General features: G+C 39.1%; 1 long non-coding RNA gene, 1 other non-coding gene and 1 pseudogene across 4 annotated transcripts; 2 read left to right on the top strand and 1 right to left on the bottom strand.

Moving 5' to 3' along the window:
• Nucleotides 1-51455: 51455 nt before the first annotated feature.
• Nucleotides 51456-51612, top strand: LOC126968859 (5.8S ribosomal RNA). Its single transcript, XR_007730310.1, has one exon. It is a non-coding gene; the product is annotated as a 5.8S ribosomal RNA (ribosomal RNA).
• Nucleotides 51613-53214: 1602 nt separating this feature from the next.
• LOC126968820 (uncharacterized) lies at nt 53215-54742 on the top strand (annotated as a pseudogene).
• Nucleotides 54743-65005: 10263 nt separating this feature from the next.
• Nucleotides 65006-107582, bottom strand: LOC126968849 (uncharacterized). 3 transcript variants are annotated; one of them, XR_007730303.1, is made up of 5 exons: nt 107331-107582; nt 99089-99306; nt 91065-91187; nt 82360-83161; nt 73671-74336 (listed from the first exon to the last, which is right to left on the bottom strand). It is a non-coding gene; the product is annotated as an uncharacterized LOC126968849 (long non-coding RNA). The 3 variants fall into 3 exon arrangements; XR_007730302.1 differs by lacking the exons at nt 73671-74336; nt 91065-91187; nt 99089-99306; nt 107331-107582 and adding an exon at nt 65006-66298 and having other exon boundaries at nt 82360-83990; XR_007730301.1 differs by lacking the exons at nt 91065-91187; nt 99089-99306; nt 107331-107582 and having other exon boundaries at nt 82360-83990.
• Nucleotides 107583-144179: the final 36597 nt, after the last annotated feature.

Genomic DNA, 144179 nt, shown 5'->3' with positions numbered 1-144179 from the left:
GTATTGTTGCAACACTGCACCCATCGCCTGGTCGGAAGCATCTGTTACTAGAGCAAGATCCGCCTGACAGTCGGGGTGCGCTAGCAATGCTGCATTGGCCAGACTTTGCTTGCACTCATTGAAAGCTAATAGAGCTTCTCCTGTAATGTCGACAGAATGCGAATTTTTGACGTTGCCAGTAAGTAAAGCGTTTAAAGGGGCTTGTATGGCAGCTGACTTGGGTAAAAATCTTCTATAGAAGTTGAGCATCCCTAAAAATCGCCTGAGTTGTCTGACTGTCGCAGGTATGGGGAAGTCTATTATAGCCTGAACCTTACAATCTAACGGCTTAATGCCAGATGCAGATATTCGATAACCTAAAAACGTTACCTCTGGTGCACCGAAGACGCATTTTGACGTGTTGACGAGGACGCCGTATTCCTTCATGCGGTTGAAAAGCTGATGAAGGTGGGCTTCGTGCTCGGCTTCGCTCCTTGAAAAGACTAAGTAATCATCAAGGAAACAGTAGCAAAAGTCGAAGCCTCTCGTCATTTCATCAACAAACCTTTGGAAAGTTTGACCAGCATTCCTTAGACCAAAGGTCATAAAGGGAAATTCATACAAGCCAAAGGGAGTAGTGATCGCGGTTTTCGGTATATCCTCCTTAAAAACGGGAATCTGATTATAGGCCTTCATTAAGTCAATTGTCGAGAAGACAGTACATCCAGAAATAGCGTGGGTGAAGTCATGGATGTGCTTAATAGGATAACGGTCAGGTATGGTCCGTGAATTAAGCATCCTATAATCACCACAAGGTCGCCAGCCGTTTTCCTTCTTGGGTGCAAGGTGTAAGGGAGAAGACCAGGGGCTATCAGAGGGACGCGCTGTACCATTGCTAAGCAAAACTCCTGCTTGGCGATTTTAAGTTTATCCGGTGCCAGTCTGCGAGGGGTACATGAAATAGGAGGGCCGGGTGTGGTCCTAATGTGGTGTACCGTATTGTGCTTTGGAGACGCAGGCGTACCTGCGGGACGTGTGATTTCCGGATACTTACTCAAAATAGCGTGAAAGCGCGTGTCGCCTGTTGGAACTTTAACAGAAAACACATTATTATTAGCAATACAAGCATTTGCTGACAAGGTTGTAGTATTGTCTAGTAAGCGTTGATGTCGGCAATCTACTATTAAATTACAAAAACCAAGAAAATCAACGCCTATAATTGGCTTGGTTACATTAGCTACAATAAATCTCCATGGAAAATTGCGCCGTAAGCCTAGATTTAAGTTGAGCTCAATAAAACCAAATGTATCTATAACAGACCCGTTGGCCGCGGTGAGCTCGAAGTTACTTTTGGCTCGACGTTCACGAAGCGCAGAGAGAGGGTAGACACAAAGATCACTGCCGGTGTCCACCAAAAACTGGACATTCATACTGCGGTCGGTGATGAAGAGGCGACCCTTATAAGATGGACAGTCGTTTGTCGCCACTACCGACTGCCGGCGGCGTTTCCCGCCTTGTTGTAGTCGCATGGTTTCAGGCACTTATGCGCCTGTGCTCCGAACTTGCTATAGTACCAGCACACAGGGAACTTGCGATAGCTGGATTCTGACCGGTTCCGGTGTCGCGATGATGAGCGGCGACGGTCACGTGGTCTCGAGCGGTCCATAGAATAGCAAGAAGTCTTAGTGTGCTCTTCCAGCTTAAGAGTCAGGTGCTGAACCATCTTCTTTAACTCCGCAATCTCATCTAACTGGTTCGATGTATATGCCCTGCTTGAGGAAGCAGCGGCGACGTTACATGGTGACGTGAGCTCATGGATACGGTCTGCCAGGTCTGCCAGCTGCTCCAGAGATTGGGTTTGTTGTAACGCCAGTACTGTTTGGATATTGTGCGGGAGTCGGTTGGACCACATGGATTTGAGAAAGTCATCAGGTACAGAAGGGCCAGCCAAGTCTTGCAAATGTCGCAGAAATTGTGAAGGTTTTCTATCACCGAGCTCCTCGTGCGTCAACAATTGCTTAACCTTTTTCTCGTGCGAAGCGGATAAGCGCTTAATAAGCTCTGTCTTAATCTTGTCGTACTTATTGTTAGGTGGAGGGTTAATAATTACATCCTTCACATGTTTTGCAAACTGCACGTCTAAATTATTTGTCACATTATAAAATTTTGTGACGTCATCAGTAATAAAGTGGCTTAGAAACTGACCTTCTATAAGTGCAAACCATAATTCCGGATCCTCGGGTGAAAACGGGGGAACTTTAATTTTTATAATCTGCATTCCTTTATTTTCACGCTCAGTGGAAACGCGCACTCGTCGAGTTCGTCGCGTTGTCACGTTGTCGTCCTTACGCGAACCAACATCTGTTACAGATTCACTGCTACCACTCATAGTTGTACCTGGATTATCTGGTATACTTGTGTTCTTCAGGGGTCACCAGTTATGGTCGTAGGGTGGCTATCAGTAGTGATATGGTGGTATTGATGGCGATTTAATAAAACTAATTCAATTCTAACACTATGACAGTTTAATATACTTTAACAATTCACACACACATTAAGTAGACTGATACACATGAAGTTAAACCATTACAATATAGAAAGAAGGAGAAAACACAGTAATTAGAGGTACAGATATTACGACACGACAGTTGCAAAGTAGGTAAATCTTATAGACAAGCGACACGGGCTTCGCGGCGAATGATCAAGTCACGACTGCTGTACCGGCGCGGGCGCGGGTCGTCGAACGATATTCGTTCTGCGCAGGCGCAATATTCACCGGTTACAAGCGGTGGATTTCCACTGCACAATACTGAATATTTTATGTGGGATTATTGTTAATATTAATCTGTATGTTTGTGTATAAGTGTGTTTTAATTAATATAGTTAAGTGTGAATATTAATATTGTAGTTATTGTAGTGTAAGACAATATATATTATGGATAATAATAATTAGTAATAATAAATAGTAAATAGATAGTAATAACAGTTATGTGTTGTGTAAATGTATGTAGGTATAGTGTACGTGTTACTGTATGTATCGGCCACAGATATACATATAAAATTGTATACAATTTTATATCAAATCTTCTAATCACATTATAATGTAACATAGGTCTTGCGTCGATCACTATGGGAGACATGCTAATTATGCCTTTCAATACATGTTAACCACAAACCGGTACGCATTCGCAGTTAGAAACAGATGTTTCCTTGCATTCATCGTTATAACAAAATTGTGTCCGCTGTGGTTGTTTGTGCGATGACAATAATATATTTATTTAGTATGAAAATAATAAAAGTTATAGTAATATAAGATATGAATATTTTATACAATAATAGGTTAAAGATTAAAAATAATTTAGTTTTATATTGTTAAACTATCTTTAAATTCATTTATTTATGTTAATTTTATTTTTACAAGGTTTCGCTACATCACCCCCCCTAGAGACCGTTCCTACGGGCGATAAAAATCAGGAAATCTAACCCTGCGCCCTGACCTTGTTCGTTTGACGGCATGATCTTCAGTGGTAGGGTGATCATCTGTTATCTGTTGTGGTGAGTCTGAGTGTGGTGTGTATGAAGGATTTGAAGTGGATTTTGTTTTATGTTGTATGTTAGGTCTTAAATGTTGAGGTGTGAATGAGGTATGTTGTGTGTTTGATGTATATGTGATGTTTGGGTCACGCAGTATGTAGGCGGGTTTAAGACGGTCTATCGATACTGTCACCTTGTTTCCTTTGTACGAAATCTTAAATACCTTTTCCTCTCGCTCCAACACCTCGTGTGGACCTGTGTATGCTGGTTTGAGATAGCCTTTTGTGCTGTCATCTCTGAGAAATACGTGAGACGTTGTGAGAAGCTGTTTGAAGACAAAAGTTTGACGTTTTCTGCAGTGCTGATTGGTAGGTGACGGCTGGATGTCCCTTACAAACTTACGTAGCCGCGACACGTAATCAGACATGTCAGAGATGTGATTTTCCATGGGTTCAAAAATGTCGCCTGGAAGTCGGAGAGGTTCTCCATACAGCAGTTCGGCTGAAGACATTTTTAAAGGAGCAGAGACGTGCCTGGTGACTTTTGATCGCTGACATTCTAGGCAATTACGTACCCATTCTCGACAGTCGCGTTTCACACCGGGCCAGACGTAGAATTCCGATACTAGCGTAGCAGTTGCATTAGAACCTGGATGACTCGATGAGTGCAAACTGTTGATAATTTGGTGTCTCAACTGACTCGGAACAAAAGGTCGCAATCTACCATCCTGGTCATCACAACATAAATCTCCTTGCAGATCGGGCAGCGTCACCATTTTGAGGCGTAGCGATGTGCTACCGCTCAAAAGTGTCTTCATTTCGCAGTCCGAATTCTGAGCTTCTTGTAATGTCTGCAGGTTGACAGTTTGGCCTAGCGCCTCGATGCGAGACAGAGTATCGGCTACAATGTTGTCCTTACCTGAGATATGCCTGATATCAGTGGTGAATTGCGAAATGAAGTCCAGATGACGAAACTGTCTTGGAGAACAATTGTTCTTGTGAGAGTTGAAAGCGAACGTCAGAGGCTTGTGATCTGTGAAAATCGTAAATGCTCTAGCCTCCAACATATGTCGGAAGTGCTTCACGCTCTCATAAATTGCGAGGAGTTCTCGGTCGTAAGGAGAGTACTTCTGTTGAGAGGGGCTTAACTTACGTGAAAAGAACGCAAGAGGTTCCCAAGAAGTGTCCCTCAGTTGCTGTAGAACTGCACCTATTGCCTTATCTGAAGCATCTGTAACCAAGGCCAGCTTTGCGTCGCAAACGGGGTGCGCTAGCAAAGCTGCCTTGCATAGACTATCTTTACAGGAGTTGAAGGCCTTAAGTTCTCCACTTGTTAGATTGACTGGATGGGAGCCCTTCACTGACCCTGTGAGGAGAGCATTGAGTTTTGTCTGATGAATCGCTGCATCTGGAATAAAGCGGCGGTAGAAGTTGATTATACCGAGGAATCGTCGTAATTCTCGTAATGTTTTCGGTGTAGGGAAGTTGTGTATGGCTTCAACTTTGGCAGGTAGTGGCTTGGTGCCCTGAGATGAGATGCTGTATCCAAGAAATGCTACCTCAGGAACTCCAAAGACACATTTACCAACGTTGATGACGATACCGTATTCCTGCAGCCTTGTGAACAGCTGGTGCAGGTGTTGCTGGTGGGTTTGATCGTCCTTGGAAAAGACTAAAAAATCGTCAGTGTAGGCGTACACGAAATCCAGGCCACGAAGCATTTCATCGACAAAACGTTGAAATGTTTGTTTGGCATTTCGAAGACCAAACGTCATGTACGGGAATTCGAATAAGCCGAACGGTGTGGTGATCGCCGTCTTCGGGATGCCATGGATGTGGACTGGAATCTGATTGAAGCTCTTCACCACCGCTCTTGCCCTGTGCTGCCCCGGGGCGTAAAAAGAATAGGGTAGTCCCAGATCCAAGGGTGTCGTAAGAGGCGACTACGGGCTTTTTGAAAGTGGGAGAGTCACGCTGCTATCTTATGACGTCAGCACAATCGGGCCAGACTCGTCCGGGTTACTTACCACACTCGCACAGAATACCGGCGTGAAGTAGCGGCCTAGGGCCGCTATGTTTCGCATAGGTTAGTGTCGAGGACCGGAGACCATTCCCCCCCGTCCTTCCCCCCCCCCCCAACACAATATGAGAGCGGTCCTAAAAAAGAAATTACCCCAGGAGGGTACCGGCTCTTGTAGAGCCGGAGAATCCCTCCCCGAGCATTCGCGCTCGGGCTGCCCCTCGTATTCTGGGGAGGGCACAGTACCGCGTATGTCACAGGACAAACAGGGCAGCAACACCACGGCACCCCGCTCCACGCTTAATGTGGACTTTTGTAACATCCGGGGAATTCACTCCAACTTAAACGCCGTCCACCACCACCTTGAGACGGCGCAGCCGGCCTTGTGTTTCCTTACGGAGACGCAGATATCTCGACCTAGCGATACGTCATATTTAACGTACCCCGGGTACAAAATTGAGCATAATTTCATGCCTCATGTCGGGGTATGTGTGTACGTTAGGGAGGATATCTGCTGTCGCCGTCTCGGCAATTTTGAGGATAGGGGCCTGTCTACTCTCTGGCTCCGCGTAGATTTAGAGGACCGCGTCCGCATCTATGCGTGTGTCTACAGGTCTCATAGTGGTAACGCAGAAACGGATCACCTCATGGGCTGCGTTCAAGCGGCATTTGATGACGTGCTTGCTCAGATCCCCTCCGCTGAAATCGTAGTCTTGGGTGATTTCAACGGGCACAATGCCGAATGGCTTGGATCACGTACCACAGACTACGCAGGGCGATCTGTGCATAATTTTGCATTAGCGTATGGTCTGTCCCAATTGGTTGAGTCGCCGACGCGGCTCCCGGATGTGGATAGCCACATGCCGTCCTTATTAGATCTTCTGCTGACTACACATCCCGATGGTTACCAGGTATCTGTCGACGCCCCTCTCGGAACGTCCGACCATTGCCTGGTGTGTAGTGCCTATCCGACGCCAACGTCGCAGACCACCAGCGACCCGCCGCGTTTGGCACTACAAGTCAGCAGATTGGGATAGGATGCGTTCCTTTTTTGCATCCTACCCTTGGGGCAGGGTTTGTTTCCCTTCGGATGATCCTAGTGCCTGCGCCGTTGCAGTAGCCGATGTGATGCTGCAGGGCATGGATATTTTTATACCAAGCTCTGTAGTACCGATCGGTGGCAGATCACAGCCCTGGTTCGATGCGTCAGTTAAAGCAGCATCTGACTGCAAAAAACAGGCGTATCGAACTTGGGTTGCGGCGCTGGGCTCAAAGGATCTGAACTGCAAAGTTCTGAAGAGGAAATATAACCGTGCCTCCAGATTTTTTAAGCGGCAAATCGCCCGTGCGAAATCGAAGCACGTCGTCAAAATTGGCGAGCAGCTTTCCAGTTACCCGACCGGAACACGCAAGTTCTGGTCGTTGTCGAAAGCTGCTCTTGGTAACTTCAACCATCCGTCCATGCCGCCGTTGCACATGAGGAATGACACCCTGGCCCACACGGCAAAAGAGAAAGCCGATCTCCTGTGCACGCTTTTGCCATGGTCGGTCGACTGGCGATCTTCTGGTATACCTAACACATAGATGGGCGGCGGCTATTGAAAGCAAGGGGGAAGGCCTGGCAGTTGGTCTGGATATAGCGAAGGCCTTTGATCGTGTATGGCACAAGGCGCTCCTCGCAAAACTTCTATCATTTGGGCTTCCCGAGAGCTTATGCAAGTGGACCTCCAGCTTCCTCACTGGGCGCAGCATACAGGTCGTTATCGACGGTTATTGCTCGAATCCCAAGCCCGTGAACGCTGGAGTACCCCAAGGCTGTGTGCTATCTCCCACGCTGTTTCTTCTGCATATCAATGATATGTTGGACACCGCCAACATACACGGGCCATGCAAGTCTCTCTCGGGAAAACGTCGACCAGTGCCGGGAGAAACTTGTGTCTTCTATCGAGTCCTCTCTCGAGAAGGTCGCGGAATGGGGTAAGTTGAACCTTGGCCAATTTAACCCCCAGAAGACTCAAGTTTGCGCGTTTACCACTAAAAAAACCCCATTTGCCGTATCACCGCTCTTCGAGAACACTTCCCTTAAAGCCTCGCCTAGTATCGGAATACTGGGTCTCTAAATCTCGAGCAATTGTCAATTCCGTGGCGATCTGGAGGGCAAAGCCAAACTGGCTTCAAAGAAACTGGGCGTCATAAATAGAGCACGGCAATACTTCAAGCCGGCCCACATTCTAGCGCTTTACAAAGCGCAGGTCCGGCCTCACATGGAGTATTGCTGTCATCTCTGGTCTGGCGCACCCCAGTATCAGCTCGATCCATTTGACCGCGTGCAACGCAGAGCAGCTCGAATTGTCGGGGACCCAGTACTCTGTGAACGGCTGGATCACTTGGCGTTGCGTAGACCGCAGTTATCACGGGGAGTGTTCCGAAGAGCTGTTCAACCTGCCGCCGAATTTCACCTTCGCACGACACGCCACAAGTTACGATATCATCCCCACCATCTGGATGTGTGGCGGTCCTCCACAGTGCGGTTTTCAAGGAGCTTTCTTCCTCGTACCACGAAGCTGTGGAATGAGCTTCCTTGTGCGGCGTTTCCGGGACGATACGACATGGGTACCTTCAAGAAAAGCGCGTACACCTTCCTTAAAGGCCGGCAACGCTCTTGTGATTCCTCTGGTGTTGCAGGAGAGTGTGGGCGGCGGTGATCACTTAACACCAGGTGACCCGTACGCTCATTTGTCCTCCTATTCCATAAAAAAAAAAAGATTGTTGAAAAGACTGTGCATCCTGCAAGGCTGTGGGCAAAATCATGTATATGCCTGATTGGATATTTATCAAGCACTGTGCGGGCGTTCAGCATACGGTAGTCTCCACATGGACGCCAACTGCTGTCCTTTTTTGGGGCTAGGTGAAGAGGTGAAGACCATGGCGACTCGGATGGTCGGCAGGTACCAATCTATAACATAGCCTCGAATTCAGCCTTAGCAATTTTTAATTTATCCGGTGCTAATCTACGTTGTGTGGATGATACAGGTGGTCCAGGTGTAGTGCGGATGTGCTGTACTGTATAGTGTTTAGCTGTACGATGCATACCAGATGGATTAATTATCTCAGCGTATTTAGAAATAATTTTATGGTATATTGAGTCATCTATTATAATTTTCACAGAAGATATGCCCTTAGCAGACAATGCAGGCAAACCCTGGGTACAAAGTGTAGTGCTGGCGTCAATAAGGCGCTTACCACGAATATCAACAATAATATTAAACGAAGACAAAAAATCAACGCCAATAATTGCCTTAGTGACGTCCGCTACAATAAATCGCCAGACAAAGTCGCGGCACAAGCCTAAGTTAAAAACTAAATGTACAAAACCATATGTATTGATTGTGGTACCGTTAGCTGCGACGAGTGTGTAACCGGTGGGTGCTCGGCGCTCGTTGAGATTGGACCGAGGGAAGACGCACAGGTCACTTCCAATGTCCACGAGGAACTGAACCTTGGTAATGCGGTCGGTAACAAACAGGCAACCTGAGGAGGTTGGGCAATCGTCAGTCGCCATCAGTGATTGCCCGTGGCATTTCCCGAGCGTTGGAAATCACACGGCTTCTGGCATTTCTTTGCGCTGCTCCCAAACTTTGCGTGGTACCAGCATAGGGGGTACCGTCTGTATTTACTTCCTGAGTGAGCTCTATTCTGCGATGACGTCCTGCGATGTGATCTAGATCGCTCTGGAGTTCTGGGTCTGCGGGTGTGCTCGTCGAGTCTAGTGGACAGGCGCTCCACCATTTTCTTGAGTTCGGCGATCTCGTTGGTGATCGTTAAACCACTATGGCTCGTTGATGCTGCCGCCACGTGGCATGGTATGACGATGTCGTGCACACGGTCTGCCAAGTCAGCCAGCTGTTCTAGGGCGAGCGTCGGCTGGGAGGCCACCAGCGTCTGAATGTTGTTGGGTAGACGCTGGCACCAAATGCTTTTAACGAAGGCCGCTGGAAGGTCCTGGAGGTGTCACAAGAACTGTGACGGCCTACGATCTTCCAGCTCCTCATGTGTTACTTTTTTAGTATTCCCAAGCTTGTAACACAATCATTGACTTCTTCAGCTTATAAAGCAACTACATACGGAAAAAGCAGTTTCAAAATGTGAGACTAATTTTGTTTTAGCTATGTCAGTGAAGACAATATTATTAAAACATTTAAATCATTAAATATAAAAAATACTGAAGATATAAATGGAATTTCAACCAAAGTCTTGACTGCCATTATTGCTTGTATTGCTCCTTGTCTGGCTGTTATATTTAACAATTGCATTGACAGAGGAGTTTTTCCTGATCTTATGAAATATAGCAAGATAATCCCTTTATTCAAGTCAGGAAATAATAATGATCCGGCAAATTATAGGCCTATCTCTATTCTGCCCGCTCTAAGTAAAGTCTTTGAAAAACTAATGTTGACTCAGCTTACATCTCACTTCAATACACACGGGCTTCGTCACAACAATCAATTTGGTTTTAGAAGAGGTAGATCATCAACTGATGCCGGTATCGCGCTTCTTAAACACATACTACAGGCTTGGGATTATGAGCAAAACGCAGTTGGTGTTTTCTGTGATTTGTCAAAAGCATTCGATTGCGTTAGCCATAACACCCTGCGTTCACACGCACAGCCGTTCGACCGTGACGATCGCCGGCCGGCGGCGGACGGTACTTGTCATGAAACGCGCACGCGTCTCCATCCGGGGACGCGACCGGCCCGACGCGAGCGAGAGTCGTCGTCGACATCCTGCCCTTGTGCGGATGCTGACGCGACGCCGCTGCTGTCGCAGCCGTGTAGTCTCGGACTGTGCGCGTATCAGTCGGCGATGTTACTGTTTCGGGCACTCGCAGGACCCGTCTTGAAACACGGACCAAGGAGTCTAGCATGTGTGCGAGTCATTGAGTTATGAATTCAAACAGACAAAACTGAAAGGCGCAACGAAAGTGAAGGCGCGCGCTTGTCGCGCGCTCAGGGAGGATGGAGCGTCGGTCGTCAAAAATCGATCTCTCGCACTCCCGAGGCGTCTCGTTTCCAAGCAGCGAATGCGGGTGCGCTCTGAGCACAGATGCTGGGACCCGAAAGATGGTGAACTATGCCTGGTCATACTATCCTAGTACCGCTACTAGTCAAGATATACCGGGTAAGCTTTGCCTGGGGCTATCTTCCAGAACAATGGACTAGGGCTAAAATACTATTTATACCTAAGGCAGGCAGAAAGGACTACTCCCTGCCAAGCTCCTTCAGACCCATAAGCCTTACCTCCTTTCTCCTGAAGGTTATTGAGAAAGTCTTGGACAGACACATAAGAGAGCATGCTCTAAGCCTAAAGCCCATTCATAGTTCTCAACACGCCTACTGTAGAGGCAGGTCTACAGAAACGGCCCTTCTACAACTTGTGGATAGAGTCGAGAAGGCGTTACAAGACAAACAGATTGCACTCTGTGCGTTTCTAGACATTGAGGGCGCCTTTGACAATACCCCGACAGACACGCTAGTGAAGGGACTAATTAAAAAAAATGTAGACTCCACCACTGTCAAATTCAGAATTGATGCACTAGGGTACGCAGACGACCTAGTTATTATCGTCAGAGGTTTCTGCCAAAGCTTACTAAGCTCTATATTGCAAAAGGCGCTAAACACCATCTCACAGTGGTGTACAGCCAACAAACTGTCAGTCAACGCAGCAAAGACTGTTATTGTGCCATTCACGAGGAAACGGACACTTAACAAACTGAAGTCACCCACCTTGAACGGCTCTACTTTGGAATTCTCAGCTGAGGTTAAGTATCTGGGAGTCACATTCGACCAGAAACTCACATGTAATTCTCACATCGACAAAGCCGTGAAAAAGGCTAAAACAACCTTGGGTATATGTCGACGTCTGGTAGGGAGACATTGGGGAATGCGCCCCAAGATCCTCCTATGGCTATTCAAAGCAATTGTGAGACCAACAATCACATACGCCTCCATTGTGTGGTGGAACAAAGCCAACCAGAAAACAACTGCAGACAGACTAAATAGCCTGCAGAGACTTGCCTGTATGTTGGTAACCGGAGCCATGACGTCTACTCCTCGTGCGGCCATTGAAGCAATGCTAAACCTACCGCCTCTTCCACTGTTCATAAAGCAAGAGGCGAAGGCAAGCATGCTGAGGGCAATCGCCCAGGGGGTTCATGTAACTGGATGTCGCAAACGCTTAGGACCTTAGAGGACTCAGTTCTGCGAGACCACATATTAGGCATGTTACCTGATCAGATGATTCCACAATTAATCTCTGTTAAACACTATATCGTGGAACTATCTTCCAGGGAGGACTGGATGAACAACAAAGTCACGTGGAAGGACGGGAGCCTCATGTGGTTCACCGATGGGTCCAAAATGGAAAATGAAGTCGGCTATGGAGAACGCCCCAGGTTTAAATCCAGCACAAAGCTGGGAAGCTTTACCTCCATATTTCAAGCAGAGGTGTACGCCATCCTGGAATGCGCGGAAACCAATATCCAAAAAGGCTACTTCAATCATAACATATACATTCACTCTGATAGTCAGGCAGGATTGTTGGCTTTAGACGCTGACTTGACGTCGTCTAAGTTAGTCAATAATTGCGTTGAATGCCTGAATTCATTAGGCATGAAAAACAGAGTGATTCTCAGATGGGTCCCAGGGCATACCGGAATCATAGGCAATGAAATGGCCGATGAGCTCGCAAGAGCTGGGGCTAAAGCAGTCCGATATGGTCCGGAACCCATTTGTGGACTGCCCAAGAGCGCCATCCGACACACCCTGAGTAACCAATGTAAACAAGAAGCACTTAAACGCTGGAACAACTCTTCAGGTTTAAACCACTCTAAAGCACTGATAAGGGCATTCAACAGTAGCTATGCGAATGAAGCCCTATCATTGAACAGGAAAAATCTATGCATACTCACTAGGATGCTAACCGGGCACTGTCGCCTATACAAGCACCTCAGTGTGGTCGGCATCAGAAGCGACAAAGCTTGCAGGTTCTGCCTTGAGGATGATGAAACACCTATTCATCTACTCTGCGACTGCGGCCCACTAATGCATAAGCGTAACACAATCTTTGGTAACTACTTCGTACCACCAGATAGTGTTTGCAACACTCGCGTCAAGGAACTACTGCGGTTCGTAAAGGCGGCAGGGCTTGACGATGAGCTTTAGTATGAGTGGCGAACACAATAGTCCAATTCTGGACGCGGTGTTACTAATAATAAAATAATAATAAGAATGCCTGGTCAGGTCGAAGTCAGGGGAAACCCTGATGGAGGACCGTAGCGATTCTGACGTGCAAATCGATCGTCGGAACTGGGTATAGGGGCGAAAGACTAATCGAACCATCTAGTAGCTGGTTCCGTCCGAAGTTTCCCTCAGGATAGCTGGCGTCGACTCGTAACAGTCTCATCCAGTAAAGCAAATGATTAGAGGCATTGGGGCCGAAACGACCTCAACCTATTCTCAAACTTTAAATGGGTGAGAACTCCTGCTTACTCGAATGATGAAGCCGGAGATCTGATGACGGTGCCAAGTGGGCAAATTTTGGTAAGCAGAACTGGCGCTGTGGGATGAACCAAACGTAGTGTTAAGGCGCCTAAAAACGCTCATGGGACACCATGAAATGCGTTGGTCGCTCATGACAGCAGGACGGTGGCCATGGAAGTCGGAATCCGCTAAAGAGTGTGCAACGACTCACCTGCCGAAGCGACCAGCCCTGAAAATGGATGGCGCTGAAGCGTTTTGCCTATACACTACCGTTACCGGCAATCGGCGCGTGCGTGTCAAAGTGCACGCGTATTATGCCGTAACGAGTAGGACGTGCGCGGCGGTGGTGGTCTCGCGCGTCGTGCTGAATCCGGACCCGCGTTCCGGCCTTTCGCGGATCTTCCTAGCCGTAAGACCGCGTCGGTTTCGTCTCGTGCGCGATCGGTGCGGTACTGTACGACCGCCGTTCAACGGTCAGCTCAGAACTGGCACGGACAAGGGGAATCCGACTGTCTAATAAAAACAAAGCATTGCGATGGCCCTCGCGGGTGTTGACGCAATGTGATTTCTGCCCAGTGCTCTGAATATCAACGTGAAGAAATTCAAGCAAGCGCGGGTAAAATAGTGGAGATAACGGGAGCGAAACAGGCGCGATGTATGTTGTCACGTCTGTTATTGGACAGTCGGTATAGGGTGTTCAGCTGTACTTCAGGGAGCTCACCCAAAAAAGTTGGTCACTTAATAATAATAATAATAATAAAATATTTTATTTGCAGCTAAAAAACACACAAAAAATAAAACAATTCTTAAATTAAATTTGAAATTAAACAATAAAACACTCCATACTTATTAAAAGACTAGGAACGTTAGCCGCAAATAAGCTCAAGCTCGGCATATGCTGGCACACATATTATGCATGCTCAGCGCCGATCTTCCGCTTGAGCCATTGTGACTTCGTAACTGTCCCAACACTTATACGCTATAAATATATAAATTTAATACGAACATTAAACTAAACACAAGCAATGGGAAAAACTTTGAATTTAAAACATTACTACAACATATTACAATTATTAGAATATTATTACAATTTAAAACAAGGTAAAAATGAAATAGGACTACCCAGCACCAGACAGAAAATACCTACTAAATATAAAAAACTACTATGATTACAAATAACTACCTAGTTCGGATGCTAATCAATTCACAAATTAATAAATATATTAAGACCAAACCTGAAACCTACCCTATAATACACTCATATCTTGAGCCAAGCTTTCTTGCGCTCTTTGCTCTTGTAGAAGAAATAGAAGGCAAGCCAAATGTTGTTTTCGCCGGTGTGTCATTTCTAACATTGAATGCTCATTCAAGAAAGGGGTTACGTGGTCTCTATGTGATATATTGAAACAATAACGGGCGCATGCATTCTGGACTCTCTGTATCAGTTGTTTTGTTACGGAAACTAAACGCGGGCCAAAGACGACATCTGTATAATCAGCTTTGAGAGAACTAGACTTTCAACGAGGCGGATACGCATTTCCTTCGACAGATAAGGTCTCATCCTGTATTATACTTTCAGCCTGTAAAAGGAGTTACTGACTAGGTTAGTGATGTGATCATGGAATCGCAGCTTACAGTCGAGAAGAAGACCAAGATTACGCACTACGTATGTACGTTCAATGGGTTCACCCATCAAGATTATGTTAGAAGAAGACTTTAAGCGAGTAAGTTGTTTTTTGGTGCCACAAATTATGTATTTTGATTTTACTGGATTAAGACATAAGCTGTTTTTCTGGGCCCACAACATAATACTATTAAGGTCATCGTTAAGCAACTGGACCGCGTTATCTATTTCATTTGGCTTACACGATATATAAATTTGGGTGTCATCAGCATAAAAGTGGTACTTGCAATGCCTAATGTGGTTTTTGATGTCTGCTGTGTATAAAATAAATAATATGGGACCCAAAATAGAACCTTGTGGTACTCCATTTGCAACCGGTAAAATCTCAGATGTCAAGGTAGAACAGCTGTTGTGGGAGAGCTGTACAAATTGGTGACGCTCACGAAGGTAGCTATTGAACCATTTTAATGCACCAAAGTCAAATCCATAGTAATTTAATTTTGATAGCATTATATCTATATTTATAGTTTCAAAAGCCCTAGAAAAATCCAATAGAACAAGAAGAGTACAATGACCACTGTCTTGTAAACTAACTATATTGTCAGTGACATCAAGCAAGGCAGTCATTGTGCTCCGACATTTCCTAAAACCTGATTGTGTCTCCGGTAACATATCATTTTTCTCCAGGTAGTCTGTAATCTGCTCACACACCACTTTCTCTAGTACCTTTGAGAGACATGGCAAGATACTTATAGGTCTGAGATCCTTCACCTCTGCAGGGTTAGGAACTTTAGGCAGAGACCTCACTAAAGCCTGCTTCCAGCTATCGGGATAAACACCTGTTGTTATGGAAGTATTTATAATACATTTAATTGCATCTAAAGAATTTGGTAAAGACAATAAAATCATATCTAAACTGATGCCATCACATCCTACAGCTTTGGATTTCAATGATTTTAAAGTTCTCATTAAATTGTTCATGGATATAGACTGAAGGTGAAAAATAGCATCATTAAATTTATGATATTCAAAAAAAGTAATGTAAGAAAGCTGTGTGTTCGGAACAGAAGGTGTTTTCAAGAAATGTTTATTAATCATATTAGGGTCATTAAAGTGCGAAGGGAGTTCACTTCCAGTTTTAGGTAAAATTACTTTTTTTATATTCTCCCATAAATGTTTAGGTTGTTTGATTTTACTATTAATATTATATTTAAAAAATGCTACTTTTTCATTGTATAGTGCCTTGTTTACTAATGTTTTTAAGCTTTTATAATATTCTTTTTTACTGTCACACTTTGTTCTATGATAATCTGCTAATGCTCTGTCACGCAGTCTCATCATTAATTTAATGGAGTCTGTGATCCAAGGATGGGATTTTTTTTTATTTGAGTTATTCTAATTGGTGCGTGTAGATTAAAAGGTGCAAGGATTTGTGAATTAAAAAAATTAACCATATCATTGACAATATTTAGTGTTAACATGTTATCCCAGTTTATAGCCTGTAAGTCAGTGTTAAAGTTGTCTATGTTAATGTTTTTAATTGGTCTATATATAATAGTATAGGGTTCAATCTTTTGTTTTTTAATATTAAACTCGCATCCAACCAAACAATGACCATACAAGGAAGCAACATGTTCAATAAATATATTTTTTGCTGTAAGATCTGAACTAATAATGTCGATCAATGTTTGTGTAGACTCTGTGAAGTGAGTTGGTGATGTAATCAATTGATTTAAGCCTAGGCACCTTAGAAAAGTTATTAGATTCCTTGACTTTGATTCATCAGGACAAAGAAGATTTAAATTAAAATCACCTGTCAAGATTAAATAGTCATGACTGGGTATTGCATTAATTACACCTGTAAGAGCATCAAAAAATGTGTCTATGTCCTGCCATGGGGCCGGTAAGCTGTGCCAATTACTAGCTTCTTGCCATTTATAGATAGCTTGAGCCACATATGCTCAACAGATCTATGAAGTGGATCAGTGGGCGGTGACAGGGTGTTTGTAACTATGCCATTACGAATATAAAACCCAACTCCTCCACCACGTGAACGTATATCTGGAAGCCGTGGCTTGTGGCACAGTTTGTATCCCATGATATTTGGAGCTCGGGATTCTTCCCCCGATCTTAACCATGTCTCATTCACAACTAGTATATCCAGGTCAAGCATATTAACTTTTGCAACAAGGTTATCTTGATTTGTGCCTAGAGAGCCTGCATTATACAACCCAACTTTTAGATATTTATTAAACATTTTTAGTTTCTGTTATTAATGTATATAATATAACCATACAGTGAACCAAACCAAGCCAAAGAAAATTCTCATTAAAGTATATGTGTATGTTTACTAATAAAATTATAAAGTTGGAAAGGATATATACCATATTATTGTTGCATAAATAATATAAAATGAAATTAATTGTATAAAAGGGATTATTGTAAATATCATAATTGTAGTTTCTTGGGATAACAAATAATTCTGTTACATTCTTACTATAATATGATATTAAATAATCAAAAAAAATGAATAATCCAAAGGTAGTAGGAATGTTTAGTAACAAGGTAGTGATAACTTGGAACATCAGTGATCTATTAAAACTAAAAGGGTGATATAAAAGATACGTATCTACATATTTCGAAACAAACAAATAAACTAATAAAAAAACAATTAGATTATACCTAACATGCATACATAAACAAACAATAAAATCAGTGCAATAAGTCAGTCGAAATTTCATAAAAGAGTGTACTACCGCAACCGGGTAACATGATGTCTCAGTTAAATGACCTATGATATTATAGAGACTGCCGTTCGCGTTTCCGCAGCATGGATGCCTGCGTTTCCAAAAATTTTTTTGAGATCCTGTTCGTTGCGGATCCGAAAAACCGCTCGACCTGGCTCGCGACGTACATATAGACGGCCCTGCCTTGTCCAAGCATATTTCCAACTGTTCGCGCGCGAAATTGTGCGCATTTTGAAAAAAAGAATCTTGTTGAATTTAGAGAGCCGCTCATTAATGTAGATTGTAGTGGGACTCGTGGTGAGCCCGAGGCCCTCTGTAGTGACGTTGCGGCGTATCCGTGCCGCCTGCAGAAAAGCATCGCGAGCCGAACGGCGCGACAGCCGCACTACAAGCGGGCGCGGCCGCAGCTGCGCCTGCGCCGGCGTAACTGCGCCACCAGATGGCGCTCGCCGCACCCCCGCGCGCTCCGCTAGTACAAGGTCGCGCTCTTCGAAGGTCACACCCAGCTTCTCTGCAATTCTACATACGAGATGTGCTGCACTCTCTCCGGGTTGCTCCGGTATTCCAATTATCTCGAAATCGTTGCATACAGCTTCCTGCTCCCGATCGTTCACTTGCGCCTTCAAATCCTCGATAATTGATAATAGGCCACTCACCTCCGAGCTGGACTGTAAGTATTGACCGATCTGTGGGTTATTAAATTTATCTTCCAGGCATGCTAAACGTGACTCCATATTGTCTAAACGCCCACTTAATGTTCGACGGCGCCACGAAGTACACTAAGATCTTCCTTCATACAACCAAAATCATCTTTGATACTCATCATATTATCATTTATATTTTTCAACTCCTTCAACATATCTGTACAAGTGCCGCACGAGGAACTTGACTCCTGAGAAGTTGATATGAAATTTGATTTGACACCCCGTACCGGGATCTCTGTGTTGTCTTTGCGGGGAGTACGAGCTTTACAATCTGGGCATAGCCAACCCGCAGCAACTGTTCCTTCAGCTGGGATGTTAACACAATGTTTATGAAAGTAAGACGGGCATTTCGAGCACCTAGCGCCATCTGCTGTGTTTGCAAAGCGGCCGCAAGCATTGCACTTTTTTGCCATATTTTATAAGCGATTTGATTAATTATTCTTGAAGCTAAGATGTTCACGACAGATCGCTTGATCGTTGTGATTAGTTCTATTAGTTCATCATAGGTGGCGGTATGTAAAATTAGTTAGTTCTTAAAACGCACTATTAATAATTTTCGCAAAATGTGTAGTATGTAAAATAATTATAGTTCAATTAGTAACAAAATTTTTGATAGTACAAGGCTGGTTTAATTAGCTAAACCGCGAATCGAGAGTGGTAGTTAAAGTGTTCCCCTATAGGGTCACTTTTCGTTCATTGGTCCAATTCGTGCCGGATCAGACGGTATATCGTACTAGTATGTAGAATTTGTTAAATTTATTTCTATTTTAAAATAATTTTAAGACTTCAAATTATAAAATATTATGTTATGCAAGTAAAGTTTAATGTCGGTAAACTATTAAATAAAAGTGTATAAAGTTCAACAGCTGCAGAGTGCAGACGGGTGTCCGGTATACTTAAAATTGTTCGTGCTAACGGTCGGATCTTAAACTGTACAAAAGGAACCAGAAGATTGAATTCAAAATAATCTCAGGGAGTATTTCTTTTCAAAATAACAAAATAAGTAACACACTAATATATTATACACCACATAAAACTACTTTACATGATATTACTTCAATAATTTTAATTTTTTTTTTGTCTTTGTATTTTATTTTATAAACTTCTACTATTTTATAACCTTGTAAGTCATTGTTTTTGGATATTGTTTTGTATAAAACGACCAAAATGATGACTCGCGGAGCCTTAGCTCGTCAGGAGGAGATTAACCTCCAACTGACTTTGCAGCAATTAAAGGCAGCTAAAGAGGAAATCCTGCAGTTGCATAAGGAAAGGGATGAAAATGAAAAGGAATTAATTGATATGCTAGCCAGGAATAGACAGTTGAAAAGCGAGATGGCTGAGTTGGATGAGAAATGTTCAAATGCTATTGGGGAACGTGACCAACTTCAAATGATATTAGAAGGTTTTGGGAACTGTAGTGATGCATATGAAGAGGCCCTGAAGCGCATCACTGAGTTAGAAATTGAATTGCATGATGCTAAAAATGAAATCAGTAATTTTCAGATCTATAAATCCAATTTGACTCCCTCACATAACCAAAGTTTCTTTGATGAGTTGGTCTGTAGCGCTCCTGAAGTTGTTTCTGCTAAGACTAATTCCAACAATAGTTTAATAATTAACCTTACAAGTCACAATAGTCACCTGAATTCATCTAAAGAGTTTAAGAGAATTAAATGTGGCAGAAACAAGCTGAAAAAGTATATTAAAATAAATAAATACATAAAAAAGACAAATAAATTAGTAAATAAGCAAAAATTAATGAACAAAAATGTAAAATTTAGTAAAGAAAGAATAGATCTAATTAATCAATTAAATTTATACTCATTAACAATTCAAAAGAACCAATTAAAATATGAATCAGATATAAATAAATTAAATAATGAAATCCTAAATCTACAGAAATCATTGGAAACAATGAATAACAGATACAATGTTACAAACAAACAAGTGAAGGATCAAGTACTGGTTTTAGATGAACTTCTTATAAACAAGGAGTCCGTAACAAGACACCACAAATGTGTTACCTATAACTTAGAGAAGAAATCTGAGCCTACTTGTGAGCCTCTTGCTAATCAGCAATTACCTTCACACAAATATAATCAAAACACAAGCTCATCTGATACTAAGTCTATCAGTTCCTTTAAACCAAATAATGTGAATAGCAAAATTGTAATGTTTAGTGATAACTTAGGTAAAGGTAATTTCCGGCTTATTTCAAGCGAGATGGGACAGGCAGTAACAAATTATTGTTTACCAGGACTAACCTTTTCACAGATTGTGCAAAGGCTATCTAAATTTAACTTCACCCCTGACACTACCTTAATGTTATTAATTGGAAACAGAGGAAATACAAACAGAACACAGCTAATCAAACAGTTTGAGTGTTTAGATTCTCTAAACATAAAGAATGTTGTTTTGTTTACTTTCCCCTACGGTCACAGATTGTCACAATCTGAAAATGATATCAGATATAAATTGAATTTATCACTTGACATGTTGATATGCAATAATAGAAATAAATTCCATTTGATTGATATAAATAATTATATTAAATCTAATTTCTCTATGAGAAATATTATTCCAATATATTTAAAACAACGATTAGCTATATCGCTATCATTTTATTTTATACAATCAGCCAAAAACTTGGTGTATCACACTGCTTCTATTGAGCAGTCTAAATTTGACATTGATAATAAAAATAAAACTTTGGAAATTATTCCAAACAATTTAAATTAATTTATAAGACAAAAGGGAATACCTCTTGCAATGAACCATGTTATAGTATAGTATCAAACAAATCAAAATTTATTTGTTGTAATAATGTTGTTAATCTGGTACACCAAAATATTCAGGGTATGTTAAATAAGGAACTTGAAATTGAAATATACATGAATTGCAATAACATACATATACTCTGTATTACTGAACACTGGCTTAAATCACATCACATCATGTTTAACTTCACTAATCACCGAGTTGGTAGTTCATTTAGCCGAGTTAATTCAATACATGGTGGCTCATTAATATTAATTAATAAAAATATTAAATTCAAGGAACGAAAGGACATTGTGAGCCTCTCTGTGGAACTAGTGGCCGAGATAGCTTGTATACAATTAGATCAGTTCATTATTATAAGTGTGTATAGACCTCCATCAGCACCATATGAGGATTTTGAAAATGTGATGGATGCAGTCTTGTATAGAGTTTGTAAGGGCAACAAAAGGGTTCTGATTTGTGGAGATTTTAATATTAATCTATTAGAACATTCCTCCATGTGTACTAAGTTTAAAAGTCTGTTCATGTCATATAATCTCAGTAACTTGTTTATAGAGCCAACTAGAATAACACTGACCACAGCTACTTGTCTAGATAACATTTTTACAAATATAAAGCCTAACAGCAAAAGTATAATAAATCAACTAGAATCAGATCACTGTGGACAACTTATTAGTTTTGATTGGCCGACAAAGAAAACTATAACTAAAGACATCACTGTTGTACCAATTACACAGGGCCGTCTGAATTTATTTAAATCTTACCTATTTAATAAATTGCAAGTAATGCCTTTAGAGGAAAATAACCCCAATGTTCTATATAATAATTTTTTTAATTTATTTAATACTGAATTTAAAAAAATATTTACATCGAAGACCATTACAATTAATACTAATACCAAATTTAGTGAATGGGCTACAACTGGAATTCATAAGAGTAGAATGAGGCTCTACAGCCTCTATGATGAAAAAACTTTCAACCATAATCCACTCTTTCTGGAATATGTAAAAAAATATTCAAAAACATTTAAACATGTTTGTCAAGCAGCAAAATCTTTATACTTAAGAAATAAAATAAGACATTCTAACAATAAAATCAAAACTACTTGGAAAATTATTAATAATGAAACTGGTAAAACAAAAGATCAAAACTCCTGAGTTTAATCTAAATATTAATAATGTAATTGTAAAATCAAACTTAGATGTTGCTAGAGCTTTTGAAAATTTCTTTACCACTGTTCCCATATCTACCACTAAACATTTAAACTTATGTCCAACCAGGGCAATATCATTACTTTCTGCAAATATTACTAAATGTTCAAATAATTTCCAATTTAAGTATGTTAATATCTCGGATATCATAAAGTCATTTAAAGAGATTAATGTTAAAAAGACAGCTGACCTCTGGGGTATATCTGTTAAAGTAATAGGCTCTCTGATTGATATAATAGCGCCTGATCTAGCCCTAATATTTAACAAATGTATAGACTGTGGCACATTTCCAGACCTCATGAAGCATAGCAAAATAATACCTTTATTCAAGTCGGGTTGCTCATCAGATCCCTCTAATTATAGGCCTATCTCAATTTTGCCTACCCTGAGTAAAATATTTGAAAAACTAATACTGTGTCAACTACGCGCTCATTTTAACATAAATAAAATTATACATGATAAACAATTTGGATTCACTCGGGGACGTTCAACTGTTGACGCAGGTGTTGCATTAATGGAACATATTTTTAGTGCTTGGGAGGATTCACAAGATTCTTTAGGAATCTTTTGCGACCTTTCCAAAGCGTTTGATTGCGTCCAACATGAAATTCTAATCAGGAAATTGCAACACTATGGCATAAGAGGAAGTGCATTAAATTTATTAATCTCATATTTGAATAACAGGATACAGTATGTTGAAGTTAATAGTGTAAGGTCTTCAGGCTCCGTGTTAGGAATGGGTGTCCCGCAGGGTTCAATTCTCGGACCATTTCTGTTTTTAGTTTATATCAATGACCTACCCTATCTTATAAAGAACACACATGATATAGTATTGTTTGCGGATGATACATCACTATTATTTAAAGTTAATCGACATGCAACTACTATTGAACATGTAAATAATGCTATTTCTAAGGTAGAACAATGGTTCAAAGTAAACAATCTTCTTTTGAATGGTAAGAAAACGAAATGCTTAAAATTCATATTACCAAATGTAAAAAAGATTAACACACATATTAAATTAAATGGAGAAATGTTGGATCTTGTAAATAAGACAGTGTTCTTGGGTATAACTCTAGATGAGAAGCTTCAGTGGGGTGACCATATATCTGCCTTAGCAAACAGATTAAGCTCTGCAGCATATGCGGTTAAGAAGATAAGAGAACTGACTGACATAGATACGGCCAGAATAGTATATTTTAGTTACTTCCACAGCATTATGAGCTATGGTATCCTTTTATGGGGTAATGCTGCTGAGATCGATACGATATTTGTGCTGCAGAAGAGAGCCGTTAGAGCCATTTATAACATGGGATCTAGAATTTCGTTAAAGAATAAGTTTAAAGAAATAGGTATTATGACAGTGGCCTCACAATACATTTACGAGAATTTGATGTTTGTACAAAAGAATAAAAATATGTTCACAAAACTAAGTGACTTACATAGTATTAATACTAGAAATAGGGGTAGACTTGTCATGCCTGCCACAAGACTCCATAAAGTCAGTAATTCCTTTAGGTGTCAGTGTGTTCGCTTCTATAATAAACTCCCCGAACATATAGCAAATATGTCTATAAATAAATTCAAAGCCTACACAAAAAGTAAATTAAGCAGCAAAGGCTATTACAATATCCAAGATTATTTAAATGATAAAGCAGCCTGGAATTGAATTGATCTACTTAAAGTGTGATTTTAATTGTTTGATGTTATTTATATTACTTATTTGATTTGTTTGATTTTAATTTTATCTGTTTGATATTATTTATTTATTATTATGAAATTTAGTGTATGACTGAACTTAAGCCATTGTAAATCAATGTTATGAGTTCAATAAACGTTTTGATTTGATTTGATTTGAGTAAGGGGCAGTGGATCGCTGTCGAAAGTACGCGCGCAGTTAATAGTGCAAGTGAAGAAGTAGTACAACAGCCAAGCAGTTTATCCATTGGGCGGAAAAGTAAACCAGTCAAGGGCGGAGGAGCAGTACAACCGGGGCAGCGAGAGGAGCAGCCTTGGGCGGAGAAGCAGTGCAACTTGGGCGGTGACAGCAGCAGCCTAGGGCGGAGAAGCAGTGCGACTTGGGCGGTGATAGCAGCAGTTTAGGGCGGAGTAGAAGTACGAGCTGAACGGCGCAAAAGGCGGCCTGGGGCGGATCAAAGCAGCCAGGACAGCTGAGTATTAATCGCAGGGTGGAGTTCATCATACATTAGGGTGATATTTTAATCAAGCAATTTTGAACTTTATTTATATGAACACTTACTTTGAAACTTTAGACTTGTGCCTTTCAAGAATATTTTGTTCTTAATAATGAAGATATAACAAATAAGTTTATATTTGGACTTATTAAATTTCTGAAAATAAAAGTTCAACATAGAATTTAAAGTGATTAACTTGTGTGCATGTTAGACTTAGAATCTTGTATGCACAATAGATTTTTAGTACTACTTTATTTAGAAACACTTGCAGAATTTTAAAGTTTAATAAGACAAAAGACTTTGTATTTTAGTGACTTTGATCATAAAATATTGAACTTAATTTTATAAAGTTAAGATTTTGTAACTGAGTTAAAGGTTGAGTGTGATTTTTAAAGAGTATAGTTATACCTAATTAAGAGCAGTTATACAATATACTCTACTACTGTTGGTTATAAATTTAAAGTTTTTATATTAAATATATTTATTCGTATTAGTTATATAGTAGTAAAATGGAGGGTTCCGTAAATATATTAAAAAATTTGCAAAATGTCATTAACAAAGGGTTAGTTAATTTCAAAAAAAGTCCAGAGTATATTGAAACAAAACAAGAATTGCTTGAAAAAGATTGGGAAAGGTTTTCGGAGACTAGTTCTAAATTATATGAAAGTTTTGAATTTGATGTTGTAGAAAAAAAGGTACGTGAAATATACGATACTACAGAGGATATTTATGTCACTTATGAAAGTTTATTGAAGTCTACGTTTTGTAAATTTAATGTAGTAAAAGAATCTAGTTCTAATAGGCCAACTTCTAATTCACTGGTTAAGTTACCAAAAATTTGTATTCCCACCTTTTCCGGAAAGTATTCCGAATGGACAACGTTTTCTGATCTTTTTAAGTCGTTGGTGCATAAAAATGACACCTTGGACAATGTGCAAAAATTGCACTATTTAAAAAGTCACTTGACTGGTGAAGCAGAGCAATTGATAAGACATACACCAATCACTGAAGCAAATTATGATCAGTATTGGGAACTATTAGTTAAGAGATACAGCAATAAAAGGTATTTGTGTAATTGTATTCTACAGAGATTGTTTGGTATAAAACGAATGAATGTCGAATCCGCTGCATCTTTAAAAGAACTTTTAGACACAATATGTGATTGTTTAAATGCACTGAAAAATTTGAATATTGATGTTAGTTCATGGGACGTTATTATCATACATATAATTACATTTAAGTTAAATTCTGAAACACGAAAGCAATGGGAGTTGAATATAACAAATAATAATTCTCATAGTGAATTGCCATATTTTGAACAATTTAAAGGTTTTATTGAGAACCGCTTTCGTGCGTTAGAGTGTGTAGAACCAAAAAGAACATTAGGGTATCAGGCCAATATTATAGCAGCCCACAAGCCACGAGCGTTGATAGCATCGAGTCCAAACGTAAGTTGCGAGTTTTGCACAGAAGCACATAAGCTCTGTTTTTGCAGTTCTGTCAAAGGCGGCATCATTCTTTACTACATCCTTCAGGAGAGGCTGTTCGTAAAGATTCTAACACTATGAAGAAACATGATAAGGATAGTACTAATTCACCTATAAGTACTGATCCCATAGTTTCATGCTTTTCTACAGGTAAGGTTTCGAAACCAAGACAGGTTTTATTAGCTACAGCGCTAATAAAAGCTGAGTCAAGTATGGGCCACTACCTAACTGTTCGCGCTTTACTTGACCAAGGGTCACAGGCCTGTTATATAACAGAGGCCACAGTTCAACTTTTAAGACTGAAGAAGGTCCCAATTAAGGGCTCTGTCTCTGGTCTAGGACATACGTCAACCATGATTAAACACAAGGTACATTTAACGATTAAATCACGGTTAAATTCAGAATACATCCTAAGACTGAATGCTTATGTATTAAAAAGTATTACTGCTTGCTTACCAGAGAAAGATCTTAGTTCAAATATCTTCGACTGGTTAAGTTTAAGCGGTCGTAGTCTCGCAGACCCTGAATTCAACACACCCAATAAGATAAATATCCTATTGGGTGCTGACGCTTACGCTAGTATTATTCAGGAAGGTATATTGAAAAATCCGTCGGGAACTCTAATCGCCCAGAACACTACCTTAGGTTGGGTACTATCAGGGGTTGTCGATTCTGAAAGTGACAGATCAAACAATATAAGAGCAATGCATTTACATATTCAAGATGAAGATGACGATATGTTGAAAAGGTTTTGGGAAATAGAAGAGCAACATAGTACAAAGAAGTTACTCTCACCAGAAGAAATGAAATGTGAAGAGTTTTATACTAAAACCACAACGAGGGATGCTTGTGGCAGATATATAGTAAAGTTACCGTTTCGTGACGAAGATCCTCCTTGCACAGCTGGAAATTCACGTGCAATAGCTGAAAAAAAATTTAAATCATTAGAGAGAAGATTAGAAAAGAACAAGGATTTGAAAGAAAAATATATCGAAGTTATAAATGAATATTTGCAGTTAGGACATATGGGGAAGGTTAAAGACAATGATAACAAAAGGAATGAAGCAGTATATTTACCTCATCACGCTGTCATAAGAGACGATAAAAGTACGACCAAGGTGCGTGTGGTGTTCAACGCATCTGAGAAAAATAGCAATGGAGTATCTTTGAATGATACTCTAATGATTGGACCCACGTTGCAAGTAGATCTTAGACACACTGTTTTAAGATGGAGATTACATCCTATTGGATTAGTAGCGGACATTATTAATATGTACCGTCAAGTCCTTATATCAGAGGATGATGCAATGTTTCAGCGGATCCTTTGGCGCGATAGTCCTGATAAAAATATCCAAGATTTTGAACTTATTACTGTTACCTTTGGAACAGCATCTGCGCCACACCAAGCAGTTAGGACGCTACATCAAGTTGCATATGACGAGGGAGCAAATTATCCTCTCGCCTCAGATAAAATTTTAAATTGTTTTTATATGGATGATTTAATGACAGGGTCAGAAAGTGTTGATGAGGGTATTCGAATTTACTCGGAAATAAAAACATTATTAGGAAAGGGCGGATTTTCATTACAAAAATGGAACAGTAATAATAAGGAAATATTAGAAAGGATAAGGTCAACTGAAAGAAATGAAAATATAGAACAAACCCTACTTGATACGCACAAAACAAACGAAAAAGAAGATTTAACCATTAAGCAGGATAGTACAATAAAAATCTTAGGACTTACCTGGAATCGCAACGAAGACAGCTTCCAATACTCGGTGAATCTCTCGATGTCTTCGTCTGTAACTAAAAGAACAATTATTTCTCAGATAGCTCGTTTGTTCGACCCATTAGGCTGGTTAGCGCCTAGTGTGGTTGTGGCTAAGGTTTTTATACAAAAGTTGTGGCTGGCAGGAGTAGGTTGGGATGACAACCTTAATATAGAATTAGTAAAGGAATGGGATACTTATCGTGAACAGTTGTCACTACTAACCAAGGTGCAGATTCCTCGATGGCTTGGTACAAGATTGCAAGATAAGCTGGAGCTTCATGGTTTTAGTGACGCGTCCAAAACTGCTTATGCGACCGTAGTTTACATCCGAAGTATTGATCCAGAAGGCAAAGTACACGTCTCGTTGCTAGTTGCAAAAACTAGAGTTGCACCCGTTAAACAAATTAGCATCCCACGCTTAGAATTATGCGGTGCGCTACTTGTATCGAAACTTCTTTCAGAAGCAGCAACCGTATTAAATATTTCTAAAAATAATATTAGAGCTTGGACCGATTCCACAGTGGTGTAAGCTTGGATAAACAGTAATCCAAGTAAATGGAAAACGTTTGTAGCCAATCGCACATCAGAGATTTTGTCTTTAACAGAACCGTGTCAATGGTTTCATATTTCGAGAAAAGAAAACCCAGCAGATTGTGCTTCAAGAGGGATATTACCAAATATGCTAATGGATAGTCGGATATGGTTTTCAGGACCATCGTTTCTCAAGGAGAAATCCATAGTATACAAAAGGGTAAAAGAAGTGAACACAGATTTGGAAGAAAGTGTTAAGGCGTTTGCTGTTGCTGTAGTACCTGAATCAGAGACTACAATTTTTGAGCGATTTTCTTCTTTACATAGATTAATAAGGGTTATTGCATACTGTCGACGATTTTTAAAGGGTTATCGTGAGAGAGCAAATAAAAAACAATATTTACAAGGGTTTGAATTGGAAGAATCATTAGAATGTTGCATTAAGAAAACACAAATGGATATATTTACAAAAGAATATTTACAATTACAGAACAAGGGTTATATAGAAACGAATAATAGTAAATTAAAATCACTTTGTCCTTACCTTCATCCTTAGCCTTATAATTAGAAGTCGAGGTAGACTTGAAATGTCACAACTAGAAGATCGAACGAAACATCCAATTGTTTTACCCAAATCTAGTCATTTAACTCACTTGATAATTGCCAACGCTCATATCAAAACTTTACATGGAGGATCTCAGTTAATGATTAATTATTTGAGAACAGGGTATTGGATTATAGGGATAAGAAACATAGTCAAGCAGCATGTAAGTAAATGCGTTAAATGTGTAAGACAAAGAGCCAGCACCCAGTCTCCATTAATGGGTTCCCTCCCAACAGTTCGCTGCACACCAGCGAGACCATTTTTGCACAGTGGTGTGGATTATGCTGGTCCGATAAATATAAGGACAACCAAGGGCCGAGGCCACCATTCGTACAAAGGCTTCATATGTTTATTCATTTGTTTGGCAACTCGTGCAATTCACTTAGAAGTTGTAAGTGACATGAGCACGCAAGCGTTTCTAGCTGCCTTCAGGCGTTTCATTTCAAGGCGAGGTAACTGTGCAAAGCTTTGGAGTGACAATGGTACGACCTTTGTAGGAGCTTCCCGAGAGCTTCAGTCCGTTCTTTCGTCAATGGGTGAACAGTTAGAAGCAAATGGTACTGAGTGGCATTTCATTCCTCCGCACAGCCCTAACTTTGGAGGACTTTGGGAAGCCGGAGTGAAATCCACGAAGTTGCATCTGAAGCGAGTTATTGGAGAATCTACACTCACATATGAAGAAATGAGTACTTTTCTTGCGCAAGTAGAAGCTTGCTTAAATTCGAGGCCAATCATGGTTGATACATCAGACCCTAACGATCCTACACCTCTAACGCCGGGTCATTTTTCAATCGGCGGACCTTTGATTAGTGTACCTGATGCCTGTAATTACTTGGACTCTAATGTTAGTTCTTTAACAAGGTGGCAATTTATTCAAAGAATGCTACAGACTTTTTGGGATCGCTGGTCAAAAGAATATTTAACGGGTTTAATGAACCGGTATAAATGGAAGGCCAGAATTCCTGAACTGAATATAGGTGTTATAGTCCTTATAAAAGAGGATGGTCTTCCACCAACGCGTTGGATGATGGGTAAAATTATAGACAAACAATCCAGGTCATGATCAGATTACTAGAGTTGTTAGTATTTTAGTTAAGAAAACTGTAATTAAGAGACCTGTTAACAAATTATGTATTTTATTAAGGAAGCAATGATTTGCAATATTTTTGTATTTTTATAGGGATTTAAGTTATTATTAGTATTATAGTATAGATCAAATGTTTTGTGTATAAATTGTAGGAAATGTTTTAAGTTCATATTGTTTACATTGTTTATTTTCATTTTGTTTAAATTTAAAACCCTCGCTCAAGGTGGGTAGATTTAGGATAATAAGGACATTTCCTCAATAAATGTCCTTGGTCGGCGGTATGTTCACGACAGATCGCTTGATCGTTGTGATTAGTTCTATAAGTTCATCATAGGTGGCGGTATGTAAAATTAGTTAGTTCTTAAAACGCACTATTAATAATTTTCGCAAAATGTCTAGTATGTAAAATAATTATAGTTCAATTAGTAATAAAATTTTTGATAGTACAAGGCTGGTTTAATTAGCTAAACCCCTCAGTGCTTTTACCGCGAATCGGGGGTGGTAGTGGGGAAAATTAAATGTTTCAAGGTCCGAATAAAATTTCTTTTTAAGTTACCCTCTTATTAAAAGAGCTCAAAATGAATCATTAAAAATTGGCTAACGTTAATCGTCTAATATTTCACTGTTACAGTAGAGATGGTACACACAAACACTTTCACTGCATCCACAAATACAATTAAACAGGTTTAAGTCCTTCTAAAGACAAACTTTGCAAGTATACAATATTTACAAATATAAAAACATGTAAGCACACACTACTTTTAGCACGTCCGTGACGAAGTCCCTTTTTCCCTCAAATTAGCCACCTCATCTCGGTTATCCGAGCCACGGGCGCGGTGGCCTTCACTTGATCTGAAGTAGATGGTTCCGAAAGGTTCCTCGGCGGTTACCCGTCAAACGTGGTGGAGGTAGCTTTACCGACACGGGGGCTATGGGGGAGGGGAGCTCACTGGGTATCAGTGCCCCTCCATTAGTGTCGGACTCGTAGTGGCTTGGCGCAAATGGGATGTAGATCTTTATAACCGAAAGGTTGATAAGTCCTTGGGAAGGGGAGTGTCCCTATCTACTAGAATACTTTGTGTATCTAAATTCTTTTGTGCTAGTGTTTTATATTATTATTGACTCATATTATTTAGGTAGCTTTTAGGAATTAGTTATTATTAGACAGTAGGTAGTTGTTAGGTAATTAGGTATTAGGGAGTGTTAGGGAAGAGACAGGATTCGTAGTTAGCTTTTAGTTTGTGACTTTATGTTTGTTTTTCTTTTAATTCTTTTTGTTGTTATATTTAACAACAATATATACTAATACGCTTGTTATACGAACATGGACAATTCGGAGCGCCTCCTTCGGGAGGCGGTAGAGGAGAAGAGGAGGGAGCTTGACGAGCTTGAATCGTTAGCTCTATTTACCCCAAGGAGGTCATTAGCGAGTACCCCCCCAGGAGGCTTCGGAAGCGTGGAGGAGTTGAGGGGCGCGGCGAAGCGCCCGCTTCAGTCGCCAGTGGAGCTGCAAGAGGCTCTTCGTAGGAAGTTGGAGCCCTCTACAAGCGGCAGTAATGAGGGCAGTAGCAGGGCCATGAAAGAGTGCGAAACTGAAGAGCTCATTGAGTTCGCCAACATGGCCGGAAGTGAGATCATGGCTGCAGCAACCGGGAACACCAGCAAGCTGAATAAAGCGGACATTGGACTTATAGGCACGCAAGTGCAGCGTCTTACAGCTCTGGCCGGTAGACTGGCCAAAGTGAAGGAGTACGCACATACGACATCCCGAGCAACAGACAGGAGCGAAACCAAGAGCTATGCCAGCACGCTCAGAACTGGAAGGTCAACAACGCAGCCTAAGCCACAGGGGATGGGTAGCGTACTTGCGGTGTACCCGGCGGACAACAGCGGAGTTAAGACGGCGGAAGAAACCAAGGCCGTCCTGAAGGAAGCAATTAAGCCAACGTCGATGGGACTGCAGGTCGCGCGCCTGAGGAAGGTAGGGAACGCAGGCGTAGTCTTGCAAACAAGAACTAAAGAGGATGCTGAAAAAATTAAAAAGGCCATGCCCTCGACCCTGAGAGTCCAAGATGCAGGTCAAAGAACACCATTGGTGGCTATTAATAACGTCGAGGGCCACATAAAGGACGAGAAGGAGTTCCTGGGGGCGCTGAGGAAGCAGAACTTCGCGGACGTCCCGGAAAAGGAAGGATTCCCGAAAGTGGCCTTCTACAAGAAGTCGAAGGGGGGAAGTTGTACCACTGTGGTGCTAGCACGCAGCGGTACATGGAGGGACCGCCTTATGTCCAGGGAGCTTCCTGGAAGTGACGTGCTGCATGAAGTGCCAATGGTACGGGCACTCTGCAAAACACTGCAAGGCTGAGGAGGAGACTTGTAGCAAGTGCGGTACAGCTGGGCATGGCCACAAGGACTGTAAGTCCACTAAGACACGGTGCGCCACCTGCACAAAGGCCGGGAAGCAGTCTGAAGACCATAAGACGGCAGCACCTACTTGTCCAGCGCGGATAGCGGCGCAGAAGAGGGCTGCCGAACGCACAGACTATGGCGCATAAGAATGAACACATGTACGTCGGGCAGATAAACCTTCAAGGAGCGCTCACGGCAACAGAGGAACTCACGGGAATCGCCCAAAGGCTGGGTCTCGGTATCGTTCTGGTCCAAGAACAGTATGCGAGGGCCCAGCTGCCGGGGCTGCTGCAGTGCACGGAAGATTCAAAGGCAGGAATATACGTGAACAGCACCAAGATCACCGGAATGATCCTGCCTCAACTATCGACGTCGCACTGCCTCGTGGCACACTTCCGGGGGGATGGCGGCGATCTGTATATGGTGTCGGCATACTTCCAGTACTGCGAGAACATAGAAACCCATATACACCACTTGGACCGCGTACTGGAAGCACTCCAGGGGAAACCAATTGTCATCGGGGCCGACACCAACACCCACTCGCCGCTCTGGCACAGCCGCCGCGAGCAATATGAGGGAAGAGGTGCGGAGGTAAATAGAAGAAGATTGGCGATGGAGAGCTTTAAACATTCGAAGGGGCTCCTTGTGCACAACAAGGAAGAGGAACCGTTCACATTTAACACGATCAACGGTTCCTCTAACATCGACGTGAATTTAACAACCAGAGGAGTCCCTGTACGCCAATGGACAGTTCGGGAGGAAGAAAGCAGCAGCGACCACCAACTAATCACATTCTCCATCGTCAAGGATAGCCCATCAGCCGCACGGTACCAGGGAGAGCAAGAACCAGGAGGGGAGGCCAACGAGATACCGGGATCGAAGGGTAGATTGGGACCGGTTCTGTACCACACTCTCATGGCGAGTAGGCAGACTCGACTGCCGAAAGCCGGCACAACACGTGTGCAAACAGTTCGCTGATATGCTGAGCCGTACAGCTGGGGAGTGCCTAGGTTTCGTCAAGGGGAAAGACCGGGTGCAGGGGAATGAATGGTGGTCAAGGAAACTTAACTTCCTTCGCAGGGAGCACAACCGGATGCGTCGGGAATGGCAACAGTCTCGGCGCGCGGGCGGACTGGCAGAAGAAATCTGCAGAATGCGCTTCCATCGTGCACGTGCGTTCTATAGGAGATCCATGCGGGAAGCGGAGACCAACCACTTCTCGCGTCTTGCTACCAGTGGGAATGACGATCCGTGGGTTATGGCGTACCGTGCTGCTACAGGCAGGGTGCGCCCGTCTCAGAATGTCATAAACGGTTAAAAGCTTGCGCAGGGATTCGCTGACGACATCCGCGGCGCCATGGGTGGGATGTGTCCGGACGACGACCGGGCGACCGACTCGGCGTACCATATGCAGGTTTGCCTGGCGGCGGCCTGTTTTCCAAGCGGGCAGAAGGTAAGTCCCCCTACCAGAGAGCAAATAGGCACGATAATTCGCAACCTGCCGGACAAAGCTCCAGGAATTGATGGTTTCACCGCACGCATAGTTAAAGCAGCGTGGAAGCTGGCCGCATGTGAGATGACGTTAATGTACGGGAAATGTATAGATGAGGGTATGTTCCCTGATGTATGGAAAGAAGGCCGATTAATAGTACTGCCAAAAGGTGATGGGAAGGCGACTGACCCAAATGCGTATAGACCGATCACCCTCTTGCCAGTACTAGAGAAAATATTAGAGCAATTGATATGCGAATGTACTCCGGGTCTGTACAGTCGTATATCAGCCCGTCAACTTGGATTCATGAAAGGGAGGTCTACAATAACAGCGCTTAGCACTATGATGGATTTAGTGACCACTAGTTCGTATATATATGTTCAAGCGATAACTCTGGATATATCAGGGGCGTTTGACAACGCGTGGTGGCCTATGGTCCTGCTTAAATACAAGCATGTAAACTTTCCACAATAAGGTGTCCACAGGGATCCGTATTAGGTCCCACACTGTGGAATATACTGTTGAATGACCTTTTGGAGCTGAGCGTACCACAAGGGGTCAGGATGATAGCGTACGCGGACGACGTAACGCTACTCATCGAAGGAAACTCAAGGGCTGTTATCGAGACCAATGCCGCGGTGACGCTCGAGAGAATCTCGGAATGGGGAGCTAGGAATAGACTCCGGTTTTCGTCGGTGAAAACCAAGTCTATAACTTTGAAGGGCTCTCTCGGGCGACCCCCGGTCATTAGAATGGGAGGAGATTCTATCCGTGCGGTTGAATCAGTTAAAATCTTAGGCATAACGATTGATGGGAAGGGGTCATTCACCGATCACGCCTTGGATATCGGAGAGCGAGCTGCGAGGTGCTTCGGGAAGATGGCAAGGGTATCTTCAACTTCTTGGGGCATACGATACAAGGCCCTTAAGATCTTGTACAGGGGGACGTACGTTGCAACCATTACTTACGCGGCGAGCATCTGGTATCACAGGTCGCTCCTGTATGTGGTGTCCAGCCGGTTGCTCAGAACACAACGAACGTCGTTGGTGCTCCTCACCAAGGCGTACCGCTCAACAAGTACGGCCGCACTGCCAGTACTAGCTGGGGTACTTCCAGCCGATCTGGAAGTTTATCGCGCGGGCAAGATAGAAGCGACGAAGGGTGACAGGGTAAAAAAGGAGCTCGCGGTATTGAAAAAGGACATCCACTCCGAAGTGGTAAACATGTGGCAGCAGCGCTGGGATCGCGAGGAAAGAGGTGGAGATCTCAGTCGCTTCTTCCCATGTGTCGGGGAAAGACTCCTAGCGGCGTGGGTGCAGCCCGACCACTACACGTCGCAGCAGTTGACGGGTCATGGGAGTTTCAACGGCCGGCTTAGGGACTTGGGGCTTAAGGGGGACGGCACTTGTCCATGTGGCGTGACGGATGAGTACCGCGACCACGTGCTGTGGGAATGCAGCTTGTACGATGAAGCTAGAGGCGAACTATTGAACCATCTGGAGAGGAAGAATCCGGGACCAATTTATCACGGAGACCTAGTGTCCTCGGAGGAGAACTTCTCGCGGTTAGTTAGATTTGCCACAAGTTGGTACGGTGACAGGAGAGTGATGGAGGGGTAAACCAGGAAGGTAACGAAGACGCAGAAAGGAAGATTAAGAGAAGAGAAGAAGATGAAGAAGGAGTGCCCGACGACGAAGCCATAGCTGTGGTCGGCCGCTCCCAGAAAGGGGGAGAGGGCCATCTAGGGACGCAAAAAATGAGAACTTGTAGGGAGTCAAGAAATGTACTGGACCTGAATATCCGGACCGGTACATCTCCCGCTGTTTCGGTCGGAACCTAGGTCTTGATGACCGAAAGGTCGGTAAGACCATGGGAAGGAGGTGGGTTATGTCCCTATCTACTAGTACCTTGAGGGAAAGTTGCAAACAGGCGCGATGTATGTTGTCACGTCTGTTAGTGGACAGTCGATATAGGGTTCAGCTGTACTTCAGGGTGCTCACCCAAAAAAGTTGGCCAAGTAGCCACCTCATCTCGGTTATCCGAGCAACGGGCGCGGTGGCCTTCAATTGACCTGAAGTAGATGGTTCCGAAAGGTTCCTCGGCGGTTACCCGTCAAACGTGGTGAAGGTAGCTTTACCGACACGGGGGCTATGGGGGAGGGGAGCTCACTGGGTATCAGTGCCCCTCCATTGGTGTCGGACTCGTAGTGGCTTGGCGCAAATGGGATGTAGATCTTTATAACCGAAAGGTTGATAAGTCCTTGGGAAGGGGAGTGTCCCTATCTACTTCGTCGTCGGCTCTTGTAGCGAGCGGACGTGTTTTGTGCTCTCTGCGTTAGTCGCCGCCCAAGTTTCTGTGATTCGTTGTGTTCTCGACCAATCGCGTTGTGTGGGTGCAGCTTGTGCGCGACGTCCGCCACTGTAATCAGTGTGGGTGGAGCCTCAGGTGCGTATTTTTATCAGTGATTTATGACACTAATTAGCTAATTACTTTGTTTACGTTATTTCTTTTGTTGGACCATTTTTTGCAGTAATTAGCTAATGACTTTGTTTATTTGATATTCTTTTGTGTTTTTATTATACTTTATTGACTTTACATTATTTAGATAGCTTATTAGAATTATTTAGTGTTAGGTATTAGGTAGTTATTTAGCCTTGAGTTAGTTAGTGTTAGGGAAGAGACAGGACTCAGTGTAGCTATAGGATTCTTTTTGATTTTTATTTGTTCTTGCGTGTATTTTATTTGTTGCTTGCGTATTTGTTTTGACGTGCAAATATGGACGATTCCGAGCGCCTCGGAGGGAAGCGGTTTTGGAGAAGCGGAAGGAGCTGGAAGAGCTTGAGGCGTTAGCGCTCTTCACGCCAAGGAAATCCTTGGCTAGGACACCTCCAGGAGGATTCAGCAGCGTGGATGAGGTGAGCCAGGGTGCGGAGAAGCGCCCGCTGCAGTCACCTGAGGAGCTGCAGGAGGCAATCCGACGCCGGTTGGAACCGGTAGCTAGCAGCTCCAGGAGATAGGTACCGAGAGGAGAAAAGGAAAAGGAGAAGGAGGCGGAACCAAAATCCATGAGGGAGCAAGACGTCGAGGAGCTTATTGAGCTGGCAAATACGGCCGGGAGCACCATAATGTCGGCGGCAACGGGCCCAACAAATATCGTGGTATCGGTAACACAAGTCGGACCTGGGGTTTATTGGAACCCAGGTTCAGCGCCTCACAGTGGTGGTTGCCACTCTCGCGGTCGCCGCCGTTGACGCACACGGACGGCGTGCACTTCTCTCTTAGTACACATTATGCATCGCGACCCGTTCGTCTGTTCGGCCTAAGCGTTGTCCGGGAGCCGGGCGGCTGCGCGTTCACGCACACAGCCGTCCGACCGTGACGATCGCCGGCTGGCGGCGGACGGTACTTGTCATGAAACGCGCACGCGTCTCCATCCGGGGACGCGTCCGGCCCGACGCGAGCGAGAGTCGTCGTCGACATCCTGCCCTTGTGCGGATGCTGACCGACGCCGCTGTCGTCGCAGCCGTGTAGTCTCGGACTGTGCGCGTATCAGTCGGCGATGTTACTGTTTCGGGCACTCGCAGGACCCGTCTTGAAACACGGACCAAGGAGTCTAGCATGTGTGCGAGTCATTGAGTTATGAATTCAAACAGACAAAACTGAAAGGCGCGACGAAAGTGAAGGCGCGCGCTTGTCGCGCGCTCAGGGAGCATGGAGCGTCAGTCGTCAAAAATCGATCTCTCGCACTCCCGAGGCGTCTCGTTTCCAATCAGCGAATGCGGGCGCGCTCTGAGCACAGATGCTGGGACCCGGAAGATGGTGAACTATGCCTGGTCAGGTCGAAGTCAGGGGAAACCCTGATGGAGGACCGTAGCGATTCTGACGTGCAAATCGATCGTCGGAACTGGGTGTAGGGGCGAAAGACTAATCGAACCATCTAGTAGCTGGTTCCGTCCGAAGTTTCCCTCAGGATAGCTGGCGTCGACTCGTAACAGTCTCATCCGGTAAAGCGAGATAGTTCGATTCAGGCAGGCAACGCGAGCACACGTGCCGCGTTATCTGTCCTCCTTCGAATATTTTTATTACCTGCGTTATTGCACTATCTGCTCAGGCCACCTGGGCTAGCTATTATTATCGCGCGCTATTGTTCGGGACTCTTTGAGTCTCGTACCTGTTGCGTTCCTTCGCGGAACGTATCTTAGTTATTATCTGTGTTAATTACCCGGTTTTACGATCGTGTTAGTTAGCACTTGTGCTCTGTTTCGCGATTCTGCACGCTAATCGTGTGTTTTGTGAGTTGCAGTTCGTGCCGTGTGTGTCTTCTCCGCAGGCCCTGCACAGCGTGCATCGGGGTTCCGGCCCAGCCAGTCTACATCTTAGGCTTAATTATTATTATTAATTTCTTCTAATTTTGCATATTTTATTATTATTAATATTATTTATTAATGTGCAAGTGTACAACTTAACTATAGTTGTCCACTTAATTATTATATTCCCCCTCTGCCTGACTCGGGCAGCGGGGGTTGTTGCCCACCCAACCTAGTTAATAAATATGACAACCATGGCTTTACCAATGGTTCCCAACGAGGGCTTCTTCAGCGCTCTCTTAGATAGGTTAGTTTTGGAGAAGATCGCTCCGCTTATTAAAAAAACAATAGATCAGACAGTGGATCCCGCTTTTAGAGTGAAATCCAAAAAATATAACTCGTCATCTGACGTTTCGGGTTCCGACGGGGAATCCGAAATGGAACTAGGTAATGACTCCGACGCAAGCTCCATAGCCTCGGTCAAATCAAAGAAATTGATCACCCGATCAGCCCGTCCGCCTGTCCTTCAGGCGTACTTTGACGCGCAGGCGACCCCTAAGGTCCCCGCGGTCAGTCCTGACCGCACGGAAGCCCCTCATGCTTCCAGAGCTTCACCGGCCCAGCCGGAAACCGCTCTACCGTCGAGAGCGGAGAGTGTCGCGTCGGATGCTGACGGCTTCATCACCGTCAGTCGCAAGAAGAAGCGCGGTCGCGAATCGCCTTCTCTTGATGGCACACCCGCCAAGAAACCCGCGGCCACGACAGGCTTCACTCCCGCGTCCGCGCCCGCGCCCGCAAAAGCCCGCGTACCGCCTCCGACCAAGCGCCCACCTCCTATTTTTATAGGAGACCGAGACCGCTGATTGGTTATCAAAAATTCAGTCATCGTCGCGAGCCCATTGAGTGCGGTCTCTGTGTTCGTTTGTTTGCGTTCGCACTTTCGCCAAGCTAACGTAGTGTGCGCGACGAATAATTATTTACCTTAATTCTATGTGCGCAAGTACTTAAGAAGGTGTACTATTAAGTTTGTAACTTTTATTTTTATAAGTTAATATGGAGTGTGCAAAATGTTTAGAAACAGTGCATGACGGCGTATTATGTAGTCACTGCCACGGACAATTACATTTCGGCTGCGCAGGCGTTGCTGAAACAAAATCTATCGCAAAATGGCAATGGATAAAAAGGCATCATGGAAATGTTTACAATGTCGCAATGCCAATATGTCTTCCACCGCGGCGGACATAACTACTGTCTTGCATGAAATTAAGGCTATGCGTGGAGATCTCAACAGCATGCGCTCAGATATAACCTCAAACACCAAGGCTGTGGAGGAATTTAACTATCAATTATCTTGTCTAGCTGCTCGCTTTAACAACTTAGATAGCCGAATTTCTACAGTGGAAACAGTAATACAAAAGGATTTGACCTCTGCCAACATTATAATTGATGAACTTCGTCGTGTCAATAACGAGCAGGATCAACACTCGAGATTGAATAATGTTGAAATATCAGGAGTGCCAGTCTCGAATGGTGAAAATCTGCTATCTATTGTACGTGATATCTGTCATAAGGTTGCGTTTCAATTACAAGAATCTGATGTAGATTACATCCATCGTGTTCGTCGTTTTGTGAATCCCAACATTAGTGAAGGTCAAACACAGCCTTCTAGCAGCCGTCCCCCCGCGATCATAGTCGGGTTTAGCAGGAGACTCCGCAAGGATACGCTGATAGCAGCGGTGCGCGCGCGCCGCGGCCTTACAACAGCTGATATAGGTTTGCCTGGACCCACAGTGAACCTATATGTGTCAGATCACCTTACTCCATCTAATAAGTTACTTCTGAAGCAGGCCAGGAAAATCAAAGAAGATTTACACTACTCTTATTTATGGATTCGTGACTGTAAATTATTTATTAGAAAGAGTGATAAATCTAAGGCTCTCCGTATAACAAGTGAACAAGATTTAAATAAACTGAAGTGACTAATTCTCCTTACATTATATTATAGTAACATCACATTAAACTTTTTCGCATTAAAATTTATTATTGTATATACTTGTAGTGGTAAACAGGTACGTCTTATGTATAAACTTAGTTTTTATTCACGTATACGAGGTTTAGGTAAATATGATAAATATACACAAATATTGGTTGGGTATTTTTTATTTTAATTAAATTTAGGCTAATAAAATGTTGACTCAACAATCATTTCAAATTTACTACCAGAACGTTAGGGGTTTAAGAACAAAATCAAATGAATTCATTTCTGAAGTATCAATAAATAGTTATGACATAATTTTGATAACTGAAACCTGGCTAACAGCTGACTTTCATAGCGGTGAGTATTTCGATCGTAGGTATTATGTTTATCGTAGCGACAGGTCGTGGGAGGCGAGCGGTGCGGCCCGCGGTGGTGGCGTGGCAGTAGCCGTGCGCGCCGACTTACAGCCAGTGCAGCGAGACTAGCCGGTCCCGCCAGCTGCTACTTGTAACTGTGTGTGGATCTCGATTCCTTTACATGATACGCAAAGTGGGCCGACACGTTATGTAAATATAGCCTGCATCTATATCCCTCAAGGACCTTCTTATAAAGACACTATGATTTCGTTTACTGAAATTACTGGTAAAATAATTATAGAAAGACCACACGATTTGTTTTTAGTAACCGGCGATTTTAATTTATCTAATGCACAGTGGCACGATTTACAAAGTAATAATCTGTTACTAATGCCCAGTGGTAACCAAGTTATACAATGTTTCTCTGAATTCCTTGCTTTTTCTAATTTGCAACAATATAATAGAATAAACAATATTAACAACCGATTACTTGATTTGGTATTATGTAACACAAATTGTACTGTTCAGGAATGTGAACACCCGCTCACTAATGAAGATGTACATCACAGATCCCTGTATATAGAACTCACATTAAATTATCTTTTACCTTTTAAAGCTAAATCTAGTTACATACACAATTTTCATTTGGGTAAGTACAATGAAATTAATCAAGAATTATTAGCTACTGACTGGTTTGCGCTTTTTAAATCATTAGATGTAGAAAACTGTGTCTTAAAATTTTATAATATAATTAATAATTTAATTTCTAAATTCATTCCTTATCGTAAGAACCGTATTTCTAACTCAATGCCCATATGGCACAGTAATGCCTTAAAAAAATGTTAAATGAGAAAAGAAAAGTACACAAAAAATGGAAACTATATAGTAATCCCCTTGACTATAGTAGTTACTCCCTATTAAGAAGAAGAGCTCGCAAACTAGAAATGGAATGTTATAACTGTTATAATGAATTTTCTGAAAAAAATATCAAGAAATATCCAAACTTTTTTTGGTCTTATATTAAATCTATTTTAGCTAATCAGGGTCTGCCACAAACTATGCAATATAAAGGATCGACGTCCTCAGATGGTAAAGAAATTTGTAACATGTTTAATGAACACTTTCAATCAGTCTTTGAAAAGCCTAAAGATCATCCACGCCACTATAATGACAATGAAATAAATCCCTCAGCAATATTAGAAATTAGTACAGTCAGTTTAAGTATGGATATATATGGTTCTAAAATATCTTCAATCAGTTAATACTAATAAAGGAGCCGGTCCAGATGGCATTCATCCATTATTTATACAAAATTGTGCTAGATCATTAGCACTTCCTATTTTCTTAATATATAAGCAGTCTATTGATGAAGGATGTATGCCGAACCTTTGGAAACAAGTGTATATAACCCCTGTACCGAAAGGTTCTGATAGCATGGATATAGAAAAGTATAGGCCAATATCTAAATTATGTCAATTTGGAAAAATATTTGAAAAAATAGTAACGAACCAATTATCTGTAGATGTCCGTCAACATATTTGCCCAAATCAACATGGATTCTTTAAAGGTAGAAGTGTTGATAGTAATCTTTTGGTGTTTAATGAATTTTTGTTAGATGCTATGGACAAGGGATACCAGGTGGATGCTGTGTATACCGATTTTGCCAAAGCATTTGACAAAATTTGTCATGATACTCTATTGATGAAGCTCTGGCAACTCGGTATACATGGTGATCTTTTTAGATGGATAAAGTCATACATCACTAAAAGGAGTCAGGCTGTTGTAACTAGTGGTTTCGTTTCTGATTTTAAATCAATAAGTTCTGGTGTTCCACAAGGATCGCATTTGGGCCCTCTATTATTTATTTTGTATATTAACAATATTTCTGAGATTCTAAAGAAATCTAACTCAATATTATATGCAGATGATACCAAAATATATAAAGTAATACGTACTATAGATGATTGCATTGCACTACAAAGTGATATAAATACTTTTGAAATTAATTGCACAAACATTAATTTATTTTTAAATACAGAAAAATGCCATATTATTACATTTACAAGAAAACACAATCCAATATTTTACAATTATAATCTTCGTGGTAAAGAACTCACAAGAGTCACTGAAGTTAGGGATCTAGGCGTAATTTTAGACTCGAAACTCACATATGTTAATCATATTGATAAAATCGTAAATAAAGGATATAAACAACTTGGTTTCATTTTACGCGCTGGAAAACCATTTAAGGATCCTTTAACTTATAAAATTTTATTTAATAGTGTTGTACGAAGCCACTTGGAATTTGCATGTGTAGTTTGGAAACCTTTTTATCAAATTCACGTTGATCGTTTAGAAAGAATTCAAAAAAAGTTTATTAAGGCTCTAGAATTTAGAACTGGACATGATGAATTCATTAATTACCAATTATCATTAGACAAACATAAAATAGAATCTCTATCATACCGTCGTGACAAATTCGATATAACCATATTATATAAAATCATAAGTTATGTTATTGACGCCCCTGCGTTATTACAGAAGATTACATTTAGGATACCTCGTATGTGTGAACGCAACAGTAGAGAAAAACCTTTATTCTCAATTCTGATTAGTAGAACTTGTTTTACCCACAATAGTTTCATAAGACGTGCCTGTCGGCTTTATAATAACTCCTTTAATCATATTGATATATTTTGTAACTCCATAAATAAATTAAAAAGATACCTTAAAATCAAAAACAAAAGTAATAAATTTAAATAAGTAACATACTTTCCTATAAGATATTATAGTATCTATACATATTTTATATACTTTATTAAATTCACCTTCTTACACGTAAAAACTTTATGTATATAAATGCGCCATAACCTGTATATAACACAGGGAACTAAAGGTTAATATTAACTCATAGTTATTAAGATAGTTGTATGAAACTGTTTGTTCCTTATTAAAAAAAAAAAATAAAAAAATAAAAAATAAATAGGATCCCGAAGACGCTCTCCTTCCAGGCGAGGGCGTACCAATCTCCCACACGTACGCCCTGCCTGAGGAGAAGCGTCTGAGGGTCGTTATTAGGAACGTCCCCAGAGAGTTAGACGAGCAGGGTTACCCTGCACACGAGGTGCACCGTATGCGCGGAACCACCAACAAACAACCATTTAACATGGTTCTCGTCGTCCTCGACCTCACGCAAGAGGGAAAGGAAATCTTTAATATTAAATCGGTTTGCTCCCTTCCGGGCCGAAGCTCCTCGCAACCGCGGGGGGCCCGGTCAGTGTCACAGATGCCATATACGGGCACTCGGCACGCAACTGTGAACACACCCCGAGGTGTGTGAAGTGCCTCGGCAAACAGTGCACGCCGGAGTGCCCTCGACCAGCGCAATGCGCGGAGCCCCCGGCCTGCGTCTTGTGCGGGGAGAAGGGGCACCCCGCGAGCTATCGCAGGTGTCCCAAGGCACCCAAACACAAGCGTCACCCAGGGCGCCGCCAGCCGCAAGGCAGAGCAGAGAAGGTGGAGTTCACTCCGACCTTCAAACCTGCGCCGCCTCCTTAGGTAAACGCCTGGGCGAGGTCTCCTCCGGCTGCCAAAGCTGCCACAGAGGCCACTCTCGCGGCCCCCGCGCCCCTCCGGCCACCGCTAGCGTCCCGCCCGGCGGCGTCGGTCCCGCGACCGAGGCCACCGGCGCCCGCGTCCGCGTCTACAAGCAACCAAGGCGGCAGCGCCTTTGCCTTCATGTTTGAGCTTTCAGAGCTATTCGACATTGACGAAATCACAGCCCTGGCCAGCAGGCTCGAGGCTGTCCGGGACGACCCGCCGTCGCTCCTGCAAGTTATGGCAGACAACGCCAAAATATTCCGTGCCCTCACCGATATAGGGCGAAAGTATAAAAACATTCGCGATGCCTAATTACGTAAACGGACGGGTTAAACCACATACGCTCCGTATAGCGCATTTTAACGCCCAAGGCCTTAAGCCTCAACTAGACTTGGTGAAGGAGTTCGCTCACGAACATCAATTAGACCTATTCTTAGTGCAAGAGACATTTCTAAAACCACGTATACGCGATCCGCGTATCGCTAATTACAACTTAGTCAGAAATGATCGCACTGTATACCTATAGATCCTCCGGTCCTCACTAACATCGAAGCCTCTGCCATCCGAGTCAGTATGGCGAATCACCAGCCGATCACTGTTATTTCAGCTTATCTTCCGCCCAACAAAAAAGTATTATACACAGACATAGAAGCATTACTCGGCCACTCATAGTGGGCGGCGATCTTAACGCCAAACACTCCAGCTGGAACAGTAGAGCCACAAAAAGAAACGGAATCTTACTAGATTCGCTGACAGACACGCTGAACTTTTCAGTAATAGCACCCGACGAACCAACACATTATCCGGATAACGTCGCGCACCGACCCGACATTCTAGACGTTGCGTTACTTAAGAACGTAACGCTCAATGTAAATTCAATCGAGGTTTTTCACGAATTAGAGTCAGACCACCGGCCCGTCGTCCTAAATCTAGGCCCACCGGTTAACTTTCAACCACCGACGAAAACAGTGATCGAATGGCAACGGCTGGAAAAGGATCTCGAGTCTATCAAGTCCGACGACCTTGACCTTATACCGGACGTCATCGACTCGGTCGACACGACTCACAGTGCTATCTCTCATGTGACGTCACATATACAGAATAGGATCAAGGCCTGCTCCAGGCAGGTTCCGACGATGCAACCGCATCGCCTAAACCTGCCTCCAGAGGTCAGGAACTTACTCACACAGAAGCACAGAGCCACTAGACTTTACGACAGGTATCCGTCGGTCGAGAATAGGCGCCACCTCCGCTACCTACAGCGGGTGGTACGGGAACGTATCGCGGAACTCCGCGGCGAACGTTGGGACCGCTTGCTCGGCAACCTTAAGCCATCACATGTGGCTTTCTGGAAGCTGCCTCGCGCGTTCAAACAGGAGCCGCCCACTGTCATGCCCCGTGGTTCATCCGAAACGTTGACCTTCACCGCGACCTAGAGCTTCCGACGATAGCTCAACACTTTAAAAAGATCTCGCGACGCTTCTTTGACAAGGCGCCTAACCATCCCAACATCTTGGTTAGGAAGGCATGCGGGTACACCCCCCTTCACCATAGTCTCAACCCAATAAGATGTCCCAGACACGTAACGGTAGACCCGGATGACGACATCACCATCGCGAACGCGACACCCACACAAACACCGACACAGACACGCACACACCGCCTTCTCAGGCGTAGGCGCGGTCAACCACCGCAAACCACTGGCACTCGTCGCTCTGACGATGGCCAGCGGCCCGCACCCTAGATACACCACACATTGTTTTGATACCCGAAGAGACGTTAGTCCTCGTCCTGTAATCGCTTCACTACACTTGCTCACACACGGACTGACTGACGGACTGACATACACCACTTACACAACCACAAACACACTCCACAAACAGACACAAACACAAACATACATGCACACTAACATTTACACTACTTACACACATACAAACATACATACATACAATCATAAACACATATACACACACTTACATACATTACACTAAACATCACCACACTCGCCGGCGAGTGTGTTCTTCTCATCTTTTCATCTTCATTTCATCTTCATTTTCATTTTCATTCTCTCTCCTTCCCACAAGCACACAGCCGGTCTGAGGTTCGAGTCTCCTTAGGAGACGCCCCGTGACTGTTGTTGCGTAGTCTTTGCGGCCTCCACGGCCCACGTTGTACTTCGCTGTGAAAGCCAGGGCTGCTAACAGCACAGAGGAGGTTTTAGTCGGTATGGGGCGTCCGCTTACGCGGACACTCGAGTCCGGTATATTACGCCCCGTTCCAGGGCGTAAATACGTAACAGTATTTCCTCCTCTCAAAAAAAAATAAAAACCGGTAAAGCGAATGATTAGAGGCATTGGGGCCGAAACGACCTCAACCTATTCTCAAACTTTAAATGGGTGAGAACTCCGGCTTACTCGAACGATGAAGCCGGAGATCTGATGACGGTGCTAAGTGGGCCAATTTTGGTAAGCAGAACTGGCGCTGTGGGATGATCCAAACGTAGTGTTAAGGCGCCTAAAAAACGCTCATGGGACACCATGAAAGGCGTTGGTCGCTCATGACAGCTGGACGGTGGCCATGGAAGTCAGAATCCGCTAAGGAGTGTGCAACGACTCACCTGCCGAAGCGACCAGCCCTGAAAATGGATGGCGCTGAAGCGTTTTGCCTATACACTACCGTTACCGACAATCGACGCGTGCGTGTCAAAGCGCACACGTATTATGCCGTAACGAGTAGGACATATGCAGAAGGGTCTGGGCGTGAGCCCGCCTGGAGCCTCCGTCGGTGCAGATCTTGGTGGTAGTAGCAAATACTCCAGCGAGGCCCTGGAGGACTGACATGGAGAAGGGTTTCGCGTGAACAGTAGTTGCTCGCGAGTCAGTCGATCCTAAGCTCAAGGAGAGATCTTATGTCGATGTGGCGTGTTTATATATATTTTGTGTATATGATAAATAACGCCTTTTGAGCAAAGGCAATCCGGTTCCTATTCCGGAACCCGGCAGCGGAACCGTTTCAATAATCGTTCTCTCGTTTCTCAAGCGAGTATTCGACGGGGTAACCCAAAGTGGCCTGAAGACGCCGCCGAGTGGATCGGGAAGAGTTTTCTTTACTGCCTGAGCGTTCGAGTTCCATGGAATCCTATAAGAAGGGAGATATGGTTCAGAACGCGAAGAGCACCGCATTTGCGGCGGTGTCCGGATACTCTCTGCGGACCTTGAAAATTCAGGTGAGCTACGGTTCATCCGTAACTTCGGAATAAGGATTGGCTCTGAGGACCGGCGCGTGTCGGGTTTGGACGGGAAGCGGATGCGGCCGGTGCCGGGCCTGGTCGATGCTCGCGCGTGTCTCCATCGCAAGGTGGTCTCGCGCGTCGTGCTGAATCCGGACCCGCGTTCCGGCCTTTCGCGGATCTTCCTAGCCGTAAGTCCGCGTCGGTTTCGTCTCGTGCGCGATCGGCGCGGTACTGTACGACCGCCGTTCAACGGTCAGCTCAGAACTGGCACGGACAAGGGGAATCCGACTGTCTAATTAAAACAAAGCATTGCGATGGCCCTCGCGGGTGTTGACTAATGTGATATCTGCCCAGTACTCTGAATGTCAACGTGAAGAAATTCAAGCAAGCGCGGGTAAACGGCGGGAGGAACTATGACTCTCTTAACTGCTGCAACGCGCTAATGCTCCCGGAAGCAGGGCCCTAACGGGCTGGAGAGTCCGAGTTGCTCCACTGGGGGTGTACGGCCCGTTCATGGGTTTGCTGGCAAAATACTGTGGATGGGGGTTCATAGACTGAGTCTCTTTGAGGCGATGACGTGCGTGCACTACCCTTTGCAATGGGAAAGAGCTAATGCGCTGCACGTAAAGTGCAGTTGCATTAGTGAAGCCCAACTCCTACCCACGACCTGCACGCGGTGCCGCCGCTCTTAACTAACGTTGGATAGAAATATCCATTTTGGGGGGAGGGGGAACGCCAAAACATCCTTTCAGCCATCAACTGCCAGAGTGCTGAACCTCGCCGCGTTCCCTAGCCTTCAAGCGAGGAGCATGCTCTACTGCTAGGTCAACAGGCTTGCCTGGAGGCTGGGCGGGGAGCGTGCATTATCACCTGTAAAATCCACGCCACATAGCGGGTGATGCATTGGGGGTGAGTCCCCAATGAGCTCCGATGTGGTGCCCGTTTACGGGTGCTCAAGTACAGCGGTCCTTCGGGGGAGCCTAGCGAAAGCCGCGTACGAATCGGCTGTGAAGGGTTAGCAGCCCCCACGGCCGACAATCAAAGAGAAGCTATGTCAAATAATGTGAGCCGTACCACGGCAGTGGATTTGACCTCTGACCTCCCGCAGGAGTCAGAGAGCATCTCGATTATAAACTCGGACGCTGAATCTGGTCGATCGCCGAGCGGTGGTCATCTCCAGTTCACGTGTCCAATTTGTACACGACCATTCAATACTGCTATCGGGCTGGGCGTCCATAAACGACGGGCCCACCCGGTGCATTCGAACGCCGAAGCCGCCCCTACAGATAGGGTAAAGAGGAGGTGGAAGACCAGCCGACAACCGACTCTAGAGTGCAAACCACTGACCTTGATGACCCCTTCGCCGAATTGACTTGGGATAGGCCAGACGCGTCGGAACTGCTTGCCAAACTACTCTGCGAGAGGGAGGCGGCACGGAAGGTGCGAATGAGCCTGGAGTCACGAGGTAGGGGGCGGCGGAAGACAACCCACAAGTCCGGAAACGGAATAGCCTCTTGGCTCGGAGAATTTTGAATTGTTGCCCCCCGGACTATCGTCAGCGAGGATTCGTCCACGCCGACGGCTGCCTAGAAAACACAGCGGTGTTGGATAGGGTTCTGGGGGATAGCAGGAGCAAATTGCGGGAATGTCATGTGGCTGTGCTAGACTTCTCCAAGGCCTTTGACACAGTGTCGCATGAGGCGCTTGTCAAGCTACTTGTAGAGAGAGGCCTACCCATGGCTTTCTGTGACTACGTTGCTCGCCTTTACCGAACTACGTTGGCGACTTCGGAGGGGACGAGTGTCTTTCTTTCTTTCTTTCTGAAAGTGGGGAAGGGAGTTCGGCAGGGGGACCCGCTGTCTCCGATCTTGTTCAACATGGCGATGGACATTATACTGGCTTCTTTACCTCCAGGGGTAGGGTACCGTCTAGGAACGGAGATCATCTCCGCCCTAGCGTACGCCGATGACCTCGTGCTAATCGCGAGCTCAAAGGAGTCCAGGAGTCCATCGATGTGGTGCACAGGGTTGGAATGATGATGGGCCTCCATCTGAACCGTTCGAAAAGCGCCGTGCTTTCGTTAGTGCCAGATGGACACAGCAAAAAGATCCATTACATCTCCGAAAACACCTTTAAGGTGGGCGCGAAGTGGATCAGGCAAGCCACTTGTGTGGAAAGATGGCGCTATTTCGGAGTCGACTTCACTCCAGCTGGATCAGTGATTTTAGAGCAAGACATAAAAAAGGCCTTACATAACATAACAAAGGGACCGGTCTTGTTCTACGCTCTCGTGGCGAGTAGGCAGGCTTGACTGCCAGAAGCCAGCGCAGGAACTCAGCAAGCAGTTTGTCCAAACGCTCGATCGGGGAGTGCTTAGGGTTCGCGAAGGGTAAGGACCAAACACGCGGTCACGAATGGTGGTCGAGGAAACTCGACAACCTTCGGCGGGAACATAATAGGTTACGTCGGGAATGGCAACAGTCACGGCGCGCGGGCGGACTGGCAGAAGATATCTGCAGGGCGCGCTTCCATCGTGCCCGCGCGGTCTACAGAAAGTCTATGCGCGAAGCGGAGACCAACCACTTCTCGCGGCTTGCTGACAGTGGGAATGACGATCCGTAGGGCATGGCGTATCGTGCCGCCACCGGTAGGGTGCGCCCACCTGCGAACGTCATTAATGGGTTTAAGCTTGCGCAGGGGTACGCTTTTGATATTCGCAGCGCGTTGGGAGGGATACTGGCAGCATTGTATCCGGACGACGACCTGGCAGCCGACTCTGACTACCATATGCAGGTGCGCCTGGCGGCAACTTGTTTGCCCAGTGGTCACTCGGTGAGTCCCCCCACCAGAGAACAAATAGGCCGAATAATTCGGAATCTACCGGACAAGGCTCCGGGGATAGACGGTGTCACCGCTCGTATTGTTAAGGCAGCGTGGAAGGTGGCCGCGTGTGAGATGACACTTATGTATGTGAAGTGCATAAATGAGGGAGTATTCCCCGATGTATGGAAGGATGGCCGGTTAATAGTACTGCCAAAGGGTGATGGGAAGGCGACTGACCCAAAGGCGTATAGACCTATCACTCTTTTGCCAGTACTGGGTAAGGCGCTTGAGCAGTTGATATGCGAATGTACTCCGGGTCTGTACAGTCGCATGTCAACCCGTCAACATGGGTTTATGAAAGGGAGATCGACGTTAACGGCTCTGAACTCGCTTCTCAATATAGAGGCAACCAGGGGAGATAAGGTAAAGCAGGAGCTGGCGATCTTGAAGAAAGACATCCACTCCGAGGTGGTCATCATGTGGCAGGAGCGTTGGGAACGTGAAGAGAGGGGTGGCGATCTCAAACGCTTCTTCCCATGTGTCGGGGACAGACTCCTGGCGACGTGGGTGCATCCCGACCACTACACGTCGCAACTGTTAACGGGGCATGGTATGTTCAACGGGAAGCTGAGGGACCTGGGGCTCAAGGGGGACGGCCCTTGTCCATGTGGCGCGACGGAAGAGAACCGCGACCACGTGCTGTGGGAATGCAGCCTGTACGATCGGGCGAGAGGTGAACTGCTAGACCATCTAGAGAGGGAAAATCCGGGACCATTGCATTACGGAGATCTTGTTTCTTCGGAGGTGAACTTCTCAAGGTTGGTAAGATTTGCCACAAGTTGGTACCGTGACCGGAGAGTGATGGAGGGGTAAACCAAGACGGTGACGAAGATAGGGAAAGGAAGATTTTAGGAAGAGGAGAAGAGCTGCAAGATGGACTGCCCGACGATGAAGCCGTAGTTGTGGTCGGCCGCCCCCAGAAAAGGGGAGAGGGCCATCTAGGGACGAAAAAAAAATGAGAACTTGTAGGGAGTCAAGAAAATGTGCCGGACCTCAAATCCGGTACATCTCCCGCTGTTTTGGTCGGTACCTAGGTCTTGATGACCGAAAGGTCGGTAAGACCATGGGAAGGACGTAGGTTATGTCCCTACCTACTCGGGAGCACATCGCGAGCGTGAAAATAATTCACTCACTGATTATTTTCGCGCTCGCGATGTCCTCTCTGTGCTCCGTTGTCGCGTTTGCCGCGCGCGCGCTGCCGTCTCCCGCCGCATGTGGGGGTGTATGGCGCGGTTCGTATGTACGCGACGCGCGTGCGTCTCGCGACGCGCTCATGTCGAGTGCGAAGCGAGTCAAGATCACGACGTACGCGCAATGCGTGCCACACATAATATTTTGTTACACACAGAGATCGTTCACGTATTTTCTAAATATAAAAACTATTACCCTGAACGGTGGATCACTTGGCTCGCGGGTCGTTGAAGAACGCAGTTAACTGCGCGTCATAGTGTGAACTGCAGGACACATTTGAACATCGACATTTCGAACGCACATTGCGGTCCGTGGAGAAATATCCAGGACCACTCCTGTCTGAGGGCCGGCTGCATAAAAGAATACGACGACGCCGTCGCTGTATACTGACAACACTGTTTGCGCGTGTGCAGTGCAGCCCTAAGTGGGTGGTAAACTCCATCTGAGGCTAAATATAACCGCGAGACCGATAGCGAACAAGTACCGTGAGGGAAAGTTGAAAAGAACTTTGAAGAGAGAGTTCAAGAGAACGTGAAACCGTTCAGGGGTAAACCTGCGAAACTCGAATGAACGAACGGAGAGATTCATCGTCACTCCGGGGTGTACGGCGGCGTGCCGCGATGTGCGCGAGACTCGTGCTCGCGTTCACCGGTCGCCGCCGTTGACGCACCCGGACGGCGTGCACTTCTCTCTTAGTACACATTATGCATCGCGACCCGTTCGTCTGTTCGTTGCGTTGTCCGGGAGCCGGGCGGCTGCGCGTTCACGCGCACAGCCGTCCGACCGTGACGATCGCCGGCCGGCGGCGGACGGTACTTGTCATGAAACGCGCACGCGTCTCCATCCGGGGACGCGTCCAGCCCGACGCGAGCGAGAGTCGTCGTCGACATCCTGCCCTTGTGCGGATGCTGACGTGACGCCGCTGCTGTCGCAGCCGTGTAGTCTCGGACTGTGCGCGTATCAGTCGGCGATGTTACTATGCGTACTGAACATCTGGATCAAGCCAGCTTTTGCGCTTTTACTCCACGCGAGGTTTCTGTCCTCGCTGAGCTGGCCTTAGGACACCTGCGTTATTCTTTGACAGATGTACCGCCCCAGTCAAACTCCCCGCCTGGCAGTGTCCTCGAACCGGATCACGCGGGAGTTGTACGGCGACGAGCGTTGCTGCCACGTCGCCACTCTGCACGCTTGGAACGAAACACCGTACGCCCGCCGATATTATCGACCGCGCACCGCTTCTGCCCAACCGAGTAAGTAATGAAACAATGAAAGTAGTGGATTTTCAGCGACGACCGCGAACGATCTCCCACTTATGCTACACCTCTCATGTCTCCTTGCAATGCCAGACTAGAGTCAAGCTCAACAGGGTCTTCTTTCCCCGCTGATTCTCCCAAGCCCGTTCCCTTGGCTGTGGTTTCGCTAGATAGTAGATAGGGACATAACCCACCTCCTTCCCATAGTGTTACCGACCTTTTGGTCATCAAGACCTAGGTACCGACCGAAACAGCGGGAGATGTACCGGATTTGAGGTCCGGCACATTTTCTTGACTCCCTACAAGTTCTAATTTTTTTTTCGTCCCTAGATGGCCCTCTCCCCCTTTCTGGGGGCGGCCGACCACAACTACGGCTTCGTCGTCGGACAGTCCATCTTGCAGTTCTTCTCCTCTTCTTAAAGTCTTCCTTTCTCTATATTCGTCACCGTCTTGGTTCACACTTCGCAAAAAAACGTAAACAGTGCAAACGTGCTCTTAACATTTTGAATTATTTAATTTAGTTATAGTTCGATATTTTACTTAAATCTTGTTTAACATAATTACTTGCATATAAATTAATACTTTGTGATAATCAGTGCAGTGCAAAATACTTGGATAATATTGAAAATTGATATAAAATATTTTCAAGTGAATATTAATAACGACGGTGATTCAAAATTCTTTCGTTGCGACACACAATGAGTTCGTGCTTTGGTTGTCAACATCTCATTAGTGTTACTGATAAAATCTGTTGTTTGGATTGTAAAAATAACTTCCACTACAGCTGTGTTGGATACACAAAGACCTCTTACGGTAAACTTACAGCTAAAGCTAAGACAAACTGGAAGTGTCCAGCTTGTAAGTTACCTCGAAAAAACGACGACGTCAATACTCCTGTGAAGTAAATGTACGACAGTCCTCCGCCCCCCGCAACCTTACCGTCCGCGGCGGGTAACTTAGATGAATATTTTAGAATTATCGCTTTTATCGAAACTAACGACTGAGTTGGTCTCTTTAATTGAATAAAAAATACTTAAGGACATCCAGAAAAAAGTAGGTGCAATACCGCAAGTAAAAACACACCTTGATGAAATAACGCAAAGTCTGAGCTTGTTATCAGATAAGTACGATACAATAATGGCAGAAAACCAGCAATCACGGGAAAAGATCAGTAAATTGGAGAAGACAGTTGTAAATATAAACAATAAGTGTGTGTATTTAGAGAAGTGCAACGTTGCGCTTGAACAGAAGATCCATGAATTCGAGCAGGCTTCTCTAAATGATCGCATAGAAATAATGGGCATCGAAAAACTACCAGGTGAAAATCTCAAGGAGCTTATTTCTAAGGTTGGGGACACAATCAATGTAAATACTTCAGAAATCGAGTGGGCCAGGCGAGTCACTACCACCCGCCCTCTGAAAACAAGCGCAAAACCGGCACCTATAGTGGTGAAATTCAAGGCCTCAGGAGCTAACTCCCGTGACACCTGGTTGGCGCAGCGCCGTAAAATGATGGAGGTGACGAGTGACAAACTAACAGGTGGAGCGGCCACCAACAAAATATACATCAACGAAGCACTTACTAAGGTAACTCGAACCCTGTTGTGGAACACGAAGAAGCAGCTACATGGCGTATACAAGTACATATGGGTATCTAGTGGTAAAATTCTAGTAAAAAAAAGTGAAGGTGAAAAGTCAATATGCATTCGTAATGAAAGTGAAATCGTGGCCTTACTTAACAAAAACTGAAGTTTTTACTTTTATTTTTATTAATTACCTAATAACTGGTATGTTTGTATCTAACTATTCTTATAAAATTCAACAATTCATTTCCATTAGACTTAATAATTGATGATGAATCTATTAATTATGTATGTACTGATAGCATAGATAAATGGATAAGTCAAAGTATCTACATAAAATAACTCTGTATTATTCACGTAAATATACGTTCAATAAAAAAGTATTTTTCAGAACTTTTAGGAGTTCTTAACGACCGTCTAAATTATATAGATATATATTAGTAATAACCGAACCTAACATCAATTATTCTTTGTTAACATTTTATAGCATTCCTGGATTCGATGTTAATGTACATACTCGTTGTGGGCGAAGAGGTGGAGGAGTGTTGGTTTACTCTCGCACGGGGTTGTGCGCGCGGCTTAATCAGAAACCTCTCCTTGTGAGCGGCGAGCGCGCAGCCGAGTTTGTTTCCATTGTTTGCGACTGGCAAGGTGAGCAAATACACGTCATTTCAATATATCGTCCACCAAGATACAATAATAAGAATAAAATCCAAGAATTTTTAACCTACTTTGAAAAACTTTTACAGTCATTATCTACTAGTAACAAAGTAATTATATGCGGGGATATAAACATAAATTTATTAAGAATTACAGAAAAATATGTAAAATATTATGAAGATTTATTAGCCGAACATGGTTTTACAAACTCTATTAAAGACGTGACGAGAAGGGAAATTTTAATGGGTAATGTAGTCGAATCATGTTTAGATCATATATTTATTAAATCATCCTCGGCATTTATCGATTCTGCAGTAATACAACATAAAATATCTGATCATTATTTGGTCGCGGCATCTATACAATGGAAACAGACGCCGAAAGTAACTCACTCGGGCGAGATGTGTGAATCACGCGCTGCGCCCGCCATTACCGCGGCCCAACGCCGCCGCCATGTGCTTGATAATAGATTAGTCAGAGAAAAATTATTAGAATCTAACTTCGATTATCTCTTAAATATTGATTGCCCATCAAAATTATACAATGAGCTATCAACTTTACTTAGTGATAAATACAACCAATGTTATACAGTGAAAAATATGACTGGAAACAGGGACTTTAGAAATGAAAATTATTGGTTAAACAACAGCTTAAAAAATATGGTTATTGAAAAAGATAGATTATTCAAAATATGGTGCAGCGATCCAAAGAATATGGTAAAAAGACTAACTTATACTAGGTACAGAAACAAAAGGCAATTTTTAAATGTAACGTAGAACATGACAAAAAAACAATTTTAGATTGTAATAATAATATTAAAAAAAATTGGGATAAAATTAATGAGTTATTGGGTAAAAATAAGCAGTCTTTGGATAATCTAATCATAAGTAACATTACTAAACAAGGCGGCACGCAGGCTGTATGTAATGAATTTGCTGATACATTCTTAAAGGAAATTGATCAAATAAAGCACTCCTGTGATGAAAAATGGCTGGAAAGGAAGACTTATGTTAAATTATCAAATGTGTGTATGAGATGGCAACCGGTTGATGACAAGGACATAAAACTGATAAAAATAAATCACCAGGCAGTGATCTTATACGCATGTCTGATTTAAAAATAATTGTTGATAAAATTAGCCCTGTTTTAGCTAAGCTGATAAATCTATCTGTAAAATATCACAAATTTCCACAAAAATTAAAGGAAGCAATCATTCGTCCAGTCTATAAGAGAGGTGATCGTAAAGTATTTTCAAATTATAGACCGATAGCTATACTATCAAGTATTGATAAAATTATGGAAAAATGTGTAGTCAATCAAATAGGAACTTTTTTACAAAAAAATAATATCTTAACGGAATGTCAACATGGCTTCCAGAAAAATAAAAGCACCAACACCTTATTATCAAATTTTACAGACGAAATTAATACACATTTGGAAAATAAAAAAAATATTGTAGCTATTTTTTATGATTTTAGAAAGGTTTTTGATACCCTACAGACTGAAACCCTCTTAATTGGAATGGAGGAGTGTGGCATGGGACAGCCGCTGATGGTTCAGCGACTATCTCAGGGCGCGCTCTTACCGTGTTAAAGTCGGCGACACGTTTAGCGAGGAGAAACAAGTAAACTGCGGCGTCCCCCAGGGTTCCGTGTGTGGGCCCGTGTGCTACCTGATGCACGTAAATAGTCTCTGTGGAGTATTACGTCACTGCTCCGCCCACATGTTTGCCGATGACCTTTGTACTCTGAGCGCTAGTACCGACCTCGCGGAAATGTGTCGCCGGGTTCAAGAGGATGTGGATGCGGTAGTTAAATGGTCACATGATAACGGCATCATAATAAACGCTGACAAAACAAAGATGATAATTATTCACTCCCCGTATTTACGATCTATTGATAATCCACCTCCTCTGATTGCACACGGCTTTGATTGCTTCCATAATAAAAAAATTAACTGCACATGTAATCCTATCGAAAAAGTTAATTGTGTAAATTACCTAGGAGTAAAAATAGATACCTCTTTTTCCTGGGATTCCCACATAGAATACGTATGTAAAAAATTAAGAATATTACTGGAAAAGTTTTATCATTTAAGTATTAAAGTCCCCTTACCAATACTAAAATGTTTATATTTTGCACTAGTGGATTCTATAATAAGTTACGCTCTTGATTGCTATGGATTAACATTTAAAACATATATAGATAAAATAGAATCATTGCAAACAAGATTTTTAAAACTACTCGTAAATAAAAAGACAAAAAATCAATGTAAAGGAGATTACTCTAAACTATAAAAAATATGTAAAATTTTACCGGCTAGCCTGAAACATAAATATCTTCTACTTGTAAACAATTATAGTAAACAGGATCGTTTCACTAATTTGGTGCAACATAAGACTGGCACAACGTCATTGTCCAAAGGTAAATTTGAAATACCCATGGTACAAAATTACTATGGAGATAGAACATTAAAAAAAGAGTTCCATACTTACTCAACAGTTTACCCGAGGACATAAGACGTGAGCCTACACTTGTTAAATTTAAAAGTTTACTAAAAAAATATTTGTTAAATACGTTATAACCATTTATGTAAATTAATTGTATCAATAACTTACTTAATAATTTATAAGCTATGTTTATGTAAAGCGAATTACCTGCAGTTAAACTGCGTAAGCAGTTTTGCGGGGCATGGTAAAAAATAAATTGTAACTCTCATGATTAAATATATTACATACATACATACCCCTCCATCACTCTCCGGTCACGGAACCAACTTGTGGCAAATCTAACCAACCTTGAGAAGTTCACCTCCGAAGAAACAAGATCTCCGTAATGCACTGGTCCCGGATTTTCCCTCTCTAGATGGTCTAGCAGTTCACCTCTCGCCCGATCGTACGGGCTACATTCCCACAGCACGTTGTCGCGGTTCTCTTCCGTCGCGCAACATGGACAGGTGCCGTCCCCTTTGAACCACAGGTCCCTAAGCTTCCCGTTGAACATACCATGTTCCGTTAACAGTTGCGACGTGTAGTGGTCGGGATGCACCCACGTCGCCAGGAGTCTGTCCCCGACACATGGGAAGAAGCGTTTGAGATTGCCACTCCTCTCTTCACGTTCCGAGTGAAGTTGTGAGTTGCGCGACCCTGAAGCCGTGCACACCTAAATGACGACGCCTATTTAGCAGGCTAGAGTCTCGTTCGTTACCGGAATTAACCAGACAAATCGCTCCACCAACTAAGAACGGCCATGCACCACCACCCACCGAATCAAGAAAGAGCTGTTAATCTGTCAATCCTTGTCCGGTGTCCGGGCCTAGTGAGATTTCCCGTGTTGAGTCAAATTAAGCCGCAGGCTCCACTCCTGGTGGTGCCCTTCCGTCAATTCCTTTAAGTTTCAGCTTTGCAACCATAGTCCCCCCGGAGTCCAAAATCTTTGGTTTCCCGGAAGCTGCCTGCCGAGCCATTGTAGTAACGTCGGCGGATCGCTGGATGACATATTTACGGTTAGAACTAGGGCGGTATCTAATCGCCTTCGAACCTCTTACTTTCGTTCTTGATTGATGTTCGTCTTGCGACGATCCAAGAATTTCACCTCTAACGTCGCAATACGAATGCCCCCAGTTATCCCTATTAATCATTACCTCGGAGTTCTGAAAACCAACAAAATAGAACCAAATCATATTCTATTATTCCATGCACGAAATATTCAAGCGGCATTTTGAGCCCGCTTTGAGCACTCTAATTTGTTCAAAGTAAAATTGTCAGCCCATCTCGACACTCACTGAAGAGCACCGCGATACGATGGTCTTGTCGATACGGTCGAGAGGCTCAAATTTGATTTGAATGACCGCGAGCAGGAACTTTTACTCACAGATGTGGAAATCACGGGCCTCTCGGAGGCTAATGGCGAAAACCCAAAGCATCTTGTGTGCCTCGTCTCTAAAAAACTAGGCGTCGAGCTAGAGGAGAGGGACATCGTGAGTGCTGTACGTGTAGGACCCAAACGTGGCATGACGGAGGGAGCAGCACCGGTGAAGCCACGACCGCTGGCTGTGCGGCTTTCGCGCCGCGCGCAGCTAGACAATATGCTGCGCGCCGCATGTGTCCGCCGCGGGGTCAATACCGAAGGCTTTGAGTTACCGGGCCCGACAGATAGGTTTTATGTCAATGAACGCTTGACTAAAACCAACAGGCAACTCTTCTACGACACTCGTCAGGCAGGTACCAAGTATGGATGGAAATACGTGTGGACTCGGGACGGACGAATTTACGCGCGGAAAAAAAATGACACCGAAGCTCGTCGTATCAGATGCGAGGCGGATATAAAAAAATATTTTTTTGGTGCTCTAAAAGTAAAATAATAGTATTAATTTGCTATTGTCTGATGTGCTTTTATTAGTAATTAACTTAAATTTGCTGTATATTAACGCTTTATACGTACGTCTTAATATTATTGTTCATATTTTTATGTTTATTTTTTCTTATTTATGCTTTGCCTTATGCCTAATGTTTAAAAAAATTACCTTAGCTTGCCACGATATATACAGTTTCGGTACTGATCTCATAATATATGTATCTCTGCACAATCCGTTTTTATGTTTAATATATGTAACTGAGCAATGTCTGATATATTTAACTCAGACTGTGTCTCCGACGTCACCTACATTTGTCATTATTACATATTATGGTCAACATTCTTATTTAACGATATCATATTATTTATTAATTTACAACAAACCAATCGCCACGTATCCTTATGACATACAAAATATCAATGACTCACAGTAGAAAAAGAAATATGAAAATTGGCTTCCTTAACGCTGGGTCACTAGGCACAAAGCAAGACGAATTTGTTGCAGCAGTTCTAGAGCATGGTGTTGATATCATGGCTATAAACGAGACGTGGCTGCGTAGCGGGGAGGAGGGGCGCGCGCCTACAGTGCCGGGGTACCGGCTTCGTCACGCGCCCAGACCGAGCTGCGTGCGATCACGCGGTGGTGGCGTCGGGTTCTACCTGCGGCGCAGTATCAACGCACGAATATGTGCGCACCCCACGTCTCCGCCTATCGAGCAGATGTGGCTAAGTCTCAGCGTGAACGCCTTTAGGTTTGTTATAGGCACTGCGTATCGGCCGCCGTGGCTTAACGTTGATCAGTTTATCGACGCGCTTACGGAGAGTATTATTTATTTTTCTGCTAAATACGACTCAATGGTTTTAGTAGGCGATTTTAATATTAATGTTTTAGTTAATTATTCCGGTTCAGAAAAACTAAAGCACTTTTTAACCTGTATGAACCTAAAGCAGTATATTAATGTACCAACGCACTTTACAGATCACAGCAGCAGTTTGATAGATGTCTTTTGTACAAATTTAAATATAAAAAATTTACAAGTAAATTATATTCCTTCGCTAAGTGGTCACGCTTTTATTTGTGGGGAACTAAAATTAAAATATAATAAAGTAGCACCTGTATGGACTGTAATTCGACCTTTAAAAAGTTTAGATCATAATATACTCAGCTCATATTTTGAGGGAATAGACTGGTCAATGTTGCAAATGAATTTAAATGTTAATAATTTAGTAGATAAGTTTAATGGGTGCTTATTATCAATTCTTGACAGTCTCATACCCAAAAAACGAATCTTAGTTAATAAGCCTAGCCATCCCTGGATTACACTCACCATTAGGCATATGATGAAATTACGAAACGACGCATATGACAGGTTTCGTTTGTCTGGATTAGAAATACACAAAGTCTACTATAAAAATCTAAAGAGTATAGTAAATACAGCAATATATTCAGAAAAACGTGCTTTCTTCAGCCAGCACATTAATAGGCACTCAAGCAGCTCTAAGAATTTATGGAATAACCTGAAGAAATGCGTTGATATTTCACCAAAGACCCGCCACGCCGTAATCCCAAACTATTTACGAGACCCAGACGCAATAAACTTACATTTTTCGAAAGTCCCAGGCGAGAATGAAATTAAATTATCACAGCTGACATATTATGAGTTCCACCGCTTCACAGAGTCTGAGTTCCAGCTTAAAACAGTAGACGAAGCTACCATTTTTAAGGTAATAAATCAAATTAAGTCTAACGCTGTCGGAATAGATGACATATCTCTTGATATGCTACTTCTAACTCTTCCTCACTCTTTAGGTACAATCACTCATATTGTTAACACATCCATTCTGACAAACACTTTCCCAAACGCCTGGAAGTCAGCCATTGTTACACCGTTACCAAAGACAGCAGATGTCACGGAGTTGAAAGATTTGCGTCCGATAAGTATTCTTCCTTGCATTTCGAAAGTCTTGGAACGTGTTGTATATATGCAGTTCGCGACTTACTTGGAAAGTAATAAACTCCTACCGGTTCATCAGTCAGGCTTTAGGAAAGGTCGCAGCACCTCTACTGCTCTCATAGACATTGTCGATAATATCTTGTGTGCTCGTGATCATGGTCAAGGGTCTGTCATGGTGCTCCTTGACTTTTCACGCGCCTTCGAAGCTATTAATATTTCCTTGCTTCTTTCAAAAATGAGCGCTTACGGTGTGAAACCTGACACAGTGAAATGGTTCTCAAGCTACCTCAGTGGCCGTAACCAGCGTGTTCAGCTTCGAGATGATAGTGGATACCCATTGCTGTCAGAGCCAGTACAATTAAGTAGAGGAATCCCACAGGGCTCAATTTTGGGACCTTTGCTTTTCATTCTATATACTGCCGACGTATCGAACATCATAAAGCATTGTAATTTTCACATGTATGCAGATGACATACAACTATACATCTCATTTCGACCAGAAAATACTACCGACGCAGTAAATAAATTGAATAGCGATCTGAAGCGCATTCATATGTGGTCTAAGGCTAATATTTTAGTATTAAACCCATGTAAAACAAAATACATGATTTTGGGGTCTAAACTTCAAATAGATAAAATTGTTTCATCGCAGCCTAATGTAAATGTTATAGGTATACAATTAGAACGGGTAACCGAAGCACGTAATCTAGGAGTGTTAATGGACGATGGCTTAAATTTTGAGAAACATGTGCTCGAATTGAGTCGGAGAGCTTTTTACCGGCTCAAAATATTATATCGTATTCGAGACTTCTTAAGTATAGATCATCGCATTACACTATGTGACTCGATAATCCTATCTTTGTTTAATTACGGTGATACAGTATATGGTTCGCGGTTGCTTGCGCGTACTGAACGAATCGTTCAAAGGGTCCAAAACGCCTGTGCTCGATTCTGCTTTATCTTACCGCCTCGAACTCATATCACTCCACACCTAAACAACGCCGGTATACTTAAGATGACGTTACGTAGGGAGCTTCATTTGGCCACTATTTTATTCGGTATAATACGCAAAGGTCGCCCGGAATATCTGTACGAAAAACTGAAATGGCGCCATGCCTCAGAAACAAGGTATCCTATCAGAACAGGAAGTATTCCAATTACTATTCCTCCTCACCGCACTTCTGCCTTTCGTGGTAGTTTCCGTTACGCTGCCACTAAGTGTTGGAACAATATACCACCACCAGTTAGGAATAGTTGCTCCATATATAGTTTTAAATTAAAATACAAAAACTATTTAGTAAACTATCAAAAAGATTTACAAATAGGTGGCAAAATAGTCCCCACTTATCTTAGGTAAACTGAATATATATATTTTCTGAACTGGCTTTATTTTATTTTATTTTAATTTTATATTGTAATCGCAGCGTTTGTATTTTTTGTTGTGTACTATATTTTTTTATCAAGTTTTGCATATTTTGTATCTTTTATATTGGTAATTTTTGTCTTTCTTTATTCTTTAATGTTGGTTTTTCTACGTATAAGGTATTTGGGTAGGTTTTCAGTTTTAAGTAAGTATGTGTTATGCTGTAAGTAATTAAAAATTTTAAAACGTTTCTAAACCACAGCGCGAGTTTGTCTCGTAATGGGCTACGCTGAAAACCAGCGCTGTAGCATTTGCTACAGCATACGCTGAGCGGTGTCCATTTTCGCATCATTATCGATTCAATTGTAAAATATATAATTATGTTCACAAATATTATTTAACTTTAAGCGATATTGTTATGTTTTACTTTAAGGTGTATAATAAAACTTTGTAAATTAAATTGTGTGATGATGATGTGAAATAAAATATGTCTATGTCTATTTTATGAACGAAAATATGATATATATCGATATGCTTCGCAGACGTGTCAGTATCAACGCGGATGCGATGCACCGACAGCGCGGCGCACAAATGCAACTACGAGCTTTTTAACCGCAACAATTTTAGTATACGCTATTGGAGCTGGAATTACCGCGGCTGCTGGCACCAGGCTTGCCCTCCAATTGTTCCTCGTTAAAATATTTAAAGTGTACTCATTCCGATTACGAGGCCTCGTAAGAGTCCCGTATCGTTATTTTTCGTCACTACCTCCCCGTTCCGGGAGTGGGTAATTTGCGCGCCTGCTGCCTTCCTTGGATGTGGTAGCCGTTTCTCAGGCTCCCTCTCCGGAATCGAACCCTGATTCCCCGTTACCCGTGACAACCATGGTAGTCGCAGAAACTACCATCGAAAGTTGATAAGGCCGACATTTGAAAGATGCGTCGCCGGTACTGGACCATGCAATCGGCAAAAGTTATCCAGATTCATCAAAATTATCGACTTCGGACGCGAGGCCCTCCGTCGATTGGTTTTGATCTAATAAAAGCACTCATCCCATCACTGGTCAGAGCTCTGATTGCATGTATTAGCTCTAGAATTACCACAGTTATCCAATCTAAGGAACCAAAACTGATATATTGAGCCATTCGCGGTATCGCCTTAATACGGCTTGCACTGAGACATGCATGGCTTAATCTTTGAGACAAGCATATAACTACTGGCAGGATCAACCAGGGAGCTGCTGCAAACAACGATTGTTGTCGCGCTCAGCGCGTCATACGTCGCGATCTCCCCTTAGGGCGTCGCGACTATGACATGTTGAACATATCGTGAGATATCCGTTCGCGCACTGTATACTATATATCTCAAAGGCATACGGTGCGCGTTGAACGAATCATAAATCGGCGATGGGCCGATTGTATGTTATGAAAGTTCAGTAACGAGAGTCCCTTCGAGTAATAATAAAAATGATGACACGCAATAGAAGCGGTATCAACGTATTAAAATCGGTACACGTCGTGATCACAAATCGGATCGACGCCCGGTGCTTGAGAGGAGCGTGAACGCCTCGCACGCGCGAAATGCGCGACGCGTTCCGGCTTGTGGGCCCTCACGTTAAAAATCTTAACAGAGGGAAACCGTCGAAGCCCAGTCGGCGTCTTGGTGCGCGCAAAAAATTTTCACGATCGCTTTCAACGTGACGAGGCTAGATGATCCAGTCGGAGAGGCCAGCCAATGTACCACATAGCAGAGATGAGGAATTCGGTGACCTGCGTCGTGAGCTCTCGGAATACATGGAAGAGCTACGTGAATTCCGCAGGGAGTTTCGAGACTCCATAGCGAGCTTGGGCGAAATAATGAGCGGCCTAGAGCAACGAGTGGAAGTTCTGGAAAAGAGAGAGGCTGTAGAGGTGATTGAACTACGCCAGACCGTAACTTAATTAAAACAACAAATTAACGACCGAGATCAGGAGGCGCTGCTGAGTGATCTCGACATTGGCCATCTGCCTGAATATAAAGGGGAAAATGTCATGCACATGGTGTCAGTTCTATTCAATAAGTTGGGGATCACACTGGACGAACGCGACATTGTGTTTGCCGAACGTGTCGGAGCGGTGAATACAAGCGGTACGGGTAGGCGCCCGCGGCGTGTCGTGGTGCGTCTTGCGCGCCGGCAACTGAAGGATGATATCCTTCGCGCTGCTCGTGTGCGCCGGGGCTTCACTACGGCGGACATAGGCTCGGCGGGAGCAGCCATACGCGTGTACATAAATGAACGGCTCACCAGAAACAACAGCCTGCTGTTTCATCAGGCACGTGAAGAGTGTCGCAAGAGGCAGTGGCGGTTCTCATGGACCCGACGAGGTCGCGTTTATGTGCGCAAGGCTGATGGTGAGCAGGCGTACCCCATACGCTCAGACACTGATTTGGGCCGGGTTTTTGGTTCAGATTCAGTTTGATCCAATAACTGCCAAACCTATGCATGACTTAATTTTTAAAGTTTATAAGTACCTAGATAATAGAATAGTTATATAATGTTTTGGGCTGTAAGTACAAGAAATAAAAAAGACAAGTTAATATTAAATTATTTATTAAAATTATCTATAACTTTTAAGCTTATACTTATAAGTTTTATACAAAGAGAGCAGCTATATATTATTATATCATTCTGTGTGTTGTATGCTTTATCAAGACATTTTAGTACAGGTAATCATAATGATTAGTAATCATTTAAAAATTGGTTTGCTGAATGCTGGCTCTCTTAGCACAAACCATGACAATTTTAAAGCCTCAGTCATCAGGCATGATATAGACATATTGGCTATAAATGAGACATGGCTCAGATCGGGTGAAGAGGGTCGGGCCCCCACTTTGCATAGTTACCAACTTCGACACATCCCCCGCCCTTTACAAGTGCGTACGCGAGGGGGTGGTGTTGGGTTTTATACCAAAAGAAATATGAATGTGCATATCCTCCGTCACCCAGTAGATCCATTGCATAGTTCAGTGGAACAAATGTGGCTTACAATGACCCTTAATGGAAGGAAGTTAGTGATTGGCACTGCATATCGGCCACCTTGGATGAGCATTGACTTATTTTTTAATGCATTGACAGATACAATTAGTTCCATTCCTATTTATGATAATTTGATTTTACTTGGAGATATTAATATGCTTTGTAATAATCACAGTGACAAATGTAAATTAAATACCTTTATTTCATGTTTTAACTTGACACAAGTTGTTACAGAACCAACTCACTTCACAACATCTAGTCAAACTCTTATTGATATTGTTTGCACTGATTTGAACACTAAAAATATTATAGTAGAGCCTTTAGGCTATACATTAGGACACTGTCTTATTGTATGTGAATTTAATATTAAATGCAATAAACCCAAACCCAAAACAATAACATACAGACCTAAAAACATGATATGTGCGGACAATTTTGATGACGATTTGAGATGTGTGAAATGGGACTTAATATTATCACTTGACAATGTTAATGAAATGGTCAGGTTACTGAACCATAACGTATTAACTATATTTAATATTCATGCGCCTATAAAAACTATAATTGTCAAAAATCCCAGCCATCCATGGATAACTGACACAATTAAAATTATGATGAGGCTGAGGGATAAGGCTATGATGGATTTCCATAAGACAAGGCTACCTTCAAAAAAAGAGTATTATAAAATATTAAAATCATCTGTAAATAAAGCACTTTTCTTTGAAAAATCTGCATTTTTTAAACATCATATAAATAATAAGATAAATCAACCGAAACAACTATGGAAAAACTTAATAAATGTCTTATTACCTAAAAAAATAATATTGAATTGCCAATGTACTTTAGTGACCTTGATATGATCAATAATCATTTTTTAATTGTAAGCTGTATTTCACATTGAGATGGTTGATCTGGATGAAATTTACAAAATCATACAGAGCCTTAAGTCAAATGCCGAGGGTTGTGATAATATTACTCTGGAAATACTTATTATGACATTTACATACACAGACATAATAAAAAACATTATTAATAAGTCTTTTAGCACATCCACATGCCCAGATATATGGAAAACTGCAATTGTGAAGCCTATTCAAAAAAACCAAACCCATGTGAGTTAAAAGATCTTAGGCCTATAAGTATATTGCCATGTTTATCAAAGGTGTTGGAGAAAGCTGTTTGTATACAATTATCGAAATATCTTGAAGATAATAATATTTTACCTGAAGTACAGTCAGGATTCCGAAAAGGTCGAAGTACAGTAAGAGCTTTGCTTGATGTTACTGACAATATACTCCATGCACAAGACAATGGGATGTGTACACTTCTAGTGTTGTTAGATTTCTCTAGGGCATTTGACTCAATAAATACCACTTTGCTGCTTTCCAAACTTAGATACTATGTAGTTGATAACAGTGCTTTGAAATGGTTTAACAGTTACTTGAGCAATCGCTCTCAATATGTGAAATTACAGAGAAATGATGGGACTACAATATTTTCAAATAAGGTTAGTGTAAATCGAGGAGTACCTCAGGGTTCTATATTGGGTCCAATTCTCTTCATTCTATATGCTGCCGATATTAAAAGCCATATTCAGTACTGTAATTTTCACATTTATGCAGATGATATACAGGTGTATATCTCTTGCTTGCCTGCAGACATTGATCAAACCATTAAAAAACTTAATGAAGATCTAGCTAGGATAGCAATGTGGTCCAAAAAAAATGACCTTCTACTCAATGTAAACCTATTAGATGTAAGGACCAAGTCAAAAAGCATAATACAATTAATAAGTATTCTCAACAAAATAATAGTTGTAATGTTTAGTGACGAAGTTGGAAGACATATGTGTCATTCACTGAATAAATATTTGAATTATCAGATAACTAACTACTGTATGCCTGCCTGTTCTTACCAGGGCATTGTTAAGAATATTTGTAATTTTAAATTTTCTCCTAAGAGCATTGTAATTGTATTTATAGGACAGACAAGGAATATGAACAAAAAAGAACTACAAAAAAATGTACAAAAACTGAGTTTATAAAATGTTAGGCAATTAGTATTGTTCACTTTTCCATATAGTAGAAACTTGTCCTATGAACAAAATTATTCAACATATGCATTAAATTTATCACTGCATATGATGACCCAATATAATAGCAAATTACATGTAATTGACATCAATAATTATATAAATATTAACTATTTTATAGAAAAGTACAATTGTATTTCCAAATTTCACAAAAACAGAATAGCTGTTGCATTATCATATTGTATAAATAACTCAACCAAATATTTGGTTAGCCTGACTGCCTCTTTTGGGCAACATACTAGTTGTAGTTTACAGACATGTATGGAAAATTGTCCAACTAATGATTGCCAAATTGCCTCTATTGGGCAAGCAAATAGTTTTAAGACTTTGGAAAGCATTCCAAACAATTTTTTTTAGATAAGTGTACAATAGAGAATGCCTCTAGCTCAGACTTTTTGTTTAATACTTATTCTTGTAAACATTCAAATGTTAAACGAAATACAAAAAATTTTAAACTTATAAACTTAGTACACCAAAATATACAGGGTATGCTAGGTAAAGATTTGGAAATAGAGTTATTCATGAACTGTGACAATATAGATAAACTGTGCATTACAGAACATTGGCTAAAATGTCATCAGTTAATTTTTAATTTAAATAGTCACCAGATTGGTAGTTCATTCAGTAGAGAACAAGCCATACATGGTGGCACTTTAATACTGATCAGTAATGAACTGAATATAAGGAGCGGAAAGACATTGTCAGACTCTCAATAGAACGGATTATTGAAATAGCCTGTGTTGAATTGGAGCAATTAATTATTATGAGCATATACAGACCACCCTCGGCACCATATGACAGTTTTGAAAATGTAATGGAGAAAGCTGTATCAATGATTTGTAATAAAAACAAAAAAAAAAATTATATGTGGAGACTTCAATGTAGATTTATTAGAGGAAAATTCCTCTTTGTGCACCAAATTAAAAGGTTTGTTTCAATCATTTAACTGTAAAAATATATTTTTAGAACCTAGTAGACTTACATCTTTTTCAGCAACATGCATAGACAATATTTTTACAGATTGTAATACAATAACTAGTAAGTATATTATAAGTAAGCTTACTTCTGACCACTGTGGTCAGCAAGTACATTTAAATTGCCTAGTGTTACTAATAAATCTAAAGAAGAATGTACTGTAATAACAAAAACCACAAAACACTTTGAAATATTTAAACATAACTTGATGTTAAAACTACCATCACTTAAAGTATGTGAAATCCCTAATACACATTATAATGAATTTTTTAAAATTGTTAGTGAGGAATATAACTCAGTATTTACACCCAAGACTATTTTTATAAATAAAAGGCCATGCTTTAGCGACTGGGCTACTGTAGGCATCCATAAAAGTAGAAAACGACTGTATGAATCATATAATGAGAAAAAATTTAACACAAGTGTTAAATTCATTAGTTATGTTAAAAAATATTCCAAAATATTTAAAATAGCATGTAGAACAGCTAAATCTCGTTTTTTAAGTGAAAAGATTAAGAATAGCAATGATAAAATAAAAACCACTTGGAGCATTATTAATGCTGAGACAGGAAAGTCTAAATCACATAAGACTGATTATTGCCTACAATATAACGGGAAAACGGTTAAATCAGAAACTGAAATAGCTTCATTATTTGACAATTTCTTTTTGAATATCCCAATCTCAACAACTGAGTCCCTAAATTCTTCACCTCTACTAGCTGAAACTATGTTGAAAGAAAATGTCGAAGAATGTTCTAAATATTTTAAATTTCAATATGTGCACTATACTGAGGTCGTTAAAGTATTTAACTCTTTAAAATTAAAAAATACAATTGACATCTGGGGTCATTCTGTCAGTTTAATTAAAACTATAATCTCTGTCATAGCTCCACAATTAGCAATAATATTTAATAAATGTATTGACTGTGGTACCTTTCCTGATCTGATGAAATACAGTAAGACAATACCTGTTTTTAAATCAGGTAATACTAGTGATCTCTCAAATTTTAGACCTATATCTGTATTGCCTGTTTTCAGTAAAATCTTTGAAAAACTTATTTTAAATCAAATGCAGACACACTTTAGTACTTTGCTGACGTGTAAACAGTTTGGATTTACGAAAGGTCGCTCAACAACTGATGCGGGTGTTGAGCTTATTCATCATATCTATGATGCCTGGGAGGATTCAATGGATGCGCTCGGTGTTTTTTGTGATCTATCTAAGGCATTCGATTGCGTCCAACACGAGACTCTTATCAGGAAATTACAACACTATGGCATCAGGAACAATGCGCTGACACTTATTAGTTCTTATTTAGAAAATAGAATTCAGACTGTTGATATAAATGGAAAGCGCGCCCCTGGATCAACCATAAAAATGGGTGTCCCACAGGGTTCAATTCTTGGTCCATTTCTATTCTTGATCTATATAAATGATTTGCCATATGTTGTTAAGGATAATCATGAAATTGTTCTATTCGCTGATGACACATCCCTTTTATTTGAGATTAAAAGACGTGAATCAGTCTTGGATGATGTAAACAATGCTTTGTCTAAAATTGTTCATTGGTTCAATGCTAATAATTTGCTTTTGAATAGTAAGAAAACTAAATGTATTAAATTCATAACCCCAAATGTCAGTCAGGTGAATTCAAATGTACTTGTGAACGGGGAGTACTTGGAACTTGTAGACACCACATTTTTTTTGGGTATTACTTTAGACGCAAAACTCCAATGGCGTCCACATATAGCTGGTTTGGCGAAAAGACTTAGTTCTGCAGCATTTGCTGTAAGGAAAATTCACCAGCTCACAAACGAAGAAACGGCACATGTCGTATATTTTAGTTATTTCCATACTGTTATGTCTTACGGTATATTACTGTGGGGACACGTTAGTGATATTCAAACGATTTTTGTGCTGCAGAAAAGAGCTGTTCGAGCAATCTACAATCTGTCCAGTAGACATTCGTTGAGAGATAAATTTAAGGAGATCAACATATTAACAGTACCATGTCAATACATATTTGAAAACCTAATATTTGTGCATAAAAATATAGATCGTTTTAAAAAAAACAGTGACATTCATAACTGCAACACTAGAAACAAACATAATCTTGCTCTGATTCACACAAGGCTAACGAAAATAGACAAATCATTCAGAGGACAATGTGTCCGTTTTTATAATAAAATCCCTGAAGAAATTTGCAAACTACAATTAAAAAAGTTTAAAATATTTGTTAAACAGAAACTTTTAAAAAAAGCTTATTATACAATTAAAGATTATATAACAGATAAAAGTGCATGGGATTAAAGCAATGTAAATAATATTATAATAATTTAGCAGTAGGACTGTATTATTCTATTATTTGTATATTTTCTTGACTTCAAAAAGTGATGCGGTTATCCTATTTTGAGAAATAAACTATTTGAATTTGAATGCAGATAAAACCAAGTATTTGATATGTGGTAGTAAGCAACAAGTAAATAAAATAAATACATTAGAAAAAGTAAGGCTTAACGGTGAATTAATTGAGCAAATATATGAAGTAAGAAATTTAGGGCTGATAATGGACACTGACTTGCGATTTGAGAAGCATGTTGCACAATCAGTTCAGAACTGCTTCTATAGGCTGAAAATTTTGTACCGATTAAGACCCTATGTAACTGACAGACTGCGTGTTCAATTAGCTGAGTCACTAATACTCTTAAAACTCAACTACATGGACACAGTAGTTGGACCCCGTCTATTAGGAAAAACCCAAAATCTTATACAACGTGTTCAAAATGCGTGTGCTCGTTTTTGCTTTAACATTTCTTTAAGGGCTTATGTGACACCATACCTTAATAAACACTGTATCCTAAAATTGAGACACAGGCGTAAGCTTCACTTAGCTTGCCTGCTCTTTGATGTAATAAAGTACAAGTTTCCTACTTATTTATATAAAAAGCTCTCCAGGTTTTCCAGTCATAGGGCCTGTGATACTCGAAAGGCTGTTATGCAAATCACAATACCACAACACAGTTCAGCAGCCTTTCGAGGAAGTTTTAGCTATGCTGCTTCCAAGTGTTGGAACAATATTCCACCGCCACTGAGGAGCCTGAAATGCAAGGAATACAGTTTTAAATTAAAAATCAAACAGTTTATGCTAGATCATCAAAAAAAGCAGGAAATACTGAGATATGAAACCTGTATTTTATAAAAGTATATTGCTTAGTATTTTCTATTTTATAAGATTATAATACAAGGTGCAAGGATACTCACCAAGAGTGTCTTCTCCATTATCTATGTCAGGTAAAGTTTTATTTTACATCTCAGTCTAATAACATTAACCCATATTTAAGTAGTGCAATTATGAGTAGGTACCGTACTTTAGTCGTTTTTAGTTATATATAGTTGGTTACTTTTAATTAGTTAATATTTTAATGTATATTCTTTTTGTTTCACTCAAAAACAAACAATAATAAATAAATAATGTAAATTGTAAACTGATCTGTGATCACATATTACCTATTACTTTAATGTTTCGAACTCAGATTGACATTTAATAGAGTTGTCAACTTAGAAACTTCAGGGAATTGAGAACTCAACTTGTTTACTCAGTCTACGCAATAATTACTATATAATAATTATCTTTAAGGCGACGTCACCAAATGGCCCAACGGAAGACCAGCGCTGGTTTTCAAACCAGCAAATATGCTGAGTTGGGACCACTTTGTGACGTATAGAAAATAATATTTCTCAATTTTGTTTCATGTTTTATTGTACTATCGTCATGAATAAACTTTTTCTTTCTTTCTTTAAAATATGAATGACGATGACGACGACGAGAATAATAAAACAGCAGCAGTTGTTGTGGTGGGGTTGTTGTGCGTTTGTATTTTCTCGCGTGCGTTTCACTTGTTAACCCTCTCTTTTTACAAGAAAAAACTTGAGCGGCGTTGAATTCGGCGTCCGCTACGGACTCGACTCTCGACGCCGACTGCCGTATGTGTGGTGCACGCGAACGATATGAACGTGTAAACTCTGATATGTGAATAAAGTGATTTTGATTTGATTTTACTATTTATTAATTACATAATATTAAATATGCATTGCGGCTTCGAAGAAAAAATCGCTCTTTTAATTTTTACTTACTTTTTTTTTTATGGAATAGGAGGACAAACGAGCGTACGGGTCACCTGGTGTTAAGTGATCACCGCCGCCCACATTCTCTTGCAACACCAGAGGAATCACAAGAGCGTTGCCGGCCTTTAAGGAAGGTGTACTTACTTACTCACATTCGTTTTTCGCGATTTTCAGCAAAACGGTAGGTAAGTTTTATCATAAAAGTATCTCGGACAAAAATTGTAGATCGTAAAATTATCCATTAAAAATGTACCGATACTTTTTTTCCTACGAGCCACCGTTTCTGAGATATAACGATTCAAAAAGTTAGTTTCCACGCCACCTATGAGGTAGTGTACTTAGCGCGTTTTTATAAGTTTTTGAATAGTTAATATCTCAGAAACGGTGGCTCGTAGGAAAAAAAGTATCGGTACATTTTTTATAGATAATTTAATGATCTACATTTTTTTTCTGAGGTATTTTTATGATAAATTAATAATTAATAATTTATTTTATTTAAATTAAAAAAAAAGAAAAACGGACAGCACATGCAATTATTAGGGGACACGAATATTGGTCCAAAACTATAAAGTTCTGGTTTACAAGGAACAAGAGAAGGATGGGAGGTGGGCCCACAAGAAGATCTATTGATGGAATAAAGGCCACAGCGGGAAGACATGGCTCAGATCGGCTGAAGAGGGTCAGGCCCCCACTTTGCATAGTTACCAACTTCGACACATCCCCGCCCTTTACAAGTGCGTACGCGAGGGGGTGGTGTTGGGTTTTATACCAAAAGAAATATGAATGTGCATATCCTCCGTCACCCAGTAGATCCATTGCATAGTTCAGTGGAACAAATGTGGCTTACAATGACCCTTAATGGAAGGAAGTTGATTGTGAAGTGATTGGCACTGCATATCGGCCACCTTGGATGAGCATTGACTTATTTTTTAATGCATTGACAGATACAATTAGTTCCATTCCTATTTATGATAATTTGATTTTACTTGGAGATATTAATATGCTTTGTAATAATCACAGTGACAAATGTAAATTAAATACCTTTATTTCATGTTTTAACTTGACACAAGTTGTTACAGAACCAACTCACTTCACAACATCTAGTCAAACTCTTATTGATATTGTTTGCACTGATTTGAACACTAAAAATATTATAGTAGAGCCTTTAGGCTATACATTAGGACACTGTCTTATTGTATGTGAATTTAATATTAAATGCAATAAACCCAAACCCAAAACAATAACATACAGACCTAAAAACATGATATGTGCGGACAATTTTGATGACGATTTGAGATGTGTGAAATGGGACTTAATATTATCACTTGACAATGTTAATGAAATGGTCAGGTTACTGAACCATAACGTATTAACTATATTTAATATTCATGCGCCTATAAAAACTATAATTGTCAAAAATCCCAGCCATCCATGGATAACTGACACAATTAAAATTATGATGAGGCTGAGGGATAAGGCTATGATGGATTTCCATAAGACAAGGCTACCTTCAAAAAAAGAGTATTATAAAATATTAAAATCATCTGTAAATAAAGCACTTTTCTTTGAAAAATCTGCATTTTTTAAACATCATATAAATAATAAGATAAATCAACCGAAACAACTATGGAAAAACTTAATAAATGTCTTATTACCTAAAAAAATAATATTGAATTGCCAATGTACTTTAGTGACCTTGATATGATCAATAATCATTTTTTAATTGTAAGCTGTATTTCACATTGAGATGGTTGATCTGGATGAAATTTACAAAATCATACAGAGCCTTAAGTCAAATGCCGAGGGTTGTGATAATATTACTCTGGAAATACTTATTATGACATTTACATACACAGACATAATAAAAAACATTATTAATAAGTCTTTTAGCACATCCACATGCCCAGATATATGGAAAACTGCAATTGTGAAGCCTATTCAAAAAAACCAAACCCATGTGAGTTAAAAGATCTTAGGCCTATAAGTATATTGCCATGTTTATCAAAGGTGTTGGAGAAAGCTGTTTGTATACAATTATCGAAATATCTTGAAGATAATAATATTTTACCTGAAGTACAGTCAGGATTCCGAAAAGGTCGAAGTACAGTAAGAGCTTTGCTTGATGTTACTGACAATATACTCCATGCACAAGACAATGGGATGTGTACACTTCTAGTGTTGTTAGATTTCTCTAGGGCATTTGACTCAATAAATACCACTTTGCTGCTTTCCAAACTTAGATACTATGTAGTTGATAACAGTGCTTTGAAATGGTTTAACAGTTACTTGAGCAATCGCTCTCAATATGTGAAATTACAGAGAAATGATGGGACTACAATATTTTCAAATAAGGTTAGTGTAAATCGAGGAGTACCTCAGGGTTCTATATTGGGTCCAATTCTCTTCATTCTATATGCTGCCGATATTAAAAGCCATATTCAGTACTGTAATTTTCACATTTATGCAGATGATATACAGGTGTATATCTCTTGCTTGCCTGCAGACATTGATCAAACCATTAAAAAACTTAATGAAGATCTAGCTAGGATAGCAATGTGGTCCAAAAAAAATGACCTTCTACTCAATGTAAACCTATTAGATGTAAGGACCAAGTCAAAAAGCATAATACAATTAATAAGTATTCTCAACAAAATAATAGTTGTAATGTTTAGTGACGAAGTTGGAAGACATATGTGTCATTCACTGAATAAATATTTGAATTATCAGATAACTAACTACTGTATGCCTGCCTGTTCTTACCAGGGCATTGTTAAGAATATTTGTAATTTTAAATTTTCTCCTAAGAGCATTGTAATTGTATTTATAGGACAGACAAGGAATATGAACAAAAAAGAACTACAAAAAAATGTACAAAAACTGAGTTTATAAAATGTTAGGCAATTAGTATTGTTCACTTTTCCATATAGTAGAAACTTGTCCTATGAACAAAATTATTCAACATATGCATTAAATTTATCACTGCATATGATGACCCAATATAATAGCAAATTACATGTAATTGACATCAATAATTATATAAATATTAACTATTTTATAGAAAAGTACAATTGTATTTCCAAATTTCACAAAAACAGAATAGCTGTTGCATTATCATATTGTATAAATAACTCAACCAAATATTTGGTTAGCCTGACTGCCTCTTTTGGGCAACATACTAGTTGTAGTTTACAGACATGTATGGAAAATTGTCCAACTAATGATTGCCAAATTGCCTCTATTGGGCAAGCAAATAGTTTTAAGACTTTGGAAAGCATTCCAAACAATTTTTTTAGATAAGTGTACAATAGAGAATGCCTCTAGCTCAGACTTTTTGTTTAATACTTATTCTTGTAAACATTCAAATGTTAAACGAAATACAAAAAATTTTAAACTTATAAACTTAGTACACCAAAATATACAGGGTATGCTAGGTAAAGATTTGGAAATAGAGTTATTCATGAACTGTGACAATATAGATAAACTGTGCATTACAGAACATTGGCTAAAATGTCATCAGTTAATTTTTAATTTAAATAGTCACCAGATTGGTAGTTCATTCAGTAGAGAACAAGCCATACATGGTGGCACTTTAATACTGATCAGTAATGAACTGAATATAAGGAGCGGAAAGACATTGTCAGACTCTCAATAGAACGGATTATTGAAATAGCCTGTGTTGAATTGGAGCAATTAATTATTATGAGCATATACAGACCACCCTCGGCACCATATGACAGTTTTGAAAATGTAATGGAGAAAGCTGTATCAATGATTTGTAATAAAAACAAAAAAAAAAATTATATGTGGAGACTTCAATGTAGATTTATTAGAGGAAAATTCCTCTTTGTGCACCAAATTAAAAGGTTTGTTTCAATCATTTAACTGTAAAAATATATTTTTAGAACCTAGTAGACTTACATCTTTTTCAGCAACATGCATAGACAATATTTTTACAGATTGTAATACAATAACTAGTAAGTATATTATAAGTAAGCTTACTTCTGACCACTGTGGTCAGCAAGTACATTTAAATTGCCTAGTGTTACTAATAAATCTAAAGAAGAATGTACTGTAATAACAAAAACCACAAAACACTTTGAAATATTTAAACATAACTTGATGTTAAAACTACCATCACTTAAAGTATGTGAAATCCCTAATACACATTATAATGAATTTTTTAAAATTGTTAGTGAGGAATATAACTCAGTATTTACACCCAAGACTATTTTTATAAATAAAAGGCCATGCTTTAGCGACTGGGCTACTGTAGGCATCCATAAAAGTAGAAAACGACTGTATGAATCATATAATGAGAAAAAATTTAACACAAGTGTTAAATTCATTAGTTATGTTAAAAAATATTCCAAAATATTTAAAATAGCATGTAGAACAGCTAAATCTCGTTTTTTAAGTGAAAAGATTAAGAATAGCAATGATAAAATAAAAACCACTTGGAGCATTATTAATGCTGAGACAGGAAAGTCTAAATCACATAAGACTGATTATTGCCTACAATATAACGGGAAAACGGTTAAATCAGAAACTGAAATAGCTTCATTATTTGACAATTTCTTTTTGAATATCCCAATCTCAACAACTGAGTCCCTAAATTCTTCACCTCTACTAGCTGAAACTATGTTGAAAGAAAATGTCGAAGAATGTTCTAAATATTTTAAATTTCAATATGTGCACTATACTGAGGTCGTTAAAGTATTTAACTCTTTAAAATTAAAAAATACAATTGACATCTGGGGTCATTCTGTCAGTTTAATTAAAACTATAATCTCTGTCATAGCTCCACAATTAGCAATAATATTTAATAAATGTATTGACTGTGGTACCTTTCCTGATCTGATGAAATACAGTAAGACAATACCTGTTTTTAAATCAGGTAATACTAGTGATCTCTCAAATTTTAGACCTATATCTGTATTGCCTGTTTTCAGTAAAATCTTTGAAAAACTTATTTTAAATCAAATGCAGACACACTTTAGTACTTTGCTGACGTGTAAACAGTTTGGATTTACGAAAGGTCGCTCAACAACTGATGCGGGTGTTGAGCTTATTCATCATATCTATGATGCCTGGGAGGATTCAATGGATGCGCTCGGTGTTTTTTGTGATCTATCTAAGGCATTCGATTGCGTCCAACACGAGACTCTTATCAGGAAATTACAACACTATGGCATCAGGAACAATGCGCTGACACTTATTAGTTCTTATTTAGAAAATAGAATTCAGACTGTTGATATAAATGGAAAGCGCGCCCCTGGATCAACCATAAAAATGGGTGTCCCACAGGGTTCAATTCTTGGTCCATTTCTATTCTTGATCTATATAAATGATTTGCCATATGTTGTTAAGGATAATCATGAAATTGTTCTATTCGCTGATGACACATCCCTTTTATTTGAGATTAAAAGACGTGAATCAGTCTTGGATGATGTAAACAATGCTTTGTCTAAAATTGTTCATTGGTTCAATGCTAATAATTTGCTTTTGAATAGTAAGAAAACTAAATGTATTAAATTCATAACCCCAAATGTCAGTCAGGTGAATTCAAATGTACTTGTGAACGGGGAGTACTTGGAACTTGTAGACACCACATTTTTTTTGGGTATTACTTTAGACGCAAAACTCCAATGGCGTCCACATATAGCTGGTTTGGCGAAAAGACTTAGTTCTGCAGCATTTGCTGTAAGGAAAATTCACCAGCTCACAAACGAAGAAACGGCACATGTCGTATATTTTAGTTATTTCCATACTGTTATGTCTTACGGTATATTACTGTGGGGACACGTTAGTGATATTCAAACGATTTTTGTGCTGCAGAAAAGAGCTGTTCGAGCAATCTACAATCTGTCCAGTAGACATTCGTTGAGAGATAAATTTAAGGAGATCAACATATTAACAGTACCATGTCAATACATATTTGAAAACCTAATATTTGTGCATAAAAATATAGATCGTTTTAAAAAAAACAGTGACATTCATAACTGCAACACTAGAAACAAACATAATCTTGCTCTGATTCACACAAGGCTAACGAAAATAGACAAATCATTCAGAGGACAATGTGTCCGTTTTTATAATAAAATCCCTGAAGAAATTTGCAAACTACAATTAAAAAAGTTTAAAATATTTGTTAAACAGAAACTTTTAAAAAAAGCTTATTATACAATTAAAGATTATATAACAGATAAAAGTGCATGGGATTAAAGCAATGTAAATAATATTATAATAATTTAGCAGTAGGACTGTATTATTCTATTATTTGTATATTTTCTTGACTTCAAAAAGTGATGCGGTTATCCTATTTTGAGAAATAAACTATTTGAATTTGAATGCAGATAAAACCAAGTATTTGATATGTGGTAGTAAGCAACAAGTAAATAAAATAAATACATTAGAAAAAGTAAGGCTTAACGGTGAATTAATTGAGCAAATATATGAAGTAAGAAATTTAGGGCTGATAATGGACACTGACTTGCGATTTGAGAAGCATGTTGCACAATCAGTTCAGAACTGCTTCTATAGGCTGAAAATTTTGTACCGATTAAGACCCTATGTAACTGACAGACTGCGTGTTCAATTAGCTGAGTCACTAATACTCTTAAAACTCAACTACATGGACACAGTAGTTGGACCCCGTCTATTAGGAAAAACCCAAAATCTTATACAACGTGTTCAAAATGCGTGTGCTCGTTTTTGCTTTAACATTTCTTTAAGGGCTTATGTGACACCATACCTTAATAAACACTGTATCCTAAAATTGAGACACAGGCGTAAGCTTCACTTAGCTTGCCTGCTCTTTGATGTAATAAAGTACAAGTTTCCTACTTATTTATATAAAAAGCTCTCCAGGTTTTCCAGTCATAGGGCCTGTGATACTCGAAAGGCTGTTATGCAAATCACAATACCACAACACAGTTCAGCAGCCTTTCGAGGAAGTTTTAGCTATGCTGCTTCCAAGTGTTGGAACAATATTCCACCGCCACTGAGGAGCCTGAAATGCAAGGAATACAGTTTTAAATTAAAAATCAAACAGTTTATGCTAGATCATCAAAAAAAGCAGGAAATACTGAGATATGAAACCTGTATTTTATAAAAGTATATTGCTTAGTATTTTCTATTTTATAAGATTATAATACAAGGTGCAAGGATACTCACCAAGAGTGTCTTCTCCATTATCTATGTCAGGTAAAGTTTTATTTTACATCTCAGTCTAATAACATTAACCCATATTTAAGTAGTGCAATTATGAGTAGGTACCGTACTTTAGTCGTTTTTAGTTATATATAGTTGGTTACTTTTAATTAGTTAATATTTTAATGTATATTCTTTTTGTTTCACTCAAAAACAAACAATAATAAATAAATAATGTAAATTGTAAACTGATCTGTGATCACATATTACTTTAATGTTTCGAACTCAGATTGACATTTAATAGAGTTGTCAACTTAGAAACTTCAGGGAATTGAGAACTCAACTTGTTTACTCAGTCTACGCAATAATTACTATATAATAATTATCTTTAAGGCGACGTCACCAAATGGCCCAACGGAAGACCAGCGCTGGTTTTCAAACCAGCAAATATGCTGAGTTGGGACCACTTTGTGACGTATAGAAAATAATATTTCTCAATTTTGTTTCATGTTTTATTGTACTATCGTCATGAATAAACTTTTTCTTTCTTTCTTTAAAATATGAATGACGATGACGACGACGAGAATAATAAAACAGCAGCAGTTGTTGTGGTGGGGTTGTTGTGCGTTTGTATTTTCTCGCGTGCGTTTCACTTGTTAACCCTCTCTTTTTACAAGAAAAAACTTGAGCGGCGTTGAATTCGGCGTCCGCTACGGACTCGACTCTCGACGCCGACTGCCGTATGTGTGGTGCACGCGAACGATATGAACGTGTAAACTCTGATATGTGAATAAAGTGATTTTGATTTGATTTTACTATTTATTAATTACATAATATTAAATATGCATTGCGGCTTCGAAGAAAAAATCGCTCTTTTAATTTTTACTTACTTTTTTTTTTATGGAATAGGAGGACAAACGAGCGTACGGGTCACCTGGTGTTAAGTGATCACCGCCGCCCACATTCTCTTGCAACACCAGAGGAATCACAAGAGCGTTGCCGGCCTTTAAGGAAGGTGTACTTACTTAATCACATTCGTTTTTCGCGATTTTCAGCAAAACGGTAGGTAAGTTTTATCATAAAAGTATCTCGGACAAAAATTGTAGATCGTAAAATTATCCATTAAAAATGTATCAATACTTTTTTTCCTACGAGCCACCGTTTCTGAGATATAACGATTCAAAAAGTTAGTTTCCACGCCACCTATGAGGTAGTGTACTTAGCGCGTTTTTATAAGTTTTTGAATAGTTAATATCTCAGAAACGGTGGCTCGTAGGAAAAAAAGTATCGGTACATTTTTTATAGATAATTTAATGATCTACATTTTTTTTCTGAGGTATTTTTATGATAAATTAATAATTAATAATTTATTTTATTTAAATTAAAAAAAAAGAAAAACGGACAGCACATGCAATTATTAGGGGACACGAATATTGGTCCAAAACTATAAAGTTCTGGTTTACAAGGAACAAGAGAAGTATGGGAGGTGGGCCCACAAGAAGATCTATTGATGGAATAAAGGCCACAGCGGGAAGACATGGCTCAGATCGGCTGAAGAGGGTCGGGCCCCCACTTTGCATAGTTACCAACTTCGACACATCCCCGCCCTTTACAAGTGCGTACGCGAGGGGGTGGTGTTGGGTTTTATACCAAAAGAAATATGAATGTGCATATCCTCCGTCACCCAGTAGATCCATTGCATAGTTCAGTGGAACAAATGTGGCTTACAATGACCCTTAATGGAAGGAAGTTAGTGATTGGCACTGCATATCGGCCACCTTGGATGAGCATTGACTTATTTTTTAATGCATTGACAGATACAATTAGTTCCATTCCTATTTATGATAATTTGATTTTACTTGGAGATATTAATATGCTTTGTAATAATCACAGTGACAAATGTAAATTAAATACCTTTATTTCATGTTTTAACTTGACACAAGTTGTTACAGAACCAACTCACTTCACAACATCTAGTCAAACTCTTATTGATATTGTTTGCACTGATTTGAATACTAAAAATACTATAGTAGAGCCTTTAGGCTATATATTAGGACACTGTCTTATTGTATGTGAATTTAATATTAAATGCAATAAACCCAAACCCAAAACAATAACATACAGACCTAAAAACATGATATGTGCGGACAGTTTTGATGATTATTTGAGATGTGTGAAATGGGACTTAATATCATCACTTGACAATGTTAATGAAATGGTCAGGTTACTGAACCATAACGTATTAACTATATTTAATATTCATGCGCCTATAAAAACTATAATTGTCAAAGATCCCAGCCATCCATGGATAACTGACACAATTAAAATTATGATGAGGCTGAGGGATAAGGCTATGATGGATTTCCATAAGACAAGGCTACCTTCAAAAAAAGAGTATTATAAAATATTAAAATCATCTGTAAATAAAGCACTTTTCTTTGAAAAGTCTGCATTTTTTAAACATCATATAAATAATAAGATAAATCAACCGGAACAACTATGGAAAAACTTAATAAATGTCTTATTACCTAAAAATAATAATATTGAATTGCCAATGTACTTTAGTGACCCGGATATGATCAATAATCATTTTTTAATTGTAAGCTGTATTTCACATTGAGATGGTTGATCTGGATGAAATTTACAAAATCATACAGAGCCTTAAGTCAAATGCCGAGGGTTGTGATAATATTACTCTGGAAATACTTATTATGACATTTACATACACAGACATAATAAAAAACATTATTAATAAGTCTTTTAGCACATCCACATGCCCAGATATATGGAAAACTGCAATTGTGAAGCCTATTCAAAAAAACCAAACCCATGTGAGTTAAAAGATCTTAGGCCTATAAGTATATTGCCATGTTTATCAAAGGTGTTGGAGAAAGCTGTTTGTATACAATTATCGAAATATCTTGAAGATAATAATATTTTACCTGAAGTACAGTCAGGATTCCGAAAAGGTCGAAGTACAGTAAGAGCTTTGCTTGATGTTACTGACAATATACTCCATGCACAAGACAATGGGATGTGTACACTTCTAGTGTTGTTAGATTTCTCTAGGGCATTTGACTCAATAAATACCACTTTGCTGCTTTCCAAACTTAGATACTATGTAGTTGATAACAGTGCTTTGAAATGGTTTAACAGTTACTTGAGCAATCGCTCTCAATATGTGAAATTACAGAGAAATGATGGGACTACAATATTTTCAAATAAGGTTAGTGTAAATCGAGGAGTACCTCAGGGTTCTATATTGGGTCCAATTCTCTTCATTCTATATGCTGCCGATATTAAAAGCCATATTCAGTACTGTAATTTTCACATTTATGCAGATGATATACAGGTGTATATCTCTTGCTTGCCTGCAGACATTGATCAAACCATTAAAAAACTTAATGAAGATCTAGCTAGGATAGCAATGTGGTCCAAAAAAAATGACCTTCTACTCAATGTAAACCTATTAGATGTAAGGACCAAGTCAAAAAGCATAATACAATTAATAAGTATTCTCAACAAAATAATAGTTGTAATGTTTAGTGACGAAGTTGGAAGACATATGTGTCATTCACTGAATAAATATTTGAATTATCAGATAACTAACTACTGTATGCCTGCCTGTTCTTACCAGGGCATTGTTAAGAATATTTGTAATTTTAAATTTTCTCCTAAGAGCATTGTAATTGTATTTATAGGACAGACAAGGAATATGAACAAAAAAGAACTACAAAAAAATGTACAAAAACTGAGTTTATAAAATGTTAGGCAATTAGTATTGTTCACTTTTCCATATAGTAGAAACTTGTCCTATGAACAAAATTATTCAACATATGCATTAAATTTATCACTGCATATGATGACCCAATATAATAGCAAATTACATGTAATTGACATCAATAATTATATAAATATTAACTATTTTATAGAAAAGTACAATTGTATTTCCAAATTTCACAAAAACAGAATAGCTGTTGCATTATCATATTGTATAAATAACTCAACCAAATATTTGGTTAGCCTGACTGCCTCTTTTGGGCAACATACTAGTTGTAGTTTACAGACATGTATGGAAAATTGTCCAACTAATGATTGCCAAATTGCCTCTATTGGGCAAGCAAATAGTTTTAAGACTTTGGAAAGCATTCCAAACAATTTTTTTTAGATAAGTGTACAATAGAGAATGCCTCTAGCTCAGACTTTTTGTTTAATACTTATTCTTGTAAACATTCAAATGTTAAACGAAATACAAAAAATTTTAAACTTATAAACTTAGTACACCAAAATATACAGGGTATGCTAGGTAAAGATTTGGAAATAGAGTTATTCATGAACTGTGACAATATAGATAAACTGTGCATTACAGAACATTGGCTAAAATGTCATCAGTTAATTTTTAATTTAAATAGTCACCAGATTGGTAGTTCATTCAGTAGAGAACAAGCCATACATGGTGGCACTTTAATACTGATCAGTAATGAACTGAATATAAGGAGCGGAAAGACATTGTCAGACTCTCAATAGAACGGATTATTGAAATAGCCTGTGTTGAATTGGAGCAATTAATTATTATGAGCATATACAGACCACCCTCGGCACCATATGACAGTTTTGAAAATGTAATGGAGAAAGCTGTATCAATGATTTGTAATAAAAACAAAAAAAAAAAATTATATGTGGAGACTTCAATGTAGATTTATTAGAGGAAAATTCCTCTTTGTGCACCAAATTAAAAGGTTTGTTTCAATCATTTAACTGTAAAAATATATTTTTAGAACCTAGTAGACTTACATCTTTTTCAGCAACATGCATAGACAATATTTTTACAGATTGTAATACAATAACTAGTAAGTATATTATAAGTAAGCTTACTTCTGACCACTGTGGTCAGCAAGTACATTTAAATTGCCTAGTGTTACTAATAAATCTAAAGAAGAATGTACTGTAATAACAAAAACCACAAAACACTTTGAAATATTTAAACATAACTTGATGTTAAAACTACCATCACTTAAAGTATGTGAAATCCCTAATACACATTATAATGAATTTTTTAAAATTGTTAGTGAGGAATATAACTCAGTATTTACACCCAAGACTATTTTTATAAATAAAAGGCCATGCTTTAGCGACTGGGCTACTGTAGGCATCCATAAAAGTAGAAAACGACTGTATGAATCATATAATGAGAAAAAATTTAACACAAGTGTTAAATTCATTAGTTATGTTAAAAAATATTCCAAAATATTTAAAATAGCATGTAGAACAGCTAAATCTCGTTTTTTAAGTGAAAAGATTAAGAATAGCAATGATAAAATAAAAACCACTTGGAGCATTATTAATGCTGAGACAGGAAAGTCTAAATCACATAAGACTGATTATTGCCTACAATATAACGGGAAAACGGTTAAATCAGAAACTGAAATAGCTTCATTATTTGACAATTTCTTTTTGAATATCCCAATCTCAACAACTGAGTCCCTAAATTCTTCACCTCTACTAGCTGAAACTATGTTGAAAGAAAATGTCGAAGAATGTTCTAAATATTTTAAATTTCAATATGTGCACTATACTGAGGTCGTTAAAGTATTTAACTCTTTAAAATTAAAAAATACAATTGACATCTGGGGTCATTCTGTCAGTTTAATTAAAACTATAATCTCTGTCATAGCTCCACAATTAGCAATAATATTTAATAAATGTATTGACTGTGGTACCTTTCCTGATCTGATGAAATACAGTAAGACAATACCTGTTTTTAAATCAGGTAATACTAGTGATCTCTCAAATTTTAGACCTATATCTGTATTGCCTGTTTTCAGTAAAATCTTTGAAAAACTTATTTTAAATCAAATGCAGACACACTTTAGTACTTTGCTGACGTGTAAACAGTTTGGATTTACGAAAGGTCGCTCAACAACTGATGCGGGTGTTGAGCTTATTCATCATATCTATGATGCCTGGGAGGATTCAATGGATGCGCTCGGTGTTTTTTGTGATCTATCTAAGGCATTCGATTGCGTCCAACACGAGACTCTTATCAGGAAATTACAACACTATGGCATCAGGAACAATGCGCTGACACTTATTAGTTCTTATTTAGAAAATAGAATTCAGACTGTTGATATAAATGGAAAGCGCGCCCCTGGATCAACCATAAAAATGGGTGTCCCACAGGGTTCAATTCTTGGTCCATTTCTATTCTTGATCTATATAAATGATTTGCCATATGTTGTTAAGGATAATCATGAAATTGTTCTATTCGCTGATGACACATCCCTTTTATTTGAGATTAAAAGACGTGAATCAGTCTTGGATGATGTAAACAATGCTTTGTCTAAAATTGTTCATTGGTTCAATGCTAATAATTTGCTTTTGAATAGTAAGAAAACTAAATGTATTAAATTCATAACCCCAAATGTCAGTCAGGTGAATTCAAATGTACTTGTGAACGGGGAGTACTTGGAACTTGTAGACACCACATTTTTTTTGGGTATTACTTTAGACGCAAAACTCCAATGGCGTCCACATATAGCTGGTTTGGCGAAAAGACTTAGTTCTGCAGCATTTGCTGTAAGGAAAATTCACCAGCTCACAAACGAAGAAACGGCACATGTCGTATATTTTAGTTATTTCCATACTGTTATGTCTTACGGTATATTACTGTGGGGACACGTTAGTGATATTCAAACGATTTTTGTGCTGCAGAAAAGAGCTGTTCGAGCAATCTACAATCTGTCCAGTAGACATTCGTTGAGAGATAAATTTAAGGAGATCAACATATTAACAGTACCATGTCAATACATATTTGAAAACCTAATATTTGTGCATAAAAATATAGATCGTTTTAAAAAAAACAGTGACATTCATAACTGCAACACTAGAAACAAACATAATCTTGCTCTGATTCACACAAGGCTAACGAAAATAGACAAATCATTCAGAGGACAATGTGTCCGTTTTTATAATAAAATCCCTGAAGAAATTTGCAAACTACAATTAAAAAAGTTTAAAATATTTGTTAAACAGAAACTTTTAAAAAAAGCTTATTATACAATTAAAGATTATATAACAGATAAAAGTGCATGGGATTAAAGCAATGTAAATAATATTATAATAATTTAGCAGTAGGACTGTATTATTCTATTATTTGTATATTTTCTTGACTTCAAAAAGTGATGCGGTTATCCTATTTTGAGAAATAAACTATTTGAATTTGAATGCAGATAAAACCAAGTATTTGATATGTGGTAGTAAGCAACAAGTAAATAAAATAAATACATTAGAAAAAGTAAGGCTTAACGGTGAATTAATTGAGCAAATATATGAAGTAAGAAATTTAGGGCTGATAATGGACACTGACTTGCGATTTGAGAAGCATGTTGCACAATCAGTTCAGAACTGCTTCTATAGGCTGAAAATTTTGTACCGATTAAGACCCTATGTAACTGACAGACTGCGTGTTCAATTAGCTGAGTCACTAATACTCTTAAAACTCAACTACATGGACACAGTAGTTGGACCCCGTCTATTAGGAAAAACCCAAAATCTTATACAACGTGTTCAAAATGCGTGTGCTCGTTTTTGCTTTAACATTTCTTTAAGGGCTTATGTGACACCATACCTTAATAAACACTGTATCCTAAAATTGAGACACAGGCGTAAGCTTCACTTAGCTTGCCTGCTCTTTGATGTAATAAAGTACAAGTTTCCTACTTATTTATATAAAAAGCTCTCCAGGTTTTCCAGTCATAGGGCCTGTGATACTCGAAAGGCTGTTATGCAAATCACAATACCACAACACAGTTCAGCAGCCTTTCGAGGAAGTTTTAGCTATGCTGCTTCCAAGTGTTGGAACAATATTCCACCGCCACTGAGGAGCCTGAAATGCAAGGAATACAGTTTTAAATTAAAAATCAAACAGTTTATGCTAGATCATCAAAAAAAGCAGGAAATACTGAGATATGAAACCTGTATTTTATAAAAGTATATTGCTTAGTATTTTCTATTTTATAAGATTATAATACAAGGTGCAAGGATACTCACCAAGAGTGTCTTCTCCATTATCTATGTCAGGTAAAGTTTTATTTTACATCTCAGTCTAATAACATTAACCCATATTTAAGTAGTGCAATTATGAGTAGGTACCGTACTTTAGTCGTTTTTAGTTATATATAGTTGGTTACTTTTAATTAGTTAATATTTTAATGTATATTCTTTTTGTTTCACTCAAAAACAAACAATAATAAATAAATAATGTAAATTGTAAACTGATCTGTGATCACATATTACTTTAATGTTTCGAACTCAGATTGACATTTAATAGAGTTGTCAACTTAGAAACTTCAGGGAATTGAGAACTCAACTTGTTTACTCAGTCTACGCAATAATTACTATATAATAATTATCTTTAAGGCGACGTCACCAAATGGCCCAACGGAAGACCAGCGCTGGTTTTCAAACCAGCAAATATGCTGAGTTGGGACCACTTTGTGACGTATAGAAAATAATATTTCTCAATTTTGTTTCATGTTTTATTGTACTATCGTCATGAATAAACTTTTTCTTTCTTTCTTTAAAATATGAATGACGATGACGACGACGAGAATAATAAAACAGCAGCAGTTGTTGTGGTGGGGTTGTTGTGCGTTTGTATTTTCTCGCGTGCGTTTCACTTGTTAACCCTCTCTTTTTACAAGAAAAAACTTGAGCGGCGTTGAATTCGGCGTCCGCTACGGACTCGACTCTCGACGCCGACTGCCGTATGTGTGGTGCACGCGAACGATATGAACGTGTAAACTCTGATATGTGAATAAAGTGATTTTGATTTGATTTTACTATTTATTAATTACATAATATTAAATATGCATTGCGGCTTCGAAGAAAAAATCGCTCTTTTAATTTTTACTTACTTTTTTTTTTATGGAATAGGAGGACAAACGAGCGTACGGGTCACCTGGTGTTAAGTGATCACCGCCGCCCACATTCTCTTGCAACACCAGAGGAATCACAAGAGCGTTGCCGGCCTTTAAGGAAGGTGTACTTACTTACTCACATTCGTTTTTCGCGATTTTCAGCAAAACGGTAGGTAAGTTTTATCATAAAAGTATCTCGGACAAAAATTGTAGATCGTAAAATTATCCATTAAAAATGTACCGATACTTTTTTTTCTTACGAGCCACCGTTTCTGAGATATAACGATTCAAAAAGTTAGTTTCCACGCCACCTATGAGGTAGTGTACTTAGCGCGTTTTTATAAGTTTTTGAATAGTTAATATCTCAGAAACGGTGGCTCGTAGGAAAAAAAGTATCGGTACATTTTTTATAGATAATTTAATGATCTACATTTTTTTTCTGAGGTATTTTTATGATAAATTAATAATTAATAATTTATTTTATTTAAATTAAAAAAAAAGAAAAACGGACAGCACATGCAATTATTAGGGGACACGAATATTGGTCCAAAACTATAAAGTTCTGGTTTACAAGGAACAAGAGAAGTATGGGAGGTGGGCCCACAAGAAGATCTATTGATGGAATAAAGGCCACAGCGGGAAGACATGGCTCAGATCGGCTGAAGAGGGTCGGGCCCCCACTTTGCATAGTTACCAACTTCGACACATCCCCGCCCTTTACAAGTGCGTACGCGAGGGGGTGGTGTTGGGTTTTATACCAAAAGAAATATGAATGTGCATATCCTCCGTCACCCAGTAGATCCATTGCATAGTTCAGTGGAACAAATGTGGCTTACAATGACCCTTAATGGAAGGAAGTTAGTGATTGGCACTGCATATCGGCCACCTTGGATGAGCATTGACTTATTTTTTAATGCATTGACAGATACAATTAGTTCCATTCCTATTTATGATAATTTGATTTTACTTGGAGATATTAATATGCTTTGTAATAATCACAGTGACAAATGTAAATTAAATACCTTTATTTCATGTTTTAACTTGACACAAGTTGTTACAGAACCAACTCACTTCACAACATCTAGTCAAACTCTTATTGATATTGTTTGCACTGATTTGAATACTAAAAATACTATAGTAGAGCCTTTAGGCTATATATTAGGACACTGTCTTATTGTATGTGAATTTAATATTAAATGCAATAAACCCAAACCCAAAACAATAACATACAGACCTAAAAACATGATATGTGCGGACAGTTTTGATGATTATTTGAGATGTGTGAAATGGGACTTAATATCATCACTTGACAATGTTAATGAAATGGTCAGGTTACTGAACCATAACGTATTAACTATATTTAATATTCATGCGCCTATAAAAACTATAATTGTCAAAGATCCCAGCCATCCATGGATAACTGACACAATTAAAATTATGATGAGGCTGAGGGATAAGGCTATGATGGATTTCCATAAGACAAGGCTACCTTCAAAAAAAGAGTATTATAAAATATTAAAATCATCTGTAAATAAAGCACTTTTCTTTGAAAAGTCTGCATTTTTTAAACATCATATAAATAATAAGATAAATCAACCGGAACAACTATGGAAAAACTTAATAAATGTCTTATTACCTAAAAATAATAATATTGAATTGCCAATGTACTTTAGTGACCCGGATATGATCAATAATCATTTTTTAATTGTAAGCTGTATTTCACATTGAGATGGTTGATCTGGATGAAATTTATAAAATCATACAGAGCCTTAAGTCAAATGCCGAGGGTTGTGATAATATTACTCTGGAAATGCTTATTATGACATTTACATACACAGACACAATAAAAAACATTATAAATAAGTCTTTTAGCACATCCACATGCCCAGATATATGGAAAACTGCAATTGTGAAGCCTATTCAAAAAAACCAAACCCATGTGAGTTAAAAGATCTTAGGCCTATAAGTATATTGCCATGTTTATCAAAGGTGTTGGAGAAAGCTGTTTGTATACAATTAACGAAATATCTTGAAGATAATAATATTTTACCTGAAGTACAGTCAGGATTCCGAAAAGGTCGAAGTACAGTAAGAGCTTTGCTTGATGTTACTGACAATATACTCCATGCACAAGACAATGGGATGTGTACACTTCTAGTGTTGTTAGATTTCTCTATGGCATTTGACTCAATAAATACCACTTTGCTGCTTTCCAAACTTAGATACTATGGAGTTGATAACAGTGCTTTGAAATGGTTTAACAGTTACTTGAGCAATCGCTCTCAATATGTGAAATTACAGAGAAATGATGGGACTACAATATTTTCAAATAAGGTTAGTGTAAATCGAGGAGTACCTCAGGGTTCTATATTGGGTCCAATTCTCTTCATTCTATATGCTGCCGATATTAAAAGCCATATTCAGTACTGTAATTTTCACATTTATGCAGATGATATACAGGTGTATATCTCTTGCTTGCCTGCAGACATTGATCAAACCATTAAAAAACTTAATGAAGATCTAGCTAGGATAGCAATGTGGTCCAAAAAAAATGACCTTCTACTCAATGTAAACCTATTAGATGTAAGGACCAAGTCAAAAAGCATAATACAATTAATAAGTATTCTCAACAAAATAATAGTTTTAATGTTTAGTGACGAAGTTGGAAGACATATGTGTCATTCACTGAATAAATATTTGAATTATCAGATAACTAACTACTGTATGCCTGCCTGTTCTTACCAGGGCATTGTTAAGAATATTTGTAATTTTAAATTTTCTCCTAAGAGCATTGTAATTGTATTTATAGGACAGACAAGGAATATGAACAAAAAAGAACTACAAAAAAATGTACAAAAACTGAGTTTATAAAATGTTAGGCAATTAGTATTGTTCACTTTTCCATATAGTAGAAACTTGTCCTATGAACAAAATTATTCAACATATGCATTAAATTTATCACTGCATATGATGACCCAATATAATAGCAAATTACATGTAATTGACATCAATAATTATATAAATATTAACTATTTTATAGAAAAGTACAATTGTATTTCCAAATTTCACAAAAACAGAATAGCTGTTGCATTATCATATTGTATAAATAACTCAACCAAATATTTGGTTAGCCTGACTGCCTCTTTTGGGCAACATACTAGTTGTAGTTTACAGACATGTATGGAAAATTGTCCAACTAATGATTGCCAAATTGCCTCTATTGGGCAAGCAAATAGTTTTAAGACTTTGGAAAGCATTCCAAACAATTTTTTTTAGATAAGTGTACAATAGAGAATGCCTCTAGCTCAGACTTTTTGTTTAATACTTATTCTTGTAAACATTCAAATGTTAAACGAAATACAAAAAATTTTAAACTTATAAACTTAGTACACCAAAATATACAGGGTATGCTAGGTAAAGATTTGGAAATAGAGTTATTCATGAACTGTGACAATATAGATAAACTGTGCATTACAGAACATTGGCTAAAATGTCATCAGTTAATTTTTAATTTAAATAGTCACCAGATTGGTAGTTCATTCAGTAGAGAACAAGCCATACATGGTGGCACTTTAATACTGATCAGTAATGAACTGAATATAAGGAGCGGAAAGACATTGTCAGACTCTCAATAGAACGGATTATTGAAATAGCCTGTGTTGAATTGGAGCAATTAATTATTATGAGCATATACAGACCACCCTCGGCACCATATGACAGTTTTGAAAATGTAATGGAGAAAGCTGTATCAATGATTTGTAATAAAAACAAAAAAAAAAATTATATGTGGAGACTTCAATGTAGATTTATTAGAGGAAAATTCCTCTTTGTGCACCAAATTAAAAGGTTTGTTTCAATCATTTAACTGTAAAAATATATTTTTAGAACCTAGTAGACTTACATCTTTTTCAGCAACATGCATAGACAATATTTTTACAGATTGTAATACAATAACTAGTAAGTATATTATAAGTAAGCTTACTTCTGACCACTGTGGTCAGCAAGTACATTTAAATTGCCTAGTGTTACTAATAAATCTAAAGAAGAATGTACTGTAATAACAAAAACCACAAAACACTTTGAAATATTTAAACATAACTTGATGTTAAAACTACCATCACTTAAAGTATGTGAAATCCCTAATACACATTATAATGAATTTTTTAAAATTGTTAGTGAGGAATATAACTCAGTATTTACACCCAAGACTATTTTTATAAATAAAAGGCCATGCTTTAGCGACTGGGCTACTGTAGGCATCCATAAAAGTAGAAAACGACTGTATGAATCATATAATGAGAAAAAATTTAACACAAGTGTTAAATTCATTAGTTATGTTAAAAAATATTCCAAAATATTTAAAATAGCATGTAGAACAGCTAAATCTCGTTTTTTAAGTGAAAAGATTAAGAATAGCAATGATAAAATAAAAACCACTTGGAGCATTATTAATGCTGAGACAGGAAAGTCTAAATCACATAAGACTGATTATTGCCTACAATATAACGGGAAAACGGTTAAATCAGAAACTGAAATAGCTTCATTATTTGACAATTTCTTTTTGAATATCCCAATCTCAACAACTGAGTCCCTAAATTCTTCACCTCTACTAGCTGAAACTATGTTGAAAGAAAATGTCGAAGAATGTTCTAAATATTTTAAATTTCAATATGTGCACTATACTGAGGTCGTTAAAGTATTTAACTCTTTAAAATTAAAAAATACAATTGACATCTGGGGTCATTCTGTCAGTTTAATTAAAACTATAATCTCTGTCATAGCTCCACAATTAGCAATAATATTTAATAAATGTATTGACTGTGGTACCTTTCCTGATCTGATGAAATACAGTAAGACAATACCTGTTTTTAAATCAGGTAATACTAGTGATCTCTCAAATTTTAGACCTATATCTGTATTGCCTGTTTTCAGTAAAATCTTTGAAAAACTTATTTTAAATCAAATGCAGACACACTTTAGTACTTTGCTGACGTGTAAACAGTTTGGATTTACGAAAGGTCGCTCAACAACTGATGCGGGTGTTGAGCTTATTCATCATATCTATGATGCCTGGGAGGATTCAATGGATGCGCTCGGTGTTTTTTGTGATCTATCTAAGGCATTCGATTGCGTCCAACACGAGACTCTTATCAGGAAATTACAACACTATGGCATCAGGAACAATGCGCTGACACTTATTAGTTCTTATTTAGAAAATAGAATTCAGACTGTTGATATAAATGGAAAGCGCGCCCCTGGATCAACCATAAAAATGGGTGTCCCACAGGGTTCAATTCTTGGTCCATTTCTATTCTTGATCTATATAAATGATTTGCCATATGTTGTTAAGGATAATCATGAAATTGTTCTATTCGCTGATGACACATCCCTTTTATTTGAGATTAAAAGACGTGAATCAGTCTTGGATGATGTAAACAATGCTTTGTCTAAAATTGTTCATTGGTTCAATGCTAATAATTTGCTTTTGAATAGTAAGAAAACTAAATGTATTAAATTCATAACCCCAAATGTCAGTCAGGTGAATTCAAATGTACTTGTGAACGGGGAGTACTTGGAACTTGTAGACACCACATTTTTTTTGGGTATTACTTTAGACGCAAAACTCCAATGGCGTCCACATATAGCTGGTTTGGCGAAAAGACTTAGTTCTGCAGCATTTGCTGTAAGGAAAATTCACCAGCTCACAAACGAAGACACGGCACATGTCGTATATTTTAGTTATTTCCATACTGTTATGTCTTACGGTATATTACTGTGGGGACACGTTAGTGATATTCAAACGATTTTTGTGCTGCAGAAAAGAGCTGTTCGAGCAATCTACAATCTGTCCAGTAGACATTCGTTGAGAGATAAATTTAAGGAGATCAACATATTAACAGTACCATGTCAATACATATTTGAAAACCTAATATTTGTGCATAAAAATATAGATCGTTTTAAAAAAAACAGTGACATTCATAACTGCAACACTAGAAACAAACATAATCTTGCTCTGATTCACACAAGGCTAACGAAAATAGACAAATCATTCAGAGGACAATGTGTCCGTTTTTATAATAAAATCCCTGAAGAAATTTGCAAACTACAATTAAAAAAGTTTAAAATATTTGTTAAACAGAAACTTTTAAAAAAAGCTTATTATACAATTAAAGATTATATAACAGATAAAAGTGCATGGGATTAAAGCAATGTAAATAATATTATAATAATTTAGCAGTAGGACTGTATTATTCTATTATTTGTATATTTTCTTGACTTCAAAAAGTGATGCGGTTATCCTATTTTGAGAAATAAACTATTTGAATTTGAATGCAGATAAAACCAAGTATTTGATATGTGGTAGTAAGCAACAAGTAAATAAAATAAATACATTAGAAAAAGTAAGGCTTAACGGTGAATTAATTGAGCAAATATATGAAGTAAGAAATTTAGGGCTGATAATGGACACTGACTTGCGATTTGAGAAGCATGTTGCACAATCAGTTCAGAACTGCTTCTATAGGCTGAAAATTTTGTACCGATTAAGACCCTATGTAACTGACAGACTGCGTGTTCAATTAGCTGAGTCACTAATACTCTTAAAACTCAACTACATGGACACAGTAGTTGGACCCCGTCTATTAGGAAAAACCCAAAATCTTATACAACGTGTTCAAAATGCGTGTGCTCGTTTTTGCTTTAACATTTCTTTAAGGGCTTATGTGACACCATACCTTAATAAACACTGTATCCTAAAATTGAGACACAGGCGTAAGCTTCACTTAGCTTGCCTGCTCTTTGATGTAATAAAGTACAAGTTTCCTACTTATTTATATAAAAAGCTCTCCAGGTTTTCCAGTCATAGGGCCTGTGATACTCGAAAGGCTGTTATGCAAATCACAATACCACAACACAGTTCAGCAGCCTTTCGAGGAAGTTTTAGCTATGCTGCTTCCAAGTGTTGGAACAATATTCCACCGCCACTGAGGAGCCTGAAATGCAAGGAATACAGTTTTAAATTAAAAATCAAACAGTTTATGCTAGATCATCAAAAAAAGCAGGAAATACTGAGATATGAAACCTGTATTTTATAAAAGTATATTGCTTAGTATTTTCTATTTTATAAGATTATAATACAAGGTGCAAGGATACTCACCAAGAGTGTCTTCTCCATTATCTATGTCAGGTAAAGTTTTATTTTACATCTCAGTCTAATAACATTAACCCATATTTAAGTAGTGCAATTATGAGTAGGTACCGTACTTTAGTCGTTTTTAGTTATATATAGTTGGTTACTTTTAATTAGTTAATATTTTAATGTATATTCTTTTTGTTTCACTCAAAAACAAACAATAATAAATAAATAATGTAAATTGTAAACTGATCTGTGATCACATATTACTTTAATGTTTCGAACTCAGATTGACATTTAATAGAGTTGTCAACTTAGAAACTTCAGGGAATTGAGAACTCAACTTGTTTACTCAGTCTACGCAATAATTACTATATAATAATTATCTTTAAGGCGACGTCACCAAATGGCCCAACGGAAGACCAGCGCTGGTTTTCAAACCAGCAAATATGCTGAGTTGGGACCACTTTGTGACGTATAGAAAATAATATTTCTCAATTTTGTTTCATGTTTTATTGTACTATCGTCATGAATAAACTTTTTCTTTCTTTCTTTAAAATATGAATGACGATGACGACGACGAGAATAATAAAACAGCAGCAGTTGTTGTGGTGGGGTTGTTGTGCGTTTGTATTTTCTCGCGTGCGTTTCACTTGTTAACCCTCTCTTTTTACAAGAAAAAACTTGAGCGGCGTTGAATTCGGCGTCCGCTACGGACTCGACTCTCGACGCCGACTGCCGTATGTGTGGTGCACGCGAACGATATGAACGTGTAAACTCTGATATGTGAATAAAGTGATTTTGATTTGATTTTACTATTTATTAATTACATAATATTAAATATGCATTGCGGCTTCGAAGAAAAAATCGCTCTTTTAATTTTTACTTACTTTTTTTTTTATGGAATAGGAGGACAAACGAGCGTACGGGTCACCTGGTGTTAAGTGATCACCGCCGCCCACATTCTCTTGCAACACCAGAGGAATCACAAGAGCGTTGCCGGCCTTTAAGGAAGGTGTACTTACTTACTCACATTCGTTTTTCGCGATTTTCAGCAAAACGGTAGGTAAGTTTTATCATAAAAGTATCTCGGACAAAAATTGTAGATCGTAAAATTATCCATTAAAAATGTACCGATACTTTTTTTCCTACGAGCCACCGTTTCTGAGATATAACGATTCAAAAAGTTAGTTTCCACGCCACCTATGAGGTAGTGTACTTAGCGCGTTTTTATAAGTTTTTGAATAGTTAATATCTCAGAAACGGTGGCTCGTAGGAAAAAAAGTATCGGTACATTTTTTATAGATAATTTAATGATCTACATTTTTTTTCTGAGGTATTTTTATGATAAATTAATAATTAATAATTTATTTTATTTAAATTAAAAAAAAAGAAAAACGGACAGCACATGCAATTATTAGGGGACACGAATATTGGTCCAAAACTATAAAGTTCTGGTTTACAAGGAACAAGAGAAGTATGGGAGGTGGGCCCACAAGAAGATCTATTGATGGAATAAAGGCCACAGCGGGAAGACATGGCTCAGATCGGCTGAAGAGGGTCGGGCCCCCACTTTGCATAGTTACCAACTTCGACACATCCCCGCCCTTTACAAGTGCGTACGCGAGGGGGTGGTGTTGGGTTTTATACCAAAAGAAATATGAATGTGCATATCCTCCGTCACCCAGTAGATCCATTGCATAGTTCAGTGGAACAAATGTGGCTTACAATGACCCTTAATGGAAGGAAGTTAGTGATTGGCACTGCATATCGGCCACCTTGGATGAGCATTGACTTATTTTTTAATGCATTGACAGATACAATTAGTTCCATTCCTATTTATGATAATTTGATTTTACTTGGAGATATTAATATGCTTTGTAATAATCACAGTGACAAATGTAAATTAAATACCTTTATTTCATGTTTTAACTTGACACAAGTTGTTACAGAACCAACTCACTTCACAACATCTAGTCAAACTCTTATTGATATTGTTTGCACTGATTTGAATACTAAAAATACTATAGTAGAGCCTTTAGGCTATATATTAGGACACTGTCTTATTGTATGTGAATTTAATATTAAATGCAATAAACCCAAACCCAAAACAATAACATACAGACCTAAAAACATGATATGTGCGGACAGTTTTGATGATTATTTGAGATGTGTGAAATGGGACTTAATATCATCACTTGACAATGTTAATGAAATGGTCAGGTTACTGAACCATAACGTATTAACTATATTTAATATTCATGCGCCTATAAAAACTATAATTGTCAAAGATCCCAGCCATCCATGGATAACTGACACAATTAAAATTATGATGAGGCTGAGGGATAAGGCTATGATGGATTTCCATAAGACAAGGCTACCTTCAAAAAAAGAGTATTATAAAATATTAAAATCATCTGTAAATAAAGCACTTTTCTTTGAAAAGTCTGCATTTTTTAAACATCATATAAATAATAAGATAAATCAACCGGAACAACTATGGAAAAACTTAATAAATGTCTTATTACCTAAAAATAATAATATTGAATTGCCAATGTACTTTAGTGACCCGGATATGATCAATAATCATTTTTTAATTGTAAGCTGTATTTCACATTGAGATGGTTGATCTGGATGAAATTTATAAAATCATACAGAGCCTTAAGTCAAATGCCGAGGGTTGTGATAATATTACTCTGGAAATGCTTATTATGACATTTACATACACAGACACAATAAAAAACATTATAAATAAGTCTTTTAGCACATCCACATGCCCAGATATATGGAAAACTGCAATTGTGAAGCCTATTCAAAAAAACCAAACCCATGTGAGTTAAAAGATCTTAGGCCTATAAGTATATTGCCATGTTTATCAAAGGTGTTGGAGAAAGCTGTTTGTATACAATTAACGAAATATCTTGAAGATAATAATATTTTACCTGAAGTACAGTCAGGATTCCGAAAAGGTCGAAGTACAGTAAGAGCTTTGCTTGATGTTACTGACAATATACTCCATGCACAAGACAATGGGATGTGTACACTTCTAGTGTTGTTAGATTTCTCTATGGCATTTGACTCAATAAATACCACTTTGCTGCTTTCCAAACTTAGATACTATGGAGTTGATAACAGTGCTTTGAAATGGTTTAACAGTTACTTGAGCAATCGCTCTCAATATGTGAAATTACAGAGAAATGATGGGACTACAATATTTTCAAATAAGGTTAGTGTAAATCGAGGAGTACCTCAGGGTTCTATATTGGGTCCAATTCTCTTCATTCTATATGCTGCCGATATTAAAAGCCATATTCAGTACTGTAATTTTCACATTTATGCAGATGATATACAGGTGTATATCTCTTGCTTGCCTGCAGACATTGATCAAACCATTAAAAAACTTAATGAAGATCTAGCTAGGATAGCAATGTGGTCCAAAAAAAATGACCTTCTACTCAATGTAAACCTATTAGATGTAAGGACCAAGTCAAAAAGCATAATACAATTAATAAGTATTCTCAACAAAATAATAGTTTTAATGTTTAGTGACGAAGTTGGAAGACATATGTGTCATTCACTGAATAAATATTTGAATTATCAGATAACTAACTACTGTATGCCTGCCTGTTCTTACCAGGGCATTGTTAAGAATATTTGTAATTTTAAATTTTCTCCTAAGAGCATTGTAATTGTATTTATAGGACAGACAAGGAATATGAACAAAAAAGAACTACAAAAAAATGTACAAAAACTGAGTTTATAAAATGTTAGGCAATTAGTATTGTTCACTTTTCCATATAGTAGAAACTTGTCCTATGAACAAAATTATTCAACATATGCATTAAATTTATCACTGCATATGATGACCCAATATAATAGCAAATTACATGTAATTGACATCAATAATTATATAAATATTAACTATTTTATAGAAAAGTACAATTGTATTTCCAAATTTCACAAAAACAGAATAGCTGTTGCATTATCATATTGTATAAATAACTCAACCAAATATTTGGTTAGCCTGACTGCCTCTTTTGGGCAACATACTAGTTGTAGTTTACAGACATGTATGGAAAATTGTCCAACTAATGATTGCCAAATTGCCTCTATTGGGCAAGCAAATAGTTTTAAGACTTTGGAAAGCATTCCAAACAATTTTTTTTAGATAAGTGTACAATAGAGAATGCCTCTAGCTCAGACTTTTTGTTTAATACTTATTCTTGTAAACATTCAAATGTTAAACGAAATACAAAAAATTTTAAACTTATAAACTTAGTACACCAAAATATACAGGGTATGCTAGGTAAAGATTTGGAAATAGAGTTATTCATGAACTGTGACAATATAGATAAACTGTGCATTACAGAACATTGGCTAAAATGTCATCAGTTAATTTTTAATTTAAATAGTCACCAGATTGGTAGTTCATTCAGTAGAGAACAAGCCATACATGGTGGCACTTTAATACTGATCAGTAATGAACTGAATATAAGGAGCGGAAAGACATTGTCAGACTCTCAATAGAACGGATTATTGAAATAGCCTGTGTTGAATTGGAGCAATTAATTATTATGAGCATATACAGACCACCCTCGGCACCATATGACAGTTTTGAAAATGTAATGGAGAAAGCTGTATCAATGATTTGTAATAAAAACAAAAAAAAAAATTATATGTGGAGACTTCAATGTAGATTTATTAGAGGAAAATTCCTCTTTGTGCACCAAATTAAAAGGTTTGTTTCAATCATTTAACTGTAAAAATATATTTTTAGAACCTAGTAGACTTACATCTTTTTCAGCAACATGCATAGACAATATTTTTACAGATTGTAATACAATAACTAGTAAGTATATTATAAGTAAGCTTACTTCTGACCACTGTGGTCAGCAAGTACATTTAAATTGCCTAGTGTTACTAATAAATCTAAAGAAGAATGTACTGTAATAACAAAAACCACAAAACACTTTGAAATATTTAAACATAACTTGATGTTAAAACTACCATCACTTAAAGTATGTGAAATCCCTAATACACATTATAATGAATTTTTTAAAATTGTTAGTGAGGAATATAACTCAGTATTTACACCCAAGACTATTTTTATAAATAAAAGGCCATGCTTTAGCGACTGGGCTACTGTAGGCATCCATAAAAGTAGAAAACGACTGTATGAATCATATAATGAGAAAAAATTTAACACAAGTGTTAAATTCATTAGTTATGTTAAAAAATATTCCAAAATATTTAAAATAGCATGTAGAACAGCTAAATCTCGTTTTTTAAGTGAAAAGATTAAGAATAGCAATGATAAAATAAAAACCACTTGGAGCATTATTAATGCTGAGACAGGAAAGTCTAAATCACATAAGACTGATTATTGCCTACAATATAACGGGAAAACGGTTAAATCAGAAACTGAAATAGCTTCATTATTTGACAATTTCTTTTTGAATATCCCAATCTCAACAACTGAGTCCCTAAATTCTTCACCTCTACTAGCTGAAACTATGTTGAAAGAAAATGTCGAAGAATGTTCTAAATATTTTAAATTTCAATATGTGCACTATACTGAGGTCGTTAAAGTATTTAACTCTTTAAAATTAAAAAATACAATTGACATCTGGGGTCATTCTGTCAGTTTAATTAAAACTATAATCTCTGTCATAGCTCCACAATTAGCAATAATATTTAATAAATGTATTGACTGTGGTACCTTTCCTGATCTGATGAAATACAGTAAGACAATACCTGTTTTTAAATCAGGTAATACTAGTGATCTCTCAAATTTTAGACCTATATCTGTATTGCCTGTTTTCAGTAAAATCTTTGAAAAACTTATTTTAAATCAAATGCAGACACACTTTAGTACTTTGCTGACGTGTAAACAGTTTGGATTTACGAAAGGTCGCTCAACAACTGATGCGGGTGTTGAGCTTATTCATCATATCTATGATGCCTGGGAGGATTCAATGGATGCGCTCGGTGTTTTTTGTGATCTATCTAAGGCATTCGATTGCGTCCAACACGAGACTCTTATCAGGAAATTACAACACTATGGCATCAGGAACAATGCGCTGACACTTATTAGTTCTTATTTAGAAAATAGAATTCAGACTGTTGATATAAATGGAAAGCGCGCCCCTGGATCAACCATAAAAATGGGTGTCCCACAGGGTTCAATTCTTGGTCCATTTCTATTCTTGATCTATATAAATGATTTGCCATATGTTGTTAAGGATAATCATGAAATTGTTCTATTCGCTGATGACACATCCCTTTTATTTGAGATTAAAAGACGTGAATCAGTCTTGGATGATGTAAACAATGCTTTGTCTAAAATTGTTCATTGGTTCAATGCTAATAATTTGCTTTTGAATAGTAAGAAAACTAAATGTATTAAATTCATAACCCCAAATGTCAGTCAGGTGAATTCAAATGTACTTGTGAACGGGGAGTACTTGGAACTTGTAGACACCACATTTTTTTTGGGTATTACTTTAGACGCAAAACTCCAATGGCGTCCACATATAGCTGGTTTGGCGAAAAGACTTAGTTCTGCAGCATTTGCTGTAAGGAAAATTCACCAGCTCACAAACGAAGACACGGCACATGTCGTATATTTTAGTTATTTCCATACTGTTATGTCTTACGGTATATTACTGTGGGGACACGTTAGTGATATTCAAACGATTTTTGTGCTGCAGAAAAGAGCTGTTCGAGCAATCTACAATCTGTCCAGTAGACATTCGTTGAGAGATAAATTTAAGGAGATCAACATATTAACAGTACCATGTCAATACATATTTGAAAACCTAATATTTGTGCATAAAAATATAGATCGTTTTAAAAAAAACAGTGACATTCATAACTGCAACACTAGAAACAAACATAATCTTGCTCTGATTCACACAAGGCTAACGAAAATAGACAAATCATTCAGAGGACAATGTGTCCGTTTTTATAATAAAATCCCTGAAGAAATTTGCAAACTACAATTAAAAAAGTTTAAAATATTTGTTAAACAGAAACTTTTAAAAAAAGCTTATTATACAATTAAAGATTATATAACAGATAAAAGTGCATGGGATTAAAGCAATGTAAATAATATTATAATAATTTAGCAGTAGGACTGTATTATTCTATTATTTGTATATTTTCTTGACTTCAAAAAGTGATGCGGTTATCCTATTTTGAGAAATAAACTATTTGAATTTGAATGCAGATAAAACCAAGTATTTGATATGTGGTAGTAAGCAACAAGTAAATAAAATAAATACATTAGAAAAAGTAAGGCTTAACGGTGAATTAATTGAGCAAATATATGAAGTAAGAAATTTAGGGCTGATAATGGACACTGACTTGCGATTTGAGAAGCATGTTGCACAATCAGTTCAGAACTGCTTCTATAGGCTGAAAATTTTGTACCGATTAAGACCCTATGTAACTGACAGACTGCGTGTTCAATTAGCTGAGTCACTAATACTCTTAAAACTCAACTACATGGACACAGTAGTTGGACCCCGTCTATTAGGAAAAACCCAAAATCTTATACAACGTGTTCAAAATGCGTGTGCTCGTTTTTGCTTTAACATTTCTTTAAGGGCTTATGTGACACCATACCTTAATAAACACTGTATCCTAAAATTGAGACACAGGCGTAAGCTTCACTTAGCTTGCCTGCTCTTTGATGTAATAAAGTACAAGTTTCCTACTTATTTATATAAAAAGCTCTCCAGGTTTTCCAGTCATAGGGCCTGTGATACTCGAAAGGCTGTTATGCAAATCACAATACCACAACACAGTTCAGCAGCCTTTCGAGGAAGTTTTAGCTATGCTGCTTCCAAGTGTTGGAACAATATTCCACCGCCACTGAGGAGCCTGAAATGCAAGGAATACAGTTTTAAATTAAAAATCAAACAGTTTATGCTAGATCATCAAAAAAAGCAGGAAATACTGAGATATGAAACCTGTATTTTATAAAAGTATATTGCTTAGTATTTTCTATTTTATAAGATTATAATACAAGGTGCAAGGATACTCACCAAGAGTGTCTTCTCCATTATCTATGTCAGGTAAAGTTTTATTTTACATCTCAGTCTAATAACATTAACCCATATTTAAGTAGTGCAATTATGAGTAGGTACCGTACTTTAGTCGTTTTTAGTTATATATAGTTGGTTACTTTTAATTAGTTAATATTTTAATGTATATTCTTTTTGTTTCACTCAAAAACAAACAATAATAAATAAATAATGTAAATTGTAAACTGATCTGTGATCACATATTACTTTAATGTTTCGAACTCAGATTGACATTTAATAGAGTTGTCAACTTAGAAACTTCAGGGAATTGAGAACTCAACTTGTTTACTCAGTCTACGCAATAATTACTATATAATAATTATCTTTAAGGCGACGTCACCAAATGGCCCAACGGAAGACCAGCGCTGGTTTTCAAACCAGCAAATATGCTGAGTTGGGACCACTTTGTGACGTATAGAAAATAATATTTCTCAATTTTGTTTCATGTTTTATTGTACTATCGTCATGAATAAACTTTTTCTTTCTTTCTTTAAAATATGAATGACGATGACGACGACGAGAATAATAAAACAGCAGCAGTTGTTGTGGTGGGGTTGTTGTGCGTTTGTATTTTCTCGCGTGCGTTTCACTTGTTAACCCTCTCTTTTTACAAGAAAAAACTTGAGCGGCGTTGAATTCGGCGTCCGCTACGGACTCGACTCTCGACGCCGACTGCCGTATGTGTGGTGCACGCGAACGATATGAACGTGTAAACTCTGATATGTGAATAAAGTGATTTTGATTTGATTTTACTATTTATTAATTACATAATATTAAATATGCATTGCGGCTTCGAAGAAAAAATCGCTCTTTTAATTTTTACTTACTTTTTTTTTTATGGAATAGGAGGACAAACGAGCGTACGGGTCACCTGGTGTTAAGTGATCACCGCCGCCCACATTCTCTTGCAACACCAGAGGAATCACAAGAGCGTTGCCGGCCTTTAAGGAAGGTGTACTTACTTACTCACATTCGTTTTTCGCGATTTTCAGCAAAACGGTAGGTAAGTTTTATCATAAAAGTATCTCGGACAAAAATTGTAGATCGTAAAATTATCCATTAAAAATGTACCGATACTTTTTTTCCTACGAGCCACCGTTTCTGAGATATAACGATTCAAAAAGTTAGTTTCCACGCCACCTATGAGGTAGTGTACTTAGCGCGTTTTTATAAGTTTTTGAATAGTTAATATCTCAGAAACGGTGGCTCGTAGGAAAAAAAGTATCGGTACATTTTTTATAGATAATTTAATGATCTACATTTTTTTTCTGAGGTATTTTTATGATAAATTAATAATTAATAATTTATTTTATTTAAATTAAAAAAAAAGAAAAACGGACAGCACATGCAATTATTAGGGGACACGAATATTGGTCCAAAACTATAAAGTTCTGGTTTACAAGGAACAAGAGAAGTATGGGAGGTGGGCCCACAAGAAGATCTATTGATGGAATAAAGGCCACAGCGGGAAGACATGGCTCAGATCGGCTGAAGAGGGTCGGGCCCCCACTTTGCATAGTTACCAACTTCGACACATCCCCGCCCTTTACAAGTGCGTACGCGAGGGGGTGGTGTTGGGTTTTATACCAAAAGAAATATGAATGTGCATATCCTCCGTCACCCAGTAGATCCATTGCATAGTTCAGTGGAACAAATGTGGCTTACAATGACCCTTAATGGAAGGAAGTTAGTGATTGGCACTGCATATCGGCCACCTTGGATGAGCATTGACTTATTTTTTAATGCATTGACAGATACAATTAGTTCCATTCCTATTTATGATAATTTGATTTTACTTGGAGATATTAATATGCTTTGTAATAATCACAGTGACAAATGTAAATTAAATACCTTTATTTCATGTTTTAACTTGACACAAGTTGTTACAGAACCAACTCACTTCACAACATCTAGTCAAACTCTTATTGATATTGTTTGCACTGATTTGAATACTAAAAATACTATAGTAGAGCCTTTAGGCTATATATTAGGACACTGTCTTATTGTATGTGAATTTAATATTAAATGCAATAAACCCAAACCCAAAACAATAACATACAGACCTAAAAACATGATATGTGCGGACAGTTTTGATGATTATTTGAGATGTGTGAAATGGGACTTAATATCATCACTTGACAATGTTAATGAAATGGTCAGGTTACTGAACCATAACGTATTAACTATATTTAATATTCATGCGCCTATAAAAACTATAATTGTCAAAGATCCCAGCCATCCATGGATAACTGACACAATTAAAATTATGATGAGGCTGAGGGATAAGGCTATGATGGATTTCCATAAGACAAGGCTACCTTCAAAAAAAGAGTATTATAAAATATTAAAATCATCTGTAAATAAAGCACTTTTCTTTGAAAAGTCTGCATTTTTTAAACATCATATAAATAATAAGATAAATCAACCGGAACAACTATGGAAAAACTTAATAAATGTCTTATTACCTAAAAATAATAATATTGAATTGCCAATGTACTTTAGTGACCCGGATATGATCAATAATCATTTTTTAATTGTAAGCTGTATTTCACATTGAGATGGTTGATCTGGATGAAATTTATAAAATCATACAGAGCCTTAAGTCAAATGCCGAGGGTTGTGATAATATTACTCTGGAAATGCTTATTATGACATTTACATACACAGACACAATAAAAAACATTATAAATAAGTCTTTTAGCACATCCACATGCCCAGATATATGGAAAACTGCAATTGTGAAGCCTATTCAAAAAAACCAAACCCATGTGAGTTAAAAGATCTTAGGTCTATAAGTATATTGCCATGTTTATCAAAGGTGTTGGAGAAAGCTGTTTGTATACAATTAACGAAATATCTTGAAGATAATAATATTTTACCTGAAGTACAGTCAGGATTCCGAAAAGGTCGAAGTACAGTAAGAGCTTTGCTTGATGTTACTGACAATATACTCCATGCACAAGACAATGGGATGTGTACACTTCTAGTGTTGTTAGATTTCTCTATGGCATTTGACTCAATAAATACCACTTTGCTGCTTTCCAAACTTAGATACTATGGAGTTGATAACAGTGCTTTGAAATGGTTTAACAGTTACTTGAGCAATCGCTCTCAATATGTGAAATTACAGAGAAATGATGGGACTACAATATTTTCAAATAAGGTTAGTGTAAATCGAGGAGTACCTCAGGGTTCTATATTGGGTCCAATTCTCTTCATTCTATATGCTGCCGATATTAAAAGCCATATTCAGTACTGTAATTTTCACATTTATGCAGATGATATACAGGTGTATATCTCTTGCTTGCCTGCAGACATTGATCAAACCATTAAAAAACTTAATGAAGATCTAGCTAGGATAGCAATGTGGTCCAAAAAAAATGACCTTCTACTCAATGTTAACCTATTAGATGTAAGGACCAAGTCAAAAAGCATAATACAATTAATAAGTATTCTCAACAAAATAATAGTTGTAATGTTTAGTGACGAAGTTGGAAGACATATGTGTCATTCACTGAATAAATATTTGAATTATCAGATAACTAACTACTGTATGCCTGCCTCTTCTTACCAGGGCATTGTTAAGAATATTTGTAATTTTAAATTTTCTCCTAACAGCATTGTAATTGTATTTATAGGACAGACAAGGAATATGAACAAAAAAGAACTACAAAAAAATGTACAAAAACTGAGTTTATTAAATGTTAGGCAATTAGTATTCTTCACTTTTCCATATAGTAGGAACTTGTCCTATGAACAAAATTATTCAACATATGCATTAAATTTATCACTGCATATGATGACCCAATATAATAGCAAATTACATGTAATTGACATCAATAATTATATAAATAGTAACTATTTTATAGAAAAGTACAATTATATTTCCAAATTTCACAAAAACAGAATAGCTGTTGCATTATCATATTATATAAATAACTCAACCAAATATTTGGTTAGCCTGACTGCCTCTTTTGGGCAACATACTAGTTGTAGTTTACAGACATGTATGGAAAATTGTCCAACTAATGATTGCCAAATTGCCTCTATTGGGCAAGCAAATAGTTTTAAGACTTTGGAAAGCATTCCAAACAATTTTTTTTAGATAAGTGTACAATAGAGAATGCCTCTAGCTCAGACTTTTTGTTAAATACTTATTCTTGTAAACATTCAAATGTTAAACGAAATACAAAAAATGTTAAACTTATAAACTTAGTACACCAAAATATACAGGGTATGCTAGGTAAAGATTTGGAAATAGAGTTATTCATGAACTGTGACAATATAGATATACTGTGCATTACAGAACATTGGCTAAAATGTCATCAGTTAATTTTTAATTTAAATAGTCACCAGATTGGTAGTTCATTCAGTAGAGAACAAGCCATACATGGTGGCTCTTTAATACTGATCAGTAATGAACTGAATATAAGGAGCGGAAAGACATTGTCAGACTCTCAATAGAACGGATTATTGAAATAGCCTGTGTTGAATTGGAGCAATTAATTATTATGAGCATATACAGACCACCCTCGGCACCATATGACAGTTTTGAAAATGTAATGGAGAAAGCTGTATCAATGATTTGTAATAAAAACAAAAAAAAAATTATGTGTGGAGACTTCAATGTAGATTTATTATTGGAAAATTCCTCTTTGTGCACCAAATTAAAAGGTTTGTTTCAATCATTTAACTGTAAAAATATATTTTTAGAACCTAGTAGACTTACATCTTTTTCAGCAACATGCATAGACAATATTTTTACAGATTGTAATACAATAACTAGTAAGTATATTATAAGTAAGCTTACTTCTGACCACTGTGGTCAGCAAGTACATTTAAATTGCCTAGTGTTACTAATAAATCTAAAGAAGAATGTACTGTAATAACAAAAACCACAAAACACTTTGAAATATTTAAACATAAGTTGATGTTAAAACTACCATCACTTAAAGTATGTGAAATCCCTAATACACATTATAATGAATTTTTTAAAATTGTTAGTGAGGAATATAACTCAGTATTTACACCCAAGACTATTTTTATAAATAAAAGGCCATGCTTTAGCGACTGGGCTACTGTAGGTATCCATAAAAGTAGAAAACGACTGTATGAATCATATAATGAGAAAAAATTTAACACAAGTGTTAAATTCATTAGTTATGTTAAAAAATATTCCAAAATATTTAAAATAGCATGTAGAACAGCTAAATCTCGTTTTTTAAGTGAAAAGATTAAGAATAGCAATGATAAAATAAAAACCACTTGGAGCATTATTAATGCTGAGACAGGAAAGTCTAAATCACATAAGACTGATTATTGCCTACAATATAACGGGAAAACGGTTAAATCAGAAACTGAAATAGCTTCATTATTTGACAATTTCTTTTTGAATATCCCAATCTCAACAACTGAGTCCCTAAATTCTTCACCTCTACTAGCTGAAACTATGTTGAAAGAAAATGTCGAAGAATGTTCTAAATATTTTAAATTTCAAAAAGTTAGTTAAAGTATTTAACTCTTTAAAATTAAAAAATACAATTGACATCTGGGGTCATTCTGTCAGTTTAATTAAAACTATAATCTCTGTCATAGCTCCACAATTAGCAATAATATTTAATAAATGTATTGACTGTGGTACCTTTCCTGATCTGATGAAATACAGTAAGACAATACCTGTTTTTAAATCAGGTAATACTAGTGATCTCTCAAATTTTAGACCTATATCTGTATTGCCTGTTTTCAGTAAAATCTTTGAAAAACTTATTTTAAATCAAATGCAGACACACTTTAGTACTTTGCTGACGTGTAAACAGTTTGGATTTACGAAAGGTCGCTCAACAACTGATGCGGGTGTTGAGCTTATTCATCATATCTATGATGCCTGGGAGGATTCAATGGATGCGCTCGGTGTTTTTTGTGATCTATCTAAGGCATTCGATTGCGTCCAACACGAGACTCTTATCAGGAAATTACAACACTATGGCATCAGGAACAATGCGCTGACACTTATTAGTTCTTGTTTAGAAAATAGAATTCAGACTGTTGATATAAATGGAAAGCGCGCCCCTGGATCAACCATAAAAATGGGTGTCCCACAGGGTTCAATTCTTGGTCCATTTCTATTCTTGATCTATATAAATGATTTGCCATATGTTGTTAAGGATAATCATGAAATTGTTCTATTCGCTGATGACACATCCCTTTTATTTGAGAATAAAAGACGTGAATCAGTCTTGGATGATGTAAACAATGCTTTGTCTAAAATTGTTCATTGGTTCAATGCTAATAATTTGCTTTTGAATAGTAAGAAAACTAAATGTATTAAATTCATAACCCCAAATGTCAGTCAGGTGAATTCAAATGTACTTGTGAACGGGGAGTACTTGGAACTTGTAGACACCACATTTTTTTTGGGTATTACTTTAGACGCAAAACTCCAATGGCGTCCACATATAGCTGGTTTGGCGAAAAGACTTAGTTCTGCAGCATTTGCTGTAAGGAAAATTCACCAGCTCACAAACGAAGACACGGCACATGTCGTATATTTTAGTTATTTCCATACTGTTATGTCTTACGGTATATTACTGTGGGGACACGTTAGTGATATTCAAACGATTTTTGTGCTGCAGAAAAGAGCTGTTCGAGCAATCTACAATCTGTCCAGTAGACATTCGTTGAGAGATAAATTTAAGGAGATCAACATATTAACAGTACCATGTCAATACATATTTGAAAACCTAATATTTGTGCATAAAAATATAGATCGTTTTAAAAAAAACAGTGACATTCATAACTGCAACACTAGAAACAAACATAATCTTGCTCTGATTCACACAAGGCTAACGAAAATAGACAAATCATTCAGAGGACAATGTGTCCGTTTTTATAATAAAATCCCTGAAGAAATTTGCAAACTACAATTAGAAAAGTTTAAAATATTTGTTAAACAGAAACTTTTAAAAAAAGCTTATTATACAATTAAAGATTATATAACAGATAAAAGTGCATGGGATTAAAGCAATGTAAATAATATTATAATAATTTAGCAGTAGGACTGTATTATTCTATTATTTGTATATTTTCTTGACTTCAAAAAGTGATGCGGTTATCCTATTTTGAGAAATAAACTATTTGAATTTGAATGCAGATAAAACCAAGTATTTGATATGTGGTAGTAAGCAACAAGTAAATAAAATAAATACATTAGAAAAAGTAAGGCTTAACGGTGAATTAATTGAGCAAATATATGAAGTAAGAAATTTAGGGCTGATAATGGACACTACTGACTTGCGATTTGAGAAGCATGTTGCACAATCAGTTCAGAACTGCTTCTATAGGCTGAAAATTTTCTACCGATTAAGACCCTATGTAACTGACAGACTGCGTGTTCAATTAGCTGAGTCACTAATACTCTCAAAACTCAACTACATGGACACAGTAATTGGACCCCGTCTATTAGGAAAAACCCAAAATCTTATACAACGTGTTCAAAATGCGTGTGCTCGTTTTTGCTTTAACATTTCTTTAAGGGCTTATGTGACACCATACCTTAATAAACACTGTATCCTAAAATTGAGACACAGGCGTAAGCTTCACTTAGCTTGCCTGCTCTTTGATGTAATAAAGTACAAGTTTCCTACTTATTTATATAAAAAACTCTCCTGGTTTTCCAGTCATAGGGCCTGTGATACTCGAAAGGCTGTTATGCAAATCACAATACCACAACACAGTTCAGCAGCCTTTCGAGGAAGTTTTAGCTATGCTGCTTCCAAGTGTTGGAACAATATTCCACCGCCACTGAGGAGCCTGAAATGCAAGGAATACAGTTTTAAATTAAAAATCAAACAGTTTATGCTAGATCATCAAAAAAAGCAGGAAATACTGAGATATGAAACCTGTATTTTATAAAAGTATATTGCTTAGTATTTTCTATTTTATAAGATTATAATACAAGGTGCAAGGATACTCACCAAGAGTGTCTTCTCCATTATCTATGTCAGGTAAAGTTTTATTTTACATCTCAGTCTAATAACATTAACCCATATTTAAGTAGTGCAATTATGAGTAGGTACCGTACTTTAGTCGTTTTTAGTTATATATAGTTGGTTACTTTTAATTAGTTAATATTTTAATGTATATTCTTTTTGTTTCACTCAAAAACAAACAATAATAAATAAATAATGTAAATTGTAAACTGATCTGTGATCACATATTACCTATTACTTTAATGTTTCGAACTCAGATTGACATTTAATAGAGTTGTCAACTTAGAAACTTCAGGGAATTGAGAACTCAACTTGTTTACTCAGTCTACGCAATAATTACTATATAATAATTATCTTTAAGGCGACGTCACCAAATGGCCCAACGGAAGACCAGCGCTGGTTTTCAAACCAGCAAATATGCTGAGTTGGGACCACTTTGTGACGTATAGAAAATAATATTTCTCAATTTTGTTTCATGTTTTATTGTACTATCGTCATGAATAAACTTTTTCTTTCTTTCTTTAAAATATGAATGACGATGACGACGACGAGAATAATAAAACAGCAGCAGTTGTTGTGGTGGGGTTGTTGTGCGTTTGTATTTTCTCGCGTGCGTTTCACTTGTTAACCCTCTCTTTTTACAAGAAAAAACTTGAGCGGCGTTGAATTCGGCGTCCGCTACGGACTCGACTCTCGACGCCGACTGCCGTATGTGTGGTGCACGCGAACGATATGAACGTGTAAACTCTGATATGTGAATAAAGTGATTTTGATTTGATTTTACTATTTATTAATTACATAATATTAAATATGCATTGCGGCTTCGAAGAAAAAATCGCTCTTTTAATTTTTACTTACTTTTTTTTTATGGAATAGGAGGACAAACGAGCGTACGGGTCACCTGGTGTTAAGTGATCACCGCCGCCCACATTCTCTTGCAACACCAGAGGAATCACAAGAGCGTTGCCGGCCTTTAAGGAAGGTGTACTTACTTACTCACATTCGTTTTTCGCGATTTTCAGCAACGGTAGGTAAGTTTTATCATAAAAGTATCTCGGACAAAAATTGTAGATCGTAAAATTATCCATTAAAATTGTATCAATACTTTTTTTTCTTACGAGCCACCGTTTCTGAGATATAACGATTCAAAAAGTTAGTTTCCACGCCACCTATGAGGTAGTGTACTTAGCGCGTTTTTATAAGTTTTTGAATAGTTAATATCTCAGAAACGGTGGCTCGTAGGAAAAAAAGTATCGGTACATTTTTTATAGATAATTTAATGATCTACATTTTTTTTCTGAGGTATTTTTATGATAAATTAATAATTAATAATTTATTTTATTTAAATTAAAAAAAAAAGAAAAACGGACAGCACATGCAATTATTAGGGGACACGAATATTGGTCCAAAACTATAAAGTTCTGGTTTACAAGGAACAAGAGAAGGATGGGAGGTGGGCCCACAAGAAGATCTATTGATGGAATAAAGGCCACAGCGGGAAGACATGGCTCAGATCGGCTGAAGAGGGTCGGGCCCCCACTTTGCATAGTTACCAACTTCGACACATCCCCGCCCTTTACAAGTGCGTACGCGAGGGGGTGGTGTTGGGTTTTATACCAAAAGAAATATGAATGTGCATATCCTCCGTCACCCAGTAGATCCATTGCATAGTTCAGTGGAACAAATGTGGCTTACAATGACCCTTAATGGAAGGAAGTTAGTGATTGGCACTGCATATCGGCCACCTTGGATGAGCATTGACTTATTTTTTAATGCATTGACAGATACAATTAGTTCCATTCCTATTTATGATAATTTGATTTTACTTGGAGATATTAATATGCTTTGTAATAATCATAGTGACAAATGTAAATTAAATACCTTTATTTCATGTTTTAACTTGACACAAGTTGTTACAGAACCAACTCACTTCACAACATCTAGTCAAACTCTTATTGATATTGTTTGCACTGATTTGAATACTAAAAATATTATAGTAGAGCCTTTAGGCTATATATTAGGACACTGTCTTATTGTATGTGAATTTAATATTAAATGCAATAAACCCAAACCCAAAACAATAACATACAGACCTAAAAACATGATATGTGCGGACAGTTTTGATGATTATTTGAGATGTGTGAAATGGGACTTAATATCATCACTTGACAATGTTAATGAAATGGTCAGGTTACTGAACCATAACGTATTAACTATATTTAATATTCATGCGCCTATAAAAACTATAATTGTCAAAGATCCCAGCCATCCATGGATAACTGACACAATTAAAATTATGATGAGGCTGAGGGATAAGGCTATGATGGATTTCCATAAGACAAGGCTACCTTCAAAAAAAGAGTATTATAAAATATTAAAATCATCTGTAAATAAAGCACTTTTCTTTGAAAAGTCTGCATTTTTTAAACATCATATAAATAATAAGATAAATCAACCGAAACAACTATGGAAAAACTTAATAAATGTCTTATTACCTAAAAATAATAATATTGAATTGCCAATGTACTTTAGTGACCCGGATATGATCAATAATCATTTTTTAATTGTAAGCTGTATTTCACATTGAGATGGTTGATCTGGATGAAACTTACAAAATCATACAGAGCCTTAAGTCAAATGCCGAGGGTTGTGATAATATTACTCTGGAAATGCTTATTATGACATTTACATACACAGACACAATAAAAAACATTATAAATAAGTCTTTTAGCACATCCACATGCCCAGATATATGGAAATCTGCAATTGTGAAGCCTATTCAAAAAAACCAAACCCATGTGAGTTAAAAGATCTTAGGCCTATAAGTATATTGCCATGTTTATCAAAGGTGTTGGAGAAAGCTGTTTGTATACAATTAACGAAATATCTTGAAGATAATAATATTTTACCTGAAGTACAGTCAGGATTCCGAAAAGGTCGAAGTACAGTAAGAGCTTTGCTTGATGTTACTGACAATATACTCCATGCACAAGACAATGGGATGTGTACACTTCTAGTGTTGTTAGATTTCTCTATGGCATTTGACTCAATAAATACCACTTTGCTGCTTTCCAAACTTAGATACTATGGAGTTGATAACAGTGCTTTGAAATGGTTTAACAGTTACTTGAGCAATCGCTCTCAATATGTGAAATTACAGAGAAATGATGGGACTACAATATTTTCAAATAAGGTTAGTGTAAATCGAGGAGTACCTCAGGGTTCTATATTGGGTCCAATTCTCTTCATTCTATATGCTGCCGATATTAAAAGCCATATTCAGTACTGTAATTTTCACGTTTATGCAGATGATATACAGGTGTATATCTCTTGCTTGCCTGCAGACATTGATCAAACCATTAAAAAACTTAATGAAGATCTAGCTAGGATAGCAATGTGGTCCAAAAAAAATGACCTTCTACTCAATGTAAACCTATTAGATGTAAGGACCAAGTCAAAAAGCATAATACAATTAATAAGTATTCTCAACAAAATAATAGTTGTAATGTTTAGTGACGAAGTTGGAAGACATATGTGTCATTCACTGAATAAATATTTGAATTATCAGATAACTAACTACTGTATGCCTGCCTGTTCTTACCAGGGCATTGTTAAGAATATTTGTAATTTTAAATTTTCTCCTAAGAGCATTGTAATTGTATTTATAGGACAGACAAGGAATATGAACAAAAATGAACTACAAAAAAATGTACAAAAACTGAGTTTATTAAATGTTAGGCAATTAGTATTGTTCACTTTTCCATATAGTAGAAACTTGTCCTATGAACAAAATTATTCAACATATGCATTAAATTTATCACTGCATATGATGACCCAATATAATAGCAAATTACATGTAATTGACATCAATAATTATATAAATAGTAACTATTTTATAGAAAAGTACAATTGTATTTCCAAATTTCACAAAAACAGAATAGCTGTTGCATTATCATATTATATAAATAACTCAACCAAAAATTTGGTTAGCCTGACTGCCTCTTTTGGGCAACATACTAGTTGTAGTTTACAGACATGTATGGAAAATTGTCTAACTAATGATTGCCAAATTGCCTCTATTGCTTGCGCAAATAGTTTTAAGACTTTGGAAAGCATTCCAAACAATTTTTTTTAGATAAGTGTACAATAGAGAATGCCTCTAGCTCAGACTTTTTGTTAAATACTTATTCTTGTAAACATTCAAATGTTAAACGAAATACAAAAAATGTTAAACTTATAAACTTAGTACACCAAAATATACAGGGTATGCTAGGTAAAGATTTGGAAATAGAGTTATTCATGAACTGTGACAATATAGATATACTGTGCATTACAGAACATTGGCTAAAATGTCATCAGTTAATTTTTAATTTAAATAGTCACCAGATTGGTAGTTCATTCAGTAGAGAACAAGCCATACATGGTGGCTCTTTAATACTGATCAGTAATGAACTGAATATAAGGAGCGGAAAGACATTGTCAGACTCTCAATAGAACGGATTATTGAAATAGCCCTGCACCCTCAGGAACCTCGGATACGATACCCATAATCTTGTTATCATACTTTTGAGCGGTGGCCATCTCGGATTTAAAATTGATCCCAAAATTGTTCTCTGCACCCTCGAGAACCTCGGACACGATATCAATATTGCTGAAAACATAATTGTTTGCGGCAGCCCTCTTGGATTTCAAAAATGATCACAGAATTGATCTCTGCACCCTCGAGGACCTCGGGTACGATATCCATATTGCTGAAATCATAATTTTGTGCGGCGACCATCTTGGATTAGAAAAATGATAACAAAATCGTTTTCAGCACCCTCGAGAACCTCGGACACGATATCCATATTGCTGAAAATATAATTGTTTGCGGCAGCCCTCTTGGATTTCAAAAATGATCACAGAATTGTTCTCTGCACCCTCGAGAACCTCGGAGACGATATACATATTGCTGAAAACATAAATGTTTGCGGCAGCCCTCTTGGATTTCTAAAATGATTGCAGAATTCTTCTCTGCACCCTCGAGAACCTCGGATACGATACCCATAATCTAGTTATCATACTTTTGAGCGGCGGCCATCTCGGATTTAAAAATGATCCCAAAATTGTTTTCTGCACCCTCGAGAACCTCGGACACGATATCCATATTGCTGAAAATATAATTGTTTGCGGCAGCCCTCTTGGATTTCAAAAATGATCACAGAATTGTTATCTGCAAACTCGAGGACCTCGGGTACGATATCCATATTGCTGAAATCGTAATTTTGTGCGGCGGCCATCTTGGATTAAAAAAATGATTACAAAATCGTTCTCAGCACCCTCGAGAACCTAGGATACGATACCTATAATCTAGTTATCATACTTTTGAGCGGTGGCCGTCTCGGATTTAAAAATGATCCCGAAATTGTTTTCTGCACCCTCGAAAACCTCGGACACGATATCCATATTGCTGAAAACATAATTTTGTGCGGCGGCCATCTTGGATTAGGAAATTGATCACAAAATAGTTCTCAGCACCCTCAAGAACCTCGGATACGATACCCATAATGTAGTTATCATAATTTTGAGCGGCGCCCATCTCGGATTTAAAAATGATCCCAAATTTTTTTTCTGCAACCTCGAGAACCTCGGACACGATATCCATATTGCTGAAAACATAATTTTGTGCGGCGGCCATCTTGGATTTCAAAAATGATTACAAAATCGTTCTGTGCACTCTCGAGAACCTCGGATACGATACCCATATTTTTGTGATCACAATCTTGCACGGCGGCTATCTTGGAATTGAAAAATGATCACAAAATCTGTGCACTCTCGAGAACCTCGGATACGATACCCATAATCTAGTTATCATACTTTTGAGCGTCGGCCATCTCGGATTTAAAAATGATCCCAAAATTGTTTTCTGCACCCTCGAGAACCTCGGACACGATATCCATATTGCTGAAAATATAATTGTTTGCGGCAGCCCTCTTGGATTTCAAAAATGATCACAGAATTGTTCTCTGCACCCTCGAGAACCTCGGAGACGATATACATATTGCTGAAAACATAAATGTTTGCGGCAGCCCTCTTGGATTTCTAAAATGATTGCAGAATTCTTCTCTGCACCCTCGAGAACCTCGGATACGATACCCATAATCTAGTTATCATACTTTTGAGCGGCGGCCATCTCGGATTTAAAAATGATCCCAAAATTGTTTTCTGCACCCTCGAGAACCTCGGACACGATATCCATATTGCTGAAAATATAATTGTTTGCGGCAGCCCTCTTGGATTTCAAAAATGATCACAGAATTGTTATCTGCAAACTCGAGGACCTCGGGTACGATATCCATATTGCTGAAATAGTAATTTTGTGCGGCGGCCATCTTGGATTAAAAAAATGATTACAAAATCGTTCTCAGCACCCTCGAGAACCTAGGATACGATACCCATAATGTAGTTATCATACTTTTGAGCTACGGCCATCTTGGATTTGAAAACTGATCACAGAATCGTTCTCTGCACCCTCAAGAACCTCGGATACGATACCCATAATCTAGTTATCATACTTTAGAGCGGTTGCCATCTCGGATTTAAAAATGATCCCAAAATTGTTCTCTGCACCCTCGAAAACCTCGGACACGATATCCATATTGCTGAAAACATAATTGTTTGTGGCAGCCCTCTTGGATTTCAAAAATGATCACAGAATTGTTATCTGCAAACTCGAGGACCTCGGGTACGATATCCATATTGCTGAAATCATAATTTTGTGCGGCGGCCATCTTGGATTAAAAAAATGATTACAAAATCGTTCTCAGCACCCTCGAGAACCTAGGATACGATACCCATAATCTAGTTATCATACTTTTGAGCGGCGGCCGTCCCGGATTTAAAAATGATCCCGAAATTGTTTTCTGCACCCTCGAAAACCTCGGACACGATATCCATATTGCTGAAAACATAATTTTGTGCGGCGGCCATCTTGGATTAGGAAATTGATCACAAAATAGTTCTCAGCATCCTCAAGAACCTCGGATACGATACCCATAATGTAGTTATCATAATTTTGAGCGGCGCCCATCTCGGAATTAAAAATGATCCCAAAATTTTTTTCTGCAACCTCGAGAACCTCGGATGCGATATCCATATTGCTGAAAACATAATTTTGTGCGTCGGCCATCTTGGATTTCAAAAATGATTACAAAATCGTTTTGTGCACTCTCGAGAACCTCGGATACGATACCCATATATTTGTGATCACAATCTTGCACGGCGGCTATCTTGGAATTGAAAAATGATCACAAAATCTGTGTACTCTCAAGAACCTCGGATACGATACCCATATTTTTGTGATCATAATCTTGCACGGCGGCTATCTTGGAATTGAAAAATGATCACAAAATCGTTCTCTGCAACCTCGAGAACCTCTGATACGATACCCATAATGTAGTTATCATAATTTTGAGCGGCGGCCATCTCGGATTTAAAAATGATCCCAAAATTGTTTTCTGCACCCTCGAGAACCTTGGAGACGATATACATATTGCTGAAAACATAATTGTTTGCGGCAGCCCTCTTGGATTTATAAAATGATCGCAGAATCCTTCTCTGCACCCTCGAGAACCTCGGGTACGATATCCATATTGCTGAAATCATAATTTTGTGCGGCGGCCATCTTGGATTAGAAAAATGATTACAAAATCGTTCTCAGCACCCTTGAGAACCTAGGATACGATACCCATAATTTAGTTATCATACTTTTGAGCGGCGGCCATCTCGGATTTAAAAATGATCCCAAAATTGTTTTCTGCACCCTCGAGAACCTTGGACACGATATCCATATTGCTGAAAACATCATTTTGTGCGGCGGCCATCTTGGATGAGAAAAATGATCACAAAATCGTTCTCAGCACCCTCGAGAACCTCGGATACGATACCCATAATGTAGTTATCATACTTTTGAGCGGCAGCCCTCTTGGATTTCAAAAATGATCACAGAATTGTTCTCTGCACCCTCGAGAACCTCGGACACGATATCCATATTGCTGAAAACATAATTTTGTGCGGCGGCCCTCTTGGATTTATAAAATGATCGCAGAATCCTTCTCTGCACCCTCGAGAAACTCGGGTACGATATCCATATTGCTGAAATCATAATTTTGTGCGGCGGCCATCTTGGATTAAAAAAATGATTACAAAATCGTTCTCAGCACCCTCAAGAACCTCGGATACGATACCCATAATGTAGTTATCATAATTTTGAGCGGCGCCCATCTCGGATTTAAAAATGATCCCAAAATTTTTTTCTGCAACCTCGAGAACCTCGGACACGATATCCATATTGCTGAAAACATAATTTTGTGCGGCGGCCATCTTGGATTTCAAAAATGATTACAAAATCGTTCTGTTTACTCTCGAGAACCTCGGATACGATACCCATATTTTTGTGATCACAATCTTGCACGGCGGCTATCTTGGAATTGAAAAATGATCACAAAATCTGTGCACTCTCGAGAACCTCGGATACGATACCCATAATCTAGTTATCATACTTTTGAGCGTCGGCCATCTCGGATTTAAAAATGATCCCAAAATTGTTTTCTGCACCCTCGAGAACCTCGGACACGATATCCATATTGCTGAAAATATAATTGTTTGCGGCAGCCCTCTTGGATTTCAAAAATGATCACAGAATTGTTCTCTGCACCCTCGAGAACCTCGGAGACGATAAACATATTGCTGAAAACATAATTGTTTGCGGCAGCCCTCTTGGATTTCTAAAATGATTGCAGAATTCTTCTCTGCACCCTCGAGAACCTCGGATACGATACCCATAATCTAGTTATCATACTTTTGAGCGGCGGCCATCTCGGATTCAAAAATGATCCCAAAATTGTTTTCTGCACCCTCGAGAACCTCGGACACGATATCCATATTGCTGAAAATATAATTGTTTGCGGCAGACCTCTTGGATTTCAAAAATGATCACAGAATTGTTCTCTGCACCCTCGAGAACCTCGGAGACGATATACATATTGCCGAAAACATAATTGTTTGCGGCAGCCCTCTTGGATTTCTAAAATGATTGCAGAAGTCTTCTCTGCACCCTCGAGAACCTCGGACACGATATCCATATTGCTGAAAACATAATTTTGTGCGGCGGCCATCTTGGATTAGGAAATTGATCACAAAATAGTTCTCAGCACCCTCAAGAACCTCGGATACGATACCCATAATGTAGTTATCATAATTTTGAGCGGCGCCCATCTCGGATTTAAAAATGATCCCAAATTTTTTTTCTGCAACCTCGAGAACCTCGGACACGATATCCATATTGCTGAAAACATAATTTTGTGCGGCGGCCATCTTGGATTTCAAAAATGATTACAAAATCGTTCTGTGCACTCTCGAGAACCTCGGATACGATACCCATATTTTTGTGATCACAATCTTGCACGGCGGCTATCTTGGAATTGAAAAATGATCACAAAATCTGTGCACTCTCGAGAACCTCGGATACGATACCCATAATCTAGTTATCATACTTTTGAGCGTCGGCCATCTCGGATTTAAAAATGATCCCAAAATTGTTTTCTGCACCCTCGAGAACCTCGGACACGATATCCATATTGCTGAAAATATAATTGTTTGCGGCAGCCCTCTTGGATTTCAAAAATGATCACAGAATTGTTCTCTGCACCCTCGAGAACCTCGGAGACGATATACATATTGCTGAAAACATAAATGTTTGCGGCAGCCCTCTTGGATTTCTAAAATGATTGCAGAATTCTTCTCTGCACCCTCGAGAACCTCGGATACGATACCCATAATCTAGTTATCATACTTTTGAGCGGCGGCCATCTCGGATTTAAAAATGATCCCAAAATTGTTTTCTGCACCCTCGAGAACCTCGGACACGATATCCATATTGCTGAAAATATAATTGTTTGCGGCAGCCCTCTTGGATTTCAAAAATGATCACAGAATTTTTCTCTGCACCCTCGAGAACCTCGGATACGATACCCATAATGTAGTTATCATACTTTTGAGCTACGGCCATCTTGGATTTGAAAACTGATCACAGAATCGTTCTCTGCACCCTCAAGAACCTCGGATACGATACCCATAATCTAGTTATCATACTTTAGAGCGGTTGCCATCTCGGATTTAAAAATGATCCCAAAATTGTTCTCTGCACCCTCGAAAACCTCGGACACGATATCCATATTGCTGAAAACATAATTGTTTGCGGCAGCCCTCTTGGATTTCAAAAATGATCACAGAATTGTTATCTGCAAACTCGAGGACCTCGGGTACGATATCCATATTGCTGAAATCATAATTTTGTGCGGCGGCCATCTTGGATTAAAAAAATGATTACAAAATCGTTCTCAGCACCCTCGAGAACCTAGGATACGATACCCATAATCTAGTTATCATACTTTTGAGCGGCGGCCGTCCCGGATTTAAAAATGATCCCGAAATTGTTTTCTGCACCCTCGAAAACCTCGGACACGATATCCATATTGCTGAAAACATAATTTTGTGCGGCGGCCATCTTGGATTAGGAAATTGATCACAAAATAGTTCTCAGCATCCTCAAGAACCTCGGATACGATACCCATAATCTAGTTATCATACTTTTGAGCGTCGGCCATCTCGGATTTAAAAATGATCCCAAAATTGTTTTCTGCACCCTCGAGAACCTCGGACACGATATCCATATTGCTGAAAATATAATTGTTTGCGGCAGCCCTCTTGGATTTCAAAAATGATCACAGAATTGTTCTCTGCACCCTCGAGAACCTCGGAGACGATAAACATATTGCTGAAAACATAATTGTTTGCGGCAGCCCTCTTGGATTTCTAAAATGATTGCAGAATTCTTCTCTGCACCCTCGAGAACCTCGGATACGATACCCATAATCTAGTTATCATACTTTTGAGCGGCGGCCATCTCGGATTCAAAAATGATCCCAAAATTGTTTTCTGCACCCTCGAGAACCTCGGACACGATATCCATATTGCTGAAAATATAATTGTTTGCGGCAGACCTCTTGGATTTCAAAAATGATCACAGAATTGTTCTCTGCACCCTCGAGAACCTCGGAGACGATATACATATTGCCGAAAACATAATTGTTTGCGGCAGCCCTCTTGGATTTCTAAAATGATTGCAGAAGTCTTCTCTGCACCCTCGAGAACCTCGGACACGATATCCATATTGCTGAAAACATAATTTTGTGCGGCGGCCATCTTGGATTAGGAAATTGATCACAAAATAGTTCTCAGCACCCTCAAGAACCTCGGATACGATACCCATAATGTAGTTATCATAATTTTGAGCGGCGCCCATCTCGGATTTAAAAATGATCCCAAATTTTTTTTCTGCAACCTCGAGAACCTCGGACACGATATCCATATTGCTGAAAACATAATTTTGTGCGGCGGCCATCTTGGATTTCAAAAATGATTACAAAATCGTTCTGTGCACTCTCGAGAACCTCGGATACGATACCCATATTTTTGTGATCACAATCTTGCACGGCGGCTATCTTGGAATTGAAAAATGATCACAAAATCTGTGCACTCTCGAGAACCTCGGATACGATACCCATAATCTAGTTATCATACTTTTGAGCGTCGGCCATCTCGGATTTAAAAATGATCCCAAAATTGTTTTCTGCACCCTCGAGAACCTCGGACACGATATCCATATTGCTGAAAATATAATTGTTTGCGGCAGCCCTCTTGGATTTCAAAAATGATCACAGAATTGTTCTCTGCACCCTCGAGAACCTCGGAGACGATATACATATTGCTGAAAACATAAATGTTTGCGGCAGCCCTCTTGGATTTCTAAAATGATTGCAGAATTCTTCTCTGCACCCTCGAGAACCTCGGATACGATACCCATAATCTAGTTATCATACTTTTGAGCGGCGGCCATCTCGGATTTAAAAATGATCCCAAAATTGTTTTCTGCACCCTCGAGAACCTCGGACACGATATCCATATTGCTGAAAATATAATTGTTTGCGGCAGCCCTCTTGGATTTCAAAAATGATCACAGAATTTTTCTCTGCACCCTCGAGAACCTCGGATACGATACCCATAATGTAGTTATCATACTTTTGAGCTACGGCCATCTTGGATTTGAAAACTGATCACAGAATCGTTCTCTGCACCCTCAAGAACCTCGGATACGATACCCATAATCTAGTTATCATACTTTAGAGCGGTTGCCATCTCGGATTTAAAAATGATCCCAAAATTGTTCTCTGCACCCTCGAAAACCTCGGACACGATATCCATATTGCTGAAAACATAATTGTTTGCGGCAGCCCTCTTGGATTTCAAAAATGATCACAGAATTGTTATCTGCAAACTCGAGGACCTCGGGTACGATATCCATATTGCTGAAATCATAATTTTGTGCGGCGGCCATCTTGGATTAAAAAAATGATTACAAAATCGTTCTCAGCACCCTCGAGAACCTAGGATACGATACCCATAATCTAGTTATCATACTTTTGAGCGGCGGCCGTCCCGGATTTAAAAATGATCCCGAAATTGTTTTCTGCACCCTCGAAAACCTCGGACACGATATCCATATTGCTGAAAACATAATTTTGTGCGGCGGTCATCTTGGATTAGGAAATTGATCACAAAATAGTTCTCAGCATCCTCAAGAACCTCGGATACGATACCCATAATGTAGTTATCATAATTTTGAGCGGCGCCCATCTCGGAATTAAAAATGATTCCAAAATTTTTTTCTGCAACCTCGAGAACCTCGGATGCGATATCCATATTGCTGAAAACATAATTTTGTGCGTCGGCCATCTTGGATTTCAAAAATGATTACAAAATCGTTTTGTGCACTCTCGAGAACCTCGGATACGATACCCATATATTTGTGATCACAATCTTGCACGGCGGCTATCTTGGAATTGAAAAATGATCACAAAATCTGTGTACTCTCAAGAACCTCGGATACGATACCCATATTTTTGTGATCATAATCTTGCACGGCGGCTATCTTGGAATTGAAAAATGATCACAAAATCGTTCTCTGCAACCTCGAGAACCTCTGATACGATACCCATAATGTAGTTATCATAATTTTGAGCGGCGGCCATCTCGGATTTAAAAATGATCCCAAAATTGTTTTCTGCACCCTCGAGAACCTTGGAGACGATATACATATTGCTGAAAACATAATTGTTTGCGGCAGCCCTCTTGGATTTATAAAATGATCGCAGAATCCTTCTCTGCACCCTCGAGAACCTCGGGTACGATATCCATATTGCTGAAATCATAATTTTGTGCGGCGGCCATCTTGGATTAGAAAAATGATTACAAAATCGTTCTCAGCACCCTTGAGAACCTAGGATACGATACCCATAATTTAGTTATCATACTTTTGAGCGGCGGCCATCTCGGATTTAAAAATGATCCCAAAATTGTTTTCTGCACCCTCGAGAACCTTGGACACGATATCCATATTGCTGAAAACATCATTTTGTGCGGCGGCCATCTTGGATGAGAAAAATGATCACAAAATCGTTCTCAGCACCCTCGAGAACCTCGGATACGATACCCATAATGTAGTTATCATACTTTTGAGCGGCAGCCCTCTTGGATTTCAAAAATGATCACAGAATTGTTCTCTGCACCCTCGAGAACCTCGGACACGATATCCATATTGCTGAAAACATAATTTTGTGCGGCGGCCCTCTTGGATTTATAAAATGATCGCAGAATCCTTCTCTGCACCCTCGAGAAACTCGGGTACGATATCCATATTGCTGAAATCATAATTTTGTGCGGCGGCCATCTTGGATTAAAAAAATGATTACAAAATCGTTCTCAGCACCCTCAAGAACCTCGGATACGATACCCATAATGTAGTTATCATAATTTTGAGCGGCGCCCATCTCGGATTTAAAAATGATCCCAAAATTTTTTTCTGCAACCTCGAGAACCTCGGACACGATATCCATATTGCTGAAAACATAATTTTGTGCGGCGGCCATCTTGGATTTCAAAAATGATTACAAAATCGTTCTGTGCACTCTCGAGAACCTCGGATACGATACCCATATTTTTGTGATCACAATCTTGCACGGCGGCTATCTTGGAATTGAAAAATGATCACAAAATCTGTGCACTCTCGAGAACCTCGGATACGATACCCATAATCTAGTTATCATACTTTTGAGCGTCGGCCATCTCGGATTTAAAAATGATCCCAAAATTGTTTTCTGCACCCTCGAGAACCTCGGACACGATATCCATATTGCTGAAAATATAATTGTTTGCGGCAGCCCTCTTGGATTTCAAAAATGATCACAGAATTGTTCTCTGCACCCTCGAGAACCTCGGAGACGATAAACATATTGCTGAAAACATAATTGTTTGCGGCAGCCCTCTTGGATTTCTAAAATGATTGCAGAATTCTTCTCTGCACCCTCGAGAACCTCGGATACGATACCCATAATCTAGTTATCATACTTTTGAGCGGCGGCCATCTCGGATTCAAAAATGATCCCAAAATTGTTTTCTGCACCCTCGAGAACCTCGGACACGATATCCATATTGCTGAAAATATAATTGTTTGCGGCAGACCTCTTGGATTTCAAAAATGATCACAGAATTGTTCTCTGCACCCTCGAGAACCTCGGAGACGATATACATATTGCCGAAAACATAATTGTTTGCGGCAGCCCTCTTGGATTTCTAAAATGATTGCAGAAGTCTTCTCTGCACCCTCGAGAACCTCGGATACGATACCCATAATCTAGTTATCATACTTTTGAGCGGCGGCCATCTCGGATTTTAAAATGATCCCAAAATTGTTCTCTGCACCCTCGAGAACCTCGGACACGATATCCATATTGCTGAAAACATAATTGTTTGCGGCAGCCCTCTTGGATTTCAAAAATGATCACAGAATTGTTATCTGCAAACTCGAGGACCTCGGGTACGATATCCATATTGCTGAAATCATAATTTTGTGCGGCGGCCATCTTGGATTAAAAAAATGATTACAAAATCGTTCTCAGCACCCTCGAGAACCTAGGATACGATACCCATAATCTAGTTATCATACTTTTGAGCGGCGGCCGTCTCGGATTTAAAAATGATCCCGAAATTGTTTTCTGCACCCTCGAAAACCTCGGACACGATATCCATATTGCTGAAAACATAATTTTGTGCGGCGGCCATCTTGGATTAGGAAATTGATCACAAAATAGTTCTCAGCATCCTCAAGAACCTCGGATACGATACCCATAATGTAGTTATCATAATTTTGAGCGGCGCCCATCTCGGATTTAAAAATGAACCCAAAATTTTTTTGTGCAACCTCGAGAACCTCGGACACGATATCCATATTGCTGAAAACATAATTTTGTGCGGCGGCCATCTTGGATTTCAAAAATAATTACAAAATCGTTTTGTGCACTCTCGAGAACCTCGGATACGATACCCATGTTTTTGTGATCACAATCTTGCACGGCGGCTATCTTGGAATTGAAAAATGATCACAAAATCTGTGCACTCTCAAGAACCTCGGATACGATACCCATATTTTTGCGATCATAATCTTGCACGGCGGCTATCTTGGAATTGAAAAATGATCACAAAATCGTTCTCTGCAACCTCGAGAACCTCTGATACGATACCCATAATGTAGTTATCATAATTTTGAGCGGCGGCCATCTCGGATTTAAAAATGATCCCAAAATTGTTTTCTGCACCCTCGAGAACCTTGGAGACGATATACATATTGCTAAAAACATAATTGTTTGCGGCAGCCCTCTTGGATTTATAAAATGATCGCAGAATCCTTCTCTGCACCCTCGAGAACCTCGGGTACGATATCCATATTGCTGAAATCATAATTTTGTGCGGCGGCCATCTTGGATTAGAAAAATGATTACTAAATCGTTCTCAGCACCCTCGAGAACCTAGGATACGATACCCATAATCTGGTTATCATACTTTTGAGCGGCGGCCGTCTCGGATTTTAAAATGATCCCGAAATTGTTTTCTGCACCCTCGAGAACCTCGGACACGATATCCATATTGCTGAAAACATAATTTTGTGCGGCGTTCATCTTCGATTAGAAAAATGATCACAAAATCGTTCTCAGCACCCTCGAGAACCTCGGATACGATACCCATAATGTAGTTATCATACTTTTGAGCGGCGGCCATCTTGGATTAGAAAAATGATCACAAAATCGTTCTCAGCACCCTCGAGAACCTCGGATACGATACCCATAATGTAGTTATCATAATTTTGAGCGGCGGCCATCTCGGATTTAAAAATGATCCCAAAATTGTTTTCTGCACCCTCGAGTACCTCGGACACGATATCCATATTACTAAAAACATAATTTTGTGCGGCGGCCATCTTGGATTAGAAAAATGAGCACAAAATCGTTCTCAGCACCCTCAAGAACCTCGGATACGATACCCAAAATGTAGTTATCATACTTTTGAGCGGCGGCCATCTCGGTTTTAAAAATGACCCCAAAATCGTTTTTTGCACCCTCGAGAACCTCGGACACGATATCCATATTGCTGAAAACATAATTTTGTGCGGCGGTCATCTTGGATTAGAAAAATGATCACAAAATCGATCTCAGCACCCTCAAGAACCTCCGATACGATACCCATAATGTAGTTATCATTCTTTTGAGCGGCGGCCATCTCGGATTTAAAAATGATCCCGAAATTGTTTTCTGCACCCTCGAGAACCTCGGACACGATATCCATATTGATGAATTCATAGTTTTGTGCGACGGCCATCTTGGATTAGAAAAATGATTACTAAATCGTTCTCAGCACCCTCGAGAACCTAGGATACGATACCCATAATATAGTTATCATACTTTTGAGCGGCGGCCGTCTCGGATTTTAAAATGATCCCGAAATTGTTTTCTGCACCCTCGAGAAACTCGGACACGATATCCATATTGCTGAAAACATAATTTTGTGCGGCGGCCATCTTGGATTAGGAAATTGATCACAAAATAGTTCTCAGCACCCTCGAGAACCTCGGATACGATACCCATAATGTAGTTATCATACTTTTGAGCGGCGGCCATCTTGGATTAGAAAAATGATTACTAAATCGTTCGCAGCACCCTCGAGAACCTAGGATACGATACCCATAATCTAGTTATCATACTTTTGAGCGGCGGCCGTCTCGGATTTAAAAATGATCCCGAAATTGTTTTCTGCACCCTCGAGAACCTCGGACACGATATCCATATTTCTGAAAACATAATTTTGTGCGGCGGCCATCTTGGATTTCAAAAATGATTACAAAATCGTTCTGTGCACTCTCGAGAACCTCGGATACGATACCCATATTTTTGTGATCACAATCTTGCACGGCGGCTATCTTGGCATTGAAAAATGATCACAAAATCTGTGCACTCTCGAGAACCTCGGATACGATACCCATATTTTTGTGATCATAATCTTGCACGGCGGCTATCTTGGAATTGAAAAATGATCACAAAATCGTTCTCTGCAACATCGAGAACCTCTGATACGATACCCATAATCTAGTTATCATACTTTTGAGCGTCGGCCATCTCGGATTTAAAAATGATCACAAAATCTGTGCACTCTCGAGAACCTCGGATACGATACCCATATTTTTGTGATCATAATCTTGCACGGCGGCTATCTTGGAATTGAAAAATGATCACAAAATCGTTCTCAGCACCCTCGAGAACCTAGGATACGCTACCCATAATGTAGTTATCATAATTTTGAGCGGCGGCCATCTTGGATTTCAAAAATGATTACAAAATCATTCTGTGCACTCTCGAGAACCTCGGATACGATACCCATAGTTTTGTGATCATAATCTTGCACGGCGGCTATCTTGGAATTGAAAAATGATCACAAAATCGTTCTCTGCACCCTCAGGAACCTCGGATACGATACCCATAATCTAGTTATCATACATTTGAGTGGTGGCCATCTCGGATTTAAAAATGATCCCAAAATTGTTCTCTGCACCCTCGAGAACCTCGGACACGATATCCATATTGTTGAAAACATAACTGTTTGCGGCAGCCCTCTTCGATTTCAAAAATGATCACAGAATTGTTCTCTGCACCCTCGAGAACCTCGGACACGATATCCATATTGCTGAAAACATCATTTTGTGCGGCGGCCATCTTCGATTAGAAAAATGATCACAAAATCGTTCTCAGCACCCTCGAGAACCTCGGATACGATACCCATAATGTAGTTATCATTTTTTTGAGCGGCAGCCCTCTTGGATTTCAAAAATGATCACAGAATTGTTCTCTGCACCCTCGAGAACATGGGACACGATATCCATATTGCTGAAAACATAATTTTGTGCGGCGGCCATCTTGGATTTCAAAAATGATAACAAAATCGTTCTGTGCACTCTCGAGAACCTCGGATACGATACCCATAATGTAGTTATCATAATTTTGAGCGACAGCCATCTCGGATTTAAAAATGATCCCAGAATTGTTTTCTGCACCCTCGAGAACCTCGGACACGATATCCATATTGATGAATTCATAGTTTTGTGCGACGGCCATGTTGTATTAGAAAAATGATTACTAAATCGTTCTCTGCACCCTCGAGAACCTCGGATACGATACCCATAATCTAGTTATCATACTTTGGACCGGCGGCCATCTCGGATTTAAAAATGATCCCAAAATTGTTTTCTGCACCCTCGAGAACCTCGGACACGATATCGTTATTGCTGAAAACATTATGGTTTGCGGCAGCCCTCTTGGATTTCTAAAATGATCGCAGAATTCTTCTCTGCACCATCGAGAAACTTGGACACGATATCCATATTGCTAAAATTATAATTTTGTGCGGTGGCCATCTTGGATTTGAAAAATAATCACCAAATCGTTGTCTGCACCCTCGAGAACCTCGGGTTCGATATCCATATTGCTGAAATCATAATTTTGAGCGGCGGCCATTTTGGATTAGAAAAATGATTACAAAATAGTTCTCAGCACCCTCGAGAACCTCGGACACGATATCCATATTGCTGAAAACATAATTGTTTGCGGCAGCCCTCTTGGATTTCAAAAATGATCACAGAATTGTTATCTGCAACCTCGAGGACCTCGGGTACGATATCCATATTGCATAAATCATAATTTTGTGCGGCGGCCATCTTGGATTAGAAAAATGATTACAAAATCGTTCTCAGCACCCTCGAGAACCTAGGATACGCTACCCATAATGTTGTTATCATAATTTTGAGCGGCAGCCATCTTGGATTTCAAAAATGATTACAAAATCATTCTGTGCACCCTCGAGAACCTCGGACACGATATCCATATTGCTGAAAACATAATTGTTTGCGGCAGCACTCTTGGATTTCAAAAATGATCACAGAATTGTTATCTGCAACCTCGAGGACCTCGGGTACGATATCCATATTGCATAAATCATAATTTTGTGCGGCGGCCATCTTGGATTAGAAAAATGATCACAAAATCGTTCTCGGCACCCTCGAGAACCTCGGATACGATACCCATAATGTAGTTATCATACTTTTAAGCAGCGGCTATTTTCGATTTGAAAAATGATCACAAATCGTTCTCTGCACACTCGAGAACTTCGGATACGATACCCATAATTTAGTAATCATAATTTTGAGCGGCGGCCATCTTGGATTTCAAAAATGATCACAAAATCGATCTGTGCACTCTCGAGAATCTCGGATACGATACCCATATTTTTGTGATCATAATCTTGCACAGCATCCATCTCGGATTTAAAAATGATCCCAAAATTGTTTTCTGCACCCTCGAGAACCTCGGACACGATATCCAATTTGCTAAAATCATAATTTTGTGCGGCCATCTTGGATTTGAAAAATGATCACCAAATCGTTCTCTGCACCCTCGAGAACCTCGGATACGATACCCATAATTTAGTTATCATAATTTTGAGCGGCGGCTATTTTCGATTTGAAAAATGATCACAAAATCGTTCTCTGCAGACTCGATAACCTCGAATACGATACCCATAATGTAGTTATCATACTTTTGAGCGGCGGCCATCTTGGATTTGAAAACTGATCACAAAATCGTTCTCTGCACCCTCGAGAACCTAGGATACGATACCCATAATGTAGTTATCATACTTTTGAGCGGCGGGCATCTCGGATTTAAAAATGATCCCAAAATTGTTTTCTGTACCCTCGAGAACCTCGGACACGATATCCATATTGCTGAAAACATAATGGTTTGCGGCAGCCCTCATGGATTTCTAAAATGATCGCAGAATTCTCCTCTGCACCCTCGAGAACCTCGGACACGATATCCATATTTTTGTGATCATAATCTTGCACGGCGACCATCTTGGATTTGAAAAATGATCACAAAATCGTTCTGTGCACTCTCGAGAATCTCGAAAAAATACCTATAATTTGGAGATCATAATCTTGCACGGCGGCCATCTCGGATTTAAAAATGATCCCAAAATTGTTTTCTGTACCCTCGAGAACCTCGGACACGATATCCATATTGCTGAAAAGATAATGGTTTGCGGCAGCCCTCATGGATTTCTAAAATGATCGCAGAATTCTTCTCTGCACCCTCGAGAACCTCGGACACGATATCCATATTTTTGTGATCATAATCTTGCACGGCGACCATCTTGGATTTGAAAAATGATCACAAAATCGTTCTCAGCACCCTCGAAAAATTCGGATACGATACCCATAATGTACTTATCATACTTTTGAGCGGCGGCCATCATGGATTTGAAAACTGATCACAAAATCGTTCTCTGCACCCTCGAGAACCTCGGATACGATACCCATAATCTAGTTATCATACTTTTGAGCGGCGGCCATCTTGGATTTGAAAAATGATCACAAAATCGTTCTCTACAACGTTTAGAACCTCTGATACGATACCCATAATGTTGTTATCATAATTTTGAGCGGCGGCCATCTTGGATTTAAAAATGATCCCAAAATTGTTTTCTGCAACCTCGAGAACCTCAGACACGATATCCATATTGCTTAAAACATAATTTTGTGCGGCGACCATCTTGGATTCGAAAAATGATCACAAAATCGTTCTCAGCACCCTTGAGAACCTCGGATACGATATCCATAATGTAGTTTTCATACTTTTGAGCGGCGGCCATCTTGGATTTGAAAAATGATCACAAAAACTTCTCTGCACTCTCAAGAACCTCGGATACGATACCCATATTTTTGTGATCATAATCTTGCACGGCGGCCATCTTGGATTTGAAAAATGATCACAAAATCGTTCTGAGCACCCTCAAGAACCTCGGATACGATACCCATAATGTAGTTATCATACTTTTAAGCGGCGGCTATTTTCGATTTGAAAAATGATCACAAAATCGTTCACTGCAGACTCGATAACCTCGAATACGATACCCATAATGTAGTTATCATACTTTTGAGCGGCGGCCATCTTGGATTTGAAAACTGATCACAAAATCGTTCTCTGCACCCTCGAGAACCTAGGATACGCTACCCATAATGTAGTTATCATACTTTTGAGCGGCGGGCATCTCGGATTTAAAAATGATCCCAAAATTGTTTTCTGTACCCTCGAGAACCTCGGACACGATATCCATATTGCTGAAAACATAATGGTTTGCGGCAGCCCTCATGGATTTCTAAAATGATCGCAGAATTCTTCTCTGCACCCTCGAGAACCTCGGACACGATATCCATATTTTTGTGATCATAATCTTGCACGGCGATCATCTTGGATTTGAAAAATGATCACAAAATCGTTCTCAGCACCCTCGAAAAATTCGGATACGATACCCATAATGTACTTATCATACTTTTGAGCGGCGGCCATCATGGATTTGAAAACTGATCACAAAATCGTTCTCTGCACCCTCGAGAACCTCGGATACGATACCCATAATCTAGTTATCATACTTTTGAGCGGCGGCCATCTTGGATTTGAAAAATGATCACAAAATCGTTCTCTGCAACGTTTAGAACCTCTGATACGATACCCATAATGTTGTTATCATAATTTTGAGCGGCGGCCATCTTGGATTTAAAAATGATCCCAAAATTGTTTTCTGCAACCTCGAGAACCTCAGACACGATATCCATATTGCTAAAAACATAATTTTGGGCGGCTGCCGTCTTGGATTAGAAAAATGATTACAAAATCATTCTCAGCACCCTCGAGAACCTCGGATACGATACCCATAACGTAGTTATCATACTTTTGAGCGGCGGCCATCTTGGATTTCAACAATGATCACAAAATCGTTCTCAGCACCCTCGAGAACCTCGGATACGATACCCATAATGTAGTTATAATACTTTTAAGTGGCGGCTATTTTCGATTTGAAAAATGATCACAAAATCGTTCTCTGCATACTCGAGAACCTCGGATACGATACCCATAATGTAGTTATCATAATTTTGAGCGGCGGCCATCTTGGATTTGAAAACTGATCACAAAATCGTTCTCTGCACCCTCGAGAACCTAGGATACTATACCCATAATCTAGTTATCATACTTTTGAGCGCGGGGATCTCGGATTTAAAAATTATCCCAAAATTGTTTTCTGCACCCTCAAGAACCTCGGACACGATATCCATATTGCTTAAAACATAATTTTGTGCGGCGACCATCTTGGATTCGAAAAATGATCACAAAATCGTTCTCAGCACCCTTGAGAACCTCGGATACGATATCCATAATTTAGTTTTCATACTTTTGAGCGGCGGCCATCTTGGATTTGAAAAATGATCACAAAAACTTCGCTGCACTCTCAAGAACCTTGGATACGATACCAATACTTTTGTGATCATAATCTTGCACGGCAGCCCTCTTGGATTTGAAAAATTATCACAAAATCGTTCTCAGCACCCTCGAAAAACTTGGATACGATACCCATAATGTTGTTATCATACTTGTGAGCAGCGGCCATATTGGATTTGAAAACTGATCACAGAATCGTTCTCTGCACCCTCGAGCACCTCGGATACGATACCCATATTATAGTTATCATACTTTTGAGCAAAGGCAAATGATAACATCATTATGGGTATCGTATCAGAGGTTCTCGAGGTTGCAGAGAACGATTTTGTGATCATTTTTCAAATCCAAGATGGCCGCCGCTCAAAAGTATGTTAACTATATTATGGGTATCGTATCCGAGGTTCTCGAGGGTGCAGAGAACAATTTTGTGATCAGTTTTCAAATCCAAGAGGGCCGCCGTGCAAATTATGATCACAAAAATATGGGTATCGTATCCGAGGTTCTCGAGGGTGCAGAGCACAATTTTGGGATCATTTTTAAATCCGAGATGGCCGCCGAACAAAATTATGTTTTCAGCAATATGGATATCGTGTCCGAGGTTCTCGAGGGTGCAGAGAAGAATTCTGCGATCATTTTAGAAATCATACTTTTGAGCGGCGGCCACCTTGGATTTGAAAAATGATCACAAAATCATTCTCTGCACTCTCAAGAACCTCGGATACGATACCCATATTTTTGTGATCATAATCTTGCATGGCGGCCATCTTGGATTTGAAAAATGATCACAAAATCGTTCTCAGCACCCTCGAGAACCTCGGATACGATACCCATAATGTAGTTATTATACTTTTAAGCGGCGGCTATTTTCGATTTGAAAAATGATCACAAAATCGTTCTCTGCAGACTCGATAACCTCGAATACGATACCCATAATGTAGTTATCATACTTTTGAGCGGCGGCCATCTTGGATTTGAAAACTGATCACAAAATCGTTCTCTGCACCCTCGAGAACCTAGGATACGATACCCATAATGTAGTTATCATACTTTTGAGCGGCGGGCATCTCGGATTTAAAAATGATCCCAAAATTGTTTTCTGCTTCTCGAGAACCTCGGACACGATATCCATATTGCTGAAAACATAATTTTGTGCGTTGGCCATCTTGGATTTGAAAAATGATCACCAAATCGTTCTCTGCACCCTCGAGAACCACGGATACGATACCCATAATGTAGTTATCATACTTTTGAGCGGCGGCCATCTCGGATTTAAAAATGATCCCAAAATTGTTTTCTGCAACCTCGAGAACCTTGGACACGATATCCATTTTGCTAAAATCATAATTTTGTGCGGCGGCCATCTTGGATTTGAAAAATGATCACCAAATCGTTCTCTGCACCCTCGAGAACCTCGGATACGATGCCCATAATCTAGTTATCATACTTTTGAGCGGCGGCCATCTCGGATTTAAAAATGATCCCAAAATTGTTTTCTGCACCCTCGAGAACCTCGGACACGATATCCATATTGCTGAAAACATAATATTTTGAATCACACATTAATAAAATTAAAAACAAAGCCTACAAGATGCTTGGATTTGTCCTTCGCCAAACAACTGATTTTAAAAACCCAATATCCCTTATTTTACTTTATTACTCCCTGGTGAGATCCCAGTTGGAATACGCTTACACGGCTTGGAACTCACAGTATGCCTGTCACGTAGATATGATTGAGGGAATCCAGCGTAAGTTTTTTAAGTGCATCTATAAAAGATTTGGTTTCTCGGCTTATAGTTTAACTCCTTAGAATTAAGACGAGAATATAAGGATCAATTTTTTTATATAAATTAGTCAATGGGTTGATCGATAGTCCTTATTTATTGAATAAAATCAAATATATAGCACGAAAACCTTTAAAGCGAAATTGTCGGCAGCAGTACACATTTCATCTTCTACGAGTTAATAGTAACTACTGCAGAAATAAATTTCTCCAAAGTTCATGCGATAGGTATAACAATAAATACCAACAAATTGATATTTTCTTTTATGAGTACGGAAGTTTTGTATCTGAGATCAGGAAATGTGTCTAACTCGTTCCCTGATTGCAGCTGCAACCCTTACTTTTATCTATAACTTTAGTGTTGTATGCGAGCCTAGTTTTACCCGATCGAGTAATTAATCTAGCAATTATGAATCTACACGTTTGTGAAAACTTTGCTGGCTTGTTGTATTTTTCTAAATTAAGGCTAAAACTATGTATAATATATAGCTGTTTGTTTTCCAAATAAAAGAAGAAATAAACCCGTGGGTGAAGGATTACAAATACTAAGGAGTCACGTTCAATAGCAATATGAACTTCAAGAAACATATCGATACGGTATGCATACTTCGATTCAGGCAGGCAACGCGAGCACACGTGCCGCGTTATCTGTCCTCCTTCGAATATTTTTATTACCTGCGATATCGCACTATCTGTTCAGGCCACCTGGGCTAGCTATTGTTATCGCGCGCTATTGTTCGGAACTCTTTGAGTCTCGCACTTGTTACGTTCCTTCGCGGAACGTAGCTTAGTTATTATCAGTGTTAATTACCCGGTTTTACGATCGTGTTAATTAGCACCTGTGCTGTGTTTCGCGATTCTTCACGCTAATCGTGTGTGTTTGTGAGTTGCAGTTCGTGCCGTGTGTGTCTTCTCCGCGGGGGCCTGCACAGCGTGCATCGGGTTCCGGCCCAGCCAGTCTACATCCAGCAAAACTAAGTCTTAGGCTTAATTATTATTATTAATTTCTTTTAATTTTTGCATATTTAATTATTATTAATATTTTTTACTAATGTGCAAGTGTACAACTTAACTATAGTTGTCCACTTAATTATTATATTCCCCCTCTGCCTGACTCGGGCAGCGGGGGTTGTCACCCGCTCAACCTAATTAACAAATATGACAACCATGGCTTCACCAATGGTTCCCGACGAGGGCTTCTTCAGCGCTCTCTTAGATAGGTTATTTTCGGAGAAGATCGCTCCGCTAATGACTGAGACAATAAATAAGACAGTGGATGCCGCTATCAAATCGAAATCCAAAAACAATAACTCGTCGTCTGACGTTTCAGGTTCCGACGGGGAATCCGAAATGGAATTAGGCAACATCTCCGATGTTAGTTCCGTGGCCTCGGTCAAACCGAGAAAGGTGATCACCCGATCAGCCCGCCCACCTGTCCTTCAGGCTTCCAGTGCTTCACCGGCCCAGCCGGAAACCGCTCCACCGTCGAGAGCGGAGAGTGTCGCGTCGGACACGGACGGCTTCACCACCGTGAGCCGTAAAAAGAAGCGCGGTCGCGAATAGCCATCTCTCGATGGCACGCCCACAAAGAAAGCCGTGGCCACGACTATCCCCACTCCCATGCCCGCGCCCGCTAAAGCCCGCGTACCGCCTCCGACCAAGCGCCCGCCCCTTATTTTTATAGGAGACCGAGGCCGCTGGTTGGTGATCAAAAATAGGATCCCAAAGACGCTCTCCTTCCAGGCGAGGGCGTACTAATCTCTTATCAAATTAGAGACCAAAGAGGTAGCGGACCACCGCGCCTTGACATCTCTTCTTAGAGAGCTGAGTGTGGGTTTCCACATGTACGCCCTGCCTGAGGAGAAGCGTATGAGGGTCGTTATTAGAAACGTCCCGAGAGAGATAGACGAGGCCGACATTCTGTCGGACCTCAAAGAGCAGAGTTAACCTGCACACGAGGTGCACCGTATGCGCGGCACCAACAACAAACAACCATTTAACATGGTTCTCGTCGTCCTCGACCTCACGCAAGAGGGAAAGGAAATTTTTAATATAAAATCGGTTTGCTCCCTTCAGGGAACCCTGGCCGAAGCTCCTCGCAACCACGGGGGGCCCGGTCAGTGTCACAGATGCCAGTTATACGGGCACTCGGCACGCAACTGTGAACACACCCCGAGGTGTGTGAAGTGCCTCGGTAAACATGGCACGCCGGAGTGCCCTCGACCAGCGCTATGCGCGGAGCCCCCGGCCTGCGTGATGTGCGGGGAGAAGGGGCACCCCGCAAGCTATCGCGGGTGTTCCAAGGCACCCAAACACAAACGTCACTCAGGGCGCCGCCAGCCGCAAGGCAGAGCAGAGAAGGTGGAGTTCACTCCGACCTTCAAACCTGCGCCGCCTCCTAAGGTAAACGCCTGGGCGAGGTCTCCTCCGGCTGCCGACGCTGCCACAGAGGCCACTCTTGCGGCCCCCGCGCCCCTCCGGCCACCGCTAGCGTCCCGCCCGGCGGCGTCGGTCCCGCGACCGAGGCCACCGGCGCCCGCGTCTGCGGCAACAGGTAACCAAGGCGGCAGCGCCTTTGCCTTCATGGTCGAGCTGTCAGAGCTGTTCGACATAGATGAAATCACAGCCCTGGCCAGCAGGCTCGATGCTGTCTGGGAAGACCCGCCGTCGCTCCTGCAAGTTATGGCAGACAACGCCAAAGTATTCCGAGCCCTCACCGATATAGGGCGAAAGTATAAAAACATTCGCGATGCCTAATTACATAAGCGGACGGGTTAAACCACATACGCTCCGTATAGCGTATTTTAACGCCCAAGGCCTTAAGCCTCAACTAATCTTGGTGAAGGAGTTCGCTCACGAACATCAATTAGACCTGTTCTTAGTGCAAGAGACATTTCTAAAACCACGTATACGCGATCCGCGTAACGCTAATTACAACTAAGTCAGAAATGATCGCCCCACCCGTATGTACCGCCCATATTTATTTTAAAAGGTCTCTACACTGTATACCTATAGATCCTCCGGTCCTCACTAACAACGAGGCCTCTGCCATCCGAGTCAGTATGGCGAATCACCAGCCGATCACTGTTATTTCAGCTTATCTGCCGCCCAACAAAAAAGTATTAGACACAGATATAGAAGCATTACTCGGCCACGGGGCCGCAGTCATAGTGGGCGGCGATCTTAACGCCAAACACTCCAGCAACAGTAGAGCTACAAATAGAAACGGAATCTTATTAGATTCGCTGACAGACACGCTGAACTTTTCAGTAATAGCACCCGACGAACCAACACGTTATCCGGATAACGTCACGCACCAACCCAACATTCTAGACGTTGCGTTACTTAAGAACGTAACGCTCAATGTAAATTCAATCGAGGTGTTTCACGAATTAGAGTCAGACCACCGGCCTATCGCGTAAATATGAGGATAGCCATCTCAGGAGGTAACCATGTATACCGATGTTATTAAGCTTACTTATTAATAGATTATGTGAAATTTTGTCAAATGCTTTTGAGAAATCGGTATACACGGCGTCCACCTGATATCCCTTCTCCATTGCGTCTAATGTCAATTCTAGAAACTCACACAGATTTGATTCGGTGGACCTACCACTAATGAATCCGTGCTGATTCATTATTATGAACGGTCTAATTGCTGGTAATAATGAATCACATACTATCTTTTCAAACAGTTTAGGCACTACAGACAACTTGGAGATACCGCGGTAATTAGCAATGTTATGCTTATCCCCCTGTTTAAAAATGGGCACAATGATAGATCTTTTCCATATTCTGGACATAGCACCTGTTCTTAATGAAACGTTAAAAATATAAGCAAGAGGAGTTGCTAGTTGTTTACTACAACATTTGAGAAAAATCGGATGAATACCATCGGGACCAGTTCCTTTGTTAACGTCAAGATTCTTTAGATATTTTTCAACCACGGAGTTATTAATATAAACAGAATTTATAACACAATCATTACATCCAGTATCTATGTGTACGTCGCCAGTAGAAGAAGGTTCAAAAATAGACTGTAAAAATGTGTTAAATAGATCCGCTATTTCTTGACCGTCGGATGCATGAATGTCACCAAAGTAAAGAGTATCAGGTATACCACTGCTATCCCGTTTAGATTTTATGAAAGACCAGAAATACTTAGTGTTTGAACGGATATTTTGTTCGGTATGACTTACATATTTATCATAGCAATGAATCATGTATTCTTTAACTTTTCGTCGTGCAATCGAGAATTCGCTATAATCATTAAGCCTACCGTATGTTTTCCATTTCCTATGATATTTCAGTTTCCTATTTATTAATTTTATCAGATGCTTATTATACCAAATTGGGTGATTGTGGTTAGTTTTATTCACTTTATAAGGCACATACTTGTTTATTAGACTATTAACTATCTTATAAAAGAATTCTACTAAATTATCAATTTTATTTGAAACGAGATGAGTTGACCAATCAATATCCGACAGTTCTGAGTTTATCTTGTCATAGTCAGCTACATGAAAACGTCGTATCACTCGAGTCGCTGGACGCAAAGTCGACGTATAACTAATATTTAAATCTATACAGAAAGAGGGATGATGACCGTCCTCAGGCAGTGACAATGAGTCAACACGTTGCACCGAATATTCAGAGTCAGATTTAACCAGGTCCAATTGTCGATTATTCTTATTGTTAATATAATTATATTGAGACCAGCTATTAAAACATAAAAACTCAAATATCTGAGATGTTAACGTGTTTTCATAGGGATTTTCTAGACATAATTTGATACCTGATGAATTGGGATCTGGGATCCATTTAGCTAGTCTAATATTAAAGTCAAACTAATAAAAAAATATCATTAGGATATTTAATCTTGAGGTCAGAGATATATTCATAAAAAAGACTGTTTAACTAGTATTTGGGTATCATTTTGTGGAAAATAGCAGCAAAATATTCGTAACGTGGTCATAGTAGATACTTTATTAAAGAAAATATTAACAAAGGTCACATCAGCGTCATACACGTACGGTAATGACTGCAAGCCTTGCCTACTTACGCTTACCCCACTACGAACTGCAATTAAGGTTCCTCCTCCTCTTTGACCACCTACTCTGATGTAATCACGGCCAGTTCAATGCACTGTGTACCGAGAATCAAATAATTCAGCGTCATATATTCCCGGGCACAGCCATGTCTCACTTAAACATATAATGTCATAATTAGAGTTCAGCACATTCTTCTAAAAAACTTTTTCTTTAGTTCGCATTCCTCTAACATTTTGATAAAATATACTAAGACCCATTGTAACCATTGGATGTAACTAATAAATTTATTATGATATTTGAATATAATATCGTAACCATACTGATAAAATAAAATAATACGCAGCAAGAATATTTTGGTAGCTCCAATGGACATCTGCATATTTTTAAAACATAGATGTAATACAGCACTACTGCTTGCAACAACACACATTGACAAGTATTATTTAAACTAATTTCATTATAATTATTAATTTGTACAGATTTGTAACTTGAAAAAGGAATCCTTAAGTAATAATAATTGAAATAAAATAACAAAAACCAACAAATTAGATCAACACAAGCGGCGGCCATAGTAATTATACGATTTTTTTAACGACTCATTCGACGTGATATGGATTACAGGTGACTGGTCATTCCGGCGCACCATGATCGTACAATTTCTTACCCATCAAAAGGCGTAGCCTTTCTCCTTAGCTAAACGCTTGGTTTCTCTCAGTAGGAATTTATTCCTTGCAGACAGGTGGTCGTTAAAAAATATTTTCTTATCGCCCTGGATACCAATATCACGTGCGGTGCAGTTTTTAAATTTTCGCAGTGATAGTAAAATATCATCTTTTTTAAACCTGGAATGCATTTTTAATATTATTGGTTTAGGTGTTTTATTATCAACATCGTTCTTGGCCGCTACTCGCGTTACAAAATCTATGTCGGTGTCTATGTTGATAGTGAAATTGCATTTGTTTGCTAGAGACTTTACCATGCTCAACAGGTTCTCGCTTTTCTTCTCAGGAACACCATTAATTTGAATGTTTGATCGACGAACCCACTGTTCATTACGATGGCTACTTTCAGAAATCTCATTCAAATTTGAACACAAATTGTCGAGCTCCTGCTTTAATTTACGATTCTTTTCGTTTAAATCAGAGATCTGTGCATTAACTGATGAGATGGTAGATGCAAAGCTATTCATTTTTGTATCACATGCATTAACAGTAGCCCAGAGTCTCATCAGCTGATCATTAACATCGGTCTTAAGAGAATCGATGGATACTAGCAATTCATTGAACTTTATATCAAAATGTTCCATGATAGCATTTGCATCGATATTTATAATAGAACTACAGTCAGAACGTAAATTGCCCGGAATATTTTTCTTACCCGGCTTACACGAGGGACATTGCCATTTAATCTTATTCATGGGTAAAATTTTTTTGAACTCAATTTCACTTAAGCCCGCGCATGCGTAATGGAATATACCTTGACATGCAGTGCATTTTATTGATATTTCCGGTTTTAACTGCTCGGTGCAAGCTTTGCAATCGACAGTACAATCAATATCTTGAATAATTTTTACTCAATAAGTATGTAATCTATGAACTTGGGGTCGACGGGTGTCTTGCAGAGACTTATATCGGTAGATAAATTTTAAAATAAAAATAAAAACTAAGGTGCGGATGGGATTCGAACTCAGTTCGATGATCAGCGTTAATGCTCAACACACTAGTTGCCACGAAGCTCGACTGTAAATAGCGTTCCGTAATTGAGCAAAACAACTCAATATATACTAGGTCGAATCAACAGCAAAGTTTTTAACTCCTACCCTCAATATGTACTTTAGATTTTTAAAATTTACTTACTTACTTTATTTTTATGAACACTTTTTTTTACTTATCTTTATATTTACTAACTTTCACAGGGATAAGTATTTAATTTTCACTACTTTAAATTTATAAGAACACAAAATAACTGCTGGATTAAACAAAGGTCAATGTACTGCGAACACACACACTTAGTAATTTGGTTTTCTTAAATATAATGTAAACATTAACTATTTCTTAAAAAATACACATAGCACCTTAAGTCAGTTGTTAATTTATATATCTGTTTCAATTTTAATCTGGATATTTGCGTTTAACTATTTATTAAATTAAAAATAACACAGAGGTATACTGAACGACTTCACACTTCACACATTCAGCGTGTTTTTTTTTTGCAGGCGGATCTGCAGGCTCTTATATCCTGGCGCCAATATCAGTATGGTATGACGGCTGATATTGAGAAGATGTTCAGAAGAATCCTAATTAACGACTTATATCAAAACCTTCAGTCAGTTGTTTGGAGAAGCTCTTGTGATGAAGCAATTCAAAATTTTCGACTCACTACTGTGACATACGGCACTAAGGCAGCGCCATTCCTGGCAATGAGGACATGGATGACGCTAATCAATATTGGGTGCCCTTGGGTGCCTTAGCCTTGGCGAGTAGATTTTATATGGATGATTGTTTAGTGGGCCACAATTCTCTAGAAATAGCAAAAAGGACACAAACTCAACTGATAAACATCTTAAGCGGAGCTGGTATGAACATACGCAAATGGTCAAGTAACGAAAAGAAGCTAGTGCAA

The sequence above is a fragment of the Leptidea sinapis genome, chromosome 16 (assembly GCF_905404315.1).
Source record: "Leptidea sinapis chromosome 16, ilLepSina1.1, whole genome shotgun sequence".
NCBI classification, from domain to species: Eukaryota; Metazoa; Arthropoda; class Insecta; order Lepidoptera; family Pieridae; genus Leptidea; species Leptidea sinapis.
Note: the sequence above shows the minus strand (reverse complement) of the source record. Positions and strands in the feature narration are given on the sequence as shown.